The 144,179-nt window shown below is 41.0% G+C and overlaps 2 protein-coding genes across 3 annotated transcripts in view; one reads left to right on the forward strand and one right to left on the reverse strand.

The window, feature by feature from the left end:
- Nucleotides 1-12,992: 12,992 nt before the first annotated feature.
- Nucleotides 12,993-92,310, reverse strand: GAK (cyclin G associated kinase). Of its 2 annotated transcripts, XM_066181573.1 has the most exons (28): nucleotides 92,033-92,310; nucleotides 85,933-85,994; nucleotides 84,639-84,698; nucleotides 82,750-82,864; nucleotides 82,183-82,325; nucleotides 79,829-79,954; nucleotides 78,659-78,748; nucleotides 72,572-72,707; nucleotides 71,843-71,955; nucleotides 71,176-71,287; nucleotides 68,870-68,993; nucleotides 54,412-54,461; nucleotides 54,177-54,325; nucleotides 45,147-45,269; nucleotides 43,244-43,377; nucleotides 42,100-42,294; nucleotides 41,408-41,525; nucleotides 38,445-38,524; nucleotides 37,890-38,083; nucleotides 35,891-36,046; nucleotides 34,683-35,153; nucleotides 32,530-32,700; nucleotides 25,840-25,974; nucleotides 25,386-25,505; nucleotides 22,630-22,842; nucleotides 21,086-21,234; nucleotides 19,785-19,961; nucleotides 12,993-18,488 (listed from the first exon to the last, which is right to left on the reverse strand). In XM_066181573.1, the coding sequence occupies exons 1-28, from the start codon at nucleotides 92,172-92,174 to the stop codon at nucleotides 18,387-18,389; spliced, it is 3,960 nt and encodes a 1,319-aa protein (XP_066037670.1). In that variant the 5' UTR covers nucleotides 92,175-92,310; the 3' UTR covers nucleotides 12,993-18,386. The 2 variants fall into 2 exon arrangements, with proteins under 2 accessions (XP_066037670.1, XP_066037671.1); XM_066181574.1 differs by lacking the exon at nucleotides 79,829-79,954.
- A 49,957-nt stretch (nucleotides 92,311-142,267) lies between these two features.
- Nucleotides 142,268-144,179, forward strand: part of TMEM175 (transmembrane protein 175) — a 12,044-nt gene continuing 10,132 nt past the window's right edge. Inside the window, exons 1-3 of the mRNA XM_066181576.1 lie at nucleotides 142,268-142,329; nucleotides 142,671-142,709; nucleotides 143,797-143,894. Coding sequence (XP_066037673.1) covers nucleotides 142,327-142,329; nucleotides 142,671-142,709; nucleotides 143,797-143,894 — 140 coding nt within the window. The 5' untranslated portion in view covers nucleotides 142,268-142,326. The remainder of the gene's footprint in view (nucleotides 142,330-142,670; nucleotides 142,710-143,796; nucleotides 143,895-144,179) is intronic.

Here is a 144,179-nt window from a genome sequence, read left to right on the forward strand (position 1 = left end):
TATCTCTTCCAGACATTGGAAGTCCCTGTGATGGTGGCACAGTGGGAGGGGGGCACATACGCTGCTGCCAGAGGACTTTGTCTCAGGGAGTTGCCTCAGCTCCAGGCCAGACAGTGCAGACCTTCTCACTTTCCCTGGCCCCTGCAAAGCCCATCAAAAAGGTACACGTAGATCCCCTCATAATTCCTAGCAGGTACACAGGCACCCCATGACAGCACACAGGCAGGTCTCTTTCCCAGCCTACTGTGCAGGAGGAGGTGCAGTGTGCATGACTTGAGAACACCACTTCACCACTTCTGCTAACTGCTTGGCTGCCTTCAATCATACATTTAAATCCAATTTCCTTCCCAGAGCCATTGGAGACAAGAGCGCCCAGTCATGGGTTTCAGGTGGTACAAGAATATCCCTTTTAACTGTGTGGGTGCCCTCACCAACAGGGCTCACCAACACTTTGGGAGCAGCAAACAGCCCCAGCCACAGTGTTCTACAGAACCCAGGACACACCAGAGTGCAGCCGCCTGTGGAGATGAGGACCCATGACATTTTCATTTTGATAATATCCTACATATTGCAAGTGTCCTTCAGGACTGAACCAGAGCCATTATGGGAGCCATTTCAACTGCAGTGACAAGGCAGGCATTTCCTTTCACAGGCCAAGAGCTAGTCATCATTTATTTATCAATAGCTTGTGTTTGTTCAATACTGTATTGCCGGTAACCAAATAGCACTGATAGAAGTGACTTCACTTTGTGTTTTGGTTTGGTTTTTGTAAAGTTTCTTTTTGACTTTACTGATACCTGTCCCTTGTGAGAAGGCATGTCCTAAACTGGCAGTGATGGCAACAAAGATCATCTATTTTCACTGGAAGATTTTACCATTGTACAATTCAAGATGAACTAAAGTTATTTTAGAAATTAAGAACTGCTAAAGAATTTTTGTTTCTGCATAAAAAAAAAACCTGAACCTGTGTTTATACCCAGCGAGGCAACCTGATTCCTTTACCAGCAGTGTTGGGATGTACATAATATTTGTAAGAAACTAGAGTGCCCAAATACATTCTTGCCTGTTTCTGTGTTTCCAGGAAGTAGAGTACAGTGTTTTCAGTGTAGGAAAATCTGCTTCCTAGGATTTCTGTGAACACAACTCCCTGTCCAAGCTGCAGTCCTGCTAATTTGACAGCAGGTGGGTGTTCACAATAGGGAGCTGCTGTGTCATGCTCAAAGGGGCAGAGCTAAGGCTGTATAAATATCCAGACTCCTCTGTGCCTGGTTTAACAACTGACTCTTGCTTTGAACGGAGTTCTCTGAAATACCAGATCCCCTAGGGGAGCCCCTCCAGGTAACAGCTGCTGAATGCCAGGGTACAAGATGCCTAAACCCCTGGTGTCCAGATTCATTGTCAACAGCTTTTCTCTTTTTGAAAGTTACTTTGATTAGGATTCTGTGAATCGTGCAGTATCTCATATGCTAAGTGCTCAAACACCAACATAAACCAGAGATCTGAGAACAGCTTTTGCACTCCTGGGAGCATTTCTGTGAATCTGCTGAGGAACCACTGTCTCACAGCTCTGCAGTTTGTCTTTATCTCATCTTCTCACTGCCCTCTATCTCCAAGGGAAAAAGAAAAAAGAAAAGAGAAAAAAGAAAAAAAACCCCACAAATCCTCCCCCCCAAAAAAAACCAAACAACAACAACAACAACAAAAAACCCACAAGGAAACCTTGTGATGCAGTTGAAAGGGAGAGGTGGTCCAGATCATCAGTAAGGTTGCATTTGGGTTGTGGAAGCTGAGAGAATGATGTCCCCACATCCCTGAAGGGGGCATGCAAAAAGCACTCTGCATTTGGGAGCTGTGGTTCATGCACATCTGTGCATTGTAACAGAGCTGTTTAAGGAAGGATTGGTGGTTACCTGGGAGGTCTGTTTCCTAAATGTATATCCATAATTTCTGAGGTCCAGTGCTAGCAATTACTGAGGGTAACCATCTACCAAGGCATACTTCAAGGCAGGTTTATGTCTCTGTGCAGCTACAGTGCCTGAGAATGCCCAGGGTGCCTTTGCACCTCCCTCCCTCCTCTCTCCCTCCGTCCCAGCTGAGTTTTGCTGATCTGCTCGCACTGCAGCTGCCCGGGGATAGTGTGGGGGGGGTACTGCCTCCTACACCAAGAGCAGGCCAGGAAATTGTAGTCTTTGTTTCTGCACAACTAACTCCTACCCAGAAACCTACTGTAAAGCAGGGGGGGGAAAGAAATCTTTATTCCCATCAGCAGAAAGGAGATTTTGTAAGCTACTAAGTAACAGGTGTGAGGGGATGGTGAGGAGTTACTACTTGCATAAGATTATTCTTTCAACAGCTGTGTGCTTGTAGCATTGCTTGAAACAATTGAACATGCATATGAGCTCTGCCCACTGGGGGTCTCAGTGGTTAATCCACAATACAGGGATCCAGAGCACAAGTAAAGATTTGACTAACAACTTTAGGCTTTTCTTATATGAAGAACAGAAACTGTAAGACCTCAGGGTGAGTATCTCAGGGACTATTATGCTACTGTGTAAGAGACGGTCTGAAGATCCCTCATCTGCCTCATGACCATCATCAAGGACAGAGACTGAAACCCCTAAAAGGGACTTTAAAATCTCAACACAGGACTTCTGGCCTGGCTGAGGTGGGATGTTGGCCAAGTGCCGCCTGCAGGTGTGTTCAATGGAAAATCCCAGCACGCATATCAGAACATCAGAACCTGAGCAGAAACAATGGGCAAGTCACGGTGAAGTGACTGTGCCTGCTGACTTGTACTGGTTGACACTGTACCTGCTGACGGCTGACCTGTTCTGAGTTCTCAAAACGAACACACTGTAATGATTTCCCCCACCTTTTTGGCCAACTGCCTGTCGCATCAGAGAGGACTATAAGGACCCCTGAGTTAATCACAGACTTTGAGATCTCCCCACGGAAGAAGACGGATCTATTGGCCGGGCCACAAGGATTTCGTCTCTCTGTTAGTAGCTATAACCCATCCCCTCTTTCTCTTTTCTCACTATCCTTTATTTCCCTTCAAATCCCCACTATCGCATTTGTTGGCACTAAATAAAGGTGCATTTTTGATTGAGTAAACTGAGTTGTCCCCCGCTGTGTCTTTTGCGCCTTGAGATCCTTAAAACAACTCATCCGGTTCCCCACATATATTTGCGGACCCTGACATACTGGTACAGCTCTAGAAAATTTGAGACCCACAAACAGGCCTCCATAACAAGAATCAGAACAGCAATTGCGGTCAGTAAGGGCTCAGAGGAAAGTGCCCAGTCTGAGGAGGAGCAAGCCCCCAGAGAAATGTCTGTCCATACTGCTGTCCAGCTCCCCACTGCCCTCCTTCTGGGAATCCTTTCCCAATAAGAACCTCGTAGTGTTTGATGGATGCAGCAGCTTGTCATGCCTCAAGCACCATCTCAGACACTGTGTTTGTGCAGATCTTCTGCCTCTCTGCAACAGCATTTGGGGCATGTGGTGAGAAACCTGCTGCCCTAAGTTGGTCACAGGAAGCAGCCTCCTGTTTGGCTGTAAAGCAAACCCAGATCCTTGGGAATAACACTTTCATCATGCAAGGAGGAGAAGGAAGCATTGGATCTCATTAGAGGTTTTTGCTCTACCAGCCTGAGGAAAGACTCTGTTGTGAGGACTAATTCCTAAGTGGAGGAGCTGGGTCAGGTGCACCTGAGAGAGAAACATTACTCTGCAATGTTAATTAGCATAATACTAAAAAATTATACCCTGCCTTCCTTTCCAGTTGAAGTGGACTGAGATATAGCTCATAGAGGAGGGGTACACAGTCCCAGTGAACCTCTGTGAAGAGACAGAGGCCCTAGCCCATGTCATCCAAGGCCCATCAGCTCCTTCTATGTGTGTGGTGGGGCCCTAAGAGCCATAGCTCCAGGGCAGAGGCTGGCAGTGGGGAGCACTTTGAAGGTTAGGCCAGGTGGGAGAGGCCCCTTTCCCTCACTCTGAGAGCATTTAGGAGAAGAGAATTGACTTCCAGACCTGTGAGGTTTCCTTTAGAAGACTTTCAAAGTGATGAAGTTGGTTGCCTCACTTTCCGAGCCACTCCCCTGTTGTGTCATTTTTGTATGTTCTGTTTATCTGAGAGAGGACTCAAGTAACAGAGGATCAAAGCAGAGGATCTGAGAGAGGACTGAGCTGTGAAAGAGAAAGACAAGGACAGCAAAGCAGAGGATCATACCGAGCTATGCAGTCAGGGCTGTCCAAGGACAGTTTCCACACAGCTGTGCATCTGAGCACCGCAGCTGAAAAGTAAAGTAAACCTGAGCAGAAAAATAAACCAAACCTTCTTTCTCATATCACATGTGACTGACTGCAGCCGAGAGGGTGAGGTGGAGTGCAGGGAACAAGGGAGCACTCAGGATAGACAGATCAAGCATCCCCAGACCCATTCCAGACCCGATGGCCTCAATATCTTCCTAATACCAAGTAGTCTCCTAGTGTTATAGTCTTAAATTTCCATTTTCTTGTGTTGGCATATCTGCATGAATATACACATGCTTTATACCTCCTCACAAACACACAATCCCTTGGTAGCTTCAAACACATCTGCAGGGAAGAAGGGACATCTTTACCGTGTGAGACGTTCTTTAGAGATCTCTGTTTAGGTTGATCATGTCAAATGTTGCAACCATATAAAATCATTTCACTCAGGTGCAACTCCAAACTGAAACTCTAAGAATAGGTTTGAAGAAAAACAGCCACTGTTATCAAACTCATCAGGAAAGCTGAAGCATTAACCAGGAACAAAAGAGCAGATGACCAAAAGGAGACCTGGAGTCAAAACCAGTTGATGAGAGAGGAGACTGATTATAAAGTCTTGGATCAAAATGCAAGCTGAAGCGCTAGCATCAGCGAGCATCTCTTTAAGTCGGTATGAAATGTTCCTATTTTCATACACAATTAGCATCACTAGAGCAGTAAGAGCTGCCTCAAGACTCCTTAATGTAATCATTGCTTGTGGAAAATTTCCTCTTGCATCTTTGTTACAGTTTCTCCCACAACATATCTCTCTGAATAGGTGATCATTTCAGTCAGTGTGAGGAAACATCTGGGCCCATCTGGCTCAATTAAAGTGCCTTGTTCTAAAAGCATAACCCATCATTTTCTGCTCGTCTTGTTGTATTTTCACTTTCGTCTGAAATTAGGACATGATCAGAAACGCTAATTATTTTATGAATCATCTAACATCAGACTTGATACATCTTTTTCTGTTGTTGCTGGTATGCAGAGCCCTTACTTTCAGTTCTTTTGTCCACTGATACCAACATAACGCTGTCTGGCTTATCTCATTTCGCAGGCACTAAATAAGGCCTTCCTAGCATTGAAGCTGGCCACCATGCATATGGCAACGTGCTCTGCATTCCCGAGGCGTCTGCTCGCTGGCAGAGCAAGCCTGTGCCCTCTGGAGGAGGCAGATCGTGCTGCGCCATGGCAGGAGGGCGGTGCTGTCAGCCGCTTCCCGCTGACAAGCGTACATCGGCATCCTTTGCAGCCCCACAAGCCTTCCATCCAAACACAGACCAGGGCTCCAAAGGGCACACGTAAAACCTGTTCTGGGGCCAAAGCACACTCAGTGCTCACTGCTAGGCACAAACCCTGTGGCCTCAAGCCCAGTGTCAGGGCAGCTCCTCAGCACAGGGTGAGAAGCTTTAAAAGGTGTTGTGCCCCGCAGCTCAGCATGGCTGTGAAAGGCAGGGCAGCAGGAGGCAAGCCTGTGGGAAATGCCTGTCCCTCTGTGGTACCAAGGAAAAGCCAGGCTGAGCAGCAGCGCCTCTTGCGCTGTTGTATGACAGAGGGGTGGGTCTGTTGCAGAAGGGTGTGTAGAAGACTTGAGAAATACAACTTTGGACCGTAAGGAGAACATTGAGTCCCTTGCCTTTTAGCCGCTGTGCAGGACGAAGAGCAGGGGCAAGCCTCTCCAAGACATTTGGGACAGGATTTACAGGACATGTAACAGTAGGCAGGTTCCTCTGGTCTCCTGCCCAAGCTTGAGGTATATCGGGGGGAAACAGCTGGAGCAGGAGAGAATAGAGGGCTGGTTGAAGGCACCCAATTCCTTTTATTCGGTTCATTGTCCCTGATACAAAAGGGCTTGTTACCATGACACCAGTCCCTGGAGAGAAAGGCAGATCCCTTCTCTGATGCTGAACTATTAGACCTGCATTTTCACGGTCAGCTGTTCCAATGCTTCAGGCCCACACCACCACATACTCTGTATAAAGCTTTCCAGAAACCCTGGGATATGATAGCCCTGGAGCCAAAAGAACCAACATTGAAAGACTCTCTTCCAGGAGTCCAGATCACATGAGGGCGGGTAGATGTAGTTCAGGTTCCCTGAGGAAGCACTATACAGATTCCCAGCTATCGTGTGTGCCTTGCTTCCAAAAGGTTTGCTCTGAAGTCAGAGGTCCAAGACCACAGCAGGTACCCAGAACCCCAGAGCTACCCTGCTTTCTGCAGCAGGCTCTGTTAGCCCTAGAGCTCCTGCAAACAGCTCCCCTGCAGCAATGCAGAGCCAGCTCCCTTGTCAGCTCTTGGTGTTGAATCTGCAGCAGCAGGAGCAGAACCAGTTGTGCCTCGCAAGGTATTTCTGCCAGACGTCAGTCCCTAGTCTGTGTAGCTGCACACTGCTCATGCAGAGCCTGGGGGTTCAACTGGCCAGAAGTGGCTCTCACTGCATAGGATGCTCCTGGTCCTGGTGACTATGCAAACTATGATATTACAAGTAGAGAGGCAGGAAATTGCTTGAGCCATCTCATCCTCCATGTCCCCAGGGCTGAAGTGTCCACATTAAAAGCAAGAAAGACTCTAACTGCATGTGTTATTTGCTAGAGATCAATTACAGATCAGTGTAAACAGCTGATCTCCTACTGAATTCATTTCTTTATTATACAATTTATTAGAGGATTATCCAGACAGCTCAGCTGCATGTTACTAGCACATCAATATTTAGTCTGCCCTTTGGCAAGCAGCAGAAATGCAAAGCATGATTTTCTAGCTAAACTTTCAGGACAAACTTTTTGCTCTTCTCCTTTTCTTATGCTGGAGAAGCCAGCTCAAGAGCAATGCTGTGTCCAAGATGAAGGCAGGACATGTCCAGGTTCTTGAGCTCCAAGAAAACTCCTGCCCCTTGTCCTGTCGCTAAATGCCCCTTCCAAAAGCCCCTCCCCCTCCTTTTCATAGCCCCCTTTAGGTGCTGGAGAGCCACAGTGAGGTCATCTCAGAGCCTACTTTTTCCATGCTGAAGCATGCCAGCTCTTCATAGGAGAGCTGCTTCTGCCATCTGGTCATCTCTGTGGCCTCCTTGGAACTCACTCCCACAGGTCCATATCCTTATGCTGAGGGCTACAGAGATGGACTCACAGGTGGCATCTCACAAGAGCAGTGTAGAGACAGAAAACTTATGAGACTCAAGCCATTTCTAAGAGAAAGGTAAGGAAAAATTGATTGGTTTTCTTTACCTTGGCTCTAGTGACTTCCTAGAAGAAAATGGAGGGGTGGGACTGCCAGGAGGACACAGTTGGCACAGTAGGTAGGTGTGTGCCTTCTCCTGTGCATTGTCCAGTGGGAGTCATTACAACTGATGCAGCCCTATTCCAGAGATACAGAGGTACACCACTGTTCTGCAGAACTGGAGCTTCATTTCACAATTCTGGATAAGAGTGTGATCTTCTAACATCTCCTTCTTTGGATGCTTCTGCAGAAATTGCAAACACTGCCAAGAAAAATGTCTTTGGGAAATGTATTTGCATTTCAGCCTGTCTGTGGAAAAGGATATGAAGTATGAAATGCCACCATGGATCACAGCTACAGGAATTCTAGCCTATGCTAAAGATCTGCTGAAAAATTCATCAAATTCTGATCTTCCAGCATCAGGAGTAATCTTCTAATACTATTTGCACAGCACTGAAATTAAAGATTTGCATTTATCATTTCTCATTTGAAGCAGACACATTACACTTGACAGCAATGGAATTAAAAGTTGAACCTCATCAGATTTTATTTACCTTACACAAGACGCTTGATCATATTAAAGATACAGTTTCCAATCATTCATCCAGCTAAAACTCAAACTTTGTTTTTGAGGTGTGTCTTGGTTTGGGAAGACAGGTATCTGCCAGGTAAAAGCTGGAGTTTCCTTTGGAAACTCCAAACTTCCTTCCCCCCCCCCCCCTTTTTTTTTAATTATGAATTCACAATCAGAGGCTCTTAGGCAAAGATTTGGAAATAGGAATAGCAGTTCTTTACTAGTATGTATTACAAAGCAAACAAAAAAAAAAAAAAAACAAACAAACAACTACAGCATTAATAACAAAAGAAAACAGCACCAAGAACCTTGAGGGCTTTGTTTCACAAAACCCAGGGCAGTTTGATTTCGGTGTCCCTGCAGGATCCTCAGAGCACCAAGCTGAAACAGTGGAAAGTCCCGGGCTGGTAGCTGGGATGGCAGAGTGTCTCAGAAGGCAGGGGCAGGATGTCCCGGCAGCGCAGGGGGTGCAGGGTCACACTGTAGCAAGAGGAGTAGCGCCGAAGAAGCCGAAGGCGAGGCAGAGCCTGGACTAGCTCCCACGGGTGGCAGGGAAAACTCAGGATTCAGGCCGAATCGGTGATAGTAGATTTCCCAGGACTGGATCCCTCTGGCCACAGTGAAACTCCTCTAGCCAGCAACAGCCCAGCCGTTCTCTCTCCCCAGATGCCGGGGAAAAAAAAAAAAAAAACAAACCAGCCCGCAGCTGCCTCAAGCTCTGTCCTTTACCTGCGTTATCTCCTCCTTCAAACTTTGTCCCCCGCTTTGTTTCAACTAAGTACTCTCAAGTATCCAACACTTGGTCTCCTTGGTAACTTATGGGGAAAAAATAGAGAAAGAAGGAACAAACCTAACCCCCAACAAGGTGTTGTTGGTATCAAATCCTTTTGAATTGCTGTCATTTAGGCTGAGTTTTATACCATCCTGCACAAGGATGAATAAATGCGTGTAAATTTTACTTTGAAGCTGTGGACGTTTTGGTTTTTTTTTTTTTTTTTCAGACAGGAAACATTCCAGGACAGAACTTGATTCAGAAGCTGACTTTGAGTATTCAAGATGCTGAACAAATGAATGTTGTGGCATTCACGTTGGGGGCACAGCAACACTGGTGAGAAATGGGCCTTTCTATGAAAGCACCTGTTAAGGATGCTCACCCTGGGTCTAGTGCTGGAGCGTGCAGGCAGGCACCCCTTGCAGTTGCTTAGGAACCTCACACACAGTCACCTCAACAATCTCTCCATGGGTGAAGCAGCCTGGGCTGAGCTTTCAGGGCCTCATTTTACAGTCTCATTTACTCAGAGCAAGTGTTAGGATAGCAGAGCAATTTGCTCCACCCAGAAGCTTTGGGTGCTTGGTCTGTTCTTCCTCCTGCCACTGCAGCTGTCTACCTGCATTCTAAACACTGTGTGTCTGTACTGAGGTCACACCTACTCACCACAGGCTGACCACAAGCATAGCTCAGCCCTGGGATCTACCCAGATACTTACTGCCCAGCCCGTTGCTCTCCTATGCTGTTTCCAGTCCGTGTGCCCACCCACGGACATACCTCCTCCTCCCCATTCTCCAGCATTACTTGCTTCCGTCCACTTAGTGGAGCATCTCTTCTCATGGGGTGTGAGCTCTGCCTCCGGCATTGTCAGCCTGTGAATTCAGACATCCAAAAGCAGCCTTTTTTTGCAATATGCACATACAAACTTGCACAAACACATTCAAAATGCTTAGTATTAAACAAACAAACAAACAAACAAACAAAAAAACAAACAAAAAAACCAAAACCAAAAACAAACACCCAAAAAACCCACAAAAAACCCCAACAAAACAACTATGCGTCACGAGTGTGGAATGGTGATGAACACATCATTCTGCCAGCAGATGGCAACCAAAACAAAGAAACATGATTACTGATGATAACTAATTCCACATGCAATCAGGTGTGTTTTACTCAGGGGAGCAATGCAGCTGCCACCCACCAGGAGGTGGTATGTGGCAGAGGAGTGGTGCATCACAGGCCAAAACAAGCTGCCCACAGTTAGAAAAAGCAGAGCGCAGAATGATGTCCCTTCTGCCTCTCCCCCTTTTATGAATCCCTAGGAAGATTTTATAAGAAACCCCCAAACATCCTTTTAAACATCTAGAGATGGTAAACAACTGCAGTTCAACCCTCCACAGGAGATGTGGTCCTCATAATGTCCCACACATGGGAAAAGAAATAAAGAGGTCTGGCAGAGGCTCATACCTTGCATGTGTGAGGCAGCACCTGCAGTATGTACAGGTGAGGAATTTCCAGGTCTAATAGGTGTTAGACTCATAGTGGTGGGAGCAGTAGAAAAGCCCATTGAGGAGAAGTGAGTGAGGGAAGAAAATGGGAGGGTAGCTCCCGCAGTGAAGATGGCTGAGAAAATAAAAACTGTTGGTAATAAAATGTAAATTAAAAACCCCCTGCATTCATTCCTGGTTTCATAATGAGTCAGTCAAGGCATGAGAGGCAAATTTAGCCATAGTCTATAAAAACATCTCAGTGTGAAATGAGATAGAATATATACGGGGTTCAACAGCCTTAATTCAGTACACTGGAAAAACATGTGGGAGTCCATGTCTTGTGGTTCAAACATCCCTAGAACAGAACCCGGCACCTTATTTGCCTCTAAGGTGAGCCACTGCTAGGACATGGACGGAGCAGGTGTGCAGCAAGGAAGGAAGAGCTAAGAGAGACATCATAGCAGCTAACGGCAGTAAGTTACCAGTTTCTGTTTCTGCTTTGCTAGAGGTCAGTTTCCACATGAAGTCTAGTAAATCCATTGCTTTAGAAACTTCAGAAGACGAGACAAAGATGACATCTTGGAACTGTTGACAAGAGGGAAGTCTTTGAGTCAGACTCCTCTAACACCTTCTAGGAATGCTGCAGCAGCATTTTTGGACTTCATCATGAGACTGACAGCACTAGGCTAGCGGGATCAGGAGAAGAGCAGACTCAGCAGATGTACCAAACTCAAACATTATGGAACACTCAGTGCTTCACAGCACACACAGCAACATGCCTGCAATGGCAGAACAGGGTTTGTAATTTAAATCAGCTTCCTGAGCAAGCTGGATCAGTGTTTCTTCAGGTTTCTTCTGGCACATTAGAAGTGTGCTGGACACATTGCATGTTGTCAGAGCAGCAGTGCACTAATGATCCCATCTCCTGCAGAGTACTTGTGTCCTCCTCCTCCTCAGCAGAGTTATGCACAAAGAAAGAAGCATTGCACTTCATCAATTAATAACAGCTGGTCTTCCAGCACCATTATATACCAGAAAACTTCACAGCTATTATTCTGTGTGTGCCCAGAGTTTGATTAGGAGCTGGAGCCACTCCAGGAGAACAGTCAGCAGCTTTACAGATTAAAGGAGATGAGTAGTTATTCTAAGTTTGTACTAAAAGGGATCCTTCTAGATCAAGTCTTCACCTACCTACGTGCTCCATTTTCCCTTCTTCAGTGTTTTTTGCCCAAAAATCTATCAGAAGTCCTTCTCTTACCCTCAATAAGAGAGGCAGTCCTGAGGCAGGGCAAAACATATCCTCTCCAACATTACAGTAACCATGTCAGGTGTCTACAATTACAGACTTGGAAGGCTTTGATTACTACAGGCTGCTCTGCACATCACAGTACACAGAGTGTTTCTGCTGCCTTTTTTTAATCCCCCACTCTGCCTTGTGCGCTTTGCTTGATACTGAATTTAAGGCCATGCTATTTCTTTGTAATGCATTCTGCTTACCTGGTGTGATTACTGATGCTTGCTAGCTTGACTCTTCAGGATTTCTATCTGCTGTGTTCTCCCAATTCAAGTCCTTCTAAATACACGTCTGAGTAGCCAGAATCTTGCACATGGCAAAGAAAGATGCACTTCACTAACATTATCCTCATTTGCTGCAGTGAAGGACCAGAAGTAGGTATCAATATATTTTTCAGCATCTTTGTATTTTAGGAATAAACTGATTAGCAGCAAAAGCGGTAGCATGTTCTGCATGTAATACAAGGAGAAAGGTCTTTTAGCATCTTGGCACTGAGTAATCTATCATAAATTCTTGTAAACCCACCAGATTATTCAAAATAGCAAGCAGAATAAGAATTACATTATCCAGCAGCAATGGCCTTTGCCTGAGAAAATTCAGTTTTCTTGCTAGTGCTTCTTTTTCTTGCCCCATGCACTTCCACCCATCCTTCTTTGGTCATGCCTGTCCGTTCTCTTATTTCTTCCCTTTTTTTCACCCTTCTCCTTGGGGATCCCCAGTGGTTATCCTGTATTTTTGTGCTTTAAACATTAAAAGAAACTTTCTCAATGTCACCAAGTGGCTTGTTCCCACCTATGAAAGATCCTGCTTGCCCACTCTTCTTGCCTAGTATGGAGCCAAAAAATGCTTTCTGGGCACCTTGTCAGTACACTCCCAGCAGCAGCTCACCCTTTGCCATGCCACATTCCGTCAGATTCCTGCCATCTGCAATCCTTCATTGCTGAATGTGCCCCTCAGCCACCACTATCCCTACAAGCTGCTCGTATTCCTCTCTCCTGCCTCAGTTGTGTCCATGTGCTCCTGCTCTCTTCCTTCAATTACTACCATATACTTAGGCTGGAGCTTCCCTTGGGCAATGGAAAAGCACTGCACCAGATCCTGTGCAAGAACCCCCTCAATCCAACACAGGTTCTTAGAAAATGCAGTGACCAAACCCCAGGGCACACTGCAGCGACACATCTCCAACAGAAGAGACACTTCTGAAGAGCCACTTTAGTTCCTAACAGGTTCAGTCAACCTGAACATAATAATGAGAACCACTTCTCTAACATTGGCAGATTGTTCTGGAAAGACACAATGGAAATGCTTTGGGTGTTCAGGCCATTTCTCTCTTGGAAAAGAAAGAAATGTACAAAGTTATTTTGCTTGTTTTAATTGATTGCTGGTTAAATTGTAATACATTTCAAAGCAAAATAATCTGTTCAAGGACATTTTACCAAACATTAAATCTACTTTTAAACAAGGCCCAATTTGACTATTTTACCTTATATACATACAGGTATAAGTTTATTTCACTAGTAGCAAAATTAAACAGTACATTGCATTTCCTGAAAGATGGCAAAACCAGGAACTGAACATCTTTTCTGTCCTTCCACACACTCCAAATCAGAAAAAAACCACAGGTATTGAAAGTACAATCACAAGTATAGGTAAATACAATAAGGACCTCAGAGCAAGCCAAGACCTTATGAGAGATGACAATCACTTCTAGAAATCTACATTGCAAATATACAGTACATTCCACTAAAGAGTTTTGGGAGTTCCCACAATGCCTCTTAATCCCCTTTTGGTAACAAAAGCTTCTATGACAACACGTATCCTTCATAAAAAGTACTGAATTTGTATTTTTGGAGCATATGTTGGAAGCTTAATGCAGTCTAAACTGTAGTCTACAATAAGCTCACCCAAAGAGAGAGTAAACAAGCATTGCAAGATTCATCAAGTTCAGAACCAGAGCTCAGCTCCTCGTCATTGGGCTTCTGGGTGTGAGAGCTGGGCTGCACCAAGAACAGGCTCAAAGGGGAAATGATACATTCTTTTACAGCTTTTGCAGGTCAATCACCTGCAAGTTCTTGACAGAAAAGGTCAACTGAGTCATACAAGATTAATCTGAACTTATTTACAAAGCAGCCGTTACATTGTAATTGTTAGACAACTAAGGACATAGCTAAAGAACAACAAGGCTTCCACATTCATACTATCCCTGAAAATACTTCTGTGAGCAGCAGAGAGTTGCAGCAGTCACTGCTGGGGAAACTGCAGTCTGGCCTCGGGAAGTGGAATGGTGCACAGAACCCAGCAGCCCCAAAGACCTGATGAGATTTCTGTTACAGTCAAACTCTGCTTTGGTTTGTGCAAAATGTTAATCTTGTGCATGTAGCTTTCACAACCAAACCACTGCTCTGTGCTTGGCAAGACAAAAAGGGAGGAACTACCCAGAACCAAGAACATGGAGGTAAACAAGGCATTTTTCATGAGCACTAGTTACCCTCTCAAGTACAACACCAAGGATTCTGCCACTGTTCCAAGGAAATGTGCTTCATCAGCACTTTTGGAGGTTTTCTGTTCTGTACTTGCTGAAGAAGCTACCACTGATTAGCGAAATAATTGACCCAGCTAATGCTGAGAACCTTCTCCTTCCGGGCTTTACGTCTAACTAACCACTAACACACTTAGCTGCTCCTAAGGAACTCTGACAGCAGTAGTGGTGGAAACATCAAACAGGTGTTTGGTGTCAAGACACCAACTGATTTCCTCCGGTTAAAATACATCACCTGTTGCTAATAGGCAGACTCCAGCCATGCACTCTCTTGACACCAATTCTTCTTCACAGATCTGTTTTAAAAGTTTTGTTGCTGGACTCCCCAGATCTAACAGCAACGTAACATAAGCAATGTAATTAAAAAATAAGTAGTGGCAACCTGCCCAAACAGTTTTTAAACCTGCTTTATAGAAACTCCTGGGGGGACAAAAAAAAAAAGAAAAAAGGTAGGGACTTGGTATTCCTACCTGTTACAGCCAGTCAACAGCATTCTAAAAAGGCTTTTAAAAAGCAGGAAAGCAGGCTACAAACTCTACTAGTCTACACCTGTTTTGAGCAGAGGTAGGAGTCAATAGGTCAGTGGTGAGAATATCAGAAAACAGTACTTCAGATGTACTTTAGAGCCCTGGTGTTTTTCTCAGCTCTTCCTTTAATCTATCTTGTGCTGTTTTCCTTTCTTCTTGCAATAACCACCTCAACCTACTTACTTCTCAGAAGTGAGCCCTGGTAGGCTGCACACAATGTATGACATTAGTCAGGGGTTGTTACCAGACAGAGGAACAACCAATATGGGCCAGCAGGCACCACGACTTGCTGCAAGAGTCAAAGAAGCGCTTCGTAAGAGAACCTCAGGTGCCACATGCAAAGCCTGGTAGGCAGAGTATCAACCTCCTGGCAACACCCAGTGACCTCACCTTAAAGCTTCATAGCCAGCAGAAGCAGATTCAAAAGTTGAATGAAATTCAGCTTTCAGGGCGTGGCTGCAACACTTCAAAACTTAACTATGCAAAGAACAATTAACATTTTAAGCAAAGAGAGAATCCATCCAAGTCTCTGATTAATCTTTTCTGAAGCCTGTTCTAAAAGCTTTTCAGTTTGTGGACACTAAGAATACAGCTGCAATGAAATGTGTGTGTAATCATTTCAGTCCATTCCCAGTCCATTTAATTAATTAAATGGTTATTAATGGTTAAGTAACAGCAGACAGACAGTTAATGACCAAGTACAAGGCAAAAGGTTAAAAAGCCCTCATTCCCAAATTTTCTATCAATTTTTTTATTACTGTTTTAAGATTAATTCATACAACTCCTGGACGTTTTTCTTTCAAAGGATCCTCTCCTATAAAAGCAACATTAAGACTCAATACACATTTACATGAAATATATATTTAACTTCCCTCTTCCCAGGTGCTTGTACCTAATATATGTTTTACACTAAGAAACACCTTTAGTGGTCCTCATGCTGCTTTGTGTCGTACAGGAAAAAGTTCAGTTTATTATGTTCATAATCACCACTTGAACTTTTTTTTATTTCCAAATTACAATTTGCTTACAGAACCTTAGTGAAATCCCCGTTGCTTGCACATTCTTATATGTAACACAGTGAAATGTCACAGTTACAAAAAAAAAAAAAACTCAAAACAAAACAAAATCAAAACACCCTACCGAAACTAGTTTCATTGTCAAGATTTATCAGTTTACTGAACCAAGCCTCTCCCAGATTCTTAGCAGCAAAATTCAATTAGGTAGAAAGGAGCAGGACAGAGAAATCAGACAGTTCCCCACTGAGAACCAGAGTGGACTAAGCCATAAAATAAGCTGGGAGCCTCTGTCAACCCAATTGAAGTTTCAGTAATTACCTAATGGCTCTTGGAAGAATCTACAGCCAAACTTCTTGATTTTCTGTAATTTTTAGAAGAGAGAGCTAGGAGCTTCAGTTCCAGGCAAAATACTTGCACTCATGTTTTCCCTGCTTACTTAAAATCACATCTAAGCCTCTTCTCTGATGTTTCTGGAAAATTTAGCAAGCAAGAGTAGAAAAATTTAAAAAATATTAATGTAGACATCATCCAGAAAATGCTATCAAATATACAAAGCAGAGGAAGATATTTTCCTCCCAATTTTCATGTTTTAATTTTTAAACACTTATTTCAAGAAAAGAGCAAATAAAAATGCATGCCTTAAAGTTGCCTGTATGTGCTGAATGGGTGAAAACATGGGGTTTTAAAGCACTCCTTCCTTATTCTGAGCACCCCCTTTAGAAATGCTTTATCTCTCAACTGTATATATATAACACTGCACTCAAACTCATTATTTATCTGTGTTCGTCTTTTTAAACTTATTCCTAGATAACACTTGCCCTAGAACTGTAAAGAGGTGTCCCACAAACCTATCCCACCAGCAGAAGCCTTTAATTTCCATGGTTTCAGAACACATACACAATTAATGAAGTGTCCAAAGGAAAATTAACTCCTTACTTTAAATCAGATAGCAAGCTACATACATTTATGAAGAAATTTACTGAGATTTAAGACTGCTTCAAAGCAGTAACTGAAACACAACAGCAGCTATATGAATAATATATAACCTTCCTGATCCGTAACTGATCCTAGCTTCACCTTAAAAAAAAATCACAGCAGCTGAACATATATGCAAATATACAGAAATAAAACCTTTGATCAGAGGTTAATAAGTAACTGTGTTATATCAGAGCTAGAGCCTAGACATTGCAAGAGTTCTGCAGTCTCTAACCCACCAGCTCTCCACTGGTGCAGCAATGGAAAATCTCATCCAACACACCTTTCAGGTGGCATTAGAATCTTGTGTTTCTTGTTCAGATGTTGCTCAGCTGAACAGTTACCTCTGCTAACAGTACAGCTTCCCTCTCAGTTAAGCATGCAAAATGTATAAAAAGGCAAGTGATCAAAATATCCCCTTGAATGCCCAACTGTCTGGTATCAAGAGACTGCTGCTGAAGATTTAATACCCCAGCCCTAATTTTCAACATTTTCAAACTTGATATGAAAATTGCATTTTGTTATTACACAGAGTATAACAGTCATTGGTCATTTGCATCATCCACCCCAGCACCAGTAAAAAAGTGCCTTCCGAACAGGGATGAGAAAACATGGCAAGTGTTGTTACTAAGTTGTGTCTCTACTCATCTTGCACTACGCAGCGCATGGAAATAGGTGAGCAGAAATTCCACAGTCTACCAAGACACACCATGTTTTCACATGCACTGATGACATGTACATCAAAAACACAGAAGTTCAAACATGCAGCAAAATGTCTGTTAAAGCACTTTAAATGCTCACCAGATGATAATGAGTTATCTAATACTCAGATAAAGCACAGTAAAAGCTTTGTGCTTACACTTCAAGTTTCAGAGTAACATTGTTTCTATGAGAGTATTTGAAGTGCAATGAAAGGAACATTCCACTGAATTCAGAAGCAAGAGACACCATTTAAAGAACTAGGAAAATAAGCACCGGTCAGAGTACTGCAATAAATAAACAAAACAGCAGGAACATGCAGACCTCAGAGTCAAAATTTCTTTTTTGATTCATGATATTAAAAAAAAAAATATCAAGAACATCCCTGTTGGACTTTCCCACATGTGGTGTCTTTTCGGCTAAACAACTGTTACTCTATTGTAAGGAACATAGATATTACCAGAAAACATTATTTACAGAATGATTATCAGACTGATTATATAAAATACAGATTAAAATATACACCCTTAGGTTTGAGATAAGCCAAGCAAATTCACTGCTTCTAACTAAAGCACTTCGAAGGAGGCGCCAGGCACCAAATATCAAAATTGAATCTCAAAACTACTCAAGGTAACAGACAAATTTGGGACGGTAGAGGTACAGCAAAGATCAATTAAGTTGGAATGATTTATAACTAATACTAGCCTATCACTAATTACTTAGCTTCATTAAAATTCTATTTTTCTTATAAAAAAACTGAAGAGAAACCTTTACTCCCAGACTGTGATTTCTACAGGTACTCAGCAGCTTTTTTCTTAATGCACCTATGTAACGCTCTGTACTCTACATCTTACAAAATACATCCCCACATTTAAGCGCATGACTAGAAACTGTGCTGAAATGGTGGAAAAGCGCTTCATAAATCTCATGCGCAATAAAGTCATAACGATGCGCAGCTCCAGTTTCTGGAAGCAGTTCTGTGAAAGGTGAAGTTTCAGAAAAGGGACTTAGATCCTTGGTTTTCGAACTCTGACCACGCATCATTCAATTCCATGAAGATCATTTTGGCATATTGCTCGTAGGGTTGTCCTGTGGCCTGGAAACAGAGAGAACATACCATAAGCATAAAAACATTAGAAATTTAGTAAAGATCCCACCTCTTATTTATTATGTTCTTTTCATAAATCGTCTTGGTTACTATTACTTACTAATCAAATGAAGTCGTTTTTGGAATTGCTTCCCGAGAGATCTGCAGCAGTGTACAAGGATAAAATCTGAGTCGTCTTTGAGACAACTTCTTTTGAATGGGATTCCCTGGAGAAAAAACTGTTGCTGGTTGTGAATGATGCTAAGACTCAACATGACTAACATAGCACTTCCTGTGTGTTTGCTTCCATACTCAAAGATAGTATGGTCCTGATTCCCTGCCTGTTTCACAGCAGCCCTGAATCTGGGCCAACACAATCCTACCCTTGTGGTTAATAAACATACGGTCCCAAAAGATAGTTCTCTTCAATAAAAAAGGGAAGCCCCAGAGCCCCCTCCAGTATCCTTCCCCTTCCTCTGCTGCTTAGATTTCGCCACCTGCAGTACTTTATCAACACATTTAGAGAGTGCTTTAATGGATAAGTGGCAGAAGAAAAGAACGAAGAAGACAAATATGCCCTAAATAGAGCTGTGGTCTGACACTGATGCATTAAGGGCCTTACAGAAAACACCTAAAAAACCACCATGAAGGCTGAAGAAGTCACATACCCAAGAACACTGAAGGAGAAGGGGAACTAAAAAACCAAAAAATGCCATGTTTATTAGGGACACAAGACAACATAGGATTTAGACTACTGCTTACTAAACCACCAGTGAATACAAACCTGAAATTCAAACTAGGTTATATCCAGTGCAGGAGCTCAGAACAAGAAGCTACCTTGACACATTGGGATGCATTAAATATTTTTAAAAAGACTGCTGTAAATGAGGTACAGCAGGCTTTTTCCTACCAGTTTTGCTGTGGCAGCCTCTGAGTCTCCATACTAGTTCTAAAAGACTTGAAGTACCAGCTCGTGTAAATGAAACAGATTCTACTTATCAGCATTAAATCTGCCATCTGTCAGTCACAACCCAGAATGACTGACTTTGGTGCTCAGTACAACCCTCATGCGATCTTTCATTTGTTAACACTTCTCTGTTGAATTCTGTGCTGTGTCAGGATGACAAGAATTATCCTGTACTACCTGAACACAGTAGGACACCACATTCAGAAGACAATGGAAGCACAGTGAAGAACATCTAGGGTGCTGACTGAGAAGCAAGGCATTGTCCAGTAACCAGTATGGTGTGGTTAAAGCAGTTTGTTTTCCTCCTATAATAAAGAGGATCAGAGGAACACACTCACCTTATCAGGATGAACCACAAGCACTGCTCTCCTGTAGAACTTCTTTACTTGTTCAGGAGTTACTAAATCTGCCATGCTGACCGGTTTCCACTTACTTTCCCCTTCCCAAAGCACTGTATGAAGAGTGGATATCAATGCTCTGATATTTCTCTCCTTTCCTTCAATCCATTCAAGAATCTGGGAAAATTAAAACATATAGAACTGAATGCAGCACTCTAAGCATTCTCAGCCACTACAGACAATCTTCACTCTCTGCAAGACTATATCATTGTGACTAAAGCAGTTGTCCTACTGCACTCACTCTCCAAATTCAATTGCCCTAGCCACCCAAAACTGATATTTTGCAAGTACTACTAGCAAATAGCTCATTGTTACTAGTTTATTGCAGAAATTCAGTCACTGCAAGAGAAATTACTGAGATAGTTACACGTCACAAACCCTGTAAAATTAATCGCAAGACAAATGACAAGAGTAATTAAAAACATTTACTACATTTAAATATTACATTGTTCTCATCCCTGTCAGGGTACACACACAAATTATTACTTGATTTGTGCAAAAGTGCAAATATATTTTATAACTTCTATGGTACAAACCTTGTACAAAAGATGATGTCTATTAATAATTCATGTTTACTTAAGCAACCTGCAGAGGTGCACAGACTAAAGTGCTCTTTGAGATATCCCCAAAGTTTATTAGAGTAACTTTTCAGACTTGAACAGCAATATTCAAGCCATAATACAGGAATACAGCATTTTCATTGAACACTTACTATCACCAGTGAGAATGGTAACTAAGTATCTGTATTTATTTCCATTTGTGGTGATTTGTATTAAAAGGTACCCACGCAAGCTATGCACTCTCTCTTCAGGAAATACACTGTGAAAACAAATTTCAGCATCCCTTTAAAGTTCGTTCACTAACTTTTCTAAAGTACCATAAAGACTGAAAAACTGGAAGTGGATTAATATGTGAAGTTATCAATGATTAAAGGGGTCAAAAAAATCTGAACAGCAAGGAACACCTTCAATTCTGTCTCCAGAATTGCATGTTCTAGTAATTTCTTAGGACAGCAGCACCACTCATTAACGAAGAAATGAAAGTACACGGTCACCCTGAAGACAGCTATTCTCACATGCTTTATTTTTAAAGTGTATTTTTGTATTACCAGTTAAATCCATCTTTTCTAAACCATGACCCTTTAGTTTCTCTGTTAGTCATTGTATCCTTCTCCTCTGTTATCAGCAGTTCTAAGCATAAGATCAGATTTTCACTTAAATCAATAACACTGTTAAACAAACCTTGAGTTTCAAGGGGTCCATATCTTTAGACATCTCTTGTTTTCTCATCTCAGCAATTGTCTTTGGTCCCTTTTTATCAGATTTCGCTGAAAATCCTTGATTAGATAAGAGATCTTCAAAGTCATTTTCTGAAACTTTTGGCTTTTGACCTACGAAAAAAACCAAAAACGTAAAGTTTCATATAATACATTAACAGGGAAAATATATTGCCCTTAGATACACCTGGATGGCATTATCATGCCAAATACCATGACCAATATCCTTCAGTGACACCCAAAGCCACAGAACTAAGGAGGACAGAAATAAAAGGGATCCTTAACAAACTTTCAGTCAAGCAGAGAAGACAACCTCACATGTTAACCTCTGACTAAATACTTGCATTTACTTGTTTTTTAAAAAATGGAGTAGATTTGAGGGAGCACACATCTATCCATTTTGGAAACAGCTCCATTTTTCTACTGTAAGTTAGTTCCAAGTGCTATGCAGCAGTTTTTCAAGTAACCATATACTCAATACTATCATTGAAAGCATGTAGTCAACATCTAAGCATGTTAAAACTTACCCAGAATAATGAAGGGATAAAATACCAACATGAATATTCATTACAGAACCAACAAATTTCAGAGAACTGTAGAATAACTGAATTCTGAAGAAGCCTCTGACTGTTGTCTAGTACAATCCCCACTCAAATCGGGGACAACCAGGTACATTTGTTAAGTCCTTGTCCAGGTGAGTTCCATTGGATTTTAGGGGAGAGGAAGTACAACAACCTGTTTCACCATTTTATCACATCAATTGATTTTTTCCCCTTGTTCTTACAGACTTTCCCATGCTGCAACCTATGCCCACTGCCTCTCCATCCCAACACCTGTTTCCAGATACGGACCAACAAAATAATTCCAACTTAAAGAAGAACCTGTTGTTGTTCACTTATATGTCAGTTTTATGGAGGGACAATCCTAATACCAACCCACCAGAAAATAAAATTTTCCAAGAAAGTTCATACAGAGGAGGCCAAGCCTGCCCCAATAACTCCAGGTTTGCCTACTCAGTCGCAACATGTTAAAGGACTGTATGATTCCGTCTGGTCCTGTCCCCATGTCTCTTTCAAACACAAGAATTTTCACCTCAGTCTTTCTCAAGACAAGTACTCTTCTTCAGCTATGAAAAAGACTATATCCCTTTACCTTTGTATCACAAACAGACTAACATGAAACAATATTATCAACCATCTCTCCCCTAATGGATCAAATTTACTGTTCTAAACTCACTGATACAAAACCAGTACCTATGTGAGTGAGTAATTATAGCCTTGAGACTTTACGCCCAAACTTGCATATCCTTGTGCCATCATCAGCTTGTCTATTCTGTACTGGGATAGCTTTGGAAAGGCAGGATACAGGATCTGCTAAGTGTTTTTCTGTTTTCTACTAGACACAACCTAAATGTAAATAAAAATATGAAGGTAGAAGAGCTTCTGCAGGTAACAGAACACCCAACTAATTTCACATGGGACATAAGTAACACACATTTAGAAAACTTACCAAAGCTTGGGGCTCTGACTCCTCTTTCTTCTCGTCCTCCAATAACGCTCAAGTTTACTGTGTAGTTGGGCTTAGCCGCTGTGCTGGACTTAGTTTGGGAGTGCCATGAAGTACTTGGTGGTTTGGGGGATTTCTGCCACTGACTTCCCAGCTTCTGAGATGGAGCAGTCTTCTGACTAAATCCACTACCCAAGAGGCCAGCAGTGGACGAACCTAACAATAAATACAAAATCAGTTGTTCAGTTCATTGCTGTCACCTGTTTAATACAAGTTAGACAGTTTGGTCTTGACATATAACCACATAGCTCACAGTGATACCGCCATTCAAGAGAAAATATAACAGGAAAGTGTGGGTTAAATTAAGTTAAGAGTCTCATTAACAAGTAACTTCGAAGGCAGGAGCTGGAGCTTTACTGAAAGACTTCTCTTACAACTCAAGGTCTCAACTGTCAGTTTTAGCAAAAAAATACACCCTTATCTGAAGGGTCAGGCATGTGTCAGGCCAGGAGATAATTTGGCTGTAACAGTAGTTCTGCCTCCCATTTAATTATATTTCTACTAATATGCAGTGCGTAATAAAAAAAAATAATTATAAAAAGTGGTAACAGACTGAGAATATTTTCAAATGAATGCTTGCCAAGTCTCTAGTGATTCCTTGCACTACTCTTAAAGGAAGATGAGAATATTATTCTGCAGCAGCATTCACAGGGAATATACTGCATGTGAGTAAGAAAAGCACTGCAGCCTGCAGGAGATACCGTAATGACCCCACTGTGGCGTAGGCCAAGCTTGTCAGGGTATACACAGCAACGTAAACTTGATTTGCTCTTTCAAAAATGGCTCCTCACACTTCAGCTCTCCTGATGCCTCCCTTTTGTAGTGGCTGCTCATATTTCGAACTTGCACAAGAGGATGTCTCCCCAGGGCCATGTACAAGATACCATATTATATTTTGAAATACCACACTTTGATAAAACCCAGTATTGCAATACAACACCTAGCAAAATCTAGGAATGCACTTTTTGCTATTTTTTCATGAAATCACTCAACTGCAGTCAACTCAGTTTTCAGTCACTGACAATTTGTGAAACTTAGAAAAAAAAACTGTTACTAGTCAGAGCAAATCACCCTGCATATTGAAAAATTATCTCTTTCGCCTATTCTTTTAAAGCATTATTACTTTGAAATTCATTATTGCAGCTTTCAAGGCCAACAAATTCTTCCTGTAAGACAAGTTAATGGCTCATTGCTCACAGAAACTTTTCAACACCGCACTCCTACCTTCTGACAGAACACTGTTCCTAAAGAAGATAACACCAACCAGCACAGAACACTATTGGTATCCTACCAGTACCCTAATACAACAGTATTAACTACTTTTAGCTACTATTCCTTTTGAGTTTATATAGCATTCATATTTAAGCAGCTTGCACTCTCATAATTTTTCTTCTAGAACATCATCTTGTATGTGGAAGCAAAAAAACTCCTACGAAAAATACAACCGTGTGGTATTCCAGTTGTATTCCAAAACTGAATTCCAGTTCCTGTGGTGCCTCGAAAATTGATTTCAAGCCTAAGAACGTTAACTATGACAGTGACATCTGGCCACTTCTTAATGCAGTCATTTTTTCTAACTGAAAACTAACTAAAAGAGTAATGAATTGAACTAAGTCCTGATAAAATTAGTTCTATTTCTTTCATCAGATTCAGTGTGGGCTATACCTGCATCTTCAAGTCAAAGATAAATTGACTGTTTTTACTATCACACTATCTGTAGATTTAACAACCTGTATTAACCTGAATTATCAAACTAGAAAATTTTTGAAAAATTTTTATTGCAAAGCAGCCTCATTGATACTGCTTCAACACCAGAATTTTGCATGCTTATGCGCAAGGAACATCAAGAAGTCAAACACTGCATGCTACCTGGTGTTTCTAAAAGAATTCCACTGGTACTCAATTCAATACACAGTAAAACCTCCATCAGCTCCAAGCTAAGGGAAAAACAGGTTTGTGCAATTCAGCAACACTAGGCTGTTCTGAATCATTCCTTGTACTCTGAGCAGCTGGTCACATTTGTTATGGCAGTGTGGGTTCTGAAATGCAAGGACCTCAGCTCTTTTGTGAATACTACAGGGCTAATTCCTGAATTTCAGGCCAATAAAACACCCTGGAAAAAGAGTTACTCTGCAATGTGTCTCATCTTCCAGAACTCCTTGTTCCCTCTATTGCAAACTGACAGATGTTCATAATACTCTTGGTACTGGTGTGCAATTTATGGGCTTGATTTGTGCTCATCTTACAAACATAGTAGATGTGAGCAGCAGAGCTATGAAAGTCTACTGAATTCAAAGCAAAGCACTGAATTAACTGTCACTTTGGAACTAAAAAAAATTAATTAGTTAAATGCTGCTTTCAATTTAAATCCTTCGAGAAAAGTATTAATGCTAGGTAAGAAACCTCATGCTGAGTTACTGAATCAGCAACTCCTGGTTTCTCTTACCATCTCAACTAGATTCTGAAGCATTATTATTTTTACCATTCTTATGTCATAGTTCTAGTTATCTAGTGAAATATTATTCTGGATGTTTCAAAAAGTATCTCGAAAATTCAATATTTTCTTGTTACTCACCAGCTCTCAGCAAATACCTCAAGCTGGTCGTTAACAATTAAAAGGAAACACTTTCCTTTACAGGCTGTCAGTAACATTTATTGGTACAAGAAGCAAATCAAACAAATCAAAAGTAAAATCTTACCTGGAAGACCAGATCCCAGATTGGCAAGGTCAGCAAAAGGATCAAAGTTCTGAGCTTTTGCCTGGCTGAAAGACAAACCTGAGGACACACTGGACTGGCTTCCGGTGGTAAAAGCTTGGCCTGTGTAATAAGAAGACACATCACATACCTAGTCTGTTTAGAAACTGAGAGAAAGAATAAAAGTAGTATCTACACAACACCTCATGCAGACCTCCCCGACATTCTAATACATAACATCTGTTCTCATGATAAGAATCACCATTAATATAGAGAACTGAAACAATTTAATTCCTGTGTCTTAAACTTAAATCTGAAAAACTACACAAGTGCCTTACCAAAGGAGCATTTAAGCAGCAAAGCAAAAATCCATGAGGACATGCTCAGCAGTTTCAGGAGATTAAACTGACTCAGCCCGGAGTATTCCTCTAATGGAAAAAAATTAATTTCATCATACCTTCACAAACAGGCTTCAGCTGTGGTGATGCTACATTGCTGGTTGTTGAGGAATCTGCCCAAGAATCCCACCCACTTAAGAGATCTGGGTGGCTTGTAGATGATGATATTTTAGGTGGTTCTGGTGTCAAATTGCCTACAGAAGTGAAAAGAAATGTTTTCATGTTTAAGAAAACCATAATAATATATATATTTGCCAATACCAACAGAATGTGTACCACACTGTCAGCTACATAGCTTGCTTAAATTTCTTGGTAACAGTTGTGCAGTCTTGAACAAGACTCAACGGTTGTACCACTGGAATTCCTTTATTTCTATTTTAAAACGTCCCATGTACTTCATAGATAAGGTATTTTCATGCACAGGCAACACTATGAATTAAACAGCTTAGGTCTCCTGACCAAAAGGACTAGCTCAGGTACAGATCTAGGGCATGCTGCCATTCCTGACAACACAGGCAGTAAGCAGAAAGCAGCAGTGCTCCATGAATGGTGTTCTTTATCACTCAGCAGTCTGGGTACTACAGAGGTGAAGCCAGGTCACTTCAAACTGTAGGTTTGCTTAACCCAGGCCTCTTGTGACGAAGGAGCCTCTTGGCCAACTAATACTCTTTGAGGTGTGACACACAAATGAATGCACAGAACTGAAGAGCAGGATACAGGAAGAGCAATTTTTACTGGGAAAAGGTTAAGAATCTCTAGCTCCATGGATAAAAACCCCTTTTCTATACACCATGACATCTAAATGAAAGTCGTATTTAAAAGCACGCAAGGGTGCTGCCACTAACTCACAAAAAACGTCATATCCCATCTAATGGTGTAACTGCCATCCCTCATACTTTTGGAAATGATTCCCCACTTAATCACTCACACTAACTATGAGGTGAGCCATCCTCAGAATGAGATATGCTGTGCAAGGAACACTCAAAACTGCATCCCAGCTCTGAGCATTCTCCTTGACCACAGCTTGTGGAGACTCACAGTGAAACAGAACAGCTTTTGAATGTAACCCCTACTTTAAAGCTATAATGTAATGCCACCCCTTTAAACTTCGATGCTATAACAACTGTCAGTGCTACAGGGAGAGGGGATATTTCAGTAAAGCCAATACATTTAGCCTTCTCTAAGACATTTCACAGACATAGGGTTTAGAAGGTTAACCCAGCCACCCTTACAAAAACAATCACATTTTGAGGCCTTGAAAGTCTCAACTACTACGTCATAGCCTTTCACTGGTCTCAGCTTCACAGCTTTGTATTCTAAATATTAATATCAAATCGTCTTAATTAAAGAAATAACTAGAAACAAATTGAATACCCTGACAGTACCTCAATCTACTAATATCATTTATAATTAGATCTTACAGCTGCAAGATCTACAGATCAACAAGTATCTGCTGAAAGCCTGTATTTCAGAAGTATTCTCTACTGCATGTGAGGGAAAACATCAGAATAAAATGCAAAAAGCACCCACCATTACCAGCCCCTTCTCCAGACCCAAGCTTCATCTCCCTGCCTCTGAAACAATGGGAGAAACAGCACATATTTGTCTCAATACTCAGGACCTCACCTATCCGCTAAACAGCACTGTCAGTGGCTATAAATTAGCACCTATTCGTCAGCTTAGAACTTTCCTGTATCAAATTCTACTCCCAAAAGTTAAGCAGGTCTTGAATGAATACTAATATTGATTTTTAGGCTAGAAATAATTTTGTCCTACAATATCTGCTATTAAAGGTCTTTTTACAGGAGCATAAGAAAACTAACAATTAATTATCACATGAAATTAACTATTATGAAAACAAGTTGAGAGAAATAAGAATAAATTAAAGGTGAATGCATTTGAAGGATTGAAAACAACCTATGGGAATGAGCTGTTTTATAACAGCTGGCTTAAGAGCAGCCAAGTTCTTTGCCTCCCCCACCCTGAACTAAGCAGGAAGTAGCCTACTGCTACGTATAGCAGTAAATTCACTATTAATAGTGACAGCTCATATACAACCACTACACTTGTCAGAAAAATCTGAAGCAATACAATGTACAATATACTGAACAGATATCTCATTCCTTCTGAAACTGTTACTATGCTATCTTCTTTTTAGTTCTGCAGTGTGGCAGTATGTCAGATTTTAACATCAAGAAAAGATGTTATCAACATGATACTTTGACTTCTACATATTCTGAAGAGGCATGATGAGACCATACTGAATCCCTGTTTTTATAATTGGCACATTGGTGTTCATATAGACACATTAAGATAAAGGAGCAGAGTATCTAAAGAAATGGTAAAACATGAACTATAGCTTGATATAAATGAAAGCAATTACGATCATGAGCATGCAGATCCAAACCTGGTTGTCTGAAGTTTTTTAATATGGATATTGATAATCCTTAGCCATATAGGAATGAACCACTGGCCGCCAGGGCAGAGAACTGTGCTCTTTACTAACACTGCTCAAACCAAGCTGAGATGCAAGAATAAGTTGGTGGTAATGAGATCACCCTTTCCAGCTTCCCAAAATAAGAGACCTGCATTTTACTACACACAACTTCACATAAGGTTTTCTTTATTTAACTTGTCATGTCTACAGGAAATCCTTTAATCACAGACTACAGGATTTTCTGTGAACCAAGAGACTGGTTTAGTATGATGCAAGGTTTTTATAACCTTGTCTAAAGCCTGTCTGAGAACTCAAGTTTACAGAAATTAACTTCTCCTCAGGAGAAAACTATACTGATCACTCAGGTTTCTTTTGATCACCTTCCAAATCTCCTGCTGTCTTTGAGGGAAATATATTCTCGACTCAATCAGCATTAAAGATGGTCTGCTACTTTAAAAATCCAGAAGAAAATTAAGTTACCTTGTTAATGCACAGTTGTTTAGCAGCAACACCACATTTTCCTATTACAGGACAGAATGCCTTAAGAGACCAGATATTGTATAAGAACTACCTTTCATTTTGAAACTCCTATGATTTTAAATTTTAAATCACACCATCTGAGAAACAGAAGGTTAAAATTCTCTGTTTTAAACTTGTGTTCACTGAAACATCTTTTCTCCTAGTATCTGCAGCAGTTTAGCAATCATTTACTAACAAACAAAGCTTACCCATCAATAAAATTTGATTTTAGACACTTACAACTGCTCCAACAGTAGAGTCATCAAATCTCATTACTACAGCTCAGGTCACTACCATTACTACTAATTTATTTTTAGTTTAAAATTTTTTTCTCACTTCAGTGACCTCATGTTTGCACTATCTTCTGCTTGCTTAACACTGCTCTTCTGAATATGTAATTTGAGAACATGTTCTTATTTGTCCTTTCTTCTCCAGTTACTAGTGATCCTGCCATTTCAGGACTCAAAAATTCACATTACGTGCAACATAACTATTAATACCCCTAACTTACTTGATCAAATGGATACCTGTAACAGGACAGAATGCTAAAGGCTCAAATACATACATCAATTCAGCGAAACACACCTGTAAGCTCTCATTCAAAAGATAAATGTAAAGGTGCATGAAATGTTACCCCAGTTCCTCCACTTCCATATGGTTTTTAAACACTGCATAGCAATAAAGAAATATTAGGAAATCAGTGTAAAACAGTAGGTTGAAGAGAAAAAGGGTTCATTTTAAGTATCTTTTCCTATGTTGACAGAAAGCTCCAGAAATTACATTAAATAGCAGGTATCCTAATGCACTTATCAGGGTGCAAACTATCATGTAAAATCAGAAGCATAAAACAATAAGCATTAAATCAGATGCAAAAAAACTCCTTTGTTTCTGTACTTGCTCAAATGTTATTAACAGCTGAATATTGATGGTGGTCTCCTTAAAATAACAGATAAACATTTAGTGAACAGAAATTCATATTTTATTTTTCCCACTTTAATACATAAAAGGATTTTCTGTCTCGTCTCTGATATGGGGGTTCTGGTACTATTGAAAAGAGCTGGGAACATTCTTATAAATGTGTAAAAACACTTAATGTAAAGAAAAAAAAAGACACAGACAGACTCCCCTCCATGCTGCCCAGTAGAAGGACAAAAGGCAGAAGGGCTCAAACTGAAACACAGGGAACTCCATTAAAAATACTTTCTTTTGTTGAAGATCTCTCCAATACTGGCATAAGTTGCCCAGCTGTAGAGTCTATAGCACTGGAAATAGTGAAAACCAGAAAGGACGGGGTCCTGAACAGCCCACTCCACTTGATGCTGCTTTGAGCACATCAGCTAGAGAATCTCCAGAGGTCCTGCCTTTCAAGTGAGTTAGATTTTGGCTGAGATCATAAAATATCCTGAGTTACAAGGGAACCACACGGATCACAGAGTCCAGCTCCTGGCTCTGCACAGGACAGCACCACGAATCACATCATGTGCCTGAGAGTGTTTCCCAAATGCTTCTGGAACTCTTGTCAGGTTGGTGAAGTGAATACTTCCCACTGTTCCAGTGCCCTGCCAGCCTCTGGGAGAGAAACTTTTTTCTGATACCCAGGCTAGACCCCCCCTAACACAACTAGAACCCATTCGCTTGGGTCCTATCACTGATCACTACAGAGAACAGATCAGTGTAGGCCCCTCTTCTTCACCTCACAAGGAAGTTGACTGCAATGGGGTCTCCCCCTCAGTCTCCTCTTCTCCTGGCTGAACAGACCAAGGGACCTCAGCTGCTCCTCATACGGCTTCCCCTTAAGGCCCTTCACCATACTCATGGCCACTAATGGCCTCTCTAATGGCTCAACGTCTATTTTTATATTGTGGCACCCAAACCTGTCCCCAAGCACTCGAGGTGAGGCCGCCCCAGTGTGGAGCAGAGCAGGACAATCCCCTCCCTTGCCCAGCTGGAAATGCTGTGCCTGATGCACCCCAGGACACAGCTGGTCCACCTGGCTGCCAGGGCACTGCCAACTTGTTTAGCTTGCCATCGACCAGGACCCCCAGGTCCCTTTCCGTGATGCTCCCCAGCATGCCTGCATCCTGGCTGCCCCATGCCAGGTGCAGAATCTGGTGGAAATAAGCTCCACAGATCCCTATTGATCAAATCTTCTATTGAGCAAAAAATTTATGTTTGGTAACCTCACACAGGAACAGCAGTAGTGACATAAAACTGGCAACCATACAAGTACACAACTGAAACATACTGTTACTATCTACAGGACGGAACAAAAACATTGCAAAGGAGGCAGGAAGTGGAATCTTCTCAGCAGAATCAACCACAACTGGAATATAATGATTAATAATGTGATAGAGAGAGCAATCAGCTGGGTAGCCTTTTATTTAAAAGAGGAGGTCCTTCTCTCAGTCAGACAAATAACGCATTTTTTTCTGTCCAGTTTATCTGTAGCTAACATTCAGACTGCATCACGCAGACACAGGGTCAACCAGAGCAACTGCGAAACAAAGAGAGGCAAGTCAGAGCTGCACGCAATAAGCTCTGGGAAGAGATCACCCTGGGTCGAGGAAAAGGTGCGTGATACCACCATTCCTGGCTACCTGCACATTGTAAGTAGGTGTCTGCATGAGAAGAGGCCTTGGCTTCTCTGTTGGACGCAGCCAGCTCCAACAGACTCACCACAAGCCACAGCTGAGCCTCCCAAACTAACTGGTTTTGGGAAAATATGTTTTCCCAAAAAATGCTGCACAGCAGCTGTAAGAGAAGGGACAGACGTGACAGAAACAGCCCTGAAGACATTACAGTTGGTGGAGATGGAACGGGAAGAGGTGCCCCAGATGCCAGAGCAGAGATTGCCCTGCAACACGTGTGAAAGATCACAGCAGAACAAATACTCACACTGCAGCCTGTGGAGGACCCTACACAGGCAGACGTCCTCAATGAAGCCATAGCCCAGGGAGAGCAGCCCACACAGCAGTAGGTTCCTGGCAGGACCTGCTGTGCCTGGGAGAACCACACCCCTACAGCAATCTCTTCCTAAAAGACTGTACCCTACACAGACCTATGTTCTTAGAAGTGTGTGGGTTCTGTGGAGAGAACCCACACTTTGAAAGGCAGTTCTTAAAAAGCTTTAACATTAGTAGGTCTACCACTCCACCAGTTTTGCAAATGTCTGTTTCTCCTTAAAGAATGATGGGAAGACTGAACATAACACAAAGATTTTCGTTTAAAGATCAACCAATTTTAAAATAATGCATGAGGAAAAGGCTTTGCCAAGAATATATCAGAGAAATGAAACAAATAAGATTAGAGTATTACATAATGTACTTTGTAAGTATATTACCAGAATACATTCAGGTCAGGAAAGTACAAGCTAGCCTCAGCCTGCCTGCACTTTAAGAACTGGCTATACTATAACTTGACTTGCTCATTTCTCTTCCAAAGTTTCCAGAAAATCTTTAAAATCTGAATACATTCAACATAGCATACTATCAGCTATAATTTAAGTTTCCAGATGTTTGGGTACCTCAGTTATTAGATCATTGAGAGGAACCTCCAACTCCTAACATATGGCTAACAATACTAGAAATCCTGTCAGATTATAAATAATAGCATGACATTATACAGAAAACATTTGCTTCTTGATGCATTTGCATCTGTACTTCCAGAGTACAAAGCTAATTAAAACAGCAATCACAACAAGTGGATCTATTAAGACACTAATCCACTAAGCTGAAAGGCAAATGCACAGAGGAGAAGAAACTGTTGAGAAACAGAACACCAGGAGCACACTTACCTAAATTTAAGAAATCTGAGCTGGAAGAAGGTGGAAGTGAACTTTGCATAGAAGGAACTGTATTAGCTGCAGACGTTGAGGTTGGATTAAGGAAGTCCCCAAAGAGGTCTGGACCAGACAGGGCTTGATTCTCTGAACTTGATGACATTGTGAATGGGTCAAATGGATCGGCTAAAAAAGAAGCAGAAAACAAAATTATCTCATGACAAATTGCAGACTAAATGAAGTTGAAAAAGCCTTACTCCACTGAGGGCACAGACAAAAAGCAAAGCTCATGCTAGTAACGGCAGCAGCCTTCTGTGAATTTTGTGTGGTAAAGAGTAACCACCTATTCCTTCTTCTAGACAATTGAACTTTCACATGGTAAAAACCAACCTCAGCCATACATTATATGAACAGCTATGTCTTCTAACAAAAGCAGGAAAACTGCATACAATTAAAAACCTTGTTAATATCATCCATTTAAGACACATCTTAATTTTGAGTGACCATATGACACACAGAAGTATTACATTTGTTAAATATTCCATAATGCCAAATCCACAACAGACTTGAAGAAAATTGATTATTATACTATTAAGAAGAACATGAAGTAAAATATTCATACTACCATTCAGACTTGAAGGCATTGGCAATTCTGGGGCAGAAAGCACGTCAACCCAAGAATGAAAACCAATAGAAGTAGGACTTCAGCAGGTCTCTAGTGATCCCAATGAAGAAAAAACTAACTGGAAGGGTATTTATAGTCAGCATGAAGTAACATGTGACAGACAGCTAGAATCACGGCTTTAGATCTTCCTGTTTCTGCTGCCCTCTAGGGTCAAAACCCTTCAAGAGCCCAGGGAGTCTGGCCAGATTTACTCAGAAGATGAAGAGAAGGAATAATCCTGCTATAATACCTCAACACATCCTCAGGTAATGACAACACTGTACTGGACTCAACAAAATTTGCAAGCAAATTTACTATAGCAACACATGTAAACAAAACCTAATGTATAAGTTTGTCGTGCAAGCCAAAATAGAACAGTGGCCAAATATGCTCAATTCTGCAATTATCTCTCTTAATACAATTCAGTGAAATACACTGAATGAGAATGACTACAAGAATGAGATACATACATGACTATTGCTCAGGTGTTTCACACACTAGATATGGTTAAAGAAAGATAATGTAATAAAGGTTCCCTTTTATAGATTTCTACTTATGTAAAAATGGCAAATTAAAAGTACTCTTCCCTAACCACAGTAACAAAGTTCAATAGTGAATTGCCTCAAAATAAGAAAATACCTTAAATCATCCAAATTCTCTTTAAAAAATACTTCTAGTTGTCTATAGATTAAAGCTTTTAGCACCTATGAATTATCTTTGTGCAAACAAACAAAACCTTGTAATCCTTTCCCAGCTTATGAGACTAATATTCCCAGAAATCTTACCATTAACTTTAGGCAGAGAATTGTTACTCCCAAAAAGTGATGAAGAGATGAGTATCCACTGGTAAGAGGAACAGAATCTCTGAACTAAGACACCTTGTTTAAATACCAAATAGACAGCACTACCCAGCATTCTCTTTAAGGATGCTGACCTGCCAACAACATCAGTAAAACCAGCAAGAAAACATCTTTTAGCAGTATTGTCATCCTACTGGTTTGAACAATAATCTACAGGATTTCCAGTTGCTCAGCACTCTTATGTGATTACCACTTAAAAATCCCACGCAGACATTTGACCTAAGCAGCACAGCTCTGCATATCTAATGCCATTGCTTTACGTAAAGTTCAAGTTATAACAATTCTATGCCCTAACAAGGAAAGTTATGGATTTATAAAAGGATCTAGCATGTAACATTCCTATGGGAAAGCTAAGAATCCTTTAAGATACTAAATTCCCTTTAAATTCCAAATTTGATACTTTTCTATTTACAAGAGTTTAAAGCTAATAGGATACTGACAACATAACAGAATAAGTACCTGGATAAGGTACAGAAATTTCTCTCCTTCATGCAGAAGTGACATCTATTCTATTCATAGCCTTGCTACAAACTAACATGCCTTCTCCATACTGTTGAAACAGGGTTCTTATTTTCTAAGCACAATGCAAGCAGCAGTTTTCACGTGTTGCCCAGGTGACAAGTACTGATATTAAATTCACGTACCTGAAGACATGGCTGCTGCTGAAGACGAACCCTGAGTAGCAGCTGGACACTGACTACTGAAAAAGAAATCTGTTCCTTGTCCAAGAAGATCTCCAGTGGGCTCATTCGAAACCTGTGACACACTACGCACAAACAGATTGTTCAACAAGTCTGCATTACTTGATGAAGAGTTTATTTCTGAGATAGGTTGTTTCTGTTCTGCTGAAGTATCAGAGTCTAGTCCCAGCAAGTCTACATTCTCTTCAGGGAGAGATTTTTGTAACGATGCAGATGGAGCTTCAAAACTGGCTTCAAAAAGTAACTTTCCTTCTGGAGTAGAGTCTTTTTCATCAACAGTTACTGCACTTCCTTCATCTGGAAATGTCGGGAACTCCTCATCTGAAGGATCAGTCTCTTCCCTGTCATTAGATACCTGAAGACGATCATTTTTAGGTGAACTGTCCACTATTCCACTTTCTGAAGTTTTTCCTTCTTGAATAGGAAAAAAAAAAATAACATCTTTAAATAACCAGCATTATTCCCAGGACTAGGGTAAGAGAAACTTCCATGGTTACATCCTATGAAATTAATTCCTAACTAACCAAAACTCATACAAGAATCGATGAAAATAGAACTTCATGTTGCCTGCCACCTCTTCGTACAGGGCAGAAAAAGCTGACTACCATATTTGCCACACCACAAAGGGAGGTATTACGAATTTTTTGAAAATGAGACTGACTTGGACATTCACCTCAGATCACTGTGTCTCTTAGAGCTAACAAGATTTCTCAGTAATTGCCCCACTCAAGAAAAGCATAAGCAGCTGCTGACATTTTCACCAACAAAGCAGCAGCCAGAAAAGGGAACACATACACTATGACATTTTCTTAGTCCTAATTACTGATCTGGACCCCCCTGGCTAGTCTACTTTGTTTCCTCTATTCCACAGCCAAAGGGGGGCTGTGGGAGTGAAAAACTTCCTTGGAGACCTTTAAGGTTAAGATTTTTACAGAAAAATTTAGCTCAACACCAAACCCCCTTACTTGGTGTTTATCCAAATGAAGCAGAATAACCACTTGTTATTCTGCAGAGCTCACTCTTTGAATAGCTTTTCCTCATGGTTAGTGAGTTAGAGATTTTTGCTGCTTAAGAAGGCTTAGGCATTCACTGGAAGGCATACAAGACAAACATAAACCTCACAGTGACTGACTTCAAAGGAAGAGCTGTACCTTTCCAGTCCAGAGAATGAAAGAAGTTGTTTGCATCAGTACTACTGCTGCGTGGAGATTCTGTATCAGGTGCACTTTCTGAAGACTGCTCCAACTGGGATGCCTCTGCTTCATATTGTGCAGTTGAACCTGGCTGTCTAGGCAATTCTGGTTTCCCTATAAAACAGAATTTAAGCCAGAGCCCTTAGAGACAAGCTTCTCAATCCTCCACATGGCAGTTGATACTTGTCTTTCAGGCTGCCTGCTATAGGAAGACAATTATCTCCAATTTACTGCTCTGCAAATGCAAATTCCTGCCCCCACTGTCTTTGAAATTAGCATTAACTTCTTTTCAACTGCAAAAACTGGTAAAACCCTGTTTTGAACTAGGACATTAAATCAGAATCATAAAGTAACACTCAAATATTCTATTTACATTTGTAGGAAAATGTAATTAACACCTCACTTGTACCAACCATCCCCTAAAACATGCAAGAGCTGTGAACAGTATCTGCATTAAGAGACAGAAAAACAGAAAAAGCAAACGCAGCTGTAGAAAAACGCAGAATATGCAATGCCAGCAAAGAACACAGAGTGGTTCAAAAACATCACAAAGGGGTTAATACATTGTATGCTGCTATTAACTGCTTCTTACGTTTCTTATTTTACTGAAATCAGGTATTAAGTGACTCTTGTGTAAGATACAGTTGCGCAGTTACCTGCTGCTCTATCACCTCTAAAAACCAAATTTTCCTCAAGGCAAATGAAGAAGACTTCCTAAATTAGTTAATATTCACCCACTGTTTGAAAAAAAATGGATCGATGGCTGTTTGTCTAAATTTAAATACACAACTGGTAGAGCGCTTCTCTACTCTACTTCCACATTCTCAGTTGTAGCTTAGAGATGGTGAAAAAATAGTCCGTCTCAGCAAACAGACATAAAAGATCATGACTAATGAAAGAGCCAATTCAGTTTTAATAGCAAGTGTTTTTTTAAAATCGGTTCACAGCACTTACTTTTGTCCTATTCCCTTCTCATCAACCTTAAGAAATACTTTCAGTGTAATTTGAAATCCTTACATTTCATGTTATCAATCAGAAAATGGAAGTGACTTAAGAAAATAAGAGTAACTTTTACAGAGCCTCATCATCAATGATGATGTAAAGCTAAACACCCTAGCTTTAGAGAGCTCACGGTTGTGTTCACAGTAGGATTAAGCTAAGTTAAATAGAAAATGGCCTAAATCATAATACAAACAACACTTATCCTGCTTAAAAAAAAAGAGGCCAGCAGCAACCATCCTGTATGAAAAGAAATGTACTTGAGATGCACCACATTAACAGCATAGGGTGAGATCTCATGTATCATCACTTAAATCACCATAGTAATCTTCATCATGCTTCCTTATCCTCGAAACAGAGAAGGCTTAAGAGCCTGAATGAAAATGTCAAAGCTAATCACTGATACCAGGAGAAGAAGAAAGATACTGAACAGCATTAACTGAAACTAATGCAGGCATCTACAGATGAAGTACTGAATACGGAGAATTAATAAAATAAAGTCTGCTGGAACAGTTCAAGAAATTAATTACAACATTACATGGCTACACATAAGAATGTTGATAAAAAATTCTTACCTAAAACCATTTGTGAGGAATGCTCATATAATTTTAAGTGAAATGATACTGGTGCCATTTTAGCCAAAAAAATCCCTTTCAAGACATTGTGCCTACAAATACTGGCTGTTACAATTCCATTTGCTAGTAGTCCCTCCCTGCAAATGGTCTATTCCTAGCTCTAAAGCAAGCACACAAAAGCAAGACAGGTATAATTATAATCCATTACTGGAGGATAATTTAAGCTCCTCCATAAAACGCATATTTTTAACTGATATGTACCAAAAAAACCCCTTTTATATTTCTTCTAATTAATGGAACATCAATAAATTAAACAAAAGCCTCAAATACTAAGTACATTGAAAACTTTTTCACATTCTCTAGTTTTTTAAGGGACGCCTTACCAAATTTTGATAAAATCTCTTGTTGTTCCTCTCGGGTGGAGAAGAGGATCTTGGGATTCAGTCCCTTTATATTCATGTTATCCCAAGGTGGCTGTTCACAGCTGGGCCTATCTCTGGGCTCCACCTCTACTTCCAGATTGACTTGAAATAAATCAGGGTACTTCTCTTGTATGTCGCAGGCATCCAGATCATACCTATAAAGACACAGTAAGAAGTCTCTTGATGCTGATGGCTAACTGAATTAGATCTACTGCAGTCCAAAACAAAGCTCCAAAGCAAATAGCGTTAAGACATTGAAAATGCTGTATTTGTTCACTTTTCCCATTTTAAACAGGTGGTATTTTTGTACATAGGTTTTTTGGGGGTCTTTTTGGTATCAGGAACAAAACGTTTTGTTTCCTTAAGGTGACTAAACAAAAGACTCTTATTAGAATCAAAGTCATCTACTTCCTGCACTGACTATATTTCCTCTCCCTGCTATATGTTGATGTTTAGCAGGTTAAGCAGCTTCTAAGAGAACTTCTCCCAGTCTCCTACAAAAAGGTGTCAACATACTTGGCAAATTTCACTGTAGTGGCATTTCGGGGCACAAAGCCTGTATGGAACTGAATCTGAAACATCTTCATTGAAGCCATCTGTTGAAAACAAGAAACAGGAAACAGTGTTAATCCGCATGAACAGTATGTACAGTGTTGTGCTTTTAACATAATGCAAAGTATTATTAGTATTAAAATATTTTGAAATATCTGCTTTGCTACAAAAATAGCATTTAATTACAACTATTTCCATTTAATTACAAGCATACTTTATCTTGAAAGATACAATTGCAATTGAGACAGAACATAAATAGATCTATTACTAGCATTAACAAACCAAAAGACCTTCAGGCAGACATGTCTCATCACTAACCTCAAAATAGACTACCAAAGTCTAAAGTATTTCCAGATCATGTTTTGGAGGCTAAAATTGTATGACCCTTGTTCCTTTTCTCAATAACATATGCTCAGAAAAATCCATGGTGCAATATGCCACCGAGAAATATATGTACGACACATAATAATGGAACGGATTTAAGACAGTTTTAAATGTAGCACATTTAAAAGGACATTTCAGAAGGCATGCAAAGAGTTTTTTTCTGCGCATCTTCAAGTCATCCATTTATTCCAGACAGAAATGTAAGGGTTTTCTGAACTGACTCATTTTAATCGTTCAACTGCTCACAGAAAAAATACTTTCCCATTCCTGATGGGAATACGCGTGTCCAGCAAATGCTACTATAGAACATTCAAGTAGCTCCTGATCTTGCACAAATCCAAATTACAGCTCACTGACCAATGTAGCCTGTATTTGTTTCCTAGCATTAGTCACAATACCTGTGAAATAGTCTTGCCAGTCCTCACAAAGAAGTCATACAGTAATAGTTCAGAAAGTAAGATAATATAACAAAACTGAATTAGGAAAGCATTCCTTGTAAATGAGCATTTACTGAACATCATAGCTAGAAACCAAATAGTACAAAAAGCACTGCCACAGATTAAGGAGGGTTGACCTTTGCCCTCTATTCAGCACCAGTGAAGCCTCATCTGTAACTGTGATGCCCAGTGCTGGGCTCCTTAGTACAAGAGAGACGTGGACACACTGCAGAGAGCTTCTCTGATTCCTCCACCCCTACCATCACTTTCCTAGAAGATAAACCAAACTCTCTCAAATTAGCTATGAGAAAGTAGAAGACATTCACAACACCCAGCTCTGAACACAGGAGAAATATTGAAATGTGGTGGTTAATCTGCAAGAGATCTGCAAAGAACTTCAGGGAGTAATTTACAGCACATAAAACTAAGAACACATTGAATATTTTTCTATCAAACCTCCAAACCCAGATCATCACACACACTGTTGATGTGTTACAGCTAACAGCTGAGAAAATTCTAGTCTTTTCTATCAGTGAATAAATGCCAGAGAAACCACATCAAAGAAACTCTATCATGAATAAAAGTGGAGTGGTACAAGGAGTATAACCTAATCTTGGATAAATTTTGTCAGTTTTATGCCTTTCTCCTGATGACCTTGAACCATACAGTAGGAGTTTTTTTGTTCACTAAGGAATCATTTCACTGAGTTTTTAGTTCTAAGGTGTTCTGGAAGGTCCTGCTGAACGTCTACAACATGACAAGTTTTGATACCTTCCTACTCACAAAGCAGAAGAAAAAAACAGAGGGAAAACAACTTCAGTAACACTATGTACGAATACGGATGCATGTCCCACATGTACCAAAACTGGCTGAAAAATTGGCTGATTGTCCTGAGTTGAAGTATATTCTATCACCATCTTCATGAACTGTTGAAACCAGGTGAGGCAGTGCTCCCTGCCTCCTCCACTCTGGCTTATCTTCTGTTAATGGGCCCATCAGCACCTTTGCTACACAGCTTACAGATAACCCCCTCTTGGGCTATCACCTGTTAATGGGCCCATCAGGCCTTATCACATGACTCACCATCCCATTGTGAGATGCTCCACCCAGAGGGAGGAACCAAGCATTCCAGCCTGGATATAAGCAGAGACTCTGAACACCAGAGAAGCGCTTACCCACTGGATTCCCAGAGGACCCTAGCTACCAGACCTTTCTACAGGATCACTGCTTCAGGAAGACCACCTCATCTAGACTGCTTCCATCACTCCGCTCAGGTTGTATTCTGACTCTGTCAGTGGTCTTTTGTATTATTGCATCTATTTTATTTTACTTTCTTTCCTTTTTTTCCTATTAAATTGTATCTCTGACTTAGAGCCTCTCATTTGTTTTGCTTTCAAACCAGCCACTACACTGATCAACTTCCACAAAGCTCCATGCTCTAAACTTTACACTACCTCTCCTTATCTTTTACATAGATTTCCAAGTTTAATTTGGGTTACTTATCTGGAGAAAAAAGAACACACCTATCTTTTCAAACAAACTGAAGACAGGTTTCATTAATAAGTTGTTTGTGATCTTGCAATACATTTGCATCCACAGTTGTATTAAATATACGCATTCTCCCTAGCAGAACAAAGTAAGAAAATTAGCTACAAAAACTGAATGTGTCTTTAGAAATAGGCTATAAAACCGCAGGGATTTTTCTGGCCTGTTTTGTATAGGCAGTCTCTGGAATCCCACTTCTCTGCTGAGTGATATTTTTCCTCTGTTTGCAGTTTGCATGCATGGAATTAGAAAGCTCTGGTTTGTTGTGCAATTTAACAGATAATAACTGCTGCCTCAAAAAAACTGGCTAGGGGCTTTTTGTACAAATATAACAATTATCAATACTGAAGTATGTTGCAGAAATGCTCTCAAAAGCATCTATATGTACAGCATTAGGAGTGGACATCCTCAGAAGGCTTGAAAAGGTTGAATTCACAAGTGAATGAAAATCTCAAACATTTCTCTGAACAAAGAATAGTAAAAAAAGTGAAGTATTCAGTAGATAACTAGAAGGATACAAAATTGGAAATCTTCCATTCAGGCTCTTAAATTTATCACTACCTTGGCTTGTAGTCGTCCTCCTAGAGTTGACCTGGCATGATAGATCGCAATGAGAACATCTCCTTGGATTGTTATACCCAGAGGGATTACTGCTTTCCCATCTTCAATTTTAAACTCCCTAAAAGAAAACAAAAACAAAACCAAAAACAACCACAGTTAATTTAGTTTAAAAAGAAATTAAATAGTGTATTACTTTAGATTTAGCCTGCTTTCTCCAAGGCCTTCAAGCAGCTGAAAAGTTAGAAGGACTTCAGTATTCTCTCATTTTTCTTGTCTGTGATTGCCCACATCTAGCAGTGTTAGTACCATTTGCAATTCTGCAGACACCAGAGCTGTACAGGCGCTAATAAGCAGTCACCTTTCAGCTGCCATGCCTGGAGGATCCTTACAGTTTCGATGACTGAGACACGATGCTATGCTCAGCACAAGTATATCAGGGATCACTGTTCCCAGTCTTACATCACATGGAGTGAGAAGAGAATCCTGCTCACTGCCTCACAGTGTCCAGTGTGGCAACCCACCACCACCTTCACTGTTCTGCATGACCAGATCCAAGGTGCTGTAACAACCACACTCACGCTTTACCTCTTGAGACCAGCTAAAAGGACACAGAGGAATCCAGAAACACATAAATGCTAGAATCTAGAAGAACATAGCTTGCTGTTTCAGAGCAAGTCATAATCTGTACTTACTTCATTTTGTCATATTCCTGGGAGGTAGTGGTTACTCTCTCATCTCCCACATAAACCTCACAAAAAGGCCTGCAGCCATTACGCTGCTTACTGAAAAGCGGAACAGGAGTCATGACAATAGATCTGACCAGGATGGGCTTGCTGTGAGGAATAATGGGTTCTTCAGCCATCATGTCACACATGTACTCAATGTATCTGCCAAAACCAGAAGGTACTCATTTAGTCAGAGCACAAAATTCTAAGAAACGGGTGAACACATAAGCAAGTTACTTCAGTTTGTACCCAGTCACTAAGCATTGGTAAGTGTTAACAGTGAAACACTGGGAACATTTACCACCACCTCCAGCAAACAGATTTTCAAATCTGACAGAATGACACAAAAGGGTCTGTAGCTTTACATATAATGCCTTGTAAAACAAACTAGACATAAAACATAATGGACCACTAAAACATTCCTAAAGACTTTGAATTTGTCCTAATTAATACATATTATTTTGTGGAGAACCGCTTAAGTATATATGAAATAAATGTGTACAAAAACTATCTGTCATTTATCCCAAACTAATACTTAAGTTCCCACACTTCAAAATCTAATCCTTTTTGTAGGAAACACTGTTACTACCAGTGTCACTTGTTATTCATACTTTACGGTTATAAGATCTATCAAATTAAATCAAATAAACAGATTAAAACATTTGTCAAAGTACATGCAAGTCTTCTCCAGGAGCACTCCAAAAAAAAAAGCACTAGGCATTTTTACCCAATTGACAGAAATAATTTCTGGTACTCCCTCAGAGCTTGCAGTGTTCTGACATATTAAAACCTATTGTAATAAACTAGAAAACATGAAGTAAGTCTTATACATGTGGAAAAGGATTTTATAATTAAGAAAGCATTCAAAAGCTCTGCATACCCTTGTTTTCATTCCAAACACTTCTTCACCACAGGGTATACTTGACCCACTTCTGATGGGTACTTACAGGCTCAGAAAATTCAGAACTACTGTAGATTCACGATTCCACAAAATACTTGGAAGAACAGATGTTTGAACACAGACATTATTGAAATAATTTATCTTTCTAAAGACATCCTATACCATATTCAGAACTGAATACCTACTTGCTTCAACACTACCTTACAGTACCTTTTATGAGAAGGCCAAATGCCAGGTGGACAGCGTTTCATACTGAACATATAAACAGCAGCTTCAGCAGTAGTGAAGAGACGACAAAAGCACAGAAAGGAACAAACTACAACAGCAGATGCTGCTCTTCCATCCTGAGAAAAAATAAAAGTAGCCTTGTTAGTAAATCTAGTGGAAAAAGCATTATCCCCATTGTGTATTCCATATCCATATTCCATATCCTATCATTATTTAATACCATGATGTCCAAGGTCTAGTGCCATTATTTGATTTGACGTTTGTATCTGAGCATGAGAGGTTTTCATTTAACTTCAACACCATACAAAAAATACTACATATTACTTCCTTGCTCAAATGTGAAAAACTGCCTTAGCTTAACACTATTTGAAATTTTCAATTGATGTTCTTTACCTTACTGTCACTAATACCCATTTTTTATATTTGTTTCCTGGCTGTTATCTGAAATCCCAGAACACTGCTATTTTTGACTGGCAGCCATGGACTCTGCTAAAAGAGAAGTACAAAGATTCAGAAGAATTAAGCCACACTAAACTCTTTAGACTTCTGTCTAAAACTGTTAATAGCTTGCCAAGAAATCAAGAGAAAGAGATTAAAACACTGAGCTGCTTTCTGCAGGAATCCCAGCTACACACATATCCCAGACACATCCCTGAACAATAAAAAGCAGGAGATTTGAAAGATATAATGGTTGACAGAACAGCACTTCTCCAGGTTTGTTTGCTAACAACATAGAACAGAATTTTTATCATTCGTTTATTTAAGTTCTAGTGTACACTTTTTACATCACATCTGGCACAAAGCCATGTATATACAAAAGCTTCCCTCACATGTGAGGAAAAGGAATGAGTTACGTACCTTGAAAAAAAGGCTTTGAGGGAAAGATGTTACAAAAACTGATGCTAATTCATCACATCTGCTTCTTACTTACTAGACCAGCAATCATGTGACACCGAGGTATTGGAAGTACTGCATTAATATAGAATTAGATGCCTAACCTCACAGCAGCACTGAAAATTATAATGGCTTTCGGGAGCTGACATGGACTGTCTTTTTACTTGCAAAACACTACATAACACACAAATATGGTTTCTCAGAATAACAAATCCTGGTTTTGAGTCTGAGAGTGATATTCCCTATTGACAGCTGTACCATATCACCACACAGGTTTTGAATGCTTTCCAGCAGCATGGCAAGCATTGTCACAGTCATGTTTTGCTTTTTATTCCATAGCAAAATAAGAACATCAAAATTTCACATGCAATTTTCTTAAACAAATGTAAGACTGACCTAATTTTCAAATTCTGAGCAAAGTATTCTTTGAATTCATTCTTCCCCCCACCATGTTTGACTTGAGGTGGCTCTATAGACAGTTGTATTGCTTCTTTTGGTTGTATCAAAGTTAATAATTCTTTGGAGAACAGTGAAATCTACCGAGCAATCTGCTGCCAGCAAAAGCAAGTAAACCAGAAGTCTTACAGTCAGTTTCTGAAATTCTGTGGATACAGATTACATTCTAAATGGACAGAAATGGGATATGCAGTGTACCCCCATCTATCACACAGAAAACAAAAAAATGGAGCAAATACTGAAAGAGCAGAGAAGATTTTTTTTTTTCTTCTAAAGGCCACTTTGCCTGAATACTGCCTGTATACTGCCTTCCACTCTAAATGCAAGTAAGCAAGGGCTACATTATTCTACCGATTTCCCTAAGGAGAAAATTTATGCAAGTAACTTCCTTACAAACATAGCAGGAAGGAATGGACCCTGGGGCTTCCAGTAAAGAAAGCCAGTAAAAGTCACAAACTGAATGGATACTAGCACCCTTATTCACAATTTAAAGCTCTATTGAACAAAGCACTTCAGACTTAAATCAATTTCTTACAAGGCAATGCACAATGCAAACATTTTTCTGATCTTGTTTCAGCCATAAATGCATGTTCTTGCATATGCTGTAGAGATTCTGAAGATTCGGTGCTCGTCTTGCTGGCCAGCCACATTCAGAAACCTGCAATGAGAGAGACAAGAGACAATCGAGATGAGACATAGCATTATACTGTCACATACACACAAACTTAGGTTATGCAAATGTCTACAAGGCATTTTTACACTTTAATGCCACCTTCACGTTGAAATTAAGCAAGATGTTCAAGAAAAGTAGTGTTACACAGTGTAAATGCCACATTTTAGGATGAAGTGCAATAAAACCTCAGTTCTGTTGATGCTCTAAGTTTTAGCTTTCATATTTTTCAGATTCTGTAGTGCATTAGTATATAACTCTGAACTTCATATAAAGTGTTAGCAAGTTCTCTTCACAGTTGAGTTGGAAAAACAATTCTTTTCCTGCCCAAGAACCAAGGACAACATTGCAGCTTCAGGCCCAAAAAGTATAAACAACAGCAAATTGAGAAGAGTAAACTAGGAGAGTGGGACTTGCTGTAATTGGACAATTAACCCCAATACGCAAATGGACCAAAACTTATAAAAGTGTGAACATGTATGACCCGTTTTACATCCTGGGCGTAGCCTTGGCCAGGCTCTTCTACTGCCCAAGGTGTATCCTTTGAAAGCCTTTTAATAAATAACTACTTTATTCCTTTAACACTGTCTAGTCTCTGTTCTAGGTAGCCTCTCAAGTCATCACTGTCTACAAATCTGCTGCAAAAGAAGGATCAAAAACTCAGATTACTATCTGAAATATTCTTAGAGCAAGGAGTAAAATAAAACAGTTTTCAACTTAATCTGCGCACATATACTTTAGCAAAAAAAAACCAAAAAAACCCCCCCCAAAAAACAAACAAAAACAAACAAATAAAAAAACAAACAAAAAAAAAACAAAAAAAACCCAAACAAAATAAAACAAACAAACAAACAAACAAACAAAAAAAAAAAAAAAACAACCCCAAACAACAGAAAGATTAGGCTTCTTTTAATATCTGTCCTTTGTTCAAAGAGCTTAAATTGCTCAGTAATATTTCATTTACAATTACTGCTTCAAAATACTAACAAAACATCAGCTTCACTGCTAAGACTCTATATCCTTAAAATCAACTCTCCAGTAAGGATGCAGTATATGCAACTTGATTCTTGGGACATTTGAAACACCTAGAGAGTAGATCTATTCAGGGTCAACAAAGCAAGTTACAAATGAAACTTTTTTCTATTTGTTTTTAGTCTGATATTGAAGACCAAGTTTTCCTATCAGCAACATGTCTTCCTATCTAGATAAAGAGTTCCAGAGTTACTCTGAGATGAATTACCTGAGCTTATTAACACAAAAAACTGTTTGTGCCAAGCAAAGGGAAAAAGGCTGAAATAAACAGTCTGAGTGTCCTATAACATTTCACTGTACTCCAGTATTTTAATTAAAAAATAAGGCCATTTCAAAAAGAATCACTTTGAACAAGATTTAAATTGCGCATTCCTTTGTTACTACAAGTTTATGTAAAGTCACTAGCAAACAAAGAAAAGTTAAAGCAAAAAGTCCTTTATATCCCTGTACACCACACATTTCAATGTGGGCTTCAATACATCACAAATATTACAACAGCAGTGTGTGCTGACTCCAGCTGGAGTAGTTTTCTCCATAGTAACTAAAGGAGTTCGCATTTTGTATTTGTGAGGGAAATGGTGTTGGAAACACAGGGATTTTATTGGTAAGCACAACTTAGACAGAGTTAAGGCTTTTTCTGCCTCTCACAGCACCTCACCAGCGAGAAGGCTTGGGGTGCACAAGAAGCTGGGCGGGGACACAGCCAGTACAGGTGACCCCAGCTAACAAAAGGAATATTCCGTACCGTAGGACATCATGCTCAACCCATAAAGCTGGGGGGAAAAGAGTGGAAGGGGAAACATTTAGAGCAATGGTATTTGTCTTCCAAAGCAATCATAATGCATGATGGAACCCCTGCTTTCCTGGAGATGGCTGTACACCTGCCTGCCCATGGGAGAAGGTGGATAAATTCCCTGTTTTGCTTTGTTTGCAACTGTGGTTTTGGCTTTACCAATTAAACTGCTTTCATTTCAACCCATGAGTTCTCACTTTTACCTTGTGATTTCCTCCCCAGTTCCACCAGGGAGGAATAAGCAAGTAGCTGTGTGGGGCCTGGATGCTGCCTGAACATAAATCACAACACTGCAAAAGAATCATATTGAAGCATTGCAGCTTCAGACCAGAACACAGCCTAAAATACGTATATTCGAAAAAGCAAAAAGTACTGACTTTTTCCTTTTACTTTACCATTTACTTTCTACTCAAACACTAGGTTTCCTACAGGATGTAACAAAAAAACATTACTTTCTGTTTCTTTAGCTGTGTTTTAAGCTCCAAGTGTCCTGACAATTGATCCTGAATGATGGATAGTGTACAGACTCTCAAAACAACCTATAACAAGAAGGACAAGCAGAGAAGTCTTCAAAATTACCATTAATTTTAACCAAGATTAAAGAAATCTGTAGAAGTTCCATACGGAGAGCAAATAGAAAGAAACCAATATGTAATTTCACAAATACCTTCTAAGCAAAGTGTCAGAATTAAGAATTTTAGAAGCTGTTCTTCTCTGATCATGTTTAAAGGCTTGTCATAATCATCTTTTGCAGGCATTAAAGTAAAACTAAGCTTTTTTAGTGCTACTCGCACGGCTACTCACATCCAGCACTAAACAATGAAGTTAGTATTGCTGGACATCTCAATTTCAAGAATAGGCAGGTAAGAGTTCCAAATATAATTAGAGTTTGTTTCCAAGTAAAATAATTGCCTTCCTGTTGAGGAATGGCTACGTGAGCAAGGCCATGTAGACATGAGAGAGCTTTGCTGACATCGCTTGCATTCACACAGGAGCCGGCGAGGTCAGCATGACCTTGAATGCAGCTGTGTTACAATAACAAGGCCTTGGGGTTGAGAAGTCTGAGGGAGAAGCTCAGTGAAACAGGAACAGATCCAAATATAATTTTCTTTTACTATAACCAATTAAATATCAACAAGTATATAATTTTCTTTTACTGTAACCAATCAAATATTAGCAAGTATGCATAATAATAAGTAGCCTCAATATAATGTGTGCCTTTTGATCAACAAAGTGAAGCTTGCTTATCAACAATATTGGCTGTGTGAGTCTTCCCTCTGGTGAGAAATAGCAATATATGGTGCCCCGTGTGAGGAATTCAAGGAACTCAAGGAATCTTCCTCTGGTGCTACGCTCGTCGTGAGTCTGGGAAAGCACCAGCCGCAGCCCCTGGCAGATGGCAAAGGACTAGAACCACCGTCTTCGCATCTGGATCGAGCCTAAAGAGGGGGATCACGCAGCCCGGAGTTGCCTGTCTTGCGCCTAAACGCAGTAAGGCTGCCGTACGCTCGAGCTAGGAAAAAGGGGAAATGCAGAGACAGGCGGCATAAGAGTTATTACAATGCTTTTTAGAAAAGCGAAAAGTACAGGACTTAGACCTGAAAAAGGAATTAGCAGGGTTATTAGCCTTTGGGACGGCAAAAGGATTTTTTAGTGACCCTAACACGGTATTTTGTGTAGAAGAGTGGAGGAATTTTGGAGACATTAGTAATAGATGAAGATAAAGCAGCCAGAAAACTCTCTTGGCCATGGCGACAAGTAATAAACTGCTTGAAACAACAGCAAGCAGAAGAAAAGGTCGCTCAGCAGGCCAATCAATATTTAAATGCTTCCAGCAAGCCTTCAGCAGCAGCTCCCTTAAATACCACGGCTGCTTCGTCCTCTCAGCCCCCGAGCCCCCCCGAAGGTGTGATTCAGTTGGGACGTAGCCAAGTCACATTGCCCCCAGCCACCTCTAATGTGGTCATTCCTTCGGCACCACCAAAAAGGGTGACAAATTCACTTTTAAATTCAGATCCCCTACCTCCAGAGGAAGAAACCGAGTTGGAGGAAGAGGCAGCACGTTATCACAGCAAGGAGGAAATTGAAGTACTGGCAACCTCCGAACCTCCGAGAGGTCAAAATGCCAGTGGGCGGCATTGGCAAAAGATACTGAGGGAGGCAGTAGCCGAAGGAGATTTGACAGCTGCAGAAATTCTAAGTGAAGCCATTGGCCAAGCATTCCCAGTAACTTACACACAACAGCCCCAAGGTGTGCTATTCGGTACAATAACCTCTCTTGACTGGAAGCTCATAGCTCAACTGAGGGCTACAGTCAATAAGACCAGGATTCACGGTGAGCTAGCTAAGCAGATGCTTAATTATATTTGGAGTTCCAACATTTTGTTGCAAAATGATATCTGTACAATAATGAAAACGATACTCACACAGTCATAGCAGTTGCTATGGCAGGCTCACTGGAATGACCTCTGTGTATCTAGTGCCAATAAGCAACGAGTGCAGGGTCATCCCTTGTTTGGGGTCACGGCAGACGAATTAATGGGAGTGGGTCCTTATGCTAACTCAGACCATCAGGCAACTAGAGGACCTGACAAGCTGCGTGAAGGTATGCAGCTAGCCCTTGAGGCACTGTGGAAAGTAAAAGTAGCTGCCTCTATGCCTACATATATGAGAATTGAGCAAGGCAGAGAAGAACCATTTGCTAACTTTGCAGATAAAGTTTCGGCCGCTATTGACCAGGCAGTAGATGTGCAAGAATGGATGAAGGGAGCCCTCTTGCGGCAATGTATAATGCAAAATTGTAACACAACCGCCAGATCTATAATAGTTACCCTTCCGGGAGATGCATCTATTGACCTGATGTTGGAACGCATGAGCAGGGTTCCAGTGGGACCACAAGCCATGTTAGTGGAAGCTGTTAAGGAAATCGGTAGGGCTGTGGCAGGGAGTCAGGAGCAGGTGCTGGCAGCTTTAGCCCCACTGAAATAGGTGACCCCCACAGAGCGAGGAAAGAAAGGAGGCACCATCAGATGATTTCACTGCGGTCAAACTGGCCATATCTGAAGGGAATGCACACAAGCAGCCGTCTGGGGTCCCACTTGCCAGTCTGATATGCATAATGGAGATGCCTGTCGTCGTCAATCAGGAAACGGACACCCGAGCGCCAGGAGCCGCCGTGTGCAGACACCAAGTGCGACTCCAGCAGCCATGAACGTCGGACCCTACAACCTGCAACCCAGCTTCAAACCTACACCTCTGGATCAGCCAGCTTGGACCTGGCAGCCGCAGTGACAAGTACGTTAACCGACACACAACCCACGCGCATCCCCACAGGGGTGCAGGGCCCCATGCTGCATAAGGGCCAGCCAGTTGCTGCTTTACTAATGGGCCGCTCCTCATCCTTTATGAAGGGACTAGAGATTGCAGTTGGGCTTATCGATCCTGACTTCACAGGAGAAATCCAAATCATGGCCAAGACTGATGACCCGCCTTTAGTGATCACAGCTAGCAGCCGAACTGCCCAAGTGATACTCTTCCCCGCTCTTGTTGCCGTGGCAGCAACAACTGCGCCCCTCCGTAGAGAACAAAGATTTGGATCTACAGCTGGACTGGCCCTGCTTACCCTAGGCCTGGGGGAACGAGCAGTAAAGCAAGTATCTGTCTCACTTAATGGACAGACATTTCACACCCGTGCATTGATGGATACGGGGGCGGATCTGACCATTCTGGCTTCTCATGTATGGCCACAGCATTGGCCTCTACAACCTGCAAGAAATACAGTGGAAGGAACAGGAGGATTTAATGCCACTCAACGAAGCCCACCAGAGACTATTACCCTGGAGGGAAGGACTGTGACTTTACCAGTGGCTGTCATGACCCTCCCAAATAACATTCACACCTTGATTGGTCGAGACATTTTATCGCAGTTAGGCCTTGTCCTGACAGACATTGTGCAGGGTTTTTGATGGCAGCCACTGAGTGGACTTTCCCGATCCGAATGACATGGATTTCTGACACCCCAGTGTGGGTCGAGCAGTGGCCGTTGAAAAAGGAAAGTTTTTGCTTATCTATGACCACCCCTTCTGACCCCTTTAAAACCTGCCTAGTGGGCATGCCACTGAATGCCACTAATGACAACTCAAACTTTCAAGGGTGGACTGCAAGATGGATGAATATAACCACCTCGAACCAGGTGTTTTGCATGGGTACCGGTGGTAGTGCTAGCCCGTGTGCATCACAAACAAACTCATCCCATTACAAACCAAACCCAGTGGGTGCTCAAGCCTATTACATTAGTCAGAATTTAAATGTTACAGGACCTGAATCACAGGAATTGCAGCTCTTAGGCTCCTCCCCAAGTACCTATAGTTTTAAATTTAGGTATCAGAGACATGGAAGTCCAAAACAATATAACGGAAGGCCTAGAACGATTGGCCCAAGGTATCTTCCTACTGGCATAGATGTTTCGCCCAGTGGTCAAATATATTTTAACAGCACTGGCTATTGTGACAATTGGACAATATCAGTAACCTTAGACCGAGCAGACCCGCACCAGGTGCCACCAGGTGTGTTCCTAATTTGTAGTGACAGAGCATGGCAGGGAATTCCTTCAAAACCCATGGGAGGCCCATGTTATTTTGGTAAGCTGACTTTGTTCACCCCCACAATTCAACAAGTTTTAAGAGCAAAAAGGCCTCAGCGTCGACCCCGTAAGAGTGTGTATCAGTTGGGACCTGATTGCAAAGATAATGTCGAGTTGTGGGAGCCCCCATCCGTGATTGTGGCTTCCTTTTTCGCTCCAGGAGTCACATCTGCGCAGGCTCTAACTCAGCTACGCCGCTTAGCTTGTTGGACAGGGAAGCAAATTAATATGACATCTGCAATTGTAACAGATTTGCTTGTTGACATTGATAGTGTCAGGCACGCTGTGCTCCAAAACCGTACTGCCATAGACTTCTTGCTGCTAGCTCAAAGTCATAGGTGCGAAGATTTTGCAGGAATGTGTTGCATGAATTTGTCTGGCCACTCGATATCTATTCACGCGCAGTTACATCAACTAAGTGAAAACATGAAAAAGCTGACAGTTGAAACGAACCCTTTTGACAAATGGCTAGACTCCTTGGGCCTTAATAGTTGGCTCAAAGAAGTAGTGTGCATAGGCATGCTGCTATTGATAGTGATTTTTTGCATTTTACTAATAATATTATACTTGCTGAATTGCTTTCAACGAATGATGGAAAAAGTAACCCACCCTATTTGGCTTGTGCAAAAAGATAAAGGGGGAATTGTTGAGGAATGGCTATGTGAGCAAGGCCACATAGACATGAGAGAGCTTTGCTGACATCGCTTGCATTCATACAGGAGCTGGCGAGGTCAGCATGACCTTGAATGCAGCTGTGTTACAATAACAAGGCCTTGGGGTTGAGAAGTCTGAGGGAGAAGCTCAGTGAAACAGGAACAGATCCAAATATAATTTTCTTTTACTGTAACAAATCAAATATCAACAAGTATATAGTTTTCTTTTACTGTAACCAACCAAATATTAACAAGTATGCATAATAATAAGTAGCATCAATATACTGTGTGCCTTTTGATCAATAAAGTGAAGCTTGTTTATCAACCGTATTGGCTGTGTGAGTCTTCCCTCTGGCGAGAAATAGCAATACGTTCCTAAATATTCCTAGTCAATAAAGTGGTCACAAACCTGTAATGTTTCAACTAATTATGATCTACTATGACTTTCCAACAAAACCAAGATCATATTACCAGTCTTAGTACCAACACATCAGAAATACCAGGTGTATAGACACCTCAGACTTGCATAACTGAAAAATCCATTGGTGACCAAATTCCCAGTGACAGAATTTATCACTCCATAAACAGTGATCACTTCGCAGGATGTGGAATAAATCAGTACACTACATCAGTCTCAGGCTTTCCAGCAATCTAGTACTAAGAAGAATTGCTGAACATTTTGCTTTGAGGTACCTGCTACAAATAATCAGGCAGTAGATTTCCTGCATAACCAAGCTTTTTGCCTTCCATCTTGAATAGCCTCTGCCTGAACCTCATACTGAACCAGATATAGATAAAGATGCTGACTGCATTCATCCAAAGAAGCAGCAATGATTTCTTTCAGGTGTGACAATACTTTATCATGTTTACGAGGAAACAAAAGGAAGTGACAGCACTAGAAAGAATACACTGAATATACCTCTTCCTGACAAGTCAACTCTGATAACTGAAATAATGCTAAGGATGGCTCTGCATAAGGCCCAAAAGACTTTATTATTCTGTAACAAATAATGGTTCAAGACTCTCTTCTTGGCAGACAGTATTGTGTGGAAGGGGCTTGATGACTACGGACTCTTGACGTGCCAGGCAACTCACAACACAGTAACAGTCCCAACTGTTGAGTCTCTTCCAGGACAATTGAGGTTTACTTAGGAGCAGACACTGAAGTCCAGTATCTCAACACTTAACAAGATGTCCTCAATACCTTGTTGCTGAGTTAGGCAAATGCTTTCATATTAGTATCAGAGAAATTGCCAGGAAGGATAATGAAGGCTCAGCTAAGCTACTACAATACTGAAGACGGTGGGAACAATTAATCAGCTGTGGCGGAGTTGTACAGGAGTCAAATGGTATGTAGTGGGACAAGGAGAAACCCCAGTGAACAGGTTATGCAAATCAGTCACTATGTGCTTGATAAAGCAAAACATGGAATAGAGTATGGGAGAGATTGACATTTTAGTAAGACTTCAATTACTTTAAGTATTCTCCACGTAACTTTGAAACACATAAGGCACATAGGTATGTTTTCAAAGATATCACTACCCTAGAGAAAACAGACTTTAGTCAGTAAGATTAAAGATTAGTCCCTACCAGTTAAGTTTGAATTTAAAGCAAAGACAAGGAGAATATAGGTTACTCTTTGACCTTGTGTTCATACTTTTTTCTGTCATCTTTTTGATTAGCCTACTTTAACCTTTCACAGTAAAAAGCTGAAAGTATAATGAAAACATTGTGTTTCAATGCCTTTTAGAGAAATACACAGAAATCATACACACCCTGTTATGGAATCTTGAAGGCCTGTATGTTCTTGGAGAGAGATTGTACACAGCATAATGGCCAGGATGCTTAGAGTCCAGACACAACCGCACATCTTCTATATTATTTTTGATCGCAGATTCTACACCTTCAGCTGGAAAGGACATCACTGAAGACAGAACAAACAGCAATGGAAATTTTTCATATATTAAGACCAAGGAGAAATTATGTTTAAGAAAGATATAGATATCATACCAGCAATTCTGGAAGTGATGTATGATATATCCAAGTCTCCTTTTGCATAACTGAAAGAGAACACATTGGTGTTAATACTGGGAGATAAAACCATTAAAGTCTTGAGTCTAAAAGCCAGATCTCTCAGGTGGCACCTATCACCATGACTAATGTTTCTTCCATCTGAGGCTTGTTACATTCGCATTTCAAGAGTTTCAGAGCAGAGCTTTCAGAACAGATACTGTGTTTAAACACTTATTCATTTAAACCAGTTGCACTAAAACCATCTGTGGGATTTTGCACAGATGCCTTTAATCTTTAACCCACTCCTCTAGCCCCTGCTCTTTCTAATAAAAATGCACTGTAGGGCGTCACTTTGAAAGCCTAATGAGGATACATTAATATTTTAAATGAAGAATATCTCAATGCTTGAAAGAAAAACTACTAGTTGAATATCAAAGTTTAAATTACATAACTCTGGCTTGTCACTATCTGGCACAGATGGCCATGCTGCCCAATATCCAAATTCCATATAGACAGTGTCAAGAACACTTCCCTATCTAGTCACTCAGGTAGTCACACTCCAGCCAGATTTGTCACTGCCAGGACTGACGCCCCTTTGCAGCTGGAGAGCCGATGGGTGCCGCACTTGACACCCTACACACCCCACACTCACACAGTCAGACCAGGTTTCCCTCCTTACCAGCTGGACCCCAGGTTTCCCATAGCAGAGTCCCAGATCTATGGTTGCTTTACGTAATTTAATCCCCCTACAACAAGAGAGTAATGCCTGGAGCTGCTGCCTCCCCAGAGAGACTCCCAAGAAAGGAAATGGTGGGCTTTTATACTCTCACAGTCTATGGGTGCCAAAATCTGAGGCCTTCCTGCTGAGTCCTTGGCTCCTACAGTGTCTCAGTGTCCAGTCACCTGGCTAGGTCACAGGTCCCTGTGCCCTTTGCTGTGCCAAACGTTGGCAATTCCTGACCTCTTGCCTCAGGCTCCCAGCCAGAGCTCAAACTGCAGCTCCCACTGCAGCTGCACCCCAAGAAACCTGCATTCAACATAGAGGGTACCCAAATCTCTTTCCTCATTTAAATAATTATTCCAAAAATTCACTTCCAGAACTCCCATAGAGGGCAAGGCGTCAATCATTACTCATCTCTCTCTCATACAATTGTGCACAGTTTAAAACTGCTGCCTTTTCAAAAAATCTCCCAATGATGATACTTAGGTCTGTTCCCTGCACCTTTACCTAATCATCCACATCATGTCAACAATTAACTAATTTAAAACCACTTTTTGTTTGTTTGTTTCTACAGTATCTGCTATGTTGCAGAATGAAAAAGCAAGAGGAAAAAAACTGAAGCGACCCAGTGTAGGCCAACAACCTTGAGTATAACTACATAGGTCTGCACTCCTGGATTGGCAAAATAAGAACAAATCTCACCAACAGAATTTGATTTAGACATCCCTAACTTAAATACTTCAGTAGCCTATTAACTCCAGATTATCAAAATGTCATCAAAACACTATGATGCCTATTTAATTAATTCAGACACAGTAACAAAACTTTTATATCTCAACACAATTTCAAGACACTGCTTAGAAGAGCAGACCTAGGATACTGCACTCAAATTTTGCAACATTAAGAAAGAACATAAAGTTTTGATGCTTTGCTGTTTGCTAGTAATGACGGAGGTTAGAGGGAATGATTAAAAACATACATTGCATTTATAAATACATATTTAATATACAAGGATAGTGAGGATTTTAGATTAGGGAAGAAAAATCTTCTGAATGCAAGGCCATTTAACAATATTTATGCAGAACGGCATCATCAGTGTCCTAGCAATGAATGATTCACTGTCTCAAACTGAAACCACAAGGAAGTTTGAGTCTCACTAGATAAAGCATTAAAAAAACCAGAAACCCTCAGCCTTGAGAGACCTTGCACATAGAGGTAGACAAATGGGCACAATTTCAGAATTTTTTTACACCTCTGGAAGGACATACTTCATCATATAAGCTCAGGTGGTAATCCTGTTGCAGCCAAACTAATTAAGGCAGAAATTTACATTCAGAGCTAATAACAATTGCTTACTGAAATTTGTTACGATTGTAGTCCTTTATAGAGAAGAGAAGTGTCAAATGCTATTTGTTGATTATATCCAGCAGCTTCAAGAAAGAAAACACGTAATCACTCTAATATCAATTTTTTTTTTGGTATCAAGATAAAGGACCAATTAATACGACAGCTGTAGAACACAGAACTATTATCCATTCAATGCTCTAACACCGAGGTTAAGCATCAACTTGTAACACTAGCACAAAACTATTAAGAGAAAAAACCCATAGCACTCACATCCATTCCCTTGGGAAGACTTTCAGCCACTGACTTCTTACTACCAACACCACTCAACTCAGCTTTGGGTTTTACATCCGTCTAAATTAAAAAGCCATATTAGGAGCATGGATCTCATCATACACATGCAGATCTAAGAGTGCAGTTTAGTATATCAACAACAGAGCATAGCATAGCCAACTTAAGCTTTATATTTTGCAGGAGTATCCCCAGTATGTGACTATTACACTGAAAAAGCTTCAGAATTTTTGCACAGTCTTAACTCAAATGATGCTTCTTAACTGTAAAATCAACACAAGTCTCCAGAACATGTCACCATGTCCTTGAAATCACTGAACTTTTTTCTGAAGATTTCACCACTATTTCAGTAGTAAGAACTGAACACAAGGTACTCTTGTTTTAAGCGAGTGTTTTACGTCAGAATGGTAACTGAGATTTCTTCAAATGTTTAGAAGGTGAAAAAAACATATATTCTTCACATTGTTTAAGCATTCCTATGCATTTCAAGATAAAACTCTCTAACTAAAAATCAAAAATAAGGTCTTTCCTTTCATATTAACAGCAGAAATTTCATTTAGATCGCAGTTTTGCTGGCAGGTGATAAGAGAAGAAAAGTATGCAAACATAGACATACATAGAGTGTTTTCAGCCTGTGATCCAACATGGGAAACTCTGTGTGCTTTTAAGGGTCTAATTAAGCTCAACAAAAAAGCGTGATATTACATCAACGTTTAGTACTTTTCTGATGACACCATGCTTCTTCAAAACTGGGACTACTTCACTGTGGGACGAGACTAGACTAGTCTAGTCTCTGTATGGAGGCACAGGGTAATTTCCTTACAATATCTAATGGGGGCCTACAAGAAAGCTGGAGAGGGACTTTTTGCAAGGGCATGTAATGACAGGATATGAGGAAATGGCTTTAAACTGACAGAGAGCAGACTGATATTAGTCTGGTCTAGTTGAAGGTGTCCCTGCCCATTGCTTAGGGGTTAGAATCAGATGCTGCTTCCAATCCAAACTACTGCTTGATTCTATGAAATTAAGCAAATAAGACATTCATTCTGATTTTCCAGAACAAATTTCAAAGCAAAAATAAGAAGTTCTAACTACATGTTAAAAACTTCTCACTGTGTTGAGCATTTGGTTGTTGATAATGGTTGGCATTATCATTCTTGCCAGAGACTAAATGCACCTAAAGACTGTAAGTAATATTAAACAAGACCATACCAGCAAATTAACAACAATGAAACTAAAAATAGCAACCAAACTCACAAAATAAACTAGTTAACATACAGAACAAAATTCTACAACAGTACATTCTGTTTACTAACAACTGAAGATGATAAAGAGCAAAGAACAACAGACTAACCAGTAGATCTACAATGTGAGCATATAAACCATTAAGTTAAATACTGCCCTAACACTAAGCAATCTTCCTCCAGACACCTCTACACTTACAAGATTAGAAGAAAAATCTATCCATTGCTTTTTTCAGTTTATTTTTTAAAAGTCAGGGAGAAAAACAGCACAAAAACATTCATATCAATCTGTTCCCACTTGATTTTGCTTCATAAACCTGAATTAATCATGCAACTACCTAGTACAATGCAAAAATCCATTAAATAAAATAATAAACAAGAAACAAAATTACCTTAAATGAAAAGAAAGCAAGCATAAAAGGCAGGTAATTTTTCCTAGACTACTAGATCATAATCTCTTCAGGAAAATATTGTTCTGACAAAGCAATGGAAGACTGATCACAAGTTTTGCCTCCTGGTTTCAACACCAGTGAAGATCCAATCCTTAAAACATTTAGCTATGTTTTTTGGCAGGGCACTTGTAACCTGTATGGATGTAGGCCTCAATAAGCTCAAAAACTGGTCAAAGACACAAAAGCTCCACAACCAACCAACCAATGACCTTAAGAGAAATGCTGTGGCTGCACAGCTGCAGGCTGAGCTTTCAGGCACACATGAGCACATCTGCTGGATCCAAGCTCCTGTCTGCACAGACAGTGACACTTGACAAAATAATGCATATCTTCTCCATCTCCACCCCGATACTTTTAAATCAGTTTGTAAGAAGAGGGCTGAACCTCTGGTGCTCTTTATCCTCTCATTTAACTACAAGCTGCTGCATCTGTCTGACCTGAACCTGCAACAGAGGTTATATTTGCAACTGACATGGCCTGGGGGAAAACGAAGATGGTCCTCATTTACTCTCCTGTTCCTGGCAGCCTGTAATGTGTGTTTCAGTTTTCAGACTTTATCATTTATCAGGACTAACAAGAGACCAAAATCAGAATCAAGCTAAAGGTAGCTACAGAAAAGAAAAAAGTAACTTTTTTTGTCCCAACAACAAAATACTTAAATCTTACACTGTAGTTTGGATTCAGTGAAATAGAAGTCTGTCTGCAGACACAATTCAGAAACACAATGATAAGTCGGAAGGAGGGAGCCTACCTAATGAAATCATAGACTCCAACATGGAAAGTGCTTAAGTGGGGTGAGGAAAACGCATGACAAAGAAGAGACATTTTAATTTTTTCCATAATGTCTGCTTCTTATGTTGGTTTGTCTTGGTTTGGGAAGACCAGTATCTGCCAGGTAAAATTACAATCAGAGGTTCTTTGGCAAAGATTTGGGAAATAGGAATAGCAATTCTTTACTAGTATGTAATACAAAGCAAACAAACACAAAAAAACCCCTCCACCAAACAACTACAGCATTAATAACAAACGAAAACAGTACCAAGAACCCTGAGGGCTTTGTTTCACAAAATCCAGGGCAGTTTGGTTTCAGTGTCCCTGCAGGATCCTCAGAGCACCAAGCTGAAACAGTGGAAAAGTCCCAGGCTGGTAGCTGGGATGGCAGGGTGTCTCAGAAGGCAGGGGCAGGATGTCCCGGCAGCGCAGGGGGTGCAGGATCACACTGTAGCAAGAGGAGCAGCGCCGAAGAAGCCGAAGGCGAGGCAGAGCCTGGACTAGCTCCCGCGGGTGGCAGGGAAAACTCAGGATTCAGGCCGAACCGGTGATAGTAGATTTCCCAGGACTGGATCCCTTTGGCCACAGTGAAACTCTTCCCGCCAGCAACAGCCATTCTCTCCCTCCCCGAACGCCAGAAAAAGAAAAGCCAGCAGCTGCCTCAGGCTTTGTCTTTTACTTGCCTTATCTCCCCCTTCCACCTTTGTCCACCTCTTTGTTTCGGTTAAGTACTCTCAAGTATCCAACACTTGGTCTCCTTGGTAACTTGTGGGGAAAAAATTCTTTAGAGAAAGAAGGAACAAACCTAACCCCCAACATTATCCACCCCGAATTTTTTTCCCATACCAACATATTACATTGAGTTTTAACTGTTAAAAAATATATACATATATGCAAATATGGATACAGCCACATTGTCATGGGTAGGTCACCCCAAAACAAGGTCCCCTTGAGGTATGCATCGGGTCTCTTCATTCTTTTGCATCACCCACCAGGTGACACCTGGTCCCTGAGCGAAGACAACCCCACGGATGGGATTGTCTTTGCTGGAGGCAGGATCAATCCAAACAGTTTTTCCCAGCATACCTCTCATGTGTACCACTGGAACCTTATCTCCGTCTGTCGTTTGCAAGGGCTCAGATTGGGCAGGATCTGCTCGGTTGGTGGAACCTCGAGTGTTCACCAACCAGGTGGCCTTTGCTAAATTAATATCCCAGTTCTTGAAGGTTCCCCCACCCAGTGCCTTCAAGGTAGTTTTAAGCAGGCCATTGCACCGTTCAACTTTCCCGGCCGCTGGTGCATGATAAGGAATATGGTACACCCATTCAATGCCATGTTCTCTAGCCCAGGTGCCTATAAGACTATTCTTCAAATGGGTTTCATTGTCTGACTCGATTCTCTCAGGGGTGCCATGTCTCCACAGGACTTGTTTTTCCAGGCCCAGGATGGTGTTCTGGGCAGTAGCATGAGGCACAGGGTAGGTCTCCAACCATCCAGTGGTGGCTTCCACTATGGTTAGCACATAGCACTTGCCCTGGCGGGTTTGGGGAAGGGTGATGTAGTCAATCTGCCAGGCTTCCCCATATTTATATTTGGACCACCGCCCACCATACCATAAGGGCTTCACCCGCTTGGCTTGCTTGATTGCAGCACATGTCTCACAGTCATGGATAACCTGAGAAATACTGTCCATGGTTAAATCCACCCCTCGGTCTCGGGCCCACTTACAGGTGGCATCTCTGCCCTGATGACCCGAGGCATCATGGGCCCATCGAGCTAGGAACAACTCTCCCTTGTGTTGCCAATCTAAATCTATCTTTGACACTTCTATCTTGGCAGCCTGATCTACCTGCTTGTTGTTTTGGTGTTCCTCATTAGCCCGACTCTTGGGGACATGGGCATCTACATGGCGGACTTTCACAGGCAGCTTCTCTACACGAGTGGCAACGTCCTTCCATTCATCAGCAGCCCAGACTGGTTTTCCTCTATGCTGCCAGCTGGCCTTTTTCCACCTTTCCAGCCAGCCCCACAGAGCATTGGCTACCATCCACAAATCAGTGTAGAGGTAGAGCTTTGGCCACTTCTCTTTCAGCAATGTCAAGGGCTAATTGAACAGCTTTGAGTTCAGCAAGCTGACTTGATCCCCCTTCTTCTTCAGTGGCTTCTGCAACCTGTCGTGTGGGGCTCCATACGGCTGCTTTCCACTTACGGTTCATTCCCACGATGCGACAGGAACCGTCAGTGAAAAGAGCGTAGTGTGTTTCTTCTGCTGGCAGTTGGTTGTACGGAGGAGCTTCTTCAGCCCATGTCACTTGTTCCTGCTCCTCTTCGTCCATGAGACCGAAGTTTTCTCCTTCCGGCCAGTTTGTAATTATCTCCAAAATCCCAGGGTGATTTGGGTTTCCAATACGGGCACGCTGTGTGATGAGGGCAGTCCATTTGCTCCATGTGGCATCAGTGGCATGGTGGGTGGAAGGAGCCTTTCCTTTAAACATCCACCCCAGCACTGGTAGTCGGGGTGCCAAGAGGAGTTGTGCTTCTGTGCCAATCACTTCTGAGGCGGCTTGAACTCCTTCATAGGCGGCCAAGATCTCCTTCTCTGTGGGACTGTAGTTGGCTTCAGATCCTCTGTAACTTCGACTCCAGAATCCCAGTGGTCAGCCTCGGGTCTCCCCTGGCACCTTCTGCCAAAGGCTCCAGGACAAACCGTTGTTCCCGGCTGCAGAATAAAGCACATTCTTCACATCTGGTCCCGTCCTGACTGGGCCAAGGGCTACTGCATGAGCAATCTCCTGCGTGATCTGGGCAAAGGCGTGTTGCTGTTCAGGGCCCCAGTGGAAATTGTTCTTCTTGCGGGTAACCAGGTAGAGAGGGCTCACGATCTGACTGTACTCAGGAATGTGCATCTTCCAAAAACCTATGGCTCCTAGGAAAGCTTGTGTTTCCTTTTTGCTGGTCGGTGGAGACATTGCTGTGATCTTATTAATGACTGCAGTGGGGATCTGCCACCGTCCATCTTGCCACTTCACTCCCAGGAACTGGATCTCTCTGGCAGGTCCCTTGACTTTGCTCTTCTTGATGGCAAACTCGGCTTTCAGCAGAATCTGGATGATCCTCTCTCCTTTCTCGAACACTTCAGCTGCAGTCTTTCCCCCACACAATGATGTCATCGATGTACTGTAGATGTTCCGGAGCCTCACCCTTCTCCAGTGCAGCCTGGATCAGCCCATGGCAGATGGTGAGGCTGTGTTTCCACCCCTGGGGCAGCCGGTTCCAGGTGTACTGCATGCCCCTCCAGGTGAAAGCAAACTGAGGCCTGCATTCTGCTGCCAGAGGAATGGAGAAAAATGCATTGGCAATGTCAATAGGGGCATACCACCTCATTGCCTTGGACTCCAGCTCGCACTGAAGTTCCAGCATGTCCGGCACAGCAGTGCTCAGCGGTGGAGTCACTTCATTCAGTGCACGATAGTCCACAGTCAGTCTCCATTCTCCATCAGACTTGCGCACAGGCCAGATGGGGCTGTTGAAGGGTGAGTGGGTTTTGCTGACCACCCTTTGGCTCTCCAGTTCACGGATCATCTTGTGGATGGGGATCACGGCATCTCAATTTGTCCGATACTCCTGACGGTGCACTGTCGAGGTGGCAACAGGTACTTGTTGTTCTTCTACCTTCAGGAGTCCCACTGCAGACGGGTTCTCTGATAGTCCCGGCAAGGTGTTCAACTGCTTAATGTTCTCTGTCTCCACAGCAGCTATTCCAAAAGCCCATCTGAGTCCTTTAGGGTCTTTATAATATCCATTCCTGAGGAAGTCTATGCCCAGAATACATGGAGCCCCTGGGCCGGTCACAATCAGAAGTTTCTGCCACTCCTTCCCCGTCAGGCTCACCTCGGCTTCAACCAGAGTCAATTCCTGTGATCCCCCCGTCACCCCTGCAATGAAAATCGGTTCTGCCCCCACATGTCCCGATGGCATTAGAGTACACTGCGACCCAGTATCTACCAAAGCTTCATATTTTTGTGGCTCTGATGTGCCAGGCCATCGAATCCACACAGTCCAAAAAACCTGATTTTCCCGTGCCTCTTCCTGGCTAGAGGCAGGGCCCCTCTAGCACTGGTTATTATTCCCTTCTTGGACATACATGGTAGAGGTTCCTTCGAGGGAATATGACACAGCATTCCCACCTCCATAATACCTAGCAGCTTGCTCATGGCAGGCTGAGGCGACCTTCATTCTAGTGGAACTCCCTCTGTTAGTGTTTCTCTCCTTGAGCTCACGTACCCATGCTGCCAGGACAGAAGTGGGTTTCCCATGCCACGCTCCCATGTCCTCCCCATGGTCCCGCAGATAAAACCACAGGTCAGCTCGAGGGGTGTACCCTCTCTCTCTCGCTGGGGGATGTTGGGCTCTGATTCTGGGGCCTGTGACTCGCACCGATGCTACATGGGAACTGTTCCTTCTCATCTCCTCTCTTATTTCCCTCATCTCCTCTGAGTTCCTTCACCACCGCAGAGACATGAGCCTGCATTGGGCTACTGATCATACTTTCATAATTTCTGAGCTTGCTGGCAACAGAACCCACTGTCTCTCGGTTATCTTCGGCATTAATTGTTGCGATGAATGTGGCGTATTGAGATGGTCCATGAGTTGCCAGATTCCACAACATGTGCCCTGTGCATCTAACCTTGTCGGGGTCATTATCATGCTGTCCGGTCCTCCCAAAAAGTACTTCCAATACTGCCACTTCTCTCAACTGTTGGATTCCTTCCTCAAGGGTCTTCCATCGCATTCTATTGTTGTGCTCTTGCATTCTGTCTCTGTGGACAAATCTCTCTCTCACACTCATTAGAAGTCGTTCCCAAAGGGGAAGGGGCCTTTGCTCTCTACAAAAACCTGATTTATACCTGAGTCCTGGGTCAAGGGTCTCAAATTCCTTGCTTCAGCACTATCCAGTTGTATGCCTGTACCCATAAGGTCCCCGACTCAAAGTAGCCAGGCTGTATAAGCCTCACGTCCTCGTCGTGCAATATCTTTTTGCAGATTACGTAGACTTTCATACCACAGGGACTCAGTGATGATCTCAACCTGTGGCTCTTCTGTGGATTGTGAGGGCCCTCCTTTCTTATCCTTAATACCAGGATCTGACGATTTCACTTTACACTTCCTTGTTTCCACAGGGGCGACTGCTGCTGGCTGTGGCTGCCCTTGTGGTTCAGCTGGAACCTGGACAGCTGTAACGTCTGTGGATTCCACTACTGCACCATCAGTCTCTGCCTTCTTGGGGCAGGGGGAGGGTTTTTCATGAGCTGGGGAAATGTACTCCCTCAGCATCTGGCCTATCTCTTTTACCAGAATCTCAACCCAATCCGGGTGGGTCCTTTCTGAGGCAGGCTGTGGGGCAGAGTCAGGCTCTGGGGTATCATCCCTATTCTGTGGGGTAGGTATCAGGGTGGTTATCCAGGTCAATCTTCCCTTATCTCTGAATGCTAAATAGAATATGCCTATTTGCAGCACCAGCCATTGTATGATATCATTAGCATTCAGAGAGGATTTAAACCCTTCAAAAACTGGTGGGGCAGACCCAAAGAGATGGGTAAAGGGTTGGGAAAAAAAAACCTCCCCCAGTGTCATTTCCTCACAGTAGGTACCATTGTTAAAGTAACTCCAAAAACACACAGTTAGTGTACGATAGCCCTGAATCCATGTGCCTGCCTTCCAGAGGAAATTAAAAATCCATGAGTTCTTCATCTTATTAAGCCATAAAATAAACTGGATGACAGTCACAGTAGCTTTAGTTATAGGGCCCATGTTTAGATAAGGGCCTGCAAATGGAAGGAATACAGCCACAACCACATGCCATCCAAACCAGGCTAAGTTAGACCACATGATGCTGCCTAATGAGGTTTTTATATCCAACGCACACAAAAGAAAGTACTAGGTTAGTTAAGAACCGCTATTTCTCTTCCCTTTTCTTTTCTCAGTGCCCTCAAGCCCCACACTTGGGCGCCAAAATCTGTCTTGGTTTGGGAAGACCGGTATCTGCCAGGTAAAATTACAATCAGAGGTTCTTTGGCAAAGATTTGGGAAATAGGAATAGCAATTCTTTACTAGTATGTAATACAAAGCAAACAAACACAAAAAAACCCCTCCACCAAACAACTACAGCATTAATAACAAACGAAAACAGTACCAAGAACCCTGAGGGCTTTGTTTCACAAAATCCAGGGCAGTTTGGTTTCGGTGTCCCTGCAGGATCCTCAGAGCACCAAGCTGAAACAGTGGAAAAGTCCCGGGCTGGTAGCTGGGATGGCAGAGTGTCTCAGAAGGCAGGGGCAGGATGTCCCGGCAGCGCAGGGGGTGCAGGGTCACACTGTAGCAAGAGGAGCAGCGCCGAAGAAGCCGAAGGCGAGGCAGAGCCTGGACTAGCTCCCGCGGGTGGCAGGGAAAACTCAGGATTCAGGCCGAACCGGTGATAGTAGATTTCCCAGGACTGGATCCCTTTGGCCACAGTGAAACTCTTCCCGCCAGCAACAGCCATTCTCTCCCTCCCCGAACGCCGGAAAAAGAAAAGCCAGCAGCTGCCTCAGGCTTTGTCTTTTACTTGCCTTATCTCCCCCTTCCACCTTTGTCCACCTCTTTGTTTCGGTTAAGTACTCTCAAGTATCCAACACTTGGTCTCCTTGGTAACTTGTGGGGAAAAAATTCTTTAGAGAAAGAAGGAACAAACCTAACCCCCAACATGGTTGAAGGGTTTTGGAAAGGCAGTCAAAAATGCAACAGCAGAAGGGTATTCTCACATCACCATTTGTATCAGCTATATCTACAACACAAGTTTGTGAAGGCAGAGAACAAACATGACAAAAACAGACATGCCCTGCAAACATGCAAACAAAGAATTAACAATTCAGCTTGTTTAAAACACAGTTTAAGAATGCACAAGCCCATTGATAGAACTCTCAGCAGAACACTGAACATTAAATACTTAAGGACCTAAGCCTACCTTAGGCCCTACAGAACAGTAAGTATTGGCCATGTTGATTCATGTTTTGCCATTTCACTAAATGTTAAATACAGTAAGGATTCAAAATAAAAGACAATACAAAGAATGAAAAGCACATGGCTCAGGGCTGCTAAATAATACTGGCAAATTACAAGTGGAAAGAGTTTGTCTTTCAGTCACTGGAAAATAAATACTAAAGTAACTGTTTCTCACTAGTACAATTATACATTTGGAGCAATCCCTCTTTTTTCCCCCACTCCTCAGCCCAATGACTAAATCCACTTAGATAATACAAGAAAAGAAAAACACACTTGTATGGAGACAGGATGCCCCACAAAACCAAGATTTGCTTATGATAGTGCAGAACTTAAACAAAAATTTGACATATTGTGTCAAAGGTGATAGTCAAGAGTCACCTAAACAAAAACCTTTATTCAACCAATCAAGTCCAAAACATCTGAGACGGACTGATCTCCTCATGATAAATCTTAGGACATAGCTAGCATACACTGTCCGACAATCCTGTCAATCCACCACACTCCATGCAAATGTGTACTCCTCAGTAGCTTGAAAAGGTCTCTGGCTAATTGATAGTATTTGGATATGACAATATATCTACCCATTAAAAGCTACAAACCAGTACCAGGTCGAAAAATTACATTTTCAAGATACTCAATTCTAGTAAACATCCCTATGTGTCTTACTGTAATTCAAACAAATGAGGTAAAAGTAGTGAGTTTTCCTTTGACTAGTATTTAGTAAGTTTCACAAGCCATGCACTAAGCTGTTGCATTCAGCCACAGAACACTAACTAGCAACTGAAAAGAGGCATACTAAGTTTCAACAGTAAGACAGATGCCAAGACTTATTTTGGGCAGTTACCACAATCTAAATGAACAGTTGTAGAGAAGAGCATGAGAATTGAACAGAATCTTTTCAGACAGCAAGTACTCACTGTTCAGTACTTCAGAAGTTCCTAGATGAGCTCTGCAGATGCAGTTAGATGTACAGTTACTGCTTTATTCCTTGCCCACTACACTTACTATGGAAGCAAAGGAAATCACACAAAGCAAAAAAGTTACACACATCTGTAAGGTAAGAGAAATAAAACTAAGGTGTAGGCACAGCACAAGCCATTTCACATTAAAAAGACCATTTTAGACAGTCCTAATCCATTACCAGAAAAGGGAAAAACTGCACAAGATGAAATTCAAGTAAGTAATTAAAATTCCAGTAGCCTTTAAGGAAGAAACCACTTGCAAGAGCAGGAAGGGAAAACTGCTTCAAACATAACTAAGTGATGGAGGTGCACCCAGAAAGTCATGTGGAGTCAAGAGAATAAGAAAGGGAAGTGTAGGAGTACTTCAGATGCATGTAGTGTATAATAAAAACATAATAAGATCTAATACACAACCATGGGAAAGTAGGGCTTCTAACTTTGCCAAAACTGCTTTTCATCATGCAATAGCTTGTTCCCCTTGTACACCTTCCTGTCCTGTGTCCTTGTGGTTTACCCAGGGAGAAAAGTTTAATGCCACTGTCCCAATTATTTCTATAGAGAGCTTAAGGACAAACCAGAGCGTACTCTATTTTTTAGCCTTCAAAAAATAGAGTACCTGGCCTTTCTAAGCCATATTTAGAAGTTTAAACTGACTAAGTGTAAGAGCAAACAGCTAAAAACACACTTGCAGTGGATACAGAGGTGCAGTACATACAAACGTAACTTACCTGATCATTATAAATAATTTAGAGCAGTACTATGCACAAGTAACACAGAGATTCTGAAAAAAAACCTATATATGAAGAAATATATTTCACAAGCTGTAACACATCATCCCAATCAAAGGGACACAAAGCCTACAGTGAGAAATAAGAGTTCAGTATGCTTCTGGAGGCTCTAGCTCTGACATAGTATTTAGTAGAGACTTACCTGCTCTTACTAGAGCTAAGAAAACCATTTAACACTGCATAGAATTTTACTATGAGCTAAAAATGTATAAATTGTACAGACTGATTAATATTGATCATAAGGAAGTACTAGAAATATTTGAAATGGGACTGACAACCTGATTAGAAAAAAAAAAAAAATCACACAATACGAATCTGAAAACATACACCTCTAAACATGAGAGTATTCATACATGCAATACAGGGCAAAGGAGACAAACAGTGAATTTCCTCTCACACTGTCTTGAAGGCATAGGATTCCACTGGGGAACTAAACTGAAGAATTTCCCTGCAGGATTTTTCCCCTCCACATCTATTCCCATGGTTTGTACCTTTCACCACTCCATCTTTTTTCCTCTATCTAATAATTCAATTCTCCACGCTGCTCCAGCCCCCACCTGTTCATCTCTCAAAAGTTTTCGGTATTTAAAATACAGTAGAACAAGCAGCACTTACAGACAGGCTCTTACTGAAACATTCTCAATTCTAGTATATGACTGTTGAAATAACTTTTGTATTAATATCACACATAAAATCTCAGGGGGTAGCTATCAGCTATTACAGCTCAAACTTGGACAAGTATGCTGAATTTACCATTTCTGGAGTAAACTTCTGTGCTTTCATTTAGAACTCTCACCAGCTGAATTTTAAGATTTTTTTATTTTTCTTTTTTTTTACTCACTTGGCCACAGACTGGATAACTTTAGAAGACGTGTCCTTAATATTAGTGAAAAACCGCTCTGTTCCACCCCTCAGAATATCAAAGAACCCTCCATAAGTCTGGTCACATTCCGCAACAGTCAGGCCTAGAGTAGTTGAATAAAAATAATTGTACTTTATTATGGAGCCCATTCCAGGATATGACTCAAAGTATGTTGGCTATAAAGCTGGAAGGAAGTGAATGCACATACAGGCTATACCTTGCTGTAAGGCCCACAGTTCCAAAGCTCTCCTTAACTTTGATGTACACAAAAAAATAGTACTTTCTGCAGTCAGGAAGTACTACTGATTTACTTAACACACTGTTTAATTTGCTATCTGTATTTATGAGAAAACAAGGTAAAGCATATGTTCCATAATGTCAATGTAGCAAAACATTGCCTTTCTTTAGTACTAGTTTCTAAAGTGCAGCTTATCATTAGCAGATCTACTTAATCATCTCCAGGACACATTTTAATGCATTTTAAGCAGCTGGCATAGTTAAGCTTTAGTTTTAAACACAACATCCCAGATAGCACATCACAGCACAATATCCCTATGAATACGATTGTATAAAACAAAGAGTAGGCATTCTTGCACAAAACAGAAGACCAGACAGACTTTTGACTATAATTGAATTAGGATGCTGGATTCTTCCACAGAAAATGACATATACATATTATTAGTGCAACAAATGTTACCCATTTTTAACATTTACCCTGGAAAATTAATATCCTTTGTCTCATTGACAGTTCATCATAATTAATATCAAGCAAGAAATATCAAGCTGGAAGGAAAACCAAGTAAAATATGAAATTGTCCCTTGATTTCTTCTACACTAATTGAAGCGCTCCATATTCAGATATAATAGTAAACACAGGTGCAGAAAGAATAGTAAAAAACTAGGTGCAAATAAGCCTATCAAGCTTATTTTCTTTACTATATTAAGTATTTTCAACTGAATGTACTCTGGAATATCCATTTCTACTGACTAAGTATGTCAGCTTTTAACTGTGTCATTTTGAAGACATGTTTTGGTTGATTCCATTTAGTTCTGCTAATCCACCTACTGTTTTTCTCCAATGGAACCCCAACTCATTCTCCTCACCACTGATGTCCTATGGTGCAACCCCCTCCTGAAGTCCAGCCTGGACAAAGGTCCAATAATTAGCTGGGCTCAAGGCAGTACCAGCTACAGCTGTTCCTGAAAATGCTGACTAGATAGCCACTAGACTGAATTTAGACTGCTGCCTTTTTCCTTTGAGGCTGTCAGACATGGATCTTTTGGAAGCAAAAAACTAAATAGCTTTAGACTACTATTACTGTCAGATGCACTCCAAAATATCATGGGGGGGTCAAAAGTGGTTTTGGGCAAGAGAGACAAGGAGACAGAGGCGGACCCAGATGCTTGCAGAAGTATTTCTTCCTCATACAGGCTTTTTGCAGTCTAAAATAAACACATATGAGGTCAGCAACTTCCAAGCATTACTGAACTACTGTGGTCAATAACCAGAATCCCTACAATTGCTTCTGCATTTCTTTATTAAGGTCTCGCATCTATCAGACATGAAGCCCATATTAACACAAAGTGATACCAACACACCACAAATGGCTGCTAACTTTTTATGTTGTAACACTTCTGATGTTAAATAGTTCCTCTTGAAAAGCAAAGTCCAAGCTTTTTTTACCTCACAGATTCAATGTTAAACACAAAGGCGGGCTAAGTCCTGATTTCAGCACTTCTGCCACAAAGTAACAATGTTTCAAATAAAATATGGAACCCCAGGATTTTTAACAGTTTAAACTGAAAATCCTAATAAATGCTGCTCTTCAGACAATGCACTTACAAATATTGTTGCTTCATTAAATCAAAAGAAATTCAGGGTTTAAAAAAGCTATTTTCACCCTTTGTCATAACCTGGAAACTCTTCCTCTACAGCTCTTATTCGTTAGACCACTATTGCTTCTCATATCCACACTTTCATCAAGTTGTAGTTCAGTTATGTCAACACTCCTGCCTCTACCAGTCAATAGCGCACTTTAAATTATTTTCCAAAGGAAACATGATTTTTATCTTGCACAGCAATGAACTTGAGAAATTCATATTTGCATGTATCAACACAAAAATCAAACCTTCCAAAAAAAATAGCACAAGGCTAGAAGCAATGACATAAATGTCAAATAGCTGGTACTACTGCAAAGTATCTAAAACCCCCAAATGACCTTTTTTCTCCCATGGAAGATACACAATTGTCTTTATACTAAAATAACATCTCGTTTTGAACATACCTGCATTGTACAGATTGTTGAGCTGCCCTGCAGGCTTGGAGCTCTGTGAAACAGAGGTCACAGATGTCCGAGGCTGAGCATTGTTTCCATAGCCTCCATTTTGTTCCAGGAGCTGAGGAGAATAATACTCCATATGAGAATTTTCTTGCAAATTTAGCCACCTTGCTAGGTTTGGCAAGTTACTGCTGCTTGGTGAGAACAAGCAAACTGAACCTCAGGACAATGCCAGAAAGTTAACATACGCTAATTGACTCACCTGCAGTGCAGTGCAAATTAAACACTGAACAGGAGATGCCTAAGTGGGTTTCAAGTTAGTGTAGGCAGAGCCTTCATATACAAAACCTTTCTGCACAAGTTGATTATGATAAAACACAGCATGTCAAACAGAGTGTTAGCATACTAATGAATAAACCAAGAGGATGAAAAGATTTTCAAAAAGCAGTAAGAAATACTATATTTCTTTTAAGGTCTCTGTGCTTTAAAGGGCATATTTTCAAAGATCCTATGAGCGAAACCAATTTAACGGAACTTCAGAATAAATTAGTACAAAATTTTCAAAATACTAAGGAACAGGGGACCTGCTCTGAAATCTTTTACTAAACGCACATACACTGCAGAGAACAGAAAGGAGGCCTAATCAATAACACTTCTTAAGAGACATTTTTACCTCTGTGATGGGGGATTTAGGATTGACATTCCTGGCTGCTGCAATTTCCTGCAGTTGGTTCACAAGTTCAGTGATTGACAACCTCTCCTCTGGGTTCACTTTCAAAGTGGAACCTAAAAAAAGGAAATTCAGACAACATAACAAAACCTTCAGAGCTTTTCTCCCAATTGATAATAATTTCTTCAATACATTACAGTGCAATAAGCAAACACATGAACAGAAGTGGAGAAACTGCTGAATCAGTATCTAAATATAAGTCTCATAATAGTACCCATGAGAAAAAAAAACAACACTACCTAGGGTCAATAATATTTCAAAGAATACATCTTGAGATCAGTTAATAAAGCACATCAGAGATAACTCTGTGTCTAATACTGTTGGAGTCGGATACATTTCTGGAACAATAATTAACATTTCCAGAAATCTATCTGAAACCTAAAGTAAACACAGATTTTTGGGCAAGTTCAAAGAAACCAAATCAAATCACTAGTTTTTCCAATGGACTAATTCAGATACTATGCAAGATACTTAACAGAAGTAAAAAAGCAACTTTCACGTAAAATTTCTTAATTTTTTTTATAATGGATTAAGATTATTAATAAAATAAAAAGTTGCTGCAGTTTACCTTTTCACCATCACATGTCAATAACATTTTACTATCATTAAAACAACTGTCAATAACAACAGGCATCCACAAAGACACCACATAAAATAACATGGTAAACTTACGAATGAGATCATGAAACACAGAGTAGCGGGTGTCATTTTGTGGGATGACATATTTCCCATTGACTATACGAAGTTTAGCTCCATCTTCAAATGGGTGCTGCCTAAAGCACAGCAAATACAGGATACAGCCCAGAGCCTATAGAGATAAACAGAAATACTGCATAGAATCATGGGGGAACTTTAGGCTGGAAAAGATCTTTTTGATCATCAGGTTCAAACACTAACTCAGCACTGCCAAGTCCACCCCTAAACCATATCCCTAAGTACCATATCTACACGTCTTTTAAATACCTCCAAGGATGGTAACTCACTGTACTGGACAGTCTCTTCCAATGCCCAATAACCCTTACAGTGAAGAAATCTTTTCTAACATCCAAACTAAACATCCCCTTGTGCAACTTGAGGCCATTTCCTCTTGTCCTATCACTCGTTACTTGGGAAAACTATTCCTGCCTCTTTTTTTAAATCATTTATAAGTCATTACGAGAAATCCATTCTATGAATTTCAAACCACAAAAATTAGTAGTCTTGCCAAACTGAAGACGTTCAAGAACAGGATTATGCTTTCAAAAAAAGTTCAGAAATTTTAATTCATAGCTCCATCCTGGGCTGCAAGGAGACACATTTTATTTGTCAAGACAGAATTTGGTCTAACTTAGATACATTGTTATACAATACAAAAGCTAGGTGATCACCTAAGTGTTAAGAAAATTGCTTAAATGACACTAGGGAAACACATAATAATCTCTCTAAAACGCATCTTCTGGTAACGGCTTAAAGAAAATAAGCCCGAAATGACAGTCCCTTTATTCCCTCCGGTCAGATAGCTATTCAGCTCTTGGAACAAATACACTTTAAGATCATTTTCACATAAGCTCACTCAAGCCTCAAAAATCACAAAACCCAGACTACCACATCTTTGGAACTTCAAAGTTACTTTGAGTGTCCAGTTTGAGATTTTTGTAACCTGAGAAGACAACTGACAAAGACAGAAGTCAGTTTTTAATTCTAATCTCTGAATAATCTAGATGTTAGGGACTAGCTAGGATAACTGAATCTGTTACTGAAGTAAATGTAAGTAGATACATATTTTTTCAAATAAATTAAGATATGAAACATGCTGGCAGAGTTACACTATTGTAACAGAAACATGTTCTGTTTCACCTATTAAAGTCTGAAAGCACACAAGGCCTCCACGTAACTGTTGACACAATTAGTTGGAAAATTCCTCCTCAAAGGTTCTTCTGAACCCCAGTATGTATGGCTGTTTAAGCATATGGGCTGTTATAGCCCTCACATATGAAGCAATCCACTGAAGATGTTACCTAAGAAAACTGCCCACTGCCTCCAGACCTCTGAGTGCACCACCTCCAACTGCCCTTGGTCGTCAATTTGTTCCAAGAACAGCTTCTAAGGTCTGAACGTTATTGAAGTCTCTGAGGTGTAGGGATTTAGTTATTCCAAAACACTGAGTCTTTCAGTCCAAGACCAGAAATAAAGTACATATATTAATTCTGTATACTCTGGCACATTTTTGTCAGGCTGGGGGAAAAAAACTCTCTGTAATATGGAAGCACCGCAAAGTCCACACCAACTAATTCAGCAGGACCACACAGGAAATACCATCTACTCTTCCATTAAACATTTCCTTACAAAGCAGATCATCGTTTAATTAGAGAAACCAAACTACACCCTGAGCAGTCCAAGACACTCTGCACATCAGGAGAGAGCACCCACAGCCACACAGGAGAGAAATGCTCCAAGGCAATCAGCTGAAAACACGGGAAATGGAGAGGCCACTGAGATTTGATTTTTGCTTCAACTGTTGGAGAACATTTTTCATTTCCTTTGTTTTACATGTAACTTAGGATTGTAACCGTGATAAATTTTGGCTGGTTTAAGTACCAACTGTCATTCAATTTGTCTAGAAGGCAATTTCAGTTGCAGCAAGGTAAATCCTCAAAGACAACACCATTCACACAACCTCAGCACTGCTATAACGATAGCTATAACAATATTGGCAGAAGAGTCCATTCCCAAGATGTCCCAAAGCTGCACAGTCCCTGTATAGAAGTTGCCCAGATTCGTCTGAGCACTCACATGCCACAAGGTAAAAAAAGCAGAACCACAAAGCAATCAAAAATAACTAGGAGTAATTTTTTGACCTGCTACTGGGTCTTTACCAGCAACAAATTTAAACCTTCCTTAAGGGGACAGTGAGGTTTTCTGAGGGTTGAGATAGTGTTAGGGGATTAAGGGGATACGAAAGGTGTGGGACTGCTCGGAACAAATCAAAATACTGTTATTTTTTCCCCAACTAGCTTCAGGAAACAAGCAGCATGCTAAAGTTCTACAGCACAGCCACACCGTAACACATATATTACACCGAAGTAAAATTAAGTCAAATTAAACTACATGAAACCTAAAGATTGTTCAGTTCACATTGAATTAAATGCAGGATCCTGCAGGATGCCTTAAGTGGACCATTAAGATTTTTTAATTACACATTGGTAAAAAGAACCCAACTTTGAAGTTTTGCTCCTTAATAAACATTTCCAAAGTCAACTCCTTCGCTTTTTCAGAAATCTTTGAGTGAAAGGGTATGAAGGACCTTTCAAGCATGGACAAAAATCACTTGACAAGGAACAGCCTGTCACTTACTTGAATTTCACTTCAGGAATACCTACTAATGCTGAAAACAAGTAACAAAAACATGTAGCTATTGGATTTAGTGTTTATTTTCTCAGCTTTAGACTTAGGTAGGAAATACACAGAAAGCAGTCAGCCAAGTTAAGTCTAAGAAACTCTATCTTATAAGGATACCTAGTCACATTTCCATTGTGGAGTCAACATGGTTGATAACTAACCTTTCACCTGTGCTGCTTTTTTAAGACAGACATTACCTCCTTTGTTTTCAAGATCACAGTAACAAACACACAGAATCAAGAGTGTTAATAACTCTACCTCCTGTCTTCAGAAAACTGCTTTGTTTATCCCAACCACAAACTACAAATCATTTATGCTTGCAGAGACAGAGCCATATTCTACTGCCAAATACTTTTATATTCTTATCGAAGCCAAAGCAAAAAGGAAAAAAATACAGAACAGTATGTTCCAGCTCAGATGTGGTAAATTAAATAGATCTTCCCAAAATACAGGAGACAATCACCACGTTAACACTAGCACATACAGAGTTATTTTAAACAAAAAAATGAATAGCAATTGCCCTTTTGAGTGAGGCTTTTATTAAACACATTTCTAGTTTTCTGTTTAACTAGATGTTAACAAGGCAAACGTCCAGCCTGGATGGGCAACAAGGTTTTTGAAGGAACTTAGGAATAAAAAGAGGATGTATCATCTTTGGAAGGAGGGTCAGGTCTCTCAGCAAGTATTTAAAGGGGTTGCTAGGGCATGTTGGAAAAAAAATAGGGAGGCCAAAGCTCAGATCAAACTAAATTTGGCAACTTTTGTAAAGGATAATAAAAAATTTCTCTGCAAATATACTAATGTCAAAAGGAAGGGTAAGACCAACCTGTGTTTTCTACTGGATGCAGGAGGGAACTTAGTAACTGAAGATGAGGAGAAGGCAGAAGTGCTTAACGCCTTCTTTGCCTCGGTCTTCAGTGGGAAGATGGCTTGTCCTCAGGACTACTGTCCTTCCTGGGTTGGTAGATGGTGTCAGGGAGCAGAATGGTCCCTCTGTTATCCAGGAGGAGAACTGCTGAGATGCCTGGATGTTCATAAATCTATGGGACCAGATGAGATCCATCCCAGGGTGATGAGGAAGCTGACAGATGAGCTTGCAAAGTCACTCTCCATCATTTCCCAACAGTTCTGGCTCACTGGTGAGGTTCCAGATGACTGGCAGCTGGCCAATTTAACACCCATTCACAAAAAGGGTAGGAAGGAGGATTCTGGTAATTATAGGCCAGTTAGCCTGATCTCAGTACCCAGCAGGGTAATGGAACAGTTTATACAGAGCATCATCATGCAGGATGGCCAGCATGGCCATCAGACCCAGCCAGTATAGGTTTAGCAGGGGTAGGTCATGTTTGACGAACCTGATCTCCTCTCACAACCAGGTGACCTGCCTGGTGGATGTGGGAATGGCTGTTGGTGTTGTATAATTCAACTTCAGCAAGGCCTTTGACACTGTCTCCCACAGAATACTCCTGAAAAAGCTGGCAGCCTGGGGCTTGGACAGGAACACTCTTTGCTGGGTTAAGAACTGGCTGGATAGCCAGGCCCAGAGAGTGGTGGTTAATGGTGCTGCATCCAGATGGGAGCCAGGCACCAGGGGAGCCCCCCAGGGATCTGTGCTGGGGACAGTTCTGTTCAATATTTTTACTGACAACGTGGATGAGGGTGTTGAGACTTTCATTAGTAAATTTGCAGACGACACTAAGTTGGGAGTGTGTGTCAACCTATTGGAAGGTAGGAAGGCTCTGCAGAGAGACCTGGAACAGTTAAGATGAAGTTTAATAAGTCCAAGTGCCAAGTCCTGCATTCTGCTCACAATAACCCCCGCAACGTTACAGGCTGGGCATGGTGTAGCTGGACAGTGCCCAGGCAGAAAGGGACCTGGGGGTACTGGAGACAGCAGCTGAACATGAGCCAGCAGTGTGCTCTGGTGGCCAAGAAGGCCAATGGCATCCTAGCCTGGATCAGGAATGGTGTGGCCAGCAGGAGCAGGGAGGTCATTCTTCCCCTGTACCCAGCACTGGTGAGGCCACACCTTGAGTGCTGTGTCCAGTTCTGGCCCCTCAGTTTAGGAAGGACGTTGAGACACTTGAGCATGTCCAGAGGAGGCAACAAGGCTGGTGAGGGGCTTGGAACACAAGCCCTGTGAAGAACCACTGAGGGAGCTGGGGTTGTTTAGCCTGGAGAAAATGAGACTCAGAGGTGACTTTATCACTCTCTACAACTCCCTGAAAGGTGACTGTAGTCAGGTGGGGGCTCATCTCTTTCAATGGGCAGCAACTGTCATAAGCTGTGCCAATGGAAATACGAGTTGGATATTATGGAAAGAGTGATAAAGTATTGGAATGGTCTGCCCAGGGAGGTGGTGGAGTCACCATCCCTGAATGTGTTTTAAAAAAAGACTGGATATGGCACTCGGTGCTATGGTTTAGTTGAGATGTTAGGGCTGGGTTGGACTCGGTGACCTTGAAGGTCTCTTCCAACCTAGTGATTCTGTGATCCTGGCTCAGGCTGATGGTATTTCATGCATGGGAAGAGATCAAGTGGTCAGAAAAATGTGTTCCACTTGGTGTTTCTTCACATTCCACAAAAACATCAACAGCTGTAGAAACTGAACAAGAATTTCCACAGCATCTTGCAACTAATAAACTGAACGAAGTTCCAGGATTCTGTATAAAAACTTTTAAAGCACCAGCATTACATCTTTTCAATTTGTCTTTTGACACACTGCTGATACAGGTAAGAACTGAACAGCTTGACACCCGCCTCTGCAAAACCATCCCATAAACTTAGTCGCCAAGCACTACACTACTGGGGAGTGCCTCAGTGCTGCAACTTTATGCAGCTGGAAAAGGTACAGCTGAGGATTTAATATTTACCTTTAATTCTCACTAGAGGATTTTCAGTGAACATGAACAGGTTATCATCCTTTCTACACAAAGCATGAATGATCTCTGCATTGTTCTCATCCTTGATATCTGTCAGTATTTTAGCTTCATGCCATACCTCGACATAATCATCTCCAACTCAGCAATAGGCTGTCCCAGGATTATATGCATGGCAGAGCATGAAAGGCAAGAATTTGAATCTAAGGACTTAAAAGATTCTGGATTTGTGGTGGCAAGCTCCAACCAGGCAATAGTTCTACCGAATGTTAGAGAAGTTCAGCATTGCCTCTCAAAAGGAAGTCAACCTTGATACAGGAGAAAAGCTTGAACAGTATGTCTCATTCTTTTAACATTTAAATACAGAGTCCACATGGTTTAAGTTTATTTTGATCTAAGACAGCATCCTACATTTCTTTTGGTACTTTAACACAAAGTCTGCAAAACAAGTTTTACTATGACACAAGCAACTGTGATGCAGCAAGAAAAAAAAACTTCTTACCCAAATGTCCTGCTTTTCACCAATTGGAAAATTTGAGTACAAGTCTATCATTTCTGGTGTCCTGTACATCGGTGTTGTATTCCTTGTGATCTGGAGAAGACAGAATTGATTGAAACCATCTTGAACAATGAGCTTCAACAGCATCAAACCAAGAAAACAAATCTCCATGTAGAATGGATAGTAGTCTCATTTTTAAAACTAATTTCAGAAACATTTGTCAAGGAGAAAGCCATCCATTGAATCCTGAAACAGTCATCAGAGCTTTGACATAAGGTCACATGAAGACAGTAGTACTCAAGCAACATTGTGATAGTCAAGAGTCCTCCCAAAACAGCAAAGCACATAAAGTGACTGTTCCACATAAGGCAGAAATGCACAGGAACACTAATACCAAAAATCAACAATAAGCCAATAAGCGAATTCGCACTCCAGTACACATCTCTCACTTTCTCAGCACACTTAATGACAGTGCAGACGTATCCAAAGAGAAATTCTGGTCATAAGAATACCTGAAAAAACCTTTTCTACCACCCTTTTGCACAGACTACACGAGACAGTGGTATGACACCATCATTTCATCAGTGGATTTTTTTTCAAGAATACCAGATTGCAAAACAGAGGTTTGTCATGTCAGAAGTTGTAAATATGAACTCAAGTGTTATTTCTCCCGCTGAAGTACTAGATTTGATTTACTAGCATTACTCTCAACTCTGAACTCTGCAAATGCATGCTAGATTTGGTTACTGTAGTCCAAGGCACTGCAATAGTGCCCATTCCTACTCCACTGAGCAGACTTGCCTCTCATTTATTCAACTGAGAAAAACAGACCAGAAGGAAGATGGGAAGCACTGTGGCACAATCAATTCCTTGTCAAGAATGCATTAGAAGAAGCCCATGTAACCACTTCCATTTTCACAGCAGATTGCAGAACGGACAGTGGTCACGCTGAAGCGGTGTTTCTACATGAAGCTACAGAACATAAGCTATGATTGTAACTGCGGACAGCTTTTGAACTCTGGCAAAAAAAATACAAAACCAAAACTTTATAAATAACACTCTAACTGAAACAATCTTCAGTTTTCTTAGATGTCACATGAATGAATACAAGATTAATAGTAACAGCTAAATTAATAATTACATTAAAATTAAATCACATTAAAATAGTCTCACCTCTTCTTCAACCAGTGCTCTCTTCTGTACAGACCAGTTGTAGTCAGGATAGTAAGCTATAGTTGTAGCACTACCAAAGTCACAAAGTTTAATTGTCCCCTGATTACTAATAAGCAAGTTTTCCACCTTCAAAGAGATATAGAATAATAGATTTTAAAAAAGTCTTTTTTTTGCCCTGTATACTATGTTTTTACATATCATCTTACTTGTGCATACATATAAAAACTAATCACTTTAGCCAAAAATATTGTTTACAGGAGAACAAAGATTTTGGACAGTACTGCAGTTTTATATGGCAGCAACATAGTCAAGTTTTAAAAGGAAGCACCAAGCACACCATGAACAGGAAAGATCCAGGAGAGCAAGAAATAAACCCCAGGGGAAAAAAAGTAATTTCATTAAAGCCTAAGAAAAGGCCAGTTTTTCAGACGAGAACCTGTCAAAGCAGTGTCTTAGAATCCAAATGTTTTCAGGCATAAAACTGAACACTGTTAGTTTAACTGCAGTGGGATGAAGGTTAGGACTGCTATAGATGAAAACAGGAAGGTACTAGTAGAGAAGCACGCCGCTAGGAGACACACATGAAGAGAAAGCTGCGACCCTGTGCAGAGACAGAAAACACATCTGAGAACCATGTGCTGCCTGAATAGTTCATCATCCATTCCCTCTCCCTGTTTCTACTTCAGAAATTCCAATCATCCTGTATTGTTAATTGAAATGTGGAAGAATCTTAAGCAAAGAGTAAAAGAATTGGGCATATGTACTTGGAGTCATAATCACAAAAGGACTGAAAGATGAAATTTGTACTTCTGCTTAAAGTTAGGAAAAGGTGTCAAAGTTAATTGCCTCAAAACTCTGACTAACAGTTTTCTATGCTGCTGACTTTAGTTTAGACTGCTAAAAAGGGTAGCACAGTTAAATGATCCCTATTTGGCTCCTGGCTGTAGTAAGTCCTCTGCCTCTTGCAACACAACAGTCATTTAATCTTGTTTTAGAGCCTCTGCAACATGAGACCAACACAAAACCAAATTCCTCTCTTTTCCCACGTTTTATCTCTGGAAGTGTATGAGGAAGATACACTCCTTGAGAAGAAAAAGCCATTCTAAATTACAGCATTAGCTTAATGTCTATGCAGCTGGTTATGAAAAATTGTATATTTATTTGTCAAGAGGATTTTTTACATTTTTTTTCTCAGAAGAGAGATGCACCTTTTCCACAAAATCTAGGGGCTAGCATATAGAAATTTCAGTGAAGAATGGTTAACATGACTTTGACACAACCTCACAACCTAAAAGCCTGTTCAACAGTACCAAGGGAAAAAAAGAGGAGTGCTCTGTCACCAAAGCTAGGTATATATTTATGGACTACACTAATAGCTAACATCAAAGCTTTCATCAAGAGTGTTGAAAATAATTAACACATTTACTTCTAGAATACTGGCCTTATTTTCCTTTTCCCAAAGTAATTAAGTACATGCTTAGAGGAGGAACAAATTTTCCTATTTTTATATTCAAACGAAATCACATCAGGCTGGATCAGACACGTGTGAAATTTAGACACTAGTCCAAGAATAAGAATCTCCTCTGTCTTATTTTTTTATGTTAATGAAAATTCAAATATATTCATAGTACAACAGAATCTCACTGATGATTAGCACTTCTTCATCTAAGGTATATTGAACAGGTAAAGGTAAACCCCTGTCTTCGAAATACAAAATTCAAACTCAACTAAGACTTTTCAAACCTCCAAAGCTCCTAAAAGTAGAACACTTTCTACAGCATAACCCTACAGATTCCGGGTAAAGGCCAATAAATTGAACAAACAAACAAAATAAACCCCTAAGAAACAAAATCTAACATGAATTATGCCAACCAAATTTTACAATTCACATTAAAAACAAGCACTGAAGTACAATGCAAGTTACCAGCTCTAAAACTAACAGCTTACTACACATTCTACATTCTACTCACATGCAATCCTTCACAGATAATTTAATATTCTTCTCCTTCAAAGCTTTATCTCTTCTACTAACCCAGAACTGCAGTGCACTAGTTGTAACTGACTACTTTATCAAAAACAAAACACTCAGGTTAACACAATCAGCAAAATATGATATGCTACTTTTCTGCCAGCTTGTTTCAGATCGAGTACAAGCAGTTTCTAACCACAAGCACAGTGAAAAGAAGTTTGAAGAGATGCAAGTATTTCAGCGATGACCTTCACTAACACTCAGCAGTTATGGCAAGGCAACAGATCTAAGCACTATGCTCAAGAATTGTTTTTAACACTGATCCAGCCCAACAGGCTCTTTTGCTGTTCAGAAGTCCAGCCTTTATTTAAACATTGTAACATACCTTTAAGTCTCTATGAATAATAGGAGGTTTCTGCTTATGCATATGCTGCACTGCTCTGCAGGTCTGATAAAAGATCTTCAGAACTGTGTCACAAGAGATATATCCTTTGGATTCTATTTTCTTTAAGAATTCCACCAGCTGTCCTGCAGGAAATGAGGGAAATTCATATAAGCACACAGAGAACACAGCAAATTCTGAAACCTTGACATAAATAGACCCTTGTCAAGAAAGATCTAAACTCCCGACTTGTATTAAATAGATTTTCTGAAAATGGCAAGTCCACACTGATTACAGTGACAAAAGAGAGTGCTCTAAGGAACTCTCCTACTCTTCCTCTCTCTGATGAATCTCAAACAAAAAACTTAGTAATTACCTCATATTTAAGACCAGGTTAAACTGTAGCCTAAAAACACATGATCTTTAGCCTATAAATGGTAAGTTTGAAGTCTAGCTCCACTGAACCATGCTATCTTCTACAGTCATTCCAAGCTTGTAAGTAAACATGCAACCTGTGTAAAACATATGCCAGAAGCAACATGCACTGCTGGGAAAAGAAATAAAGTTTACCTTTACACAGCTCTGTAAGCAGAAGAAATTCTCCCTGCCCCGTGTCTGATTCTTCTTTTCCTATAGACGCTGCAGAGCAAAACTGGACAATGTTGGGATGACCTGAAAGTTTTTTCTGGAGATAACACATTCAAGGACGACAACTCTCAAGTTCATTGATACTATTGCATCCAGCAGTTCATTTGAAATGCTAGCTTAAAACCACAAAAAGCATAACAGCTGCAAACACTACCCTAACCAAAACAGTGAAATACATGCCTCAGCTATAAGAAATCTGAGAGAGTAATCTAAGGTAATGTAATAAGAAGTCAAAATACAATACTGAAAACTCCTTATGATTACAGCTCAGAAGAAACTGGACTCACTAACAGGTCTAGTTCTTTTCGTCTTTTGATAAGGACTGCAAGAACCTATCATCAGTAGCAGGGACATCTTCTAATCATCAACTGCTTCTCTAAATAGCTGACCAAAAAAGAGCTATTGCACCCTCACCTATCTTTCCCATGGAAGTATTCAGTATGCCATGCTTCAATTTAAAGTAATTAAAATAGAGTTCAAAACAATTAGAGGTCTAAGAGGGCAAGGAACTTACCCTCCCATCAACAGTAGTAAATTTTCATGCTAAAACCTTTTTCATGTTTCACTTTCAGTTCAAAAACTGGACATATCATTTTTGAGCTATGTAAAGGAGAGTACAGTGTAAGTGATCTCAACTCCTGCCGGTGGACATTATGTTGCATTATGCCTGTCTGTGCATGCACTAAAACTCATGCCTGTGAGACAAACACAATCTATTTACAGGATGCATTCACCAAGTCTGAAGAGAGAACAGCAACGACACTGTAAGTAGAACAAAGCTATTAAAAAGGGGCAAGTTGGATCCACACAATTCACATTAATCTGATCTTACCCATCTCTCCACAACATTCTGTTCAGGGCTGCAGGAATTAATTGCATTCAAAATGTTTTTCACAGCTCAGAGTAAAGAACTCAATGTTAAACTGAGTTCTCTACTCTTGGCAGCATAATGTCAGAGTAGACAGAAAATGTCTACTGCTATGGTACTCTGCCTTGGAAGTGTACATCTAGTAACAGGTGTTTAGGCTAAGATTTTGCCAAACCTATCAGGAATCATAAAAAGAAATGTCTGAGTAGCTAAAATTAGGACCAGTGGATTTGTCTGCTAATTTAAAATGAAGCTGAATACTCAGAAGGGAATACATCAGCATACCACAGCCATTCACTGACTCTTGAAACAAACTGAGGGTCCAAGAGGAGCCAGGCCAGGGACAAAATCCTGATTTTACTAAAATCAAGGATTGATAACAGGGTGAAATTACACTATACTCTACTATCTGACATCACTGAAAATAAGGAGGACAGCAAGGACACTGAAAAACATCCTCTTCTTGTTTCTGATGCATGTAGACTACTAGAATTTCTTCCTTAATATCCACCATTACTTCTTTAAGTCAGATGTGTCCAAAGCAGAAATTAATAAACACTGAGAGGAAAAGCAAAGAGCAATAAATCCCATGCATGTGAGGGAATTCTATGTAGGATCTAAGTATCATATGAAGTCAAAAGGTCTCTTGACCATATTCACAGGGCTGCAAGACAGACCAAATAAGAATTTCACTTCTTGCTAGAAGTACATGGCAAAGTCTATGCTAGCTACAAAAATTATCTGCAAACACTGTATTACTGCAATTTTTGAAGAACTGAACTTTCTGGATGTTGGTACCAGATTCCCGACAAACCACAAACCCAGACCTCCAGAATGTCAGTCCTCTTAGGCAGCATATGGCACGAAGAAAAACAGAATCTGTACAGCAATCTTTTGTTTCCCAGAAATCTCAGGCAGTTAAATACATTACAGAAAAGGATACCATAAAACAAACTTCCTGAATGATGGCTTTGTTCTTTTCCTCTTCATTAGACAACAATCGCTGTCAAAATAATTGAGAAGATACAGTTACTGAAACTTACAGAATAACAGTGCTTAGATTTTTTTTTTCACAGAATATGAAGGATAAGCTATAATCAAAAACCTAAAGAGCTGTAATGGGGCAGTGAACAAAGCTAGCTTATTGTACATTTTGACATTCTGTCATAAATAATATCCAGCTTTCCAGCTACCTGGAATATTGAAGTTTAGTGACAATTGAGCAGTTCTAACTTTTGACACTCTTGAAAGTAATTTATCTGATAAATAAAGCACTAGTCTCCTGGCTGCAGCATTGTGGCCTAACAAGGAACAATTCACCTTCTGTCTGAAATATTCAGCAACAACCTTCAACTCACTCTAGACTAAACCCCTCCAGGTTACGTAGCCCAGCTTTTTCAATGGTGCTTGTGTAATCAGTAGCAAAATTAAACATAACTGATCCGAGTATTACCTGGATTTGCAGTCAAGATTTGACCACAATCAGCTTGAGCATTCACTACAAAAGTACTGGTTTTACAGAACAGAGGAAGTATAGTAATGGTTCACCTTTCACCTGTTATTTTTTAATGGGGCTACTCCTAGAGAAGTTTTTGAACATATAGCATATAGCTTGGGTCACATGTTTAGTTACTGTAAGATGTGGAATTAAATGGAAAAAGCCGAAGTTATTACTGGTGGTATAATGCCAACTTACCTCTCCCACCCCCCATACTACTACTCTGTTTACAGCTGATTACCAGAAGCCTCTAGAAACCAAGAATCCAGAGAAGTGTCTATAAAAAGTACCAGGCTGAATCTTTAAACAATGAGTCAAAGTGTGGAGCATTATTTTTAATACTAAGGAAATTTACTCTTAAAGTAAGAAGGTAGGCTAAATCTGCTTCTGATGAGTGAAATAGATTCCTGTACTCCACTTCAGGTAATTATGAAATATTATTTTTACCCATGCAATAAAATGTTTTGGACTGGATCATTAATTTCTACGCCAAATAAAAAAAAAAAAATAAAGACCAGCAGCACCTAAAAGACCACTTCCTCTGTTCGTCACCTGAATATGAAGTGCAGGGGTCTAACAGGAATGACCATTTTAAATAGGAGGCTACAAACACCATTAATATAACTGGATTTTTCCAAGTGACTTGCTCAGGGGCATGCATCAAGGACTAATTGTCATGCTAAAACATCAAGCTAAACGACAGATCTTACAACCCTATAGTGAAGTAAATTAACATTACCTTCAAAGCATAATCTTTGCCACTTCCAAGATCTTGAGCTTCATAGACAAAAGCAAAACCCCCTATAAGAAGAAGGCACATTAAGTCAATTTTAATTTCAATATTCAGGTACACCATTCTTTTTAGTCCAACAGAATCAACAGATAAATTTATATACATTTCTGAATGTATCGAGCACACATTTTTCAGCATCTGGTCAAGACTGCTGATATTCAGCAAGCGTTCAGATATTCTATTCTTTTCTTCTACGTAGGCCAAGAGCACACCGACTTCGTTGCTTTCCTGCATCTTGTTAAGTCTGCATATGCAGATTTCTTATGAAGCCTTTGTTTTTTTAAAGGTCCTTATAAAACCAAAATGCAGTACAACAAACATTACCTGATAAATTCAATTACACTTTTTGGCATTACACTGCTAACACGTTGTATAAAAACCAGCAATAACAAAGGAAGATAAGTGCTAAACATACACCTCCTATTTTTAAGGTAATTGTCATTCCTCAGGCTCCATATTAAAAGCAGAAAGCATTTTCAAGCACTGAAGCACACATTCTAAAAAGGGTAATATTGTTACTAAATTGCAATGTGTAATACAATAAAATATTTCCCTTCCAACTCCTTTTGTCAAACTATCTATTTTCTCAAACACTTCCCTTTGCTCAAGAACACTGTGCAAACCTCATTGAGATAGTAGAAGTCTGAAAGTACATAACCATGTGTTTCTACTTCAGTGATTCCACCTTATTACCAAGTACAGAAATGCTAAACAGAATGGAGTTCATTAAACTTTCCAGATCTCCAGAGAAAAGCTGGTGATACCATGCCTGGTTAATTCCTACTTCATTGCACCTGCCTTATACAGGTTGAACCAAACTGCTACAACCTACAAGATCACCTTTTACAACTAAGCCCCTCTCAAAACATCATCTTCAAGTAAGTGTCCTAATCTGTCATTTCATTCTTTCACCTGAACTCAATTCAGCTCTATACAACTCTGCTCACTCCATGTAGTGTTTGGTTCACTACCATGTTTAATTCCGTGGATTTTCTGGGACACCAAAGGAGTTGACGCATGTTGTGAAGGTACTTTTAACCTTTTTTTTTTTTTTTTAACCATTTGTTATTACTGAAAAACAATTCCTACACAAAAAGCTAAACTAGTACTACTGCTTCATTCTTAAAAGCAGTTTTACAGTTTGATGTTGGCTCCCTTGAAGAAGTAGTCTATTAAAGTAGTTTTAATACACCCTTAGTAGGGACTAGTTTACTGGCAAAACTTCTCCTCTGCCATAACAGTTTACTCCAAGCACCCCAACTAATATATTTGAAAACATTCAGAAGAAATTATTTTAAAAGCACTTTCAATCGACCTCTACAAACACCTGTATAGCAAACCTAACTGAAGCAAATTGCAAAATGGAAGTTAAGAGAGGAACAACTCCTAGGGACGTCTAAAGAATGCAATTACATTTGGGGTGTTTTCACTCATTTTTGCCACTCATGTAAATGTTTGTAGATGGTTTTAAGACAATTTTCTGAGGCTTTCTGTATCAGCAAAATCATGTTAGTATTCCCCCATACAGATCACCAGTGTAGAGATATGTACCCACCCATTCCAGCTATTGCCCAGACAGACAGGTTTTTCATTGCTGAGGCATTTCAGAGGACCATTCTCAGAAGACAGCCCAAGCTCTCCAAAGTCATCTCAGATAGTATTTTCTGATACAGAAACTGGATTTATTTCTTTTCTGTAGACACAAACATCTCACACATTCATAATTCTCTTACAGAGATTTGAAGACCCTTGCTTTTCCAACCAAGAGATTTGGATTCTCCCTCAAGTCAAACCTAGGTGTCACATAATACTGAGTAACTTCACTGCATTTAAACATTAAGTAGGATTTTAAACTGTTCTTTTGTATCATGTCCCTGTTTTTCACATCTTCACAAATTACTTTTTCAGATAAGCTTCACTAAAGTGACAGCTAGAGAAGCATCAAAATAGGGACACCAAGTACATCATAACACTGCTTGCTACTGTAATTCACTCACTGTTCCATTACACACTTAACTAGTCATGAGAATTTGAGGGTGTGAGTAGCTTCCTGTTTTAACTATTTAATATGACTTGTCTACTCCACTCCCAAATACTGACCAAATTTGTTTCCATCAACTTTCAGCGGTTTATGTTTCAGCTATAATCGATTGAAACATTATAATTTTAGCCTGGACTGTAAGTTACAGTGCATCTTACCTGAAAGCTTTTCTATCAGAGTATCAAAACAGAAAAGACGCTCTGTTATTTTTCCCAAGCATTGACCCACAAGCATTTTTTTTGAAGTCCAGTAATGCACTTGTGTCCATTGCAAAGTCCTAATAACACAATGAAACTGCCTCAAGAATGAAGGATGGCCCAAACTTTAAGATCTGTACATTTCCCCCCCACCCCTGAGACGCAGAGAGGTAGAATATCTTGAAACTTTCAGAGTTCCCCTGCAAGCAAGAATTGCTACAGCCAAGAAACAACAGTTTTAAAAAACAGAACTGTTCTGCTCCATGTTGAAAACATTGTCTACGCTTAGAGTAAAGAGAATGCAAACTGGAAAGCTGCTAGGTCAGGTGCTTTAGTTGTTCTTTAGGAATCACCTTTCCTTTCCCCCCCCCCCATATGTCAGCAAACAAAACTAACAATGTTCATAGAAACTTGACATTAAGCATTCTTTGTGCCCCTGCTGCTAGAGATTTACAAATTAAAACCACCTAAAAACCTGGACTTAATAAGGTTATCATTATCTTATGAATCTAGTAGTTGCAGAGACCATAGAATTGTTCCTATAGGCTTGGCAAACTGTAATACTGCCTGTTTACACTCAAAATACTGAGGAAGCCCTGAAGTACCAAAGGAAAAAAAAAAAAAAAGTTGCTTTAATAGCAGAAGTTTCACCTTGACAGAAAGCAGCTTGTAACAAGTCACCTACCTATGTGGCTTCAAGTTATGACATCTATTTTAAAACTAAGAAAAATTTTAAAGTCGGTCCCCATTTAAGTCTGTACTATTGATATCTTTCTGACTAAGGAATGATTTTTTCACTATGGTAAAAGCTTTAGACTCTGATCAGATTGAATAATGCACTCTTTTTCTCATCATGTTTCTCTTGTGTGCTCTTTTGTCAATGTTTGTTACTCAAAGAAAGTATAAGAATTCATTACACTTGAAGAATGGTTGTTAAATTTGCTTGCTCCCCATTTTTCACACAACCAAACACTTGGTTTATTCTAAATTGTTCAGTCTCATAAATTGTTCAGTCTCAAAACCAGCAACATTATTCACTAATTAGGCAGGAAATCTGTAAATATTTTACTTGAGTAAAATTGTGTGGGGGTCTGTGCACTTAACCAGAGGGTTCAAGAAAATCCACGACACCTGAAGCCACCATGATACCGAGGGTAAGCAGGGATTATATATAAAGGTCCCCACCAAGGTCCTCTAAAATCTTATCTGCAGTGAGCTACTGAAATGTCCAAGCATAAAAAAACCCAGGATACCATATTCTAGGAGGGCTTAGTCCAGTCCATGACACACTTAGTTTGTTCTTGCATTTAGAGGTATATCAGCACAAGCGATCATCCTCAGCTCATCCCCCACAGGTTGCTGTCAGCCTCCTGCAGCAACACACCGCATTTTCAATCAGCCCAGTCCAATCCCGGCATGACACCTCTGTGAAACAACCAGGAAAATCCATCCAAGCAACCTGTGCAACCAGTCTCAGCTTAGAGCACAGCCAAACATAGATTTGCACTAGCACTGGTGCACACTACAGAGCTGGAAGGAGTTGTGGACTGTGGGAACAACTGAACCTGCGCTGCCACATGATACCGTGCAACGCTAAACCGCAGGCTCTGCTCACACCAGCTGCAAACAAAGCTGAGTGTATGAGCCTATAGAAAACGCTCTGTCTCAAATCCAGTTCATCATGGGTTTGCAATCCAGATTCAGAAAGCAGCACTGGATTTTCCAGTAGGGAATTTGGCATGAAAGAACTGAGAAGAAAAACAGACTATATTTGTACCCATGGAAGGGAATACATATAAGCCACAGTTGTGGACCCATGTATCAGAAGGTACCACAACACATCCAGAGGTGAAAGATAAATGCAATTTGAGCAACAAAATAAATTATACACTACAGACAAATTCAAGTCTGAAGATAGCAGGAGAGGCTGGGACTTCAATATTTTATGTCTATTCTACCTTTATACTCAATATACTACAAGGTTTCTTTCAGACCAGCTACACTGGTTAGAAAATTACACTTTCCAGAAAAAGCAAGCAGCTAGCCCAACTTCAGTTGGCAAAATAAGGAAAGAAAACAACATAAAATAAAACTGTAACAGTGAGACAAACATGGAACACAAAGCAGTGGTTACAGAGAAATTGACAAGAACTGCAGAGTCAAAGCATGCCTCCATTTAAGTAATCTTTAAGTCATCTAACCTGGCATCTTCCTCCTGACATTTTACAATACCTGTGTCAGATTCTGAAAAACAGTAGGCTACTGTCAAAGTGAAGTATTAAAATACCTGCTCCAGAACCATAACCAAATAGCATATATGCCTCAAAAACAGCTTCCTGCCCTAACTTTCCTTTGTCCTTCGGTAACCGCTGTGGTCACTGCCGGCAAGAATGTTACAGTATCAGCAGCACAGACAGTTCTTTTAGCATTCACATCCTACTGAGTGCTTACATTTCAGTCACAATTCTGACTGTAAAGAGCTGTAAGTAAAGGCTGAAGGCAGAACAGGAGGACATGACATTTAGTACTGTTTTAAAAGCAACTTTATACATAACAAACTGCCAGGTTTCCTCTAAGATCATATGCCAAAAGTGCTTGAGCATTCAAGCGACAAATTATTGCCCTTAAGAAGATAAAGCAGTGAAGACCTAGTTACTGTTGTTTTACACAACACACAGAAAAATTTTGTAAGTAGCTTACGAGTGGTTTAAAGTAGCTAATCTTAACCAATTTTTTCTTCTATGCTGATCACCAAGATTTTTCAACAGAAAACTACTTAGTACCAGATAATTACAAGAACGAACTACAGAAAGAAACTCCAGTAACAAAAAAGGAGCTCTAAATAGAACTTTGAAGTATTTAACCTAAATAACATCAACCATCTCTACAAAGTAAATGAAATAATTAACTGCAGTAGTATGGAAAACTTCACATTTTAGTCTTCTGAGACTAGCCTTCATTGGTTCTTCTGCTTGAGGAAATAGAGTATTTTCTCTGACCACAAGAACAAGACATCCCAAATTTCTGCTAATACCTAAATAATTTACATCTTTTCTAAAACATATTAACAAGTCGTGTGCCAGGCTACCTATCCATAACTTCACTGAAACTGTAAACTGCCTGGATATTTAACTCCTTGTACTCTAACAAAGTCTATGTGTACACTAAGATCAGCCTCCTGACAAGCGCGTTTAAAGCAAACACAATTCCCGCATTCCACAGTCTTCCAAACAACCCCAAACAACAGAGGCAACCTTGCATATTTGGCATAATACAATACGTTGTCATTAAAAAAAAAAAAAAAAAAAAAAAAAAAAAAAAAAAAAGAACAAAACAACAACCAAAAAAAAACCCACAAAAACACGTAATCCAGAATTTCCATCAGGTCCGTGGTATATTACAAAGACCCTCACAGATTACAAACTCCTCTGAGTTCTGTTATGTGGCAAAGGCATTTCAAACCACGGAGCAAGCAAAGGAGCGGCCACACAACACAGCGGCTCTCGGTGGCTATTCCTGAGGCGGGACAGTAACACTGCTGCGACCCCCGGGCCTGGGGACAGCGTCCCCCGTGCCTGGGACACCGGCTCGGCGCCAATACCGCCAGCCCTTCCCGAGAGGCCGGAACCACCGCCCCGGCAGCCGCCCGCCCGCCCCCAACCGGGCGCGGCCTACCAAGGAGGAAACCCTCCCGGTCTAGGAATAGGAGACAGGGAAAACGGGAGCAGAAGGCCCGCGGGGAAGCCCATCCCGGCCCCGCAGCGCCGGGGTCCGCCCCGCACGGCCCGGCCCTGCCACCCGCTCTTACCCTCGGCAATGACCCGCTTGATACGCAGCTTCATGTCGCCCATTTCCACCGTCTGCCCTACGAAATCGTTCTGGTCGCGGCTGGCGGCTCCCAGGGAGCCAGGGCCCGCCAGGAAGTCCAGGGCGGACTGGAAGAGCGACATGGCTCCCGGCAGACAAGGGAATAGAACGGGACGGAAAGGGATGGAAGCAGAGCGGGATGGAGTTGGAAGGCTCCGCCGAGGCAACGACAGCCGCGGCGAGAGCCCGCCTGCCTCGTCTACCGTCTCCTGAGCCGCTTGTCCCTCAGCTCCAGGCAGCTTCCGGGAACGCTGCGTCACTTACGCGCTCCCGGAGCCGCCCGCCCGCCACAGCCCGGCCGGTCACGGCCCCGCCCCGGGGGAGGGGCTCCGGCTCCCGCCCCGGCTCCGCTCCTGGCGCGGAGTCCGCAGCTAGTCTCCTCACGGGCTCTGACCCCCGCCAGCCGCGACGGACGCGCGAAGCTCGCCTTCCCGCGCTGCCCGCGGCGCTTTCCCCCAGCAAGGGTCGCCGTTCCCCAGGCGGCGGTGTGTTTCCACACACCTAAGCTAACACACAGATTGGCAGTCGGCAAGAGATAAATTGTCTCCTGTCTGCCGGCGCCGCTTGCGTTTGGGCAGCACCTGTGTTTTTCCCACTGCTGCCGTTCTTTCACTGTCCGTCTATCCTCGGGATCTTCCCACGTCTGTCGCTTTTCTCCGCCACCCTGACGGGCCGAAACGCTGCCCTCCCTGCGACCCCGCTGCCGGCACCGGGACGGCCGGGAGGGCGTGTAGGGGAGCGCTCTCCGTGTGTCACACTGTCGTGGTTTAACGCTGGCCAAATGCCAGGCACCCACGAGAGCCGCTCACTCACCCTCCCCTGCCACAGCTGAGCAGAGGACAGAAAAATTTAACGAAGGGCTCCTGAGTTGAGATAAGCACCGGGAGAAAACAATCCAAGGGCAAAACAGGCTCAACTTGGAGATACAAAGTGAGTTTATTGCTGACAAAATCAGAGGAGAATAATGAGAAGTAAAATAAGGTTGTAAAAAAATCTTTTCTTCCCCCATCCTCTCCCTTCTTCCCACTGACAGCACAGGGAGACCGGGGCTAGGGGTTTGGTCGGTTCATCACCCGAGGTTTTCTTCCGCTGCTCAGGGAGAGGAGTCCTTCCCCTGTGAGACCATGGAGTCCCTTCCCATGGGAGACAGTTCTCTGTGAACTTTTCCAGTGTAGGTCCAAATCTCACAAGCAACAGTCCTCCCAAAACTGCTGCAATGTGAGTCTCCCCCACGGGCAGACAGTCCTCCCAGAATTGCTGTGGCATGGGTCACTCTTCCACAGGGTGCAGTCCTCCAAGGACAGGCTGCTCCAGCCTGAGAGCAGGGCCCCTCTCTCTACTGGGTCTCCCACTGGATCACAGCCTCCTCCAGGCATTCATCTGCTCTGGCATGTGTCGCCTTAACTTTGCCTGCTTTTCAGTGTTTGCATTTTGTTCTCATGCAGCTTCAAGAAAACTATGTATATTTTTAGAATTTATCTTTTTGTTTATATATTTCTCCTCTGGGAGGAGAAATATGATTGATGGTGATCTTCACCAATGAAGTCAAAAAGGTGGCAACCTGTGTAGCCAATCTTTTGCCTTCTAAAAGAATTGTACATAAGATAGAGTCAGAAAATTAAAGATAGAACTTTCCTGCTAACCTTCCTGCTGCCTATATCATTCTTTTGTGTCCCAAAGTGTGACAGGCATGGGCACCTCCCCCATGGGCTGTTGGTGGATCTCTGCATCCCCCGTGGATCCCCATGGGCTGCAGGGGCACAGCTGCTTCACCATGAGCTGCACCCATGGCCTGCAGAGGAATGTCAGCTCTGGTGCCTGGAGCACATCCTCTCCCTTCTTCTCCACTGACCTTGGTGCCTCACATGTTGTTTCCCTCTCATGATCTCAGCTTACTCATTCTCTTCTCTGGCTAGAATTAAAACTGCACCCCTACTTTTGTTTTAATGTCTTCTTTAGTATGTTATTACAAGGGCATTGCTGTCATCTCTAATTGGCCCAGCCTTGGCCAGCAGCATGTCCATCTTCAGAGCCATCAGGGATTGGCTCTGCTGGAAGCCCTTCTGGTGGAAGCATCTAGAATCTTCGCACAGAAGGCACCTCCATGCCCCCTGCTGCTACCAAAACCCAGGCCATGCAAAACCAACACACACATGAGTGTTGGGAATTGCCATATCTGCAGAAAGGGTCAGCCTGTGTTTTTACAGGCAAGACTGACTCCTCTGTGTGTTTAGCAGATCCCAAACTAGTCAGCCCATTTCCAGAATAAGGCTGTATTGCCTGAGACAGCAGATCACTAGAAGCAAGGCTTGTCTCCAAAACTTTTGTTCCAGAAATAACAGCAAAAGTCAAGATTCTCTTTCAGAAGTTTAGTCCCTACCGTCTGCACCTTGTCAGCAGCTTTATCACTTTGAGACAATCCCAGATATCCCCAAATTCTCTAAGATTTCAGGTGGCCTTGGCTACTTTCTCCTCCACAGATGACTGGTTAAATTTTTTGAAGTTGAATCTCTCAATCAACTTCCATAAACTAAGTACTTGCTGTTCTTCATGCTCTGTGTACATTACAGGGGAATGGCCTCTTGTGAATCCCTCGCTGTTCTGTAATGCTTTATCAGTCAAGAAGTGTGGTCTTAAAGGCAAGCAGATTTATATGGAGATCCCATGTTTTTAAAAGTTTAATTCTAAAAAAATGTCAAAGATTATAATAGAGAACTTCCTTCTAACTGCAGCAGAGGTCAACTGCTACTTTTCTCTTTCAATTCTTCCTATAAGAAAACTTTTTGTTTTGTTGCAGTAAATTATACCACCAATACTTCTTTGCAGGAAATCCTACCTGTAGGAGCATCTTACCTTCAGTCCTGCTTTGGTGTATGACTTTCCTGATTACTTTTTGTTCAGGCAAATGCCGTAATTATTTTTTTACAAATGAACACTGCTAGTTAGGTTTACTACACCATATTGTTCCACTCACTATCCCTTGTACCATTTACCTGCTTCTTCCCTTTCAAAGACTCATTCATAAAAGGCCATTGGAAAAAGGACAGGAATTTCTATAAGGAACCACAGAAGCAATCTTTCTGGTTTTGAAGGCCTAAGTTTTATTTTAGGGGCTGTCTTGTTCCCAAACAGAAGGCTCTGATGTAGATGGAATATGAAGCAACTACTTCATATTTGTTCAGCTGAGAAGACTGAGATTTCTGATGTAACTTCGGTAACAGAGTGAGTGACCTGGGCTAAAATAACCTCTTTTGGATGATTGGGGTTTTGTGGGTTTTTTGCTAACCAGCTTTAACGCTGTGCTAAAACTCCCTGACTATTTCACTGCTAAGCCTCACATTTAGCTCAGAAGAGATGTCCCAAAGTCAGAAGAAACAGCTGAGGATGACAAGGCAGCAGGACTTTGTCTCAACAGCAGCATGCCTGATTGAAATGTCGTTAAATGTATTGTCTGAGAATCTTGTTTCTCTATCAATGTGTATGTTTTTAATGTATAAAAATTAGTAAATAAAATTCCATTCATGAAAACTGTTTATTTTTAAAACTTTATTGGCTGCTTATGCAAGAGATTTGACTGTTGATAAAGGCTCTTGACACAAATAATCAAAATTTCAGTCCAAAAATTATAAGCACATAGGCATCAAGTGTGAGATTTGATTAAAAAAGCTGAACAGATTGTTGCTTGAAATTTCTCAGATAGGTCAGTCATAGCTTACAGTGGGAACTTGTTCTCAGAAAAATTGCAGGAGGAGTAACTATCTTTTAGATATGAAGGAGATATAAGGAAAAATGTAGGATAGGCAGCAGGAATGTTACACTTGAAAAAATTGGGATGGATTTGGCACTGCAACTATTGCAGGTAAGATAGCAGAGCCTTGATATGAATGCAGCTTTTCTGGATAAAAAAAGGTTTAAAAATACCTGGGTAATATTTACTGACTTGTGGTTTTAAATATCCAGGGTCATACTGGAGAGGTCAAGCAGATTATTCAGTGAGTGCAGAAGGCTCTGCAGTGGTGGGAAATGACCCCATTTTCATTTATTGCTGAGGCAAAAGTGTGGTAAAATGCTACCATTTTTAAGAATAAATGGTCAGAAAAAAGTATTCTTTTTATTTATGCAGCTTGAGAAGTCTATGTGTTTTTTTTAAAATTGCTAAGTTGGTAAGGTTTATATACTTATATGCTGGCACAGTTCCTGTTGAAAAGCAGAGGAAAACAAGGTTGTGCCATCTGTTACTAGTTTGCATCCCAGTTCTGACAACCACACTGTATTCCAGTGGGATCTTGAGCTCCTGTTTAAAAAACTCTGTTCTAACCTTTTAACTCTCACATAGTCTTCTTTCTTCTACAGCTTCACCCAGAATGCATCGCAAAATATTCTGGCCAAAAACCTTGGGCGGGGAAGGTGCTAAAGAAGGGATTTCCTCTTGTGTCATAAGGTCAAGGCAGGGCAGAACCATAAACTGGGGAATTACTAGATAAAAATTCATTTTTCTCTCAGTATGTAGTAAAGATAGCACTTTAATTTTCATTCCAGTAATTGCTTTCAGCATCTTAGGAATTAAATTAATTAAACAGCAATGAATCAGCATTCTACTTTGGATTTCTCTATACAACCTTTAATCAAAATATAACTAGAAAATGGCACACATAATAATGTCTCTGTAGATCTAGATAGGGTTCATTAGGTTCAGCACAGCTGAAAATCTATTTTAGAAGTACAACTCAGAAGGAAGATTAAATACTTCTTCAATCTTTTTATTGCAATTTCTCTTGTGATGTAGTCCAAAAGAATGAGTCATAAAGCTAATCCTCACAAAAAGCAAACAGAAGAGGCTTGACTATTCTTAATATCCTTGATTTGCATGCAGAGACCCTCCATTTCTCCTCAGATCACAAATATACCAAAGGCACTCTTAGAGCTAAACTGGCACTTCTTTCCAGTCATTTTCTTTCCTAATTGGCTAGCCTAGTGAAACTATGCCCTTTAGAAAGATTTAGGTCTAGTTCGGCCTCACACAATCAGCAGCTTTGGGAAGTGGACAGCCAGTAGTACCTCTGTGTTACACTCAGGCAATTTTGTGCAGCAGAGATTTTTCTTTCATGTTGCTTTTTCTATTAGTTACAAAACACAATGCATAAGCTGTTGTGTTCTTCTGATGTACATTTTTTTCCTTGCAGATTATCGCCTGCTATATCTTGGGAGATTTTTATAACATACTGTAGCTGCATATTTCAAATAAGAGCCTGTTCCCTTGATATTAAAATAACAAGGTTAATAAAGCAATATTTGAAGCATTTGGAAACAAAGATATTTAAATTGATCTCTATGTATGTATGCTACATTCTAATTTAGCTAATTTTTCAGCAATAACTGCTGTTATTTATTTGGGAACCCTTTCTTTATACCTGAGTTTCTAGTTCAAGTTATTCTTTTCTAATAATAGGAAAATATGCCAATGATCCAAAAAAAATTACTTCACTGGTTTTGAGGAGCAATAGTTTTGTCTCAAGCTTTGGATTAGACACTACAAAGTTAGCAGATGTATCTTTTCTCTGTTTGTTGGCTTCAAACAAGGCCTATATCTTTTTGCTCTTCTTTAGGGAAATTTTATATAGGGCAAATTAGCTACCCTGTATAAACAAAAATAATTCACCGATTATTAGAAAACTTGCTGAAATTTGTGGACAGGGTCTCTGGAGATTGAATGTAGACTGTGCCTCTTCCAGTCTGTAGTTAGGAATTTCTTCTGCAGTTGCTGCTCCTGACTTCCTTGAAACACCAATCAATGACAAGGGAAAGAAAGATTTGGATCTAACCAATTCCTTGAAGAAATGGTCTTTAACTCTGAAGCCAGAAAGCAAAGTTAAGGAAGCGTTTCAGGAATGTGTTCTTACTGTCTGAAATACACAGCGGGGTTTTTGGGTGGTGTTGCTTTACTTGTTTGTTTGTTTGTTTGATGATAAGCCATGATGAACAGACACCTCAACTGAACAAATAATTTATTTATTAAATTTAACAAAAGATTTTTTATCAAAATGGTCTTCTGTAAGAACCAAAGCATCACTGTTTCACTTTGGAAGGGTGAAGTATCATGACAGTAAAATTGATACTAGCTGTAATTGAGACAGCTGTAAAATTGAGGCTATATGCCCATTTACTGAACTCTCTTTCAAAAAGTCATTATAGTCATTTTACTCTGTGGTTGTCTCTGCAATCCTTTGCCATTTAAACATTGTACCCTGACATTACTGAAAGTGGAAATTACTCTGACATTTCAGAATTAGCAAGCTACATTACCATTTCTTAGACAATGCTGAATTATTAAAAAAATATGAATATCGCCCTAATGCCAATATCCAACTATGACGGACAAAAGACTGTCTAACAGTTTAAAGTTAGAAAGTGTATGTTTAATTACGACGCCGGGCAGCGTGCGGGATAGCTCCCAAACACACGCGCCCCTACAGACGATCACAGGGTCTTTTTATGTACAGAAGTATTGAATACTCAAAACACAAATGTATTTTCATGACTTTAGTACATCCCATTCCCCGCTTTGTATGGTAATTAGCCAAAAGCTATTAGGCATGCGTGGTTTGTTCTTTGAAATGGGTCGGTGGTCTTTTTTATGGGGCAGGGTCTCAGAATGATGAAGTAAGTGAGTCTGCTTTGCTTTGACTTTTTAACCTTTTAGTGTTGTGTGACAACTGAATCCTGTTTTCCCAGGAGTATTTGATTTATGAATTCATTGTCCTTCTTGAAGCCTAATGATTAGTCAGAATACACAAACATAAGTTGACAGGCCTCATGATTTATCAGTTCCTTAAATCCAGCTTCTGCTTATCAAAAGGGAAGTCTATCTGTCTTACTTCAGCAATATCTAGTTAAAGTCTTTAATTCTTCAAAATTCATGTTTCAATACCAATCTGAACAAATTTTAGTAAAGGTTAATGATAGATTTTATGGCCACATGCAAACTAAACTGGATTATTCTCAGGCATGATACAGTCTAGGGTCCTCTGATAAAAAGGAAAACTTGTCATTAAACAAAAAAGAGCTGCAAAAAATTCCCACAAAAGAATTACAGAAATTAGTTTTATTTTCTTATGGAAGAAAAATGTGCTTCATGTATAGGTCACAATGACTGACTACAGTACTCCTGTGCTAGATCAAGTTAACTACACCAGGACAGGTAAGGTACAGGTACAAATGTACAGTGACCTCACCAACTCTGGTCTATCAACAGAGCAGTGGATTGATCAGTCTTTGCATGAAAGGAAGAAGCTTTTAAAAAATTGCTTGAGACTAAGGATATAATAAGCTACTTGCATTTGGTTAGACTTACCACTGGAGCCTTTATCTTTCTGTTTACAGGGGTAAGGTAGCTGTATTGCTTAGTCATTTATTAAAATTCCCTGGTATTACAGCAGTTATAGCATTCCAACGTTGTGTCTTAGTTATCAATTTAATGATAAATTTGCTTGCCAGAGTTGCTACTTTTGATTTTCAAGCATTTTCATCCTCTTTAGTCCTTGAAGAGAAGCTAAATTATTTTGAATACCCTCTCTGCATTTTATGTTTTCAGCCAGAAAAGTAAAAGGAAAGTCATGTCCTCCAAACGTTTTTTACATTTTATTACATTTCAGAAGTGACCAAAATAAGCTTAATTGAAAATTTATACAACCAATTCCAATTCATGTAGACATGGAAAATTCAAGTTTGAGAGACTGACTTTAAATGAATAAAAGAATTACAACATAGAAGTTCATCAATTGTCACAGATACAACTACAAAACCATAATGTTCAAAGCAAATAAATAATGCTACCTAAGAGCTAAGTATGTGTAGAGTTACAGTGACCAATGTTCAGTAATGGGTATTTTTACTAATTTTTTTAAACATAACTGAAGCACCTTAACTAAAGCTGTAGTCGTGGAAGTTCTGGCTGAAATAATTACAGCAATTTGGGCTATTTCTGCCCTCCTCTCACAGGGAGCTCCTAAAGTTACCTCACCAACTTTATCTACTTCAGTATGAAGTTAATTGGGTAAGCAATAGGAGACTTCCCTGGCAGAATTGGAATGGCATCAATATCCACAATCATTTTTACGTCTGATCACGTCAAAGGCCTAAATTATTCACATTACCCAATAAAAGCTGAATACTACCCTAGATAGAGCTGTGTGCATTAAAACTGTAAGGAGACTGTGAAACTTAGAAATCAAATACAATTTTCAGAATATCTATTAAGTACAGAATGCCATTTTTAAAGAGTAGATATAGTCTTTTCTTTGACTGTTTGAAATTCTACCTGATTATTAAACCACGCATCAATAACATGAATCATTTTGGAAAGCTTAAAACACAACCTTTTTGGGTGTTTCCCATGTAAATTTTTCTTTTCCAAAGTGCCCATAGCATGCTGTTTTTTGATAGATTAACCTCTTCAAATCCAGCTCCCTAAATGAAAAAAAAGAACAGTCTTACACTTTACTCTGCTCTAATGTATATTATGATCTAGACACATCAGAGGGATTATCAGTATCATGCCTGGAAGATAATAAAACCTAGGTGTTATTTTCTTCCCCACACAGATTTATAGAAGGAAGAATAGAGAGCTTATCATTTTAATTTTTAAGCGTCTACAAATACTGACTTTTCCTCCAATGCCTAAGAGATAAAGTAAGTATGCAGTCAGTCTTTATAAATGTTACAGTTCAGAAGCATTTTAAACAGAAAAAAATTAAGCTATACCTGGGCAAGCATCAATGTGTTTTCTGTTATTTCAAGTGTTATACAGAATATTTTCTAATGATACTGTGACAAAAAGAGAATGATCTCAGAAGAAGCTACCAAAGGGGATGATGATCTACAAAATTAAGTTAACTATGGAGGTTTAGCTGCTTATGTGGAGACACAAAGTCTCTATTTAGAATAGAGCTTTACATGACATAATGATGACAAGATAAATCATAATGGAGGTGCAAATCATGCTTACTGCCTTTTAACCTGCATAATACAGTGGATTGCATCTGTGATAAATTGTTAGCTACAGGTATCTATGTAGAAATTTCTCTTCATTTCATGAAAGACGTGAAACATTTTTGTCTGCTTCGGCTTTCTTCTGTTGATATTATCTTGCTTTAACTGTCTTTGAAAGCACACTTAAAACAGATGATTCATGCTGAAAACTGCTGCAGATAAGATTGGTGGAGAAAATGACAAAGGAAGGAAAGAAGTACAAATACTGACAGGATAATGAATACACATTCTTGCAATTATGTGGACATTCATGATGTAGAGCAGCTAAGTCTTGTTTCAAGTAATAGTTTGTGCAACATGGTCACATGCTGCAATAGCTATTGTAGGAGTCATGCGTACTTGATCCTAAGCCAAATGCCACTGAAATATGACTGGTGACTAAATGAAAAGTTAAGACATCATGAACTGTGCCAATGGATAGGTGATTGAAATGGACAGCCAGCATCATTTATAGGATTTCAGATATGGTGAGGTGATGTTTAAGAAGGAAATATTCACTCAACAATGCGCATGGTTTATTGCCTGCTTTCTTCCTTTCCTACCTGCCTTCACCACTTCCAGGATTATGATAGTGTATTTTTAAAATGCAGCATTTTTCAAAGTAAGATATTTCAAGATAAATGTGTGGAATCACCACACATTATTAGCCATGAACTGCAATAATGATAAAGCTAAAGAACAGTTTTGATTATATTTGTGAACTGTTAACACTTGGAAAACATTACTTTATGACACTAGAAGTTGCCATAATGCCTTGCATTATCCTTGACTATTGAAGTTATAAATCAGCTCTGCTCTCATCATATATATTGCATACTTTGAAAAGGAATGCAAAAGGCTGAGCACACCAGCAGAATGTTGATATAGATTGTCAGAAAAGTATTTCCTTTTTAAGGGATAAACTTCCTATTCACTTACATGTTGATGGTTTTTTCCCTCAGAGACAAATATGCTCAAGATTTATTTTGGAATTCGGAGAAATTAATAATTTTAATAGCTCTGGATTTAATCCAAAAGTCAATCATTAAAAGCATTTTGCTCAAATAATGAGATGGGTAGCATTATATTATAGCATTTTAGAAGAGAGCTTTTAAAATCTGCATTGCTCAAAACAACTAAGTATGTTCATGAACTCAAGTTCTTGCTGGTATCTATCTCAGCCTCAAACTCCTGTGTCAATTTCACAGACTTAAAACAAAGGAAGAACTCACAATGTGGTTGTTCCCTTAAAAGCAAAGAGAGACGGTGTTTCTCTCCATTACTTGAGTTTTTCACAAAACGTCTAAGAGGTCCAGGTTTGGTGAAAATCAGCCAAGAGATTAGGAAGTTACTCAGAACTGAGTAGATGAACCTGTACCTTTAGGTCTCAGGAAGCCATACTAAAAAAAAGCAAGAAGTTCTGCTGCCTTGAATTTTACATAAAGAATCATATGAGTTTGTCACAAATAGGAGAAAAATAGTGAAAAATGCTAGGGTCAAATTACAGCTTGCTGGAATATAGGTTGGTAACTGCTGATAAGGACAGGTACTGATCTGTTCCTTTCCTCCAATGCTTTCTTCTCTCAAAGAAAAGAGTAATTCCCGTGCTTCATTAAACGTAAGGATTGTATTTGTCTAAGAGACCTGCTGTTTCAGACCCAGAAATATTCCAGAAATGGTGGCTGCAAAAAGCAGTGTTAATAGGTTTGAGTTTGCATGTCCTGTCTAATTTTATGATAGCTTCAGTGACACTTCTGATCACAAGTGAATTTTCACTTCAAGAATGTTCATTTCATGGCTGTCCTTCTTCTGGTTTTTAAATTTATACAATAGTTCAATTACAATAGTTTAATTACAGTAGTTCAGATCTTAAGAGAGCATTTAAGAAACATTAGTTGACTCCAAACTGTGACATGAGAGCACCAAAACCTTTCAGCTGTCTCATAAATTGTTCCCACCTGAATATCAAAGGCACAGAGCCCAACACTTCTTTCAGGAGCCAATATTTCTGTTGCCTTTCAGACAAGGCAGAGATATGGAGTCTTACACACCCTGTAAACAGACTGGAAAGCCTAACCATGTCTGATGTTAAACTTTAATTCTGCTTCACCAGGCACACTACCACCTGGCTAATGAATTGCAATGCAGCTCCCTACCAGGGTTACTGGTAGATATACATGGTGCAATTGAGGCTGCTAACTTACTCAGTGCACTTTGTGACCTGATTTATCAACCGGTTCTTGTATGTTGTACTGGGTGCATGGATGAGAGAAAAGCAGAAATTATATCAATTAGAGATTTATGATGAAGGTGACATTCTTGAGGTTATAAACCAGATATTAAACTGTAAGAGAGAACATTAAAAATATGATTCCACACAGTAAATGCTAACAGCACACAAACCTTATAATAGCTCCATAGCTCCAAGGCATAGATCAAAGTTTTTCTGGACAATTTCAAGCAGTTCTTCTTCAGATCTGTCTAATGCTCCATAATGGAACACTAAAATGGCAAGAGAGTGTGAGACAAATAGCATATGAGAGCTGTAGAACACAAGAATACAGCCCAAATAAAATTAATACAGTCTTTCCTGGTTTTTGCTTAAGAGAAAGGAAAGGCTTATCATATGTATCAGGGTAGTGCTTATTAACATCCTGTTGCCATAAGAAAAGTTAGGAGATACCTTTTTGCTATTTGTCTTTTATGTTAGAAAATCATATTTTCCTCAGAGCCTGGTCAAATATCAGACATAGGTGACATTCCTTTAAAACAAAAGAGGTACTTTATGTCATCCTCAGCTACTGCCATTCTTCATCCTTCAGCTTCAGCTAGACACAAGGATTTCATGCCTTAAAGACTGGAGACTCTGAATTCTATAAATATTTATGGCTTGGTTTTGTTTTTTTCTTTTCTTTTTGGTTTTTTAGAAACTGTTTAATCTTGACTATCTTCCACTTAGCTAATTATGAGATTTTGATGTCCATTTGCCATTAACCAATAAGCTGACAATTCTTTATAACACTAAATCATATGGTATTAATCTACGTCTAATTAGACCAGTTACCTCTATTATCCATCTTTTTCCTTTTGTTGTGAGAGATGGTTAGCATGAAAACACTATCCATAGGAGAGTCAGCTCAGTTGTCAGCCTCAGTGAAAGCAGGCAAGGTCTCAGTATAGCACACAGACAGTAACGGGCTGAAATCACTCTTGCATTTTCACTTGACGCATTTATCCTTTTGTTAATCTTTAATCCAGCCTTCAAAGACTTCAAAGGACATTGGCTTTTTTGGTGTCCTGTCTTCCCATCTTATCTTTATTGCTAGTATCAGAGATCTCCATAATTTTCTGTTGAAAAGATCACTCTTTCCTTGACTAGAGACAGGTTCAGGTATTTAAGGAGGTTTTTTGAGAATTACTGGAATAACAACATTCCCACCTAACTCAAAAATAAGTGATTTAAACATGACTCTCAAAACGTGCATATGAAGAGGTAAGAAGTTTGTCTCCCTTCCCTCAGGAAAAAAAAATCAACAATTTGCTAACAAAAACTCATTTGTTCTTGGTTTATTACCAATCTACCCTTCTCTTAACTAACTGCAAACTATCAGGTGTCAAACACATGTACAACATCTGAAGCAAGAAGCCTTGTTGTTAATTGGGATGTCTGGATAATGTGTTGTTGATCATAATCACATCCAGTGGGCTTCTCCTCTGCTCCATTGAGAAGGAAAAAAGTTTTAAACACACTACTGCAGTAAACAGTGGCCAGATTGCTGCTACATTTTAGTAACTTAGGAAATATTATGTAATTACATAAGACATAGCAGCTACTCAGAACAAGCATTTGTATAAACTAGTATTGCAAATTGCCTAGGCAAATATCACTGTTTAAAAGTCACATTCTGTTCACGTGAAAGTGTCAAGGTGTCAGTAAAATATCTCTTTCTACTTCCTTGACTTAGTTATCAAAAAAATTTATGCACAAGGAAGTGCATTTTTTTTTGTCTAAGCATATAAGACTAATGAAAGTTTTTCTTGTCTTAAACACTAAAACAGTTGAATTTTGCTTTTAGTCACACCCTATGCCAGAGAAGAGTACTAGGAACAAATAAAGGTAATTTCAAGTGCATCTTAAAACAGATTAGTTACAACCAATATGACACCATATTGCAAGTTGCAAGTTGAGCAGCTACATCCAGGAAATGCTCCCGTAACTCTAATGTGCTGGGCAGGCCAGGCAGGGGTGCTGGGCATGCAGGTGGGTGCAGAACACCTAAAATGCAAGGATGATGCAAAGAAGTACCTAGACCTGGGATGACAAAGGAGTTGGAGAAAGAACATTACTGAGCATGCTGTTTTGCTTCAGGACCATCTCGGCCTGTGCCTTTGGCTTCCCTCATAAGACTCCTAAAAAATTCCTGGAGCCCCATTCTACTATGAAAAAAGATTTTCTGAAACTGGAGAGAGGCTGTGATGGTGGTGTGTACTCTGAGACAGAATTTGTGTTTCAGAATTTGGTGTATTACTTTTACAATTGCTCTTACCTGGATTAATATTCTTCTACAGAAACCAGCTTTCACAAGAGATTTTGCAATCCAGGGAGCTGCTTATGCTTCAGAACGCTCAACTTTGGAGGGATCTTTTCCAGAGAATGCACCTCCACCATGGGCTCCCCAGGCTCTGTACCTATCAACAATAATCTTCTGGCCTGACTAGTCCAGCATCAGCCTGAAGGACAAATACTGATTTTATTCACAAGACACAATAGCTCATCCAATCTCATATTAGCTTATTGAGTAGAGCTTTCTTTTGTATTTGTCAGGTATATGACTCTGTTCACAGTGTTCACATTCCCATGCAACTGCTTAATGAAAGAGTTCACTAGGTGGCTAGAGTACTCTTCAGAAACGTACTAAGCCATCTGTGCTGCAGTCACTTTTGAAAACCTTTAACAATGCAGCACAACTGTAAACATGATAATAAGAATGCTCCCTTCAAATGAGCAATTGTGAAATACTCTCTCTGGGTCAAAGTCTTCACTCAGCAACACTTAGATGAAGGCCAAGAACTTAGACAAAAACAGGTCACATACAATCTAAAAGGTTAACAAGCTTCACCTAGACACACATACTAAAAGGGAAGCAGGGACTTCATGGAACTGCAGCTCAATGTTGTCACCACAAGAGTACTGAGAAATTGTAGCTCAGTTCACGTCAAGTGTTGACACAAGTGATACTACACTTCTTTCTTCCTTCCTGTGCCTCTGATAATGGTCCCAAATTCTTGCATAGATTTTGTCTGCCTCCTGCAACTTTATGAGTTGATCCCACTTACTCAATCAAGAGAAATATACTGCCTCTCTATCAGATTACTAAAGCTGGCAACAACATGCTGATAAATTAACTCGAGTGCTGAGAAATTCCATCCTGAAAAAGGATAAATGCCATTAATCCACTGTTTTTAAATCTCCAAATAAGTAACATGGGAGCAAAGCCAACATTTATTTCTCAATTAAAGTGGTATCCCTTCATTATCCCAGTGTGATTAAAATCACACCTCATGGTTTTTTTAATCCTTTCGAACTCTTTACACAAACTAGACAGTTTTGTGTAATGTAACTTTTTACAACTTCATAGCAGTGGCTTTCTTCTCTCAAGCCAACACCTGGAAAGCAGAACATATGTCAAATTCCAATGGCTATTGATACTCAGTATGTTAAGTCTCCCTTGAAATTTGTTCAGCTTTGTGACTAATTTCAGAGTAGATATCAGATCGATTTTTATTTCTGGTTTTGATTTTTATTGTGGAAGTAAAGAGATACTTCCAGCCAGCCATTTTAGCACATAACTTAAGAATTGGGTTTTCCTTATTTAAAATACTTTCTGGAAACAAGCCAAAGATCCAGGAATGTGTACATGTGGCTCGCTGAGCAGGTATATCTTCAGTTTAGGTGACCGGTGTCCAGTAGGAAAGCTCCAGTAGAAATAACTGAAGCTTCTTTAAAAATGCAAAGACTTTTTGGTTAAAGGTATGCCATTCTATTGCACTACTGTTCAAGAGATCATTTACAAGCATGCGGTAGAATCCATGTCTACATAGGCTGTTATTTATGAAAATACCATATCTTAGGACCACTTTCTACAAACTTTTCACTTACTTGGATGGAGATCATAAATGGTGCCCTCATCAAGGTACTTCTCTGGAATGACTTTATTTAACAACATTCTCCATCAGCTGATTCTGTACTTGTTGTAATGGTGTCCAGTGCATGATTTACTGAAACCACAAGTGTGCACTTGGATGGGCTCCAGTGCACCATTACATTCTGTCGCCGGCTGCCCAGGCCCTCAGCTGGGGTCTTCCAGGTGCCGCGACCTTCCCAGGTGAGTCGCCCTGAGGGGGGTGGCCTCAATCCTAGTGGCACAGGCACTCCAGAAGAGTGATCAGCTCTTTTGTGATGGTCTCCGAGTCGACCAAGCCTGTCAGCACTTTTTCCAGGCTCAGGCTCTCGCTGCGATTGCAGCATATCCCAAGCGGGGCTATTCCCAAGCAGCACAGGAGAGAACACAGGAATCCAAGGTCGTCTCCAGGAGCCTTCTTTAACTGGGAATCGACAACCCTCCAAAGACCGCGAAGCTCCAGAGAGCTGGGGTTTTATAACCAACAAAGGGGGTGGGGTTAACATAACATCCAATAGGAACACGGATTGAAAAGTTATCCAATCGGGGAAGGGATCCAAAAGGAACCAATCCGGGGAGAGAATTTGAACCAATAGGGTTCAGTAACCAAACCACCAATCCCAAGCAAGCTCATTAACATCTCAAAATTGCCCTCCATGAACAATAATGGATTAACTATCTAAATTAAGGGCTGGACACCCTCCAGGGGAGTGCTGGAAGTGCTGTTCCCTCAGTGCTGCCCTCATGCACCTCCACAACATTCCTTGTATTCCATTGTGACCTAGTGAGGAAAAAAAATGGACAATGAACACTCAGGGCCAAAAGCACCTGTCTAAAAGCTGGAAATGAACCTCACAGTTATTTTCTGCATCTAAAGGTGAACAGAGGAAGGGAAATGGGATGAAAAATGGTGGATTGTTGTCAATGCTAAACTCACTATAGGAAAGTAAAAACATTACAAAAAGGGTCAGCTATGGGATATTACATGTATTGCCACAGAGAAGTAAAATAACAAAAAGAAAGCTACAAAATCCCATGATTTTAGCAGTTGATGCTAATCTGGCTTGCTATGTTAACATAACTTCAAATTGTGGATTAGCAAAGTAAAGCCAAAATAAATTTTGGGGACCCCTGCTAAAATGAACAACTGTGGATCATATGACAGGCTGCATCCTTTACTCCCTTCTACACAGTTTTTATGCACATGTTAATATAAACTGGCATTGCTCCATCCTTAGTACCCATTTTCTTACAGACTAAAGTGGTCTCTCTACTTTCCTACTTTTGAAACATGCTTGAATAGATACATCATAAATCAGCCTGTTGACCTGTTCTGTACAATCCTAACAAGAGGCAAACACACAATCCATGTTGTATTGCAACAAGTGATCCACACTAAATAACAAACACTAAGACTAAAACACTTGGCTGTACTGGAAACGTCACATGTATGTTTTGCCTTTCCTGTCCTGTAGGTTTCACAGCCCAGAAAACAGAGAACTTAGTGTCTTTGAAACAGCTCAAGTGCATTGCTCTTACAGTAGGTTCAGTGACTAATCCGCTGAGTGCAGCAATACCGCTGTCAGCAGCTGGTAATTATTCAGAAAAAAATCCCAAACACATGTGCTATATACAAACATACTTTATGAAACTCACATCACCTTGGAAAATGAGAATGATAGTACCATTTTTGACAAACATAAATTCTAATATAGCAGCAGACAGGGTAAATTATTTCTGTTTTTTCTCACTCTTACTGTTGATGTATCTCTTACAAACCTGTATTTTCCCATCGGGTCTGACCCAGGGCTATGTTCCATTCCATTCCACTCCATTCCATTCCATTCCAGAGCCCTTATGCTTGCACTCAGTTTGTGTGCCAGGAGGACTGTTAAGGGTATATATTCCTCAGTTTCATCAGTGGCATAGCCAAACATCAAACCCTGCATTAAAAATCAGGGAACTGCATTGAAAAATAGGGAAATAAGCCACCCATTTCCATGTTCTCTTTCCATTCTGCACCTGTCTTTGCCTCACAGTACTTCAGGATCACTCAAGCTTAGCAAGAGACAGAAGTAACACACAGAGTGAATACCTCTCTGTCTTGGTGTGGGAAGACAGGTATCTGCCTGGGAAAGCTGCAATTTCCCTTGAAATGGAGAATGCAAACCACGCCCCCCCCCTCCTCCCCCTTTTCCAATTATAAATTTGCAGTTAGAGACTTTTAGGCAAAAGATTTGGGGATAGAAATAGCTCTTTACCAGTATGTATAACAAAGCGAACAAAAAAACAACAACTACAGCATTAATAACAAAAACAGTACCAAGAACCTTGAGGGCCTTGCTTTACAAAAACCCAGGGCAGTTTAGTCTCGGTGCCCCTGCAGGGTCCTCAGAGCACCAAGCTGGAAGAGTGGAAAGTCCTGGGCTGGTAGCTGGGATGGCAGGGTGTCCCAGCAGGCAAGGGCAGGGTGTCCCGGCAGGGCTGGGGTGCAGGGTCACACTGTAGCAAGAGGAGCAGCGCTGAAGAAGCAGACAGCAGAGCAGGGCTGGCCCAGCTCCAGCAGGGCGGTGAAACATTAATTTTGAAGAACTAAAGATTTTAGTTAAACCAGATATTGCTGAAGTAAGACAGATAGACTTCCCTTTTGATAAGCAGAAGCCGGATTTAAGGAACTGATAAATCATGAGGCCTGTCAACTTATGTTTGTGTATTCTGACTAATCATTAGGCTTCAAGAAGGACAATGAATTCATAAATCAAATACTCCTGGGAAAACAGGATTCAGTTGTCACGCAACACTAAAAGGTTAAAAAGTCAAAGCAAAGCAGACTCACTTACTTCATCATTTTGAGACCCTGCCCCATAAAAAAGACCACCGACCCATTTCAAAGAACAAACCACGCATGCTTAATAGCTTTTGGCTAATTACCATACAAAGCGGGGAATGGGATGTACTAAAGTCATGAATATACATTTGTGTTTTGGGTATTCAATACTTCTGTACATAAAAAGACCCTGTGATCGTCTGTAGGGGCGCGTGTGTTTGGGAGCTATCCCGCACGCTGCCCGGCGTCGTAATTAAACACACATTTTCTAACTTTAAACTGTTAGACAGTCTTTTGTCCATCATAGTTGGATATCGGCATTAGGGCGATATTCATATTTTTTTAATAATTCAGTGGCAGAGAAGCTCAGAATTCCAGATAAGGATTCCAAATTAAAAAGGGAGCCCCCTGAATGTTTTTTACTGCAAAAAGAAGGAGCACCTAAAGAAAGATTGCAGAAAAAGAATAAAGGATGAAAAAGTTTTTCAAGAAGATTAGGGGTGTCGGGGGCTTTTCATTTTTGGAGACAAAGACATCGAATGAGCCCTTGGTAAAGTTAAAGGTAAGTCCCCAGAAAAAAATAATAACAGTTTTAGTAGACAAAGGGGCAGAATAAAGTACTGTGCAGGAATTGCCCCCAGGTTGTAATAAAAATAAAAAAAATGTTAGTCATAGGTGCTAAAGAAGATCCATTCAAGGTACCCCTGATTAAAAATGTAAAAATGGAATCTGAGAATAAAACCTGCGTGAGAGACTTGCTTCTGGTAAAGAGGAAGCTGAATACAATTTGTTGGGAAGAGATATGATCTCTGCTCTGAGAATTAGACTGTGAGGGACTCACAGTTAGTGGTGAGCTTATATAAGTTTACTGCACAGGACGAGGAGCAAATTGAAAAAAAGGTTTGGTATTCTCAAAGGGAAGTTGGATATTGAACCAATTTGCATTGAAATAAAAAGACCTGAAGAACCCATAAGGATTAAACACTACCCTATACCTTTGGAAGGGAGGAGGGGATTGAAACAAGTAATAAATGGCCTAATTAACAAGAGAACCTTGAAGTCTTGTATGTCAAGGCACAATACACCCATCCTGGCAGTTAAAGAAAACAGATGGGAACTACCGGAGACCTCGGGGCAGTGAATGAGAGAACAAAAACAAGGTTTCCTGTAGTGGCCAACCCCTATATCCTTTTAAATAGGGTCTCTCCTGAAGATGTGTGGTAAAGTGTCATAGATTTAAAAGATGCCTTTTGGTCCTGTCCTCTGGCTGAAGAAAGTCCAGACTATTTTGCCTTTCAATGGGAAGACCCTGAGACAAATAGAAAACAGCAACTTAAATTTACCTTAAGGATTTGTAAACTCCTCTTTGGTCAGGCTGTAGAACAGTTACTAAGTCAATTTCAGCCTGTAGGAGGAACAAAATTGTTACAGTGTGTTGATGACTTACTGGTGGTTAGCCCCAGAGATAATGAGGTAAGAAAATGCACTATCTCATTACTAAACTTCTAGAGAAAACGGGATTAAAAGTGTCAAAGGCAAAACTTCAATTAGCAGAATCTGAGGTAAAGTACTTAGAACACTGGATATCAAAAAGGAAAAAGAAATTAGATCGTGAAAAAACAGCTGGCATCATTGCTTTGCCCTCTCCACGCACCAAAAGGGAAATTAGGCAGTTACTGGGACTTCTAGGCTACTGTAGATAATAAATTGAAAGATACAGTGAAAAAGTGAAGTTTCTATATGAAAGATTAAGCACTGATAGGGTAAAATGGACTGAACAAAATGAAGTACAATTAAAAAAAAAAAATTAAAAGAGGCTTTAACCACTGCCCCGGTGTTAAGTTTGCCCGATGTAAAAAGACAGTTTCAATTGTTTGTAAATATCAGCAATCACACTGCCCATGGTGTCCTAACCCAGGACTGGGCTGGGACCAAGAAGCCAGTAGGATATGTTTCTAAGCTTCTGGACCCAGTAAGCAGGGGGTGGCCCACATGTTTGCAAGCTATTGTGGCAGTAGCCTTGCTTGTAAAAAAAGCCAAAAAGGTAACTTTTGGCGCCCCCCTGACTGTTTATACACCACATAATGTGAGGAGCATTCTGCAACAAAAGGAAGACAAATGGCTTCCAGATACCAGGCTCCTGAAATACAAGGCTATCCTGGTGCACTCCCAGGCTTAGCGCTGAAAACAACAACTGCTCAGAATCCAGCCCAGTTTTTGTTTGGGGAAGCATTAGAAGGTAACTCACACAACTGTATCGAAATAGTAGAGCTACAAACAAAGGTAAGACCAGATCTGGGAGAAGAAGAATTAGAAGAAGGGGAAAAATTGTTTATAGATGAATCATCTAGGATGGTTGAGGGAAAATGAAAATCAGGATATGCCATAATAGATGGCAGATCTGGAGGGGTGGTGGAATAGAGACCTCTAAATTCTAATTGGTCTGCTCAAGCATGCAAATTACATGCTCTGCTTAGAGCACTCAAAAGATTAAAAGGAATAGTAGGCACGGTTTACACTGATTCCCCAAAGCGCTCCCTTGGGATTTGCTATTCACAGGATAAAACCGGGAGATGAAGTCCTGGTTAGGACTTGGAAGGAACTCCATCTGACACCTCATTGGGAAGGTCCTTTTACTTCCTTCTCACTACAGATACAGCAATTAGAACCGCTGAAAAAAAGCTGGACCCACGCATCACGAGTAAAAAAAGTAGAACATAAACGACACACTCCAGAGTGGAAAGTTTCCTCGTCTCCTGGAGACCTCAGGATCAGATTACAACGTAACCATAAATGAATAGAAGGGAGCAGATAAGTTACACTGAACCAGAGTGTGAATGTTTTCCCTTTTTCAAGTGTGTTTACTGTAATCAGATCTGGGTAGCTCATTGTAAAGGAGGGTACCAACCAAAGGGATTGTGTACCAAATGCTTGGAAAAAGAGCAAGCAAAGACTAGCCGCTATTTAGTAACTGCAACACACGTGGGTTTGCTAGAGTTAGATTCTCTAGAGTGGTGGACAATATACCAAAAAGGAATAAATGGGAAATTGGATGCTGAAGCGGAGGTACTTGCCATTGAGTGCTGTAGAGCAATCCAAGTACCGTGCTATCATGATACTATCGGGCTGTCCCAGTGGAGTCTTGTCAAAAGGAGATTCGCAGCTCAGACTCACAGAATCCCAGAGGCATTTGCTTGCTGCCAAGAAGATAGAATGCCCCGCCGCGGACTGCTACCCCGTGGGCGAAGGGAGAGGCAGAGGTATGTTCTGGTGGGCAATCCTAATAGTCCTGAGCATGACCCTAAGTCAAGCAGGGGGATCCAATCCCAAGAACCTGCAAGGGCTGAACCCCAAGAGCAGTTGTGAGTCTTGTTTAAAGACTACACATGACAGACGAACAACCCTGGAGTATCAAGCACAATATAATTGCCAATCAGAGAAGGAAGGATACTGTTACATTAATGGCACTCAATTCCAAATTTGCAAATCGGAAAAGGGGGTAGTATGTCACAACCCAAAGGCAGTTACTAACAGCAGGCAGTCAATAGTACATCAGGTCTACAAGAGGGAGACAAAAATACCAGCCCTTCCTATCTGTGACAAATGTAACTGGACTCTTTGGATAGGTAGAAAGAAAAAATCCACCTTTCTGGGATGCTATCAAATCAACAGGCTGTGTTATGAAAAAAAAAAAAATTGAACATGTGTACTATGAGTAAGAAAATGTATTGGGTGGGGAGAAGTTTGAAATACGAGGAAAAACCACTCTTCGGACGACTATGGAGAGACAATAAGGGGATTGGCAGCAAAAATTAAAAAGGTGGCCCATGTACCAGTCCAAAAATGGAATTCTATACTCCAAGCCTCCTGGTGAAATCAGTTGTTTAATCAAGGGGTATGGTAGAAAAAAATAATCTTTTTCATTTTTGTTTTCAGTAGCAGGAGTCATTTTCCTACTGTGCCTAATCCCGTGTTTCATCAGACTAATTCACTCAGTTGTACAAGGAATGCAGGTTGCAGCCTTGCCCATTGATCCTGAATTAGCTGGAGGGAAGGCCGGACAATTCTCAGCCGCATCAAAAATGATGACACTGGAGGAAAAGAGTAGAGCTGATGAGGCTTTGAAAAAAATTTGAAAACAGGATAAAAGAGGAAACCACATCCCACCAAAAATACTGCGAAGTATCATTAGAAAACTAAGATGAGCTTGAAAAAGCAGAAGAAGATTGAAGAAAAAAAAAAAGTTTTTTGGTGAAAAGTAGTTTTAACAGGTTCTTAAAAAAAAAACAACAACCCTGTGATAATAAATGAAACACTAATTTAATGGGTAAACAAAAAGGTGGGGGATTGTAATAGATGCATAGTATTAAATTCGTAAATTAAAATTGTGTGTATTAAAACTTTGCAGTAGAATGTAAAAACCCCTGAATTCTTGGAAACAGTTCCAGGGCATCTCTTTGCATACCACAGTCTTTTCTTAGTCCAAAGGTGTTACCTCGACATCTGCCAGAAAGATAACCGGGAAGCGGTCCATTAAGCATGGGCCGACCACATCTTCACAGTTCATCAGGAGATCCGATTCCAATCTGGGCAGAGGGCGGCAGAAACTTTCCGACAGAAGATTCAGAGACTTTTCATTCAGACGTCTTTTCAATTTCTCAAGAAACTCTTTCAGATATCCCTTGTGAACACCAGACATTTCAATGATTATGTTATGTGCATGATGTCATGTTCTTCGTGTTCTTTGTTACCGTCTTGTTTTCGTCTCAGGGTAGAAAAATGGTATAAAACACCTACCCTGAGACCCCAAATGGTGGGCAGTACTCCGGAGAAGCACCCTTTGCTGCTCCCGGATTGTCCACCCAACATTCGATCGATGTTGTCCTGATTTATTGTGGCGTTTCCCGAAATTGCTTTTCAAATTTGTTAACTAAATCTTTGATTTTGGAAATGAGTTCTGATCATTTATAACAGTTCACAAATTCACAAAAACTAGAGAAGTTCTAAAGGATTATCTAGTGTTATAAATGATCAGCCAATTTCTTAAAATAAAAGAATTTATTTTTAAAAATTGACAGAAAAAACGGATAAAGGCACAAGCAAAATACAGTTCCAATCCTGGGAATCGGCGCTGGGTGAACCACGGATCCAGACTCTCTGGCAGTGAATCGCCCCCCGGTTCACAATTTCGGTTTGTGCAGAGTCCACTTTTGTACAGTTTTTCTGGTTTCTGCAATCAATTACTTCATCAGACTCTGTTTCCCTGGTCCCTGATGCATATTCATTTGGTTCATTTTCTGGTCGCCAGTCTGGTGAATAGTTTTTCTGGGGAGGAGCAGGCTTTTGTCTGTGTGATAAATATTGTAGGATTAATTCGTGTTTTCTTTATATAATATGGTATAAAACCTATATAACTGTAGTCTGAGAGTTAGTTTGTATGTTATTGTATAATGTTCTTAAGCCTAAAGGATGCAGGGTTCTGGGAAGACATTCCTCTGCCGAGAAACAGAATCACCCATCACCGAAAGAAAAGAGGGTGCCACTCATGGGAGATGGGGCTGAGCACCACCATCACCGGCCATCAGCCCAGCACTCAGCACCCCATAGCCATCATCCCAATCTCATCAAGAACATACATCTCAATGCCTGGTTCCTGCAAACCCAGACATAGGTTTATGTCTCCCCAGAAAAACTATTCACCAAAATCACATCCAGAAAAGAAACCAGATGAATATGAGTCCAAGACCATACACACAAAAGAACTGATGAAGTAATCGGTTGCACAAGCTCGAGAACCTCTGTATGAAATTTGAAGTAGAGGAAAAAAAAAAAGAACTAAAGAAAGAACGTCCCAATGTAAGAGGAAGTCAAAAATGGAGAAATCAAGAGTGGCCTGCTAAAAAAATAATAGAATACTATGGTCCAGCTACCTAGGCTCAGGATAGGAGTTGAAGTTACCGTACTCCTATCTATTTGTTAAACAGGCTAATAAGACTACAGGCAGTGGTAGAAATTGTATCTAATCATACCTCAGATGCTCAAGAGCTAATAGCCAAACAACATTCTCAGATACAGGCATCTGTTTACCAAAATCGTATAGCATTAGATTACTTGTTGGCTGAAAAAAGAGATGTCTGTGAAAAATTTAATAAATCTGAGTGTTGTATTGAAATTAATGACTACAGAGAAACTATCCAGGGTTTGGCAGCAGAAATCAAAAAAGTAGCTCATGTCCCAGTGCAAAAATAGAACTCTATACTCCAAGCCTCATAGTGAGACCAACTATTTGAGACTAAAGCCTGGTGAAAAAGATAGCTTTACTAATACATTCTGTCGTTCAAGGGATCCAGATAGCAGCACTTCCAACAGACCCAGAGATGACTACCAAGAATTCAAGTCCAACCCCTGAAGTCCTGAAATTATTAAAGAAAACAGACAATGATAAAAATAAGGCAGCCAAAGCACTAGCAAAATTTGAGATACGAGTAGCCAAAAAAAATTTTGAAAAGTACTGCATCCTATCAGATAAAGAGTGGGATTAATTCACAGATTAATTTAGACAGAAATAAACTAAAAACTTTTGAGATTTCTTAAATCAAGACAAATAGTAATCATAACGAAAATATACATGAATTAGTGTGTTATAAAAAGAGAGGGATTGTGATAAATATTGTAGGATTAATTCATGTTTTCTTTTTATTACATGGTATAAAACCTGTATAACTGTAGTCTGAGAGTTAGTTTGTATGTTACTGTATAATGTTCTTAAGCCTAAAGAATGCAGAGTTCTGGGAAGACATTCCTCTGCCGAGAAACAGAATCACCCATCCCCGAAAGAAAAGAGGGTGCCACCCATGGGAGATTGGGCTGAGCACCACCATCCCCGGCCATCAGCCCAGCACTCAGCACCCCATAGCCTGGTTCCTGCAAACCCAGACATAGGTTTATGTCTCCCTGGAAAAACTATTTACCAAAATCACATCCAGAAAAGAAACCAGATGAATATGAGTCCAAGACCATGCACACAAAAGAACCGATGAAGTAATCAGTTGCATAAGCCCGAGAACTGTATAAAAATGGACCCTGCACTCCCCGAATTAGTGAACCAAAGGGGGATTCTGTGCCACAGGGGGCAGGATCTGCGGTTCACCCAGTGCCGATTCCCGGGATCGGAACTGCGCTTTGGTTGTGGTTTTATCGGGATTTTTCTATTTCTCAAATTATTGATTTTTTTGTTGTTTTTATTAATAAATTTGTTATTAATATTTTTAATTCACGGATTCGGCTTATCATTTATAACAGTCTGGGCTTACGGGAATCTAGTATTTAGATGTATTTTCTTGACGAGATAGATGAGATTGATATCAGGTGTTGAGTACTGGGCCAACGACCACTGATGGTGGTGCTTAGTCCCATCTCCCATGGGCGCCACCCTCTTTTCTCTTGGGAGTGGGTGATTCTCAGATTCCTGGTAGAGGTGCTCCTTCCAGGAATGCGGCATTCCTTAGACTTAAAAATATGGCTTGATACTGTGTATCATGATAAACACGAATTAATTCCTAAAAATCTACCACAATTCCTCCCCTTTTACATAATTGTATCAATTCGTGTCGATTTATTTTTTTACTTGATTTAATTTTTAATCAGTCCTTAATCCTAGTAATATTGGGGTAATGAAGTGGAAGTGGGATGGAAAATACCCATTTTCAGTTTAACTACATTCTACCCTCCCCCATGCCTAAATCCCAAAAGAATTTCTTTTATTTATTTATGTTTATTTACATTTGGACCATTCATCCAGCTCAGAAGGACTCCCTTTATTCCTGGTCAAATCAGTCGTTGTACTCATCCCATTCTTTATCTGCAAGGACACAGTATTTTTCAAAATTTTCCTCTGCCACTCATGTCCAGAATTTGGCCAGGGCTTTGGCTGCTTTACTTCTATCCTCTCCTTTCTTTAACTCCATTAGCTTGGGGACAACAGAAGTCTGGCCTGATTTTCCTGTGGCCATCTCTGGGTCCATGCAAAGCGCTGCTACTTGCATCCCTTGACCAACAGAATGTATTAGTTGAATAAAACAAGGTATCAGGCATGACAAGAAAATAACCCCTGCCATGGAACAAAGTATATAGAAGACTATCTTTTTCCACCATGCCCCTGTCCCAAATAATTGATCCCACCATGAGGCCTGAAGTATCGAGTTCCACTTCTGCACAGGAACATGGGCTACCTTTTTGATTTCGGCTGCTAACCCCCGGATGGTCTCCCCATAATCATCAATCTTGATACAACATTCTGACTCATTAAATTTACCACAGACCCCTCCTTCTTCTGCCAGTAAGTAATCCAAAGCTATTCGATTTTAGTATACAAAGGCTCACATTTGGGAGTGTTGTTTAGCCAATAGCTCCAGAGCATCCAAGGTATGATTGGACACAATCTCTACCACTGCCTGTAATCTTAGTAATCTGTTTAGTAAATAGATAGGGGTCCTGTAACCCCAACTCCTGTCTTGGGCCCATGTAGCAGGGCCATAGTACTCTATTATCCTTTCTGCAGGCCCTTCTTCATTATCCCATTTTTGATTCCCTCCTACATTGGAGAGTTCTTTCTTTAATTCTCTCTTTTATCTATTCAGTGTCTCATATAAAGGGGCTCCCAGCAGGCTGCTTTCAGTTCTGGGGAGTGTGAAGAAAGAGGGCCTGATCATCCCTAAGATGCAGGAGCCCTTCCATTTATGGGGCAGTTCACTATAGCCTTTTTTGCCACAAATCCAATATATTCCACCTGGGGCTTTCCACTGATATACACTTGTCATGGGTTTTGTAAAGAGCATGTTATTCTATTCCATCTGGATGAAGCAGAATTGCTTATCTTTGCTCAAATGGGTCAGTGTCCCTTATCAGATGGTGGAGTGCTACTTATCTCTCTTCATTGTTTCACTATTTCCATGGGAATGTCTTCTGCTAATGGACCATTAAGAGCTCATCAGTGACATTACACATTACACTGCACTACTGTAAGCTGCTCCACAAAGGGAAGAGGAGCCAAACCATCTTAACCTACATAAAAAGCAGCCACAGTCCCACTAGGTATTCCAGTTTTTTCCACCGGATCCCTGGAGGAAGACCGGACCCATCTCACCATCACTGGACCCTTTTTCTTCAACGGGACCATCTCTACTCCAACAGAACCACATCTGCCACTCCAGGAGGGCTTAGTTTGGACTGCTTCCAGCACCCTGACCAACAGGGTATCAGATTGTATTTCTGACTCTGTCAGGGTTTTCTAGGATTTCTTGTTTGTTTATTTGTTTGCTTATTCTTCTTTACTACAACATCTGTATTTTTATATCCCTAGTAAAGAACTGCTATACCTATTCCCAAAATCTTTGCCTGAGAGGCTTTTAATTGCAAATTTATGATAATTTGGAAAAGGGGGAAAGGGGCTTACATTTTAAGGGAGACTCCAACCCTCCCTGGCAGATACCTGTCTATCTAAACCAAGACAACACTCCTTCAGGTTCCCGCCAATATCTTTCTAGATTTTCTAAGGACTGGTAAGGGTTTGTGGTGGTGCAAGAGATTTTATAAGTTTAAAGTATTACAGTAGTTTTATGTACTTTGGTTTCATGTATTTCCGTTCACTGTTCACTGTACCCCAGTTCTATTTTTAGTCTCCCTCATGTCACATCCTCCTCCCTCGGCCTCTCCTGGTTTTCCCCAGTTACAGCACCCGATTGGCTACCCTTTCCCGCCTTGTGTAACTGTCTGTCATCCCCCAGGGAGATTCCCCCTCCCTGCCAGTCACCCAGGGCCTGTCCCCCAGGTCTCGAAACTTCGATAGGAGCTTCCAGGTGACTGGCTGGCTGGAGGGCTCTCCCCTCCCTCTCTTGGGTGATAAGTTTATGTTGTTGTCAGTTATGTTAATGAATCCCCTCCTCTCTCTCCCCAGTGGTTATGTATGTACCCACCCTGAGTCTCCACCTCCTGTATTAAACCCCCTGCCTCCCAAGGCTCTGGGTCTCCCCGAGGCTCTGGGCTAAAGGCGAAGACCCCCCTCAATAAAGCCTGACTCCCAGATAAACCTCCGAGAGTCCCGTCTCCACCGTAGCTAAGTGGCAGGATGAAGCTGGCCAAAAAGATCCCACTGATATCCTGTGGGGGCGTGTCAGGGGCTAGCCTGGCATAAGGAGACACGCACCGCCGCAGGGCTAATTCCAGAGCCTTTATGCCAGCATAATCCTATGTGTTCAATCCATTCACAGTTGTTTCCCTTCACACGGCTCCAATATCCCATGGGAGGTTCTGGTTGCCAGACCTTAGTTTTGTTATTAAAGTTGACAGCCAGGGTGGATATACAGGGGGTATATCCCACCACGTCGGTGTATTCTCCCCCTTCTCTGCTAATACAGAGAGTTACGATTACCCTTTGATTCAATATCCACCTCTCAGGTCGTGGCAATATTTTAGTCATTTGTCTATTGTCCCATTTGAGAAGCTGCTCTGGAGTTAAGCTCTCACCTTTGCACAGCCATTTTTTCTGCAGATTTTAATCCTCCACAAATCCAACAATTTACTTAACCCAATTCTGTTGCAATTTCTTATATCAATTCTATAAAAAGATTTTTACTTGAAGTAGGCAGACCCCAATCACTATTCTGTTTTTCCAATTGCTCATATTGTTCACTCAATGTTCTGAGCCTCTCTTGTTCTATCCTTTTCTTCCTAGGTTCTGACTCCTGTCCTTTAAACTCCTGAGCTACTTTTTGTATATCGGTCTCTGGGTCTAATTCCTCCTCATTTCTCAAGAAGCAAAAGGTTTTCTCATATCTTAAACATACTCTTTCATCATCTTCTTTCAGGAGATCTAATCTAATAGGTTTGTTATTACGGGACAGCTTGTCAAATTTCAGATTTTTCCCAACCCAGAAAGTTTTCCATTCATCACACACATACTTAATTGGCTATTATCATAACAAAGTCTATTAACCTGAAAGTATGCCACGAAGGTAGATTCTCTTCTACCCCCAATCCATACTGTGCGGTTACATTGGTCACAGGTAGATATGGTTGGCATCTTTTCAACATCTCTTTTCTGTCTTCTACGTGTTACGACCTTCCCCTCCTTAGGAAATAGCTCTGACCACTGTCTCTTAGGTAGTACTACTGGGTTATGGCAAGTGGTTTTCCCTTCTACTTGACAAACCCCAAATCCAGTGCCATTAGAAATACAGTAACTCTTTTCTTACCTTCCGGGCAGCTGTAGTGCAGCAGGTAAGTTAAAGCTTCTGTTTCCTCTTGTCCCTTTTGGGTAGTTCCGAGCCACAGCTTGCACTTACTCATTCGACTCAGCCTCTCGATGCTGAGCATTTTCCCCAAATACAGGCCAATCGTGGGGCACATGGCAAGGCATGGCATCGTCAGGGTTCCCCATAGGTGTACTCCTCTGCCTTTGTCTCTGCCCACCGGGGTGCGGCTGGTGGCAGGGTAAACCATCTTCTCGTCAGCAGGGGTATTCTTCTGGGGATTTATAATTTGACTGTCTTGCAAACCTTCTTTTGACCATACCCCACCTAGATGCTCTTATCATATTGCTCCTGCAGGGTACTTTATCAGTCCTTCAGCACTCGATTGCTAATACTTGGGCCCTAGAATCCAATTTACCCCTTAGTCCCTAGAATCCAATTTACCCCTTAGTCCCTTTTTGTATATAATATACCAAGTTGGAGAATCTAGCTCCAAGATACCCAGGTTAGTAGTGAGCACTAAGAAGCAATGAGTCAGAACTTGTTCCTCCTCATAATATTTGGTACATAACCCCCAAGGTCTAATACCTCTTTTACAATGAGCAACCCAAGTTATTTTACAATATTGACACTTAAAATTGATGCAGGGATAACAGGGACATCCTGGAGTTGAACAACTTATCATGTTCTCCTCGGTCATTGAGGGTGACACTGAAGCTTGACCTTTAAGTCACATGGGGAAGAGGCAACTCTCCACTCAGGGGTTTCCTCCTGGCCCTCAGCTTTCTTCACTCGGGAGGCATGAGTCCAACCTCTTTCAGCTGTACAAACCATGGTGTCTGTAGTTAGAAGGACAAGAAAAGGACCTTCTCAGTGAGATGTTAGAGGCATTTCTTTCCAGATTTTGATTAAAACCCAGTCTCCTGGTCAAATCCCGTGGATTGCAAACCCCAAAGGAATGCTTTGTGCTATGAGTCCATGTTTCCGGAGTTCCTGAAGATTCTTATTTATAGCTGTTAGATAGGGCTGTATCTCTGGCCATCCTCAGTCCTGGGGTGTCCTACAGGCATTCCATGTTCATAAGGCATACCATAAGGCATTTCAAAGGGTGACAGATCTGTTCCCGAATGAGGCTGCTTTCTGATATTTAAAAGTCCCAAAGGAAGGCACTTAACCCAGGACATTTTAGTTTCTAACATTAGCTTGGATAACTGATTTTTTAAAGTTTGATTCATTCGCTCCACCCGTCCAGAGCTTTGAGGATGCCAGGGGGTATAGTATTCCCACTGAATCTCCAGTGCCTCTGCCAATTGTTTAGTTATTTTAGATGTAAAATGTGTGCCTTGGTCCGAATCAATATAACCTATTATCCCATATCAAGGCACTATTTCTTCCAATATTACCTTAGAAACCATCTGCGCTGTAGCCCAGGCACTAGGAAAAGCTTCCACCCAATGTGTCAACTGATCCAGCAATACCAATAAGTACCTATACCTTCCTACCTTGGGTAATTCCGTGAAATCTACCTGGACCCTCCCCAATGGGTGATAAGCCAAAGGGTGCCTCCCTAGAAGCGCTTGCTTTGTTCTGGTCCGATTTATTCTTTGACATATAGCACATCTATGCACTTCTTGCTTAGCTAGTTCATAAATTCCTTTACACCCAAAAAATTTCAGAAAGTGTTTTGCCAAAGCTTGTGTTCCCCAATGGGTCTGCTGGTGTAATCTTTTTAAAGATTTTTTGAGTATATTCCTTGGATACCAATTCCCTACCATCAGGTAATCTCCATTTTCCCCCTTCCCATTTCCCTGCTATCTTTTTATATCCTTCGATTTCCTTTTGTGAGGTACTATAGGGATATTCATATGCTCCACCTTCCTCAATGACTGGGGCACTCACTGTCATGAGTGCTGCTTTTTTTGCTTCTATGTCTGCTAAATTATTTCCTCAAGCCCGAAATTGCATGCCTACTTGATGTCCCTTTACATGCATGACACCAACTGCTTCAGGTTCTCTTACTGCTTCTAAAATCTGTCTTATTAATTCCTCATGCACCAATCCTTTTCCGCATGTGCTAATTAGTCCCCTCTCTTCCCAAATCTTTCTGAAAGTATGAATGACCCCAAAAGCATATTTAGAATCTGTGAGCACCATTCCCTTCTTTCCTTTTAATCCTTTCAGTGCTCTCAATACCGCATATAATTCACAAGCCTGGACTGACCAGCCAGCATTCAGAGGACCTGATTCCACAACATTCCCTGACTTACCATCCACTATAGTATACCCAGACTTCCTCTTTCCTTCTATCACTCTCGCTGAACAATCCACAAACCATTTTTCTCTCTCATCTAATTCTTCTTCTTCCAAATCGGGTCTTATCTTAGTCTGAAGTTCTATTATCTCAGCACAATTATGAGTAAGCCCCTCCAAGGCTTCTCCAAACAAAAACTGAGCTGGGTTTTGAGCTGAGGTTGTCCTTAATTCTAATCCTGGAGAGTGAATTAGGATAGCACCATACTTCAACAACCTAGCACCTGTAAGCCATATGTCTGCTTTTTGCTGTAATATACCTCTCACATTATGAGGTGTATAGGCTATCAGGGGTGCTCCAAAAGTGACCTTTTTCACCTCTTCTACCAATAGTGCCACTGCTACAATTGGTTGTAAACAAGTCGGCTAGCCCCTATTCACCGGATCCAAAAGCTTTGATACGTAAGCCACAGGCTTTTTAATCCCCGCCCATTCTTGCGTTAATACCTCATGGGCAGTATGGTTGCTAACATCAATAAACAAATGAAATTGTCTTTTCATATCAGGTAGGCTCAATACTGGGGCTGCCATCAATGTTTCTTTTAATTCCCTAAATGCCTCTTCGTCTTGTTCAGTCCATTTCAACCTATCCATGGTTAATTTCTCATACAAGAATTTTACTTTCTCACTATATCCCTCTATCCATTGCCTGCAATATCCCGAAAGTCCTAATAAATGTCTGATTTCTCTCTTAGTCTGTGGGGAAGGTAACTCGAGAATTCCTGCTATCCTTTCAAGGTCCAATTTCTTTTTCCCTTTAGTAACCCAGTGTCTCAAATATTTCACTTCAGGTTCTGTAAACTGCAATTTGGACTTAGAGACTTTCAACCCTTTCTTTCCTAAGAAATTTAATAAGGCTACGGTACTTGCTCTCACATCTTCCTCCTTTTTACCTGCTATTAATAAACATCCACATATTGCAACACCTTGGTCCCTTCTGATAGGGTGAACTGGCTTAAGAGTTGCTACAACGCCTGGCCAAACAAATTCAGAGAGTCAACAAATCCCTGGGGAAGGGGCGTCCACCTAAGCTGATGATTTTTATTGGTCTCAGGGTCCTCCCATTGAAAAGCAAAATAATCTCAGCTTTCTTCTGCCAAAGGACGAGTCCAAAAAGCATCTTTTAGATCTATTACATTATACCAAAAGTCCTCAGGGGAAACTTTATTCAGGAGGGTATATGGATTAGCTACCACTGGAAAATGCGTCCTGGTCCTTTTGTTTACAGCTCTTAAATCTTGGACCAATCTATAACTCCCGTCTGTTTTCTGTACAGTTAATATAGGTGTGTTGTGCCTACACATACAGGGTTCCAAAGTCCCTCTTTTTATCAATTCATCAATCACCAGCTTTAATCCTTTTTTTCCCTCCATGGAGATAGGATATTGCTTTATCCGTAGCAGGTCCTCTGGTCTCTCTATAACAATGGGTTCTATATTCATCCTTCCCACCTCCCCTGGAGAATGCCAAACCTTTTGATCTATTTCATGCTCATCCTCCATTGTCAATTTATATAAACTCACCACCAATTGTGAGTCTCTTACTATCAGGTTTATCCCAAGAGCCACCATTAAGTCTTGACCCAATAGATTGTAATCAGCTTCTTCTGCTAGTAACATATCACACAAATTTTATTATCAGATTCAATCGCTACATTTTAAATTATCAGGACTTAAATGGCACCTCCTTTGCTCCCACCACCACCATAGTGTTTTTACTCTTAGTGCACCCTTGTGGTAACCGCTTAAAAGTACTCCTTTCCACCCCCGAGTCCACCAAAAAATCCAACTCTTCCTTTTGGGGTCCCATTCTTAATGTTATCAAGGGCTCTTTAGCTGTCCTAGACCCCAGTCTGAAAAGCCCCCAGCATCCCTAATTCTCCTGAAACGTTTCTTCATCCTTTATTCTCTTCATGCAATCTCACTTGAAATGCCCTTTCTTCTTACAATAAAAACATCCAGGGAGCTCCCTTGGTCTACCAGAGTTTCCCTTAGGTGGGGGAGGTTGCCTCCTTGGAGCACCGCTCTGCTCTGCCCTTCTAGAGTCCTGAGGACGCCCTGTCTTTTGTGCTTCCCTGATGGCAGCCATCAACACTTTATCCTGGATTTTCTGCTTCTCCTCCTCCCCTCCTCATATAAAACTTCTGAGCTTCTCTCAGCAACTTCTGCAAACCTTTTTCCTGCCAGTTTTCCAACTTTTCAAGCTTCCTCTGAATGTCTTCCCATGCCTTTGCCACAAATTGGGTTTTTAACAAAACCTCTCCAATAGGAGAATTAGGGTCTGTCCCCAAATACACCTGCAGACTTTTCCTCAATCTTTCCAGCCACTCAGACGGAGTTCCATGTTTCCCTTGGTCTTCTCCAATGTCGCCAACCGCCCAGGCTCTGGTGGCGTCTTCTGGGTGCTGCGACTTTCCCGGTGAGTCGTCCTGAGAAGGACAGTCTCTATCCCAGGGGCACAGGCACTCCGGTGCAGTGATGAGCCCTCTGTGATAGGTTGCCAAGGCAACCGAGCCTGTCAGCTCTCCAGGCTCCAGGTGCAAGGGCAGCTTATCCTGAGCAGGTCTTCCCCTAGGCAATGCAGGAGTAACCACAGGAGTCAGTCTGGTCTTCTGAATGCTTCTTTATTCCTTGGAACCAGCGACTCAAAAGACCCAGAGGCTCTCAACAGCCGGGGTTATATAGGGACTCAGGGGGGTGGGGTTTACTTCAAGAACCAATAGGGAAAGGGATTGAGAAAACAGCTAATCGGGCAGTGGATCCAAAATGGACCAATCAGGGGAGGAGGAAACCAGGAAGTAAAGTAACAACAAATCAAAAAGGAGTAAAACATTTACATGCAACCAAGGGCTCATGGGATTTTGCAGTTTACTGCTCTCCCTGACCAACAAGGGAGTCTCTTAGAGAGGCTTCCCGGGGGGATAATCCAAAAGCACTAGAGGCCATCAGCCCTCCACGTAAGTGCTGCTTCCTCTGTGGTGGCTTCAGAGGCCTCCACACTCCAAATACTTTACTGATGTTTTGTCATTTCGGTACTGCCTCCCTTATACCTTGGATTATTATATTCCTCAAGTCTATCAAACTCCGCCATCCTTCCTCAGTTTGAGCATTCCACTCAGGGTCCTGACTTGGCCATTTCTGCTCTTCTGGAGTGCCCTGAGGGTTCCGGCATTCCCATTCCCGCATGCCAGCTTGCCTTATCATTTCTCTCTTTTAGGTATTAAACAATGACCTTAATATCACCACAAGATCACCATAAGAGTATACGCTAGTCCCAAGGAACTTGTCCAGTCTATCTGAGACCCCCATTGGGTCATCCATTAACTTTGCCATTTCTTTCTTGAAGGCTCTTACATCGCTAGTATTAATTGGTGTGTTTACATATCCAATAACTCCTGGGGCCGTCGGCACTTTCCTTAAAGGGAGTAGTTTCTGCTGGTCTTCTTCATTTTCACTATCCTCCTCATTTATTCTTTTTAATTTTCACTGCATCTTTCTAGTTACGAGGGCAAAAACCGTTTTCTGTCAGTTTCTGTGTGTGTGGGGGCTAGGGGTAGGAGGGGCCAACGAGTCCAGCTCGGTTGGCTGAAATTCTATAAGCGGGGCAGCTTGGGGTGGCAGAGGCGCCACGCTTGCTAGAGGGGTTTGGGACCTGAGGACATACTCCAGCTCGGGTAAGGACTCTTAAGACGAGGGAGCAGGTGCAAGCGGGGGCTGGAATTTCACCAGCAGTTGCCATGGTTCCAGTGGAGGATCTGTTGCTGTTTGTGGGGTGACCAGGACCCCTGGCAAGGGCTGAAGCGGGGGTCCCGGGGATCCCGCTTGAGCCTAGTCAGGTTGGGGAGGGGGCAGTAAATACAGTGGTGGAAGATTAACTAGGGGCACCCATGGGTCACTCTGAGCAGCGGCTGAGTTCTTAACTTTTACCATGAACAATCTGATGTCTGCCCTTTCCCATAACCTAGCATACTCATACTCTTCCTTGATCCATGGACGCTTACTATCTACATATGAAACCAACACTTTACACATCCATTTTTCAAACATGCCAAATACAGGCCAAATTACTTGATTCCTTATTTCTTTTCCTCCCCAAACTTCCACACAAAAATACACCATTTTCTCCTTACACTTATACCTTCTCGCAGGGCAGTCCTCCCAATGCTCTAACACCCATCCCAAGGGACTCCCCCTTGGGATTTCAGGAACGCCCCCTTCTCGCTTTCCCACAATACCTTCCACGGTTTTTTTCTGCAGTTTACTTTTTCTTTGTCCCATTTTCTCGAGATTTATCACAATATCACCTCTTTACTGTTCACTTTTCTTGTGTTACACCAAATAATTGCATGATCACTTAAGCAAAACACTTAGGTTTCAACCGGTACCGTTCTCCTTTGAGTCACCAAGCTACTAGTCCCACAGGGGACCAACCTGAGGGTTTTTACCTGGCAACGGGCTCTCAAATCTCCCTGTTTCCTTTGGACCCCCCCGGTCCCAGGCGGAAAGGTTTACCAATTCCCGAACTCCAAGGAACATACCCTTCCCTTTCAGCCCTCGTGTGGCTAACTTGCAAACCCTCCCAAGGATCTGAAATTCACATGAAAGAGACACTCACTTCCCTTTTGACCAACCGGTTCCCTCATGGGCGTACGGAACTGCGATCACAAGGGCCACAGTCGGATCGTGATAGAATCACGTCTCATTCATGCACAGCCACCCTCATTCAACCACGCAATACTTATGGTGCCTTTTTCCTGTGTGGATTCTTCATGCATGTAGAGTTTTCTGAGTGAAACACCTCAGCCACAGCTCCAAAAGACCCCTTACCTGGGCCTTTTCCAAGTTCTCCGAGAGCCCCCTCCCAAGCTAGCTTTTAACCTCTCTTTCATTGTGGCTTTATCGCTATGAATGGGTTTGGTGTCCAATTCGGTGCCACCAGGTCTCCCACTCTGTCAGGCCGCTGAAGCAGCAGGGCGCCCCCCGAACGGAAGAAGGGGGACCTTGGACCCCCAAAATCAGATCATGTCGGGGTCACCAAGTTTGTTATAAATGATTGGCCAATTTCATAAAATAAAGGAATATATTTTTAAAAATTGACAGAAAAACCCCCGATAAAGGCGCAAGCAAAATACAGTTCCAATCCTGGGAATCAGTGCTGGGTGAACTATGGATCCGGCCTCTCAGGCAGCGAATCACTCCCCTGGTTCACAATTTTGGTTTGTGCAGAGTCCACTTTTGTACAGTTTTTCTCGTTTGTGCAATCGATTACTTCATCGGTCTTTGTTTACCTGGTCCTTGATGCATATTCATTTGGTTCGTTTTCTGGTCGCCAGTCCAGTGAATAGTTTTTCTGGGGAGGAACAGGCTTTTTTCGGGGTTTACTGGAATCTAGTATTCACATGTACATCCTTGAGGAGATAGATGAGATTGATATCAGGTTTTGAGTACAGGGCCAATGACCGCTGATGGTGGTGCTTAGTCCCATCTCCCATGGGCGCCACCCTTTTCTCTCAGGCGTGAGTGATTCTCAGATTCCTGGCAGAGGTGCTCCTTCCAGGAATGCGGTACTCCTTAGACTAAAAAATATGGCTTGATACTGTGTATCATGATAAACATGAATTAATTCCTAAAAATCTACCACATCTATTTATCTTGGCTAAAACTTTTAAAATTCTATGCATGTAAGCTTCCTGTACTATATTTTTATTGCTAACAGAAGCAGACAATCAGCACATTTATTTAACAGTTTCAGGATGTGTATAGGTTAGTGCTATTAGGTCAAACTTGAATTTTTGAGACTGATAGAATACATGTAATCCTCCAAGCTACTTTGCCAAAGCTTGTTATGCTTATTATGATGTTGCTTATTATGACATTGCTTTTTTTGACTAGGGTTCAAATCATTTAGGTATTAAACCTGGGAGAGGAGTATGGGAAATGTTACCAGAAACTGGTATTCAGTTTTTTTTGTAGTATGTTCTAGGATTCAATTGAATTAGAGAAAAAAGTATACATCATACATAAAAAGGGAAGACTGAACGGGACTAGTGATGTAAGTAGTTCAGCTGCTGAAAAGAAACTCCTTCGGGATACATGTAAAGAATACATAAAGAATTCCTTTGGTGTGAACTTCCAGTGTCACAGGATTGTGCACCCCAAGGACAAGGAACGTCAATGTTAAAGCTAACATTGTACAAACATACATATGTAACCACCTTCTAACATTTGTCTGAATACTAGCTCTTCTGCATCAGAAAAGCAAGAGACACCTGACACTTTCAAGAATAAGTCTTTTACAAGTATGCCACCTTAAAATAGCTCCTTCAATATCATCAGTGAGACTGATGACTCTTCTCTTCAGATAATATGAACATTTAAAAGCCTGCATGCATTTGGTGCCTGTCATAGCCAATTATCCTATCTTCACATTGGCTAGAAGCAAATGTCTATAAGAACAGATCAAGTATGTAGGACTGTTTCTCCAAATACAAGAATTTCAGCTCAGTGTTTTCCTGAAGCCAAAGGAACATAATTTATTAACAGATGGTACTACCAGTCTTCGATGTATTTTTATTATAGTAATTCGCCCAGTTGTCCTTGGCAACCACAAAAACTTTTAGCATCTACAAGATCCTGGAGCAAGAAGGTATGCAACTTCACTAGAGATTTTATGCAGAATCATTTAATATTTTATTTTATTGTTTGTTTCAAGAGTCCATCTGCTCTGCAAACTTTTCTGTTTTGTGTAAAAACATATACAACAATATGATCTACTAGGTTTATGTAATCACGTCACACCTGTTTCTCACATCTCTTACACGCATTTTTCCTTGACATTTTTTGCAGCACTCCTGTTACCATCTTCAACTTTTCAGCAATTTTAGAAGCATAACTGCCTGAGGTATTGAAATACAAGCTTCATCAAGTCTAAGACATATGCTAAATCCTCTCCTCACATCTGTGCACCAAGGATCACATGAAATATTTGAGATGAAAAATATTATATCATTGTGTTTATGATATGCAGCTAGTCCTCTGTGCTGTTACTATGGCCTTGGTGGCTTGTTCTAGAAATAAAATCACTGCATTTGGAAAGCTCATTAGGTAAATTCCCTTTCTGGGTCTATTTTTCTGTGGCAATCCAGCTCATTCCAATTTGGTAAGATGTTCATAGCCCCTACTGCTAGTAACAACAACCATGCATAGTCCTAATGGAAAGTCACACAAAATAGCAAGCCACTTTGATCAGAATCACGTTCAAATGATCTTACCCTCCTGTGAACAAAGACCATCACCCTAATTACTCTGTGAAGTCATGTCATGAATTACACATCATTACATTGACATGGATCTTTCCACGCTTCACTTTTTTCCTGATTTTCTTATATTCCTCAGTTATCCACCCTGACAACCCTACTTTTCCATGATATCACCTGGTGTATTTCTTTCATTTCATAATTTTAATTTTCACTGGAGTACTATGTCTTTCCTTCATTCTGTTCATTTTTTCCAGCTTTTTTCCTGCTTTTCCTTCTCTTCTAAATCAGAGTGCCATATCTGAGCTCCCTACTGACTGTGCAAGTCTTGACTGGCAGCCAGCTATTGGAGGAATTTTGGAACAGAAGACATTAAATCAACATTGATTACATGTTTTACTTCATTAATCTGTTTTTCTATCTGTATTGTACTTACCACAGGCAACTTTGGCATCTGGATCAATTCTGAGATGAGAATCTAGAACAACATCACTTATCTGATCACACAGCTTATCTAGAAGATAAAAATAAGACAGATATCACATTTCTTTTTTGTGATTTAAAAATTTTTTCTTTCTTAATAGAATGTAATTTCCAGTGGTCTAGAGACTTCTGGTTTTTGGGCATCTGCCAATAAGCTATTTTATCAATTTGCATCCTGAAAGATACATCTTACCCTGTTTTCATTTATCTCCGCAAGTCAATTCTGAGATTTTACTATCGCCGGCCAAAGTCAGCACCCTCCTGGGTGAGGGGACAATGAAAAATTCCTGTAAAGGCATCTGAAATAATCAGGATAATTTCAGGATAACAAAATACTCTTGCAGTAATTTTGGAAGAATCATTTAGGCTAAGACCTTTCTTAGCAGTTTTGCACTCTTCTCTTTTATTTTAAACCTTGTGTTGCATTTTCTGTGTGTATTACCTGCTTTGATCCACATCTTGTAACTGTCAGAGGTCTGCACTTCTGCAAGTGTTTATCCCTTCTGTACTGGCAGTGTGGACCTCTGAAATATCATGTGTGATTTTTTTTGGATGACAAGAGGAATTGCAATCCCTACAAAAGGGTACAATTATATTGAAGTCTGCTCCTGCAATCATGCACTCCTATCTGGCTTATTCAGGTTCAGAAAAGCTCCTGCAAACATTCTCACAGGGTCAAGTGTTGGCTCCTCACAAGTTTTTACAGTTACATTTCTGAAGTGCTGGTCGTTCTGTTTTGGGAAAAAAGCACTGGAGAAACAAGTTTTTTACCTATACTGTCTTTAGCACCTATGATCTATTTTCACATAAGACGTATGTCAAATGCATTTGGTTTGTTAAAAGTTAATGAACAATTTAGGGGACAAATTGGGGTTGTCTCATCAGGATAATTGAACCAGTGCAAGCAATCCACATTATTACACCAAAACTACAAGTTGAGAGATATAGCCTATCTGCAAAACCAACATGAGGAATAGGAATTAATTTTCACCCACCATCATTACAAAAAAAGCCATCCAAAATATGTTCAGCCACACAGATACATAGCTGGATCTACAAGATCACCTGTACTAGTGAGCCAGGTGCCCACATAGTTTGTAACAATCTACATAATTATACACATAATTGCCAATTGAAAATACCATCTCTTGAGGGCCCACAGAGAAATTAATGAAGAAGCATAACTGAATGTACACCTTAAACTGCTTATTTACTTTCACATATAATCTGGCCTGGAAGCACATAAACAACAGGATGAAATTTTAAGTCAAGAGTACAGTTATTCTGTACTCCAAAAAATCTGTAATTCAATGAAGGGTTTAAATATAAATAGAATTTCAGTATGAGAACTGTAATTACCTTTCATCACAATCTAAAAGCAAGGAAAAGAGAGAAATGCTAGCAGGTAGTTTTGATGAACTACTGTGATGCCAATACCTCCACACTCAAATACAAATTATAACCAAAAGCAAAGCATGAGTGCTAAAAATAGAAGAGGCCTTTTTATTCACACAGGCTACAGTGGTCTCAATGCCTTCATGAGATTTCCTTATGGAAGCTAACAGGTTGCTTCTTCACGGACAGTTTTCACAACATGAATCAGCAATTTCTGTACTTTTTACACTTTATTCCTAGCATTTTCCCCAAACAAGCCAAAAGTAAACATCTAACTGCATTTCTTAATCATTTGCAAAGTAAGTCAAACAATTTAGAGGTTTGGAAAAAAGCAAAACAAAAACCCCACCATCTTGATAACTGTAAAATCCTGCCTTCAGTGCTTTGTGCTGCATTATTTCCCACCTTAAGTGTTATCTTCCTGAAATTTATTGCTACAAAGTTAAGAATTCTGATCAGTTCCATAAGTTATATTTCACCTTCACTGATAAAAACTGACCACTGATTGAAGTCATGAGTACATGGGATGAAAGACAGAAACAGCATGTGGTCATAATTTTAGACCCAGAAGTCATTTGTGCAAGCAAGCGTAAAATCGGGAATGCCACGTCACCAGGCCAGTTTGATACCCTGAGGTAAACTGAGTTCTAAAGATTAAGAAACTCATTCACACCAAAGGCTCAAGCAGGAATGGCATAACCTTTTACCATGGTAAGTTTTATTGCCTAGGTGCACCATTACAACCTGCAGTGCACGGTTTCACAGGGAACAAGTGGTAGTTCAAGATATGGTGCCATGTGCTGCAGAGCTGATAGGCTCTTTCAGAGCTGTTAGGCTGTTCATTAGGGGCAGGGCAAATGGGCTAGTATAACTGGTCTTGCATTGTACCATTGCCCCCTAATGAGTAAGAACATGGATTCACAAGAAAGTCACCTCAAATCTTTAGTGTTTGACACCACCCTCTCTTACCTTTTTTTTTTTTCTTTTGGTCTTTTCTTCTACTATGGAAAAAGTAAGAAGTAATGATATTTTACTCTTAACAATAAAATGCTCAGTTTGAAAGTACTACCTTACTGTAAATTTGAGTGACTACCATGTGTCTTGGAGGTCCAAACTTCCACCAGTGACTCAGTTGCCATAACTTCTAGATAAATATCATTGCAAACAAAGCTGTATGACAGATAGCTGAATTTAGCGAGCAATTAGAGCTGAAGCATTGTCTTGCAGTTCAAGACCTGGAAAATATAATGGTTTTATACATCCTAAACTTGCTGTCAATTTATTACCAAAAACAATGTAACGAATAGACATATGCAGTATTACAGCAGTATCTGGAATGCAGCTCTGATGCAAATAAATGCTTAATATTCCAAACATTTCAGAGAATCAAAGTTCAAAGATCACCTATAATATACATGTGCATAAAGTACTACTTCATTACAGAATAAAAAAAATGAAATTGCAACACTAGCACACATGGCAGCTCCACTTCTACTTGTAGACTAATCCATGCTTTTCTCAAGCAAAAAGTTTAGAGTTACCTAAGTCAGATTATATTGCATGCTAAACAAATAAGACAAATACCAGTCAAGCAAGGACACTAATCCAAAGTCCATTCAAAATAATTAATTCGTTTTTTCTTTCCTCCATTGGGGGAGATATCGCTGAACTTTCATGAGATAGCATTCTTCTGTGTGAGCTTCAATAAAAGCAAAGATACAATCAGCATTTTTACTTACCAAAACAGATTATGAGTCAAAAAGAAATTGTTTTTCTTTTTTTAAACATGTTTTGGTATCTTTAGCAGGTCTGCAAGTAAGAAAGAACCAAAGCAACTGGACTACAGAAGAAACACAGGCAGAAGGTGAAGTGGAAAAGTAATGTCTTACTGCAAACAGCTGATGTCATTGCTCCTTCCTGTTTGTTCTCCAAAGGTTCAGTAGGTAAGACTGATCTCTGTGGCTTTTACAATGCACTGCTACAGAGACTTCTTTCCTAAGACTTCCATGTGAGTAACCTCCTAAACTGTACAGAAGTGTATCGTTATGAAAGAAATGAGAACATAGCTAACCCAAAGTTAAATGCTCTTGCAGATTTTCCTGAGCCTCTGTTCTTACTCTTTACTCTAAGTGCTAACTAAAGAGTATTTTAAGATATTAGCACAGAACACAGATTTTATTTGAATTTGTAGGGGTAAATGATGTTTTCAACTAGGCATGATATCCATACGTTTTACTCAGCTGCAGTAGTGAACTGTGCAAAAATGTATCTCTCTTTATGTGAGAACAAACGTTCATAACAGCTCCAGGCGGAAGAACTGCTTTCTCCTTCCACAATACTGTGGCTAAGTCAGGAGCTGTAGAACAATAAAACAGCATGCCCTCTAGAAACAGGGATGAAGACAATGGGTTCCTTACAAGTTTGTTACCTTGAATTCTGAAAGTGAAAGCTATAGCCTAGCTCAGTAAATTTTTGATTTGTTAATGGTTAGGTTCTCACAATTCATTTCAAAGATTCATACTTTTTGTCTCAATGAACAGACACTACTAGGGAGCAGGTAGACTCAAGAATCCAATCTAAGCAAGGAAGTGCTGCCCATTTGGAAGCACTGTTTCCCTTTGGCTTGTTTCAGAACACAGGGCAACAACACACTGGAGCACTTGAATACAGCAGTGTCAAAAAACTGCCTAGGAATAACAATAGTTGTATCTGGTCTTAAAAACCCTTGTCCTTCTGAGCAGCTCTACATTGCCGCTATACTTCATGGTAAGCTCAGCTTCTCTAAATCATTTGTCAGTTCTGAAAATGTAGCTCCAAAACCTAAGCATGTTAAACAGCAGCAAGAGTGGTACTGAAATGTAGACATAACTTCATTGACAACAGAAGGATTTACAACTGTCCATCAGGACCTTACCAGGCCACTAGCAAATATCTCACAAGAGAAGTGTTTTCATTCTGAAGTCTTCAATGCTAGGAAGAGGGATGACTTCACTTCAGGAGATTTCCCAGAATTACAAGAGGTAATAAAATCAGTAATTAAGGCAGAGCACTTAAACAAATGAGACAAAGCCAATCCTCAAAAAATTGTATCTCAGCTTCAATGACTGGAGAAGGTACAGCCTAACTGTGGCAACGCAAGTGATAGCTAGTGTGCTGCACTAGGCCAGTCACTAACAGTGAAAACCACCCCTCCGGAAAGTGATATGTGAACAGGACTTAGTTGAAGGAAAAGGACCATCTACACCTTTTTTGGTTTTGTCTTGCCTTTTTATTTTTCTTTAAATCTAGAAACAGAAGTTTTCAGCACATAACACCAAGAAACACCAGTTCTCCAGAGAACAATGATTGCTTAAGTGTTTGTGGAGAAGAGCAATAAAGAGGAAGACTTTAAAGCAAGTTAATATTTATCACCCATGCCCTGTGAAATCCATTAGCTATTTCATTGCCTTTCTTTAGTTTTAGAATTTATTATGATACAGTAGAAAATATAATAGCTATACAGAGATTTGTGTGCTTGGAAATATTTCAATTCTGTGTAATAAATACACATTGAGCACAAGTTACATCTTGACATAAAACACTTCATACAAAGCATGAGAAAAAATTCAAATGAATGATTTCAGTCTCCTCCATCAGGAATTCATGTTACACTGCATTCTAAAATACTTGTGCCATGTTCACGATGTTCCATGTGAAAAGGTGATGGAATGGCCCATCCTGAAGGAAAACTCTATCCAAGTGGATGACAAGAAGATGATCAGGAGTAGTCAGCATGGATTCACTAAAGGATTGACTAAATGAGTCAAGCATGACTAAATCATCCTTGACCAACCTGATTGCCTCCTACAATGGGACAACTACCTGGATGGATGAGAGCAGTTGATATTGTCTTCCATGACTACAGCAAGGATTTCAACACTCTCTCTCATGATGTGCTCATAAGTAAGCTCAGGAAAGGGAAGCTGGGTGAATGGATGGTGAAGTGGATCGAAACCTGGCAGAATGGCAGATTCCAGAGTGTTTTTAATCAGTGGCACAGGGTCTGATTGGAAGCCTGACACTGGTGGTGTCCCCCAAGGTTCTATACTGGGCCCAATGTTGCTTAACTTGTTCACTTGTATGAAAGGGTAGATGCCTCCTCAGCAAGTTCCCTGATGACACAAAATTCAGAGGAGTGGCCAATACCCCAGAGGGATGTGCAGCCCTTCAGGACCTTGACAAACCGGAAGAATCACAGAGAGGAACTGTCTGAAGTTCAACAAAGGCAGATGCAGGGTCCTGCACCTGGGAGGGAACAGCTGGGGTACCAGCACAGGCTGGAGCTGATCTGCTGGAAAGCAGCTTTGTAGAGAAGGACCTGGGGGTCTTGGTGGACAACAAGCTGTCAATGAACCAGCAGTGTGTCCTGGGGGCCGAGAAGGCCAGTGGGATCCTGGGGTGCATTAGGAAGAGCATTGCCAGCAGATCGAGGGAGGTGATCCTGTCCCTCTACTCAGCCCTGGTGAGGGACATCCAGAGTGCTGTGTGCAGTTCTGGGCTGCTCAGGACAAGAGAGACACAGAGCTCCTGGAGCAGGTCAAATGGAGGGTGACAGAGATGATAAGAGGACTAGAGTATTTCTCTTAAAAGGAAAGGTTGAGGGAGCTGAGCCTGTTCAGCAGGGAGAAGTGAAGATTCAGAGGGGATCTTACCATTGCATAGAAATATCTGAAGGGAGGGTGTCAAAAGGATGGATCCAGGCTCTTCTTGGTGTTGAGCAATAGGAAAGATGCAATGGGCAGAAACTGATGCACAGAAAGTTCCACCTGAACATGAGCAAGAACTTCTCTACTGTGTAGATAACTGTGCACTGCGAGGTTGTGGAGTCTAATTCTCTGGAGATATTCATAAGCCATTTGGACACAATCCTGAGTAATGTACTCTAGAAGGCCCTTCTGGAGCAGAGAGGTTGGACTAGGTATCCTCCAATGATCTCTTCTAACCCTACATGTTCTCTGATTCTATCTTACAAAATATTCTCATTCAACAAATACTCCCTAGTAGGGTATACTCCAATTCCAAACTTGAATGTAAAAGGAAAAAAAAAAAATATATAAAAAAAGTCAATTTTTATGAGTGCTGCATCAAGATTATAGAAATATGGCAAAAGATAAATCCTCTGGCATTCCAGCTGGTCCTGGAAGATCAGAGGGGCTGGGTGCATCTAGGCTTCATTTCTGATTGTAAACAACTCAGCACCGTAAGTCTGGTCATGTTCAGTGAGATCCCGGGTGCTGAGATACTGTTAGTCACACCAGAAATCCAGCCACATTGGTGATCCCAGATTCACAAATAGTGTGGTTCATGAATTCAATGCTGGAAGTTTACTTGGCTCGATAAGAACTTTCACAAACACAGATGAACCAATAGTGTGGGGTATAGAAACAATGGTGTCCTGATTCCAGCCCAGATCAGCAGCAGGGGGCATGGCCAAGAATCCTCTTACTTGGTGCCACCTTACGTCACTAACAGCAGTGGGGAAAAGGGACTTTCCCATGGATTCCAGGAGGAAGGGCATCTGTTTTTCCGGTCGAACCAAAAGTGTGGTGGTGGGGGGGGATCTGTTGCACATTATTCATTGTTCATGTGGCAAGCATTCTTGCATGCAAATTACCCTTTTTCTTTAAACTTTTGTTTTTACTATTGTTGCTGTGACTGTTCACTATCACACCTTATCCCATTGCTGTTTCCAGCAGATTAGTCTTGTGTCAACCCAATTTTCATCTTTTGTGCCTTCAATTCTCAACTCCATTCCCAGAGGGGGAAAGGGGAGTGGAAGCCAAGCCAACTGCATGTGGTTTGGAAGAGTCTGGATGGGGGAACTGAGTTGGGAGTACCATTTCTAGACCACAACAAAAAGGTTGTAGATTCCCGTTAGATTGCTGGTGATAAAGGCAGTAGACCTAGAAAATAAAAGTGTATAGTGCAATGTACAAGTGTTCCAGGTGCTCCTGGATGCATGCTCTGATGCAGCTGGAGGCAGAAGTCTTACTAAAGAGGTGTCCCTCCTGGGGAGAAGTGATGCTGTTTTATACCCCAATGACACAGACTGACTTCAGAAGGCTGAAAATGACTCCTCTATTTTTGGGATGTGTCTCCCTTATATACTATTTTACACAGACCAATCTGATTGGTGACATAAAGACAAACCATTGGTCAGACCAGAGGGACATCAATAAGTTTACAGAAAACTCCCTGGGAAAAGAATTTCAGAAAACCAAAACATCTCAGGCACAAAACCAGGGCTACAAAGAGCCAGCCCATAGACTGGTCTGTGAGGTAGGGGATTTCAAATGCCCATTTCCACTTTTGGGAGAAGTAGGGGTGAGACTGTAGTCAAGTATCCGGTTACTTCAGTTTTAAACATTGGGGGAGGGCAGACACTTTATATGTAAATGAGAGACATTAAGAACTATGAAGAGAAAAACCTTGGGGTTTGAGCAAAATGGAACAGAACCAGTAGCGTCACTCCCTCTTCCACTGCAGTGACAATGGTCATGCAGCAATAAGGGTCATCCAGTCTCTACCTGGTGACCTATCACTTCCATCGGGTGGCTATCATGCCCACATAATCCCTTCACTGTATATCTCCCAGCATATCTCTTGTTTTTAGGTCTCATTCCTACATTATTTGTGCCATGGCTACAGTCACACCTTCAACTCTGTGCCTCCATCACACCTGCATGTAATCAATTTTTTGGTATCTCTATAGAGCAATTCCTTATCCCTCTCCTGAGCACATTTCATTTTCCTCCATCCAGACATTATGTGTAGCTGATGGATCATTACACATGTTTTTACATACCTGGCTACTATTAAAGCAAAACAGTCAATATTAAAAGAACAACAGTGAAACAGTCTTCTGAAAATTTCCACAGCAGTGAGTGACCATCTGGATAGGGTGTCCCACCACTGATGTTCTCCATCCCTCCATCCTTCTTCACCCATTCCAAGACACCATGTATTTCATCTGTACTGTGATGTACAGTGATCAGAGCCTTTTATCCATTTTCATGGGTCTGTTTTAACAGTTGTTGTAAATGATCATGCCATAACAACTGCAACATGTGACAGGACCCGGATAATTAAAGACACAATTCTAAAAAAAATACAAGCACAAATATTCAAGTGATTGCTTTTATCTCCAGTAATATTATCTAAAAATTCATGATCACAAAGGGCTCACATAGAAATACATCCTTTTCCAATATGTCCATAGGTAGTATCAGAAGTTGCCATAGATGTCCATCAGGACTCTGAACCATTGACCATCCAGAAGGTAGTGGTCAATGGCTCAGAGTCCCAATGGATATCAGTAACAAGTGCTGTCCCTCAGGGGTACATATTGGGACCAGTGTTATTCAATATCTTCATTAGTGACATAGATGAAGGGATTGTGTGCACTCACCACAAATTTGCAGATCACACCCAGCTGAGTGATGTGGTTGACACACCTGAAGGAGTGGAAGTCTTCTAGAGGGACCTGGACAGGCTGGAGAAGTGGGACCGTGGGAACCTCATGAGGTTTTAACAAGATCAAGTGTAAGGTTTTGTTAAACCTCATGCACTTGTCCTGCACTGGATCAGGACAACTCTGGTGGATGAGAGGCTGTACATGACCCCACCATGTGCACTTACGGCCCAGAAAGCCAAACATGTACTGGGCAGCATCCAAAGCAGTGTGGGCAGCAGAGGAGGGAGGGGATTCTGCCCCTCTGCTCTGCTCTGGTGAGACCCCACCCAGAACCCTGCATCCAGCTCTGGGGCCCCAGGATGGGGAAGGACATGGAACTGTTGGAGTGAGTACAGAGAAGAGTCTCCAAGATCAGAGGGATGGAGTACCTCTCCTGTGAGGAAAGGCTGAGAAGATTGGTATGACTCAGCCTGGAAAAAAAGAAGATGGGCGTCCAGTACCTGAAGGGACTACAAGAGAGATGGAGACTTTGGGTAAGAGCATGTAGTGATAGGTCAAGAGCAAATGGCTCTAAGCTGAAGGAGGGGTAGGTTCAGGTTAGATATTAGAAAGAATTTCTTTGTTATAAAGGTGGTGAGGCACTGGAAGAGGTTGCCCAGAGAAGTGGTGGGTGCCCCATCCATGAAGTGTTCAAGGCCAGACTGGATGGGGTTTTGAGCAACTGGTCCAATGAAATGTGTCCCTACCCACTGCAGGCGGGTTGGAACAGTCAATCTTTAATGTCCCTTCCAATCCAAACCATTGGGTGCAAATGCTTTGCACAGGTTCAGGTAGTTGATGTCAGCTCTCCCCTCACCCATCACCTCTATAACCCCATTGCAGAAGGCCACCACATTTGTCAGGCATGATTTGTCCTTAATGAAGCCACATTGGCTGTACTAACAACCTCATTGTTTTCCATGTGCCTTACCATAGTTTCCCTTGGGATGTCACCAGGCACAGAGTTGAGACTAACTGGCCTTTATTTCACAAGATCACAGAATCACAAAATGGCTAAGGTTCAAAGGAATCACAGCAGGTCATTTGGTCTAATCTCCCTGCTCAGGCAGGGTTATTCTAGAGCCCATGGCACAGGATTGCATACTGACGGTTCTTGCGTATCTTAACTGAGGGAGACCCAACAACTTCTCTCGGCAAACTGTTCTGTCTGATCACCCACGCAGTAAGGAAGTTCTTCCTCATACTCAGGTGCAGCTTTTCTGCTTGCTGGCTCTCGTCTTATTGCTTGGCAACACAAAGAAGAGCCTATGTCCATCTTCTTGGCATCAACCCACTAGATATTCATAGACACTCCTGAGGTTCCCCTCCCAGTCGCCTCTTCTCAAGGCTGAACAGGCCCACCTCCTTCAGCTCTTCCTGAGAGAGACGCTCCAGTCCCGTACCCATCTTTGTCGCCCTCTCGTGGGCCTGCTCCAGGAGCTCCATGTCTCCCTTGAAGTGGAGCTCAGATTTGGATACAGCACCCACCATGGCGGAGCAGAGGGACAGGATCACCTCTCTCAACTGCTAACATGCTCTCCTAATTTTAAAAAGGGAATTTGTCTGAGGAAAATCAATTGCTTCTGTAAGGGTCATGATTTCCTTTGCCTCTTATGTTGATGTTTCCCGGCCGGTGCAGAAAGCACCGTCAGTGTCACTATATTCAGGATGCTACTACAAAAAACGGAGAGGTGAACTGGAAGGCCTTTTAAGGGCGAGATTAAGGCTTCATCCACTGGATGCCCAGCGTCACAACTCCTCACGGACATCGATCCCGTTGTTTCCGAGAGCAGCGTTCCTCCGCCCCCCAGGGGCAGCGGGCGCCTCCCGCCCCTGTGAGGGCGCCGGGAAGCGCCGCCCCCGCCGCCGCCGAGCGCAGCGGGGCCATGTCGGCTCCGCGGGTCGTGGTGCGGGAGCGCCGCCCGGGGCTGGGGCCGGAGCCGGGCAGCAGCACGCAAACATCGCACCGGCTGCTGGCCTACAGCGACGCGCTGCTGTCCATCATCGCCACTGTGATGGTGAGCGCCCGGCGGCGGGAGGGAGGGAGAAGCTCGGGGCCGCCGCGGCTGGTCTCGGGTTTCCGGGTCGCGCCCGTGCCTGTCCGGCCCGCCCGGCGCCCCCGCGGGGCCGCGACCTCCGGTGCCGCCCGGCCCCACGCCCGCCTTGCTGTCGGCGGCCGTCCCGGAACGGTGTCGGCAGTGCCGGCCGTGGCGGGCCGGGCCACGGCCCGAGAGCGGGTGTGACTTCCAGAGCTGCTCGTGGCTACGCGATCCGCGGGCACCTGAAGGTTGTGTGGTTTTAGGGAAGTACTCAACAAGGAAAAGAACGTCATGTGCTAATAAATATTCTGTCATTTCAGATTTTGCCTGTGGCTCACACAAAAATACATCCTGACCAGGTATCACGCGCCATTTGCTGTTTGTTTGTTTGTGTCCGGGCAAGTAGGTGTAACATCCTCGTTTAGCAAGGCCGCTTCATTTCGAGTTGCAGGCTTTCAAAAGCAGAAGCCATTAAGCAACATGAAGCCCAACACAAATCACACATAGGGCGAGGAGCTGGTAGACTTACGGTGTAAAATTTTTAGATGAAGATTTATCGTATATGGAGATGTTGTGATATAAAGCCTGAACGAGCTATATGTTGTAGGCCATAGATTACTTTTCGTTACTAGTTAGTTTTTGATGAAAAATTAATTGCCATCTGACCAAAACTTCTTTAAGAAAGCATCTGGTCTTCATGGTAATAAACCATCACTAACAGAAGCCACTTATATAGCACAATCCGAATGCTAGTTTTAGAGTCAGATTCATAATAAATATAATTTGAGTAAACAGGTGGAAAAAGAAGACTACAGACAATAAATTAATTCTGAGAATACCCCAGGATTTTAGGAAACCTTAATAATTTGAGAAAGTTTACAGGGTTTTAAATCATTATTTATTTTTCTACTCTTAAACTGACCTAAATCTTTAAGAAGTTCAGATAAGATCTGTAACACAGCAAATACAATATATTTGTCTGTTTAAGCCATTGTAGTGGTATTTGCAAAATTTGCTGAGCATAAGATCTCTCCTTTCTCCTCGTTAACAATTGTCACATGAAAGCTCTGCCATGGTTCTACTACAGAAGTCAGTGCTGTGAAAGTAAAAAAGGCATATTGTATCCAGTCCTCTGAAATGCATTATTATAGTAACAGTGATGAGAGAATGCATAAATTAATAACAAGGTGAATACTGGGAAGCCATTTTACGGATTGGTGAGGTGTGTTTGTATATCAAATGCTAAATTTCAGTCTATGTAACAAGGTCCTAATAAACTGGTTTCTCTGCAATGTACTAAAGAGGTTGTTGAATAGGAACTGCATGCTTGGAAGGAATTTTCCAAAAATACATTACGTTAGTGTGCATCTCTTTTTCAGATGTTGGGAATCGTTTTGTAACATAACATTTAAATTTTGCTTCCTTGGTTGTCACTTTCTGTTTCAGAAATTAGGTGAAAGTGTTCAGCAACTTCTCTTAGCAAAAATTGCAGTCTACTTGATGACCTTTTTAATAGTCACAGTGGCATGGGCAGCTCATGTAAGGTAGGAACATGGTGTTTAAATCTAAAGTTAAAAACTAGAAAGTGCGGGAGATAACCATGTCTCTGATGTATTTCTCTCTTGCTGCCATACTTCTGAACTGTCTGTTGTTGAATAACATTAAAAAAATCATTGTAAAGAAATGCTACCCTTAGCAGTGAATAGCTACTCTTATACCTCTGCCATAGTGATACAGAGAAAAACAAGCATTATGTATCAGAGTTACTTTTCATTTTACCTTGAAGGTTAGATGAAATTAACCTTCTAATTATGCTGAAGAAACATGAA

This window comes from Chamaea fasciata, unplaced genomic scaffold, assembly GCF_029207755.1.
Source record: "Chamaea fasciata isolate MVZ Bird 193981 ecotype frontalis unplaced genomic scaffold, bChaFas1.0.hap1 SCAF_4, whole genome shotgun sequence".
Lineage (NCBI taxonomy): Eukaryota > Metazoa > Chordata > Aves > Passeriformes > Sylviidae > Chamaea > Chamaea fasciata.

Excerpts from the sequence above, each read along its gene's own strand:
- GAK (XM_066181573.1), bottom strand. The coding sequence starts at position 92,174 with ATGTCGCTCTTCCAGTCCGCCCTGGACTTCCTGGCGGGCCCTGGCTCC. Across the intron at positions 38,525-41,407 it reads GAGGACGACTACAAGCCAAG|ATGGCTTCAATGAAGATGTT; the intron begins GTAGTGATAAAT and ends TGTTTTCAACAG. Across the intron at positions 18,489-19,784 it reads TTGTGGTTCATCCTGATAAG|GCCACAGGACAACCCTACGA; the intron begins GTGAGTGTGTTC and ends CTCTGTTTCCAG.